The 144,179-nt window shown below is 42.3% G+C and overlaps 1 protein-coding gene across 1 annotated transcript; it reads left to right on the top strand.

The window, feature by feature from the left end:
- The first annotated feature begins 27,329 nt into the window (after positions 1 to 27,329).
- On the top strand, positions 27,330 to 139,624 carry LOC124555123 (aminoacylase-1A-like). Its single transcript, XM_047128928.1, has 8 exons — positions 27,330 to 27,476; positions 48,624 to 48,793; positions 93,180 to 93,351; positions 93,512 to 93,658; positions 97,178 to 97,365; positions 130,192 to 130,421; positions 132,774 to 132,834; positions 138,401 to 139,624. Exons 1-8 carry the CDS (start codon positions 27,386 to 27,388, stop codon positions 138,554 to 138,556), a joined length of 1,215 nt encoding a protein of 404 aa, XP_046984884.1. The 5' UTR covers positions 27,330 to 27,385; the 3' UTR covers positions 138,557 to 139,624.
- Positions 139,625 to 144,179: the final 4,555 nt, after the last annotated feature.

Below are 144,179 nucleotides of genomic sequence, written 5' to 3'. Positions count from 1 at the left end.
GGCAACGTCGGTATGGGGCAGCACCACAGCGGTGGAGAGCCCTCACCGGTGTTTGTTGAAATAAAGACGCATCCAAATTTAGGGTATGCAGTTTGCACCTCTGGGCCAGAACTCCACGCTATTATAAAAATAGCTCAACAGGTCTCAGCAGGATTCTGACAGCAGAGCCAGGGCCAGTATTCCGGCTCTGGAGCAGAATTCCACACTGTTATAAATAAACAGCCCAACAGCTCTGAGCTGGAGTGTGACGTCACAGAAGTGCGCCAGTACGCCTCGGTCGCCATCTTGTATTCCAGATCGAACATCTTGGATTCCGATGTCTTAGTTAGGCAGGTGCTCGTATTACAAAAAATATGTTCAAATGTGTGTGAAATCTTATGGGACTTAACTGTTAAGGTCTTCAGTCCCTAAGCTTACACACTACTTAACCTAAATTATCCTAAGGACAAACACACACACTCATGCCCGAGGGAGGACTCGAACCTCCGCCGGGACCAGCCGTACAGTCCATGACTGCAGTGCTCGTATTACAAGTCTCGGATTTTGAAGCCATAGAGCCACGGCCAGTATTCCAGCATGTCAATGCACCATTTTGAATTTCCCGTCAATTTCTACTTAGGACAACAGCCCTATTCCTGCATGAAACACACTAGTTGAACTGGGCTATTTTTTCTTTTTAATTTCCTACCAGTCTTTTGAATTTCCCGACAAAATTTGAATTTCCTGCCATTTTATACATAGATCGGTTGGCATATGTCAGACTAGGGTTGGTGTGGGGAAGGAGAAATCCCATAAATCATCGATAATGTCATCGGTGACACAAATGGTTCAAATGGCTCTGATCACTATGCGACTTAACTACTGAGGTCAGTTCCAGACTGTAGCGCCTAGAACCGCACGGCCACTCCGGCCGGCCATCGGTGACACAGTTTGGTGACAACTGTCCTTACATACATACCAATGATATTCAACTATGCGATTAGAGAAATAATTTTACTGCAAAAAAAAAATTGAAATTATCGACATCAGTATCTTAAGGGTGGCAATTATTAAAAAATGGCTCTGAGCACTATGCGACTTAACTTCTGAGGTCATCAGTCGCCTAGAACTTAGAACTAATTAAACCTAACTAACCTAAGGACATCACACACATCCATGCCCGAGGCAGGATTCGAACCTGCGACCGTAGCGGTCGCTCAGCTCCAGACTGTAGCGCCTAGAACCGCATGGCCACTCCGGCCGGCCGGCAATTATTAAAACAAAGGCTTTCTTCTCTACGGAAATTTCAATCTCCAGAGTGTGAAAATATTTTGTTGGCGCTCACGTACATAAGGAAAAATGATCGTCTTAATAAAATAAAAGAAGACAGAGCTTGCACGTAAATGTTTAAGTATTCCTCTATCGCACGCTGTTCGGGAGTGTAACGGTAGAGATGTAACTTAAGGGTGGTTCGATGAACCCTCTGCCAGGCACTAAATTGTGAATTGCAGAGTAATCATGTAGATTGCATCGCGACTGGCCCACTAAATCACCTGATCTTAATCTCGCACAAAATCTCTGGACTAGTTTGGAACAGCGTGTATAGTTGTACTGAATATTTTATATCTGAAGAAACTTGAGGACTCGCTGAAGTGAGACGAGTATCAATCCCAGAAGCAGTGTTACACGTTACTTGAGTGATATCTCCTGGTGGCAAAGGCGTCACCACTGGAAGGGGGGGACGTGCCCCCCCCCCCCCCCCCCCCCAATATTATTGGAAAACCAATTCCAATTTTTTAACTCTTAGTTGACAAAAAAATGACACATTTCAACGAATATAGCCAAGGTTTACTAATGACACATACTAAAAGGTGTTGTGCAGTAAAAATTATCTGTTTGTAAGATTTACTAACATGCCAGTGAATCAAATCCGCTTACATTATTCGTTGAAAATACAATACTCCAAATTTTAATTAATTGTGTTGGTAGGACTAGGAGTGATGAAAGAGTAGGTTAGATATGCTCGAATATGCTTGGTTTTGCTGTTAGTTTGTAGGAGGTGTAACCAGGAGACACATCTGACACCTGAACGCCGCGCGAAAATCACCGTTTGGTGTTGGTACAAGAATAAAGTTATAGTCAGTGCATGTGTCAAGGAAAATTGCTATGAAGAGAGCTCAAGGTAATTCATCAATGTCGCCTTTATTTTAATGGAAATAAATGTTGGTAAGTAAATATCTATTATAACTGCTTTGTAAACTGATCGAAATACAGCATACAGCCTATTATGTTCTATACGTATTATTTTTCCTTGATTCTTCCCTACAAAAAGGTTTATAATAAACTAGCAATCTACCCATCGCGATTCACGTGTGTTATTCAGTAAAAGAAAACTACGCATATCGAATTTTTGGAGAGTATTTTTGTAAAGCAATAGTTGTCCAGCGTTCTCCGTGTTTTAAAAGCTTAGGTTTGTACTTTGAACTACGAAATATCTTGTTTTTCTGGCGTATTATTTGCGCTTTCTTAAACTGGTTTTAATGATCAGACTAGTTATAATCAAAGTAATTCAGTGTTTAAAAATGTAGAGGTCTTCGTCTGTTACTTTTAAACTCGATATTCACAAAATACTTATTAATCCAAGCTGAAATTGGCGTGCTTTAAGAGTTTTAAGTGCCTTTGAAATACATGGTATGGGTCAAACAGAATGCTCCAAAAACTGGTTTTGAGTCCTAATTTCTTTTAACTTTTTTCAAGGGGATCTCCCGTTTGACCCCCTTGTAACGTATACCCCACCTACTAAGTCGTCCCCCCAATAAATTAGTACTGGTGACGCCGCGCCTCGAAGTGACTAAACTTTTCGTCCGGTGAGGTTCTGGCTGTTGTTGTTATTGTGGTCTTCAGTCGAGAGACTGGGTTGATGCAGCTCTCTATGCTACTCTACCTTGTGCAAGCCTCTTCATCTCCCAACTACTGCAACTTACATTCTTCTGAATTTGCTTAGCGTATTCATCTCTTGGTCTTCCTGTAAGTTTTTCCCTCCACGCTTCCCTCCAGTACTAAATTAGCGATCCCTTTATGCCTCAGAACGTGTCCTACCAATCGACCCCTTCTTCTTGTCAAGTTGTGCCACATTTCCTCTTCTCCTCATTAGTTATGTGATCTACCCATCTAATCTTCAGCATTTTTCTGTAGCACCACATTTTGAAAGCTTCTATTTTTCCTTGTCTAAATTATTTATCGTCCACGCTTCACTTCCATACATGGCTACACTCCATACAAATGCTTTCAGAAACGACTTCCTGCCACTTAAATCTATACTAGATGTTAACAAAGTTCTCTTCTTCAGAAACGATTTCCTTGCCATTGCCAGTCTACATTTTATATCCTCTCTACTTCGACCATCATCAGTTATTTTGCTCCTCAAATAGCGACACATTTACTACTTTAAGTGTCTCAGTTCCTAATCTAATTTCCGCAGCATCACCTGATTTAATTCGACTACATTCCATTATCCTCGTTTTGCTTTTGTTGATGTTCATCTTATATCCTCCTTTAAAGACACTGTCCATTCCGTTCAGCTGCTCTTCCAGGTCCTTTGCTGTCTCTGACAGAATTACAATGTCATCGGCGAACCTCAAAGTTTTTATTTCTTCTCCATGGATTTTAATTCCTACACCGAATTTTTCTTTTGTTTCCTTTGCTGCTTGCTCAATATACAGATTGAATAACATCGGGGATAGGCTACAACCCTGTCTCACTCCCTTCTCAACCAGTGCTTCCCTTTCATGCCCCTCGACTCTTATGACTGCCATCTGGTTTCTGTACGAACTATAAATAGCTTTTCGCTCACGTATTTTACCCCTGCCACCTTCAGAATTTGAAAGAGAGTATTCCAGTCAACATTGTCAAAAGTTTTCTCTAAGTCTACAAATGCTAGAAATGTAAGTTTGCCTTTCCTTAACCTATCTGCTAAAATAAGTCGTAGGGTCGGTATTGCCTCGCGTGTTCCAACATTTCTATGGAATCCAATGCCTCTTCCACGTTTCTGCTTTCCCTTCCTTGCTTAGGACGGGTTAAGCATCTAAGTTCTTGATATTCATACAGTTGGTTTTCTTATCTGAAAAGGTCTCTTTAATTTTCCTGTAGGCAGTATCTGTCTTACCCCTAGTGATACATGCTTCTATATCCTTATTTTTGTCCTCTAGCCATCCCTGCTTAGCCATTTTGCACTTCCTGTTGCAGCGTCCCTGAATATGGAAGTAAATAGGAATATAAAAGAATGGAGGAAGGTTTATCTGTTTGGCAAGAGTAACAGGAGGCAGATTTCAGACTACCTAACAAATCAAAACGAAAATTTCTGTTCCGACATTGATGATGTTGAGTGTTTATGGAAAAAGTTCACGGCAATCGTAAAATGCGTTTTAGACAGGTACGTGCCGAGTAAAACTGTGGCGGACGGAGATTCACTGCAAATTTAAACGCAGCCAAAACCTCTCAGACAAACCGAAGCTAAACGATGTCAAAGTTAGCGTAAGGAGGGCTATGCGTGAAGCGTTCAGTGAATTCGAAAGTAAAATTCTATGTACCGACTTGACAGAAAATCCTAGGAAGTTCTGGTCTTACGTTAAATCAGTAAGTGGCTCGAAACAGCATATCCAGACACTCCGGGATGATGATGGCATTGAAACAGAGGATGACACGCGTAAAGCTGAAATACTAAACACCTTTTTCCAAAGCGGTTTCACAGAGGAAGACCGCACGGCAGTTCCTTCTCTAAATCCTCGCACAAACGAAAAAATGGCTAACATCGAAATAAGTGTCCAAGGAATAGAAAAGCAACTGGAATCACTCAACAGAGGAAAGTCCACTGGACCTGAGGGGATACCAATTCGATTCTACACAGAGTACGCAAAAGAACTTGCCCCCTTTCTAACAGCCGTGTACCGCAAGTCTCTAGAGGAACGGAAGGTTCCAAATGATTGGAAAAGAGCACAGGTAGTCCCAGTCTTGAAGAAGGGTCGTCGAGCAGATGCGCAAAACTATAGGCCTATATCTCTGACATCGATCTGTTGTAGAATTTTAGAACATGTTTTTTGCTCGCGTATAATGTCATTTCTGTAAGAATCAACATGGATTTCGGAAACAGTGATCGTGTGAGACCCAACTCGCTTTATTTGTTTATGAGACCAAGAAACTATTAGATGCAGGCTCCCAGGTAGATGCCGTTTTCCTTGACTTCCGGAAGACGTTCGATACAGTTCCGCACTGTCGCCTGATAAACAAAGTAAGAGCCTACGGAATATCAGACCAGCTATGTGGCTGTATTGAAGAGTTTTTAGCAAACAGAACACAGCATGTTGTTCTCAATGGAGAGACATCTACATACGTTAAAGTAACCTCTGGTGTGCCACAAGGGAGTGTTGCTTTTCACAATATATATAAATGACCTAGTAGATAGTGTCGGAAGTTCCATGCGGCTTTTCGCGGATGATGCTGTAGTATACAGAGAAGTTGCAGCATTAGAAAACTGCAGCGAAATGCAGGAAGATCTGTAGCGGATAGGTACTTGGTGCAAGGAGTGCCACCTGACCCTTAACATAGACAAATGTAATGTATTGCGAATACATAGAAAGAAGGATCCTTTATTGTATGATTATATTATAGCGGAACAAACACCTGTATCTGTTACTTCTGTAAGATATCTGGGAGTATGCCTACGAAACGATTTGAGGTGGAATGATCATATAAATTAATTGTTGGTAAAGCGGGTGCCAGGTTGAGATTCATTGGGAGAGTCCTTAGAAAATGTAGTCCATCAACAAAGGAGGTCTGTGCGGCTGGTCCCGGCGGAGGTTCGAGTCCTCCCTCGGGCATGGGTGTGTGTGTTTGTCCTTAGGATAATTTAGGTTAAGTAGTGTGTAAGCTTAGGGACTGATGACCTTAGCAGTTAAGTCCCATAAGATTTAACACACATTTGATTTGATTTTTGAACAAAGGAGGTGGCTTACGAAACACTAGTTCGACCTATACTTGAGTATTGCTCATCAGTGTGTGATCCGTACCAGGTCGGGTTAACAGAGGAGATAGAGAAGATCCAAAGAAGAGCGGCGCGTTTCTCATAGGGTTATTTGGTAAGCGTGATAGTGTTACGGAGATGTTTAGTAAACTCATGTGGCAGACTCTGCAAGAGAAGCGCTCTGCATTGCGGTGTAGCTTGCTGTCCAGGTTTGGAGAGGGTGCGTTTCTGGATGAGGTATCGAATATATTGCTTCCCCCTACTTATACCTCCCGAGGAGATCACGTATGTAAAATTAGAGAGATACGAGCGCGCACGGAGGCTTTCCGGCAGTCGTTCTTCCCACGAACCATACGCGACTGGAACAGGAAAGGGCGGTAATGGCAGTGGCACGTAAAGTGCCTTCCTCCACACACCGTTGGTTGGCTAGTGGAGTATAAATGTAGCTGTAGATGTAGATCTCATTTTTGAGACGTTTGTATTCCTTCTCGCCTGCTTCATTTACAGCATTTTTATATTTTCTCCTTTCATCAATTAAATTCAATATCTCTTCTATTACCCAAGGATTTCTACGAGTCTTCTTCGTTTTACCTACTTGAACCTCTGCTATCTTCACTATTTCAACCCTCAAGGCTACCCATTCTTCTTCTACTGCATTTCTTTCCCCTGTTCTTGTCAGTCGTTCCCTAATACTCTCTCTGAAACTCTCTACAACCTCTTGTTCTTTCAGTTTATCGAGGTCCCATCTAGTTAAATTCCTACCTTTTTTCAGGTTTTTCAGTTTCAATCTACAGTTCATAACCAATAAATTGTGATCAAAGTCAACATCTGCCCCTGGAAATGTCTTACAATTTAAAACCTGGCTCCTAAATCTCTGTCTTACCCTTACATAATCTATTTGAAACCTTCCAGTGTCTCCAGGCATCTTCCACATATACAACCTTCTTTCATTATTCTTAAACCAAGTGTTAGCTATGATTAAGTTATGCTCTGTTCAAAATTCTACCTGGCGGCTTCCCCTTTCATTACTTATCACCAGTCCATATTCACGTACTACTTTTCCTTCTCTTCCTTTTCCTACAATCGCATTCCAGTCCCCCATGACTACTAAATTTTCGTCTCCGTTAACTATTTGAATAATTTCTTTTATCCCATCATACATTTCTTCAATCTCTTCATCATCTGCCTAGCAAGTTGGAATATAAACTTGTACTACTGTGGTAGGCGTCGGCTTCGTGTCTATCTTAGCTACAACAATACGTTCACTATGCTGTCGGTAGTAACTTATCCGCATTCCTATTTTTTCATTCATTATTAAACCTACTCCTGCATTACCCCTATTTGATTTTGTATTTATAACCCTGTATTCACCTGACCAAAAGTCTTGTTCCTCCTGCCACCGAACTTCACTAATTCCTTCTATATCTAACTTTAACTTATCCATTTCCCCTTTTAAATTTTCTAATCTACCTGCCCCATTAAGGAAACTGACATTCCACACTCCGATCCGCATAACACCAGTTTTGTTTCTCCCGATGACGATGTCCTCCTGAGTAGTTCCCGCCCGTAGATCCGAATGGGGGACTATTTTACCCAAGAGGATGGCATCAATATTTATCCATACGGTAAAGCTGCATGCCCTCGGGAAAAATTACGGCTGTAGTTTCCCCTTGATTTCAACCGCTCGCAGTACGAGCACAGCAAGGCCGTTTTGGTTGATGTTACAAGGCCAAATCAGCCAATCATTCAGACTGTTGCCCCTGTGACTACCGAAAAGGCTGCTAGACCTCTTCAGAAACCACACGTTTGTCTGGCCTCTCAACCTGGTGAGGTTGCATGCGTGTAATAATGTGAAGATGGCTCAAATGGCTCTGAGCACTATGGGACTTAACATCTGTGGTCATCAGTCCCCTAGAACTTAGAACTACTTAAACCTAACTAACCTAAGAACATCACACACATCCATGCCCGAGGCAGGATTCGAACCTGCGACCGCAGCAGTCGCGTGGTTCCGGACTGCGCGTCTAGAACCGCTAGACCACCGCGGCCGGCAATAATGTGAAGAGAGAAAATGTAGAGTGGCAATTTAAGTTCATCTATAGGTAAAGCATTTGGTGGGCTTAAATGTAATGGTATGATAGTGAGAAAGTACAGTTTCTCTACGAAAGAAATCACTTCCAAAACACGTATAGTGGTATAGCATAATGTGTGGCCTAGTATAATATTAATCAGATATGTGGTTTCCTTATTAGCTCAGACTGTTCTGGATAGCGAAGATAGACAAAACAGAGTGGCAGGAATGATGACAGGCTTGTTCGAATGGCGAAAGGGTAAAACAAATCCAGAATTATCTTAACTGATAAGCAGTAGTATAGTGGCGGGTGTCAGGACACTTTTGAAATGAAATTGACATAAAAATTAATTAAATTGATCAATTAATAACCCCAGCCCCACCCACCCCCGCCCCTGACCAAGCCCATCCTCACCCCCGCCTCCAAATGATGTCACATGTTTCCTCAGCTGCACGTGCGCCCCAGACCTCTCCTCCCCCTCCCCCAACCCTATCCCACCATCCTACCCTATTGGCTGGAATTTCGAATTTTGGCGCGAATTTCGAATTTTGTGGGGAATTTCTTTGTCCCAGGGCTGTACTGACACTCCACCAGTCCCCTCACCCTGGAATTGGCGGGAAATTAAAATTAGAGGTTCCCTTGCCAGAACTCGAACCCTGGTCCTCCTGGGTGGGAAACCTAAGTGCATCCCCCTAACACAAACCCCCAAAGCTACTTGGAGTTGATAGGAAATTAAAAATGGCTGTGCTCTTTCCGGGCTTCGAACTCTGATTCTATTGGTTGGATAGCCCAAGTGCACCTCCTACACATGGAATCTGTCCAGATGCGGGAGAGGTAGATTAGGTTGGTGTACTTTATTTATTTCGGTAGGGAAACTGACGCAAAGATTACATAACTGATCACAAAGATCGGACCTAATTACAAAATTATATGCATAGTGCTACACAAGGATGGCATAAAATCGCAATACAACTTAACAACAGGCGATACCATACAACTGGTGTTATCCTGCTGGGAAAAATTTCGCAATACCACTCGAAACTAGCGACAGACACACTCAAACTCTACCCTACACCTACAAGCTGGCAGGAAAAAGGCTGGAGTGTAAGGTACTATATTTATTCTTTTTGCCAGGAAATACATTCAACTGACGAGATGCTAGTGTTGGACAGAGAGGAGTTTCAAAAGTGCATTACCTGTAAGCATACACTATCTGTCGTTTTTTAACGTCAGAGTTCGCTACAGATGTCTGCTCAAAAACAACCTACAGCCCAGGTAATAAAAACCAATACATGCTACCACAACTGATGGAAAAAAAGTGCCTCACAGTTCTAATTACTCTTCAAAATTGCTGTGAAAAAAACAGCACTCATAATGAACGAGTCATAATGCACCGCATGCATTGGGGAAAATTGTTGTCATGAAAGACTGAAGAGGAGGTGGTAGTTCAACGTGCGTTCTTCTCAATGTGCGTCCACGAACTGCCGAAAATCGAGGCCCCCTTCCTCCCTCCCGCCATCCACCTACGGAGGGGGACATGCTTCTTCATACAGCCAACTGCTCCGCCTCGCGGCGCGGACAGGCCGCTGTCCGCTCTTTGCTGCCACCTGCGGTCACTGGCTGTACTCGGCTTTCCACCATCTGGCCACCATCTTAAGGCGGCGGTCCTAGACAGCACAAAAGGGAAATTAAGTAGGATGCTCCAGATGGTTATTTAAAAAGTCGCGCCCATTGTTGTTTTTCTGACGACCCGCGTAAGTCTGCAGACTCCAACAGGTTCTCGCGATATGTGGCATGCCTTTGATGTGGGGACCCTTAGCACAAAAGGGAAATTTACAGGCATAACCCCACCCATCCGGAGAACGGTCCAGATCAGCACTGTTCTTTCCATCATCTGGCCGCCGCCTTAAGGCGACACTCCTACGAAAACACAGTAGCGTTTATAGTCAACTAAACAATAGGAGATAAAAGGACGGCCGCCTCAAGTGCAACTTGTTCGTCTAAAATATAGCGACAGAGCCTCCACACGCCGGCCCCCGCACAGAGAGCGGCTGTGTCCAGCAACCACCACAGCAGACACGGCACCCGTCCACCTCGCCCTCAGCAGCCCACCGTTCGAGAACAGTTGTATTTGACATCAACGCATGTATAATCAAGCATTTATTTAAAAAAGCACAACACAATTGCGACCATATTAAATTTATTATTTCCACGAAAATAAGTAAAGTCCATTTTCTATTAGTTTTATGAGCAAAATTGGTGTAGTTTTTACGTACAACTGCAGTCGCATCTTATTATTTTGTGACGTCCAGCGAAGCGTACTGCCACCGATCACAAATGATCAGCAGCGACATGCTCACCATGCGTAATATCAGGAAAATAAAAACTTCGACTGTTTTGATACGAGAACTACCGATCACCGCAGATTGTCCTCGTTATTTCGAAACCATTATCAGAGTAAAGAAAAAGCGTGAATTTAAACTCCATAGGAAAAAATCTATATTAAGTAATTTCTTCTAGCATTTTGAACAAATTACACGACCTAAGAGCGTCTCTCGCATTTAGGGTCTGCAAATAAACTCTCATGCACGTGTGTATTACAAACATTTCAGACAATCGTTCACGCCATTGGCACATATGTCGGAAAAAAAACACATTCATTTAACGTTTGACAACAAGAAGCTATAATTCAAGAGAACGTAGCTGTTTTGTAGACTATGACAGGTACCCTTTTACCAATGAGATGCTATATGATACTACCGTTTTCGAAACAAACCGTGAGAGCCTATCTTGCCCTGTGTAGGTGGAAGATTGATTTTCGTTAAAAATATCGCTGCAAAGAAAAAAAAGAATCAATTGTCAAGAATCATTCCGTGGTTCCCTAGCCATCTCTTCCACCCGCCAGACGGCACGTCATTGATATCGATTTCATAAGCTAATTAATTAAATTGATCATGAGAGTCACTTTGTATGGCGAGAATTTTTTTTTATTTCAGCAGTCAGATTACACTCGCGAAGTAGGACAACTTGGAATCCATGGAGGGAACACGATGTTGTTTTCGAGGAACACTGTTGAGAAATGACACCTGAAGCTGACCACAGAGGGATTCTACAGCCCACAAGATACATTTTGCATAAGGAACGCGCTGTTAAAAAAAACACGATCATAATGCCTATGTTACCATCACCCTAGTCCACCCCCGGTAGCTGATTGGTCAGCGCGACGGAATGTCAATTCTAAGGGCCCGGGTTCGATTCTCGGCTGGGTCGGAGATTTTCTCCGCTCAGGCACTGGATGTTGTGTTGTTCTAATCATCATCATTTCATCCCCATCGACGCGCAAGTCGCCGAAGTGGCGTCAAATCGAAAGACTTGCACCCGTCGAACGGTCTAACCGACGGGAGGCCCTACTCGCAAGACATTTATTTACCATTACCCTGCATAAAAAGCGGTATTGAGTCTACAGGTACACACGGTTGCTGATAATACTTTCAGGCAGAAATGCAATCCGCAGTTTGGAATCAAGTCTATCCATTGAACGACACTTTTGCATTGGATCCTGTATGGACATCTTTTACATATTACAGCCACTGGTGAATCATATTGGTGCCACTCTTGTATCTCGAAACGAGTCACCTTTTTTTTCGAACCTATCTGCTAAGAATCCCATACACAAAGAACTCCAGTGCTGTTTTTAGACAGTCCCTCTGCATCTTCTAACTGCTCCTAAGTCACTGCCCCCCCCCCCCCCTCCCTGCAGCTTAGTCCATGTGATCGTCCCCATTTAAGTCTGACCTGTACGGAAGTCAGAGAGCGCTATATCTAAGACCTTCTGCATCCGGTGGGGAAACAGGACGAGCTGAGATAATGCGACAGGAGCACGTTTTGACCACTCGGTGGAAATGGGAACATGGTGTCATAGCTCCGACAACCATGTACAGTGTGTAAGGCCAGCGGCAAACAAAGCTTTCCTCTGCAACACGAGGTAGCAAGAGAGATAGTACGAGCAGTTATGGTGGTGTTTCTTGTTGGGAAAATTAAGAAGAGTACACGTCATACATGGCGTGGAGGAAGGACGAAGATTTTGCGACACACCTCCAAACTACATACAAATAATCTGAAGGAGATTTGTGTCTGTCAGGGCGCATTCATGTCTATCACCCAAACATATGTGGCGATCCTATTAAATATACTGGTACTGGTTCATTGGGGCAGGTGTTTCACGATCGAAGTCGCTTCAACAGACCGATGTAAAGCTTCATTACCTGCACTGTATGATGACCGTATCCAACAGACTATCAATCACACAAGAGGGTTCCTGTATTGCTCCTTCATAAGCAGTTTAATACATTTTTTTCGGTTGTAACACACCCAATTAGTGTACACCGCCACACACATTGTTTTTTTTTTATACCATGACTTAGAGACCTGTGCCAGCTGCTGCTAAACCGACATTAGCACATTTCAATCCTCTGGCTCTCACAGAAAACTGAACATCGCATGGCATAAACTATACAGCTACCACAACACAGGCTGGTAGAAATAAAACACAGACACTATGTTTCTCATTGACAAAAATGTGGAAGACATTGCAACAGATGGAAATTGGAAGAGTTTGCGGTATTGTAGAGCGCTTCCAACAGCTATTCGAAGGTGATTACCTGTACAGTTAATCTCATCTTCCCATCAAAAGGGTAGTGGATGTCTCGGTGCTCCATTTCGAAAAGCATTGTTCCTTCATTTTGCAGTCATGTACATGATTACTGTTCCGGTTACTGTTCCAGTGTTGACCATCGCTGGAAGGTGCTGTTCACAACACTCGTGAGGTAGCACCAATAAAAAGAGGTACTGTTATCTTACTGGTGAAAAAAGCACAAAAATAAAAATCAAAACATATGAAAATAGGACGAGTCTGTAGCAATGATGAACGCTTCCAAACAACTGTATTTCTCAACGGAGTGGTGTCAGTCAATCAATATGCAGTAATCAACAGCATACCCAGTGGACGGTCAGGACTGGAAAGACGCGATAGATATGGAGTGATGTACTGTAATACACACTGCAGTTGATAGCGAGATCAATTTTAGCAATTTTACCCAGAAGTCAGAGAGAGTAATATCCACCATATTCTGCAACCTGTGTAGAAACAGAGTGAGCTGAGTTAATGCTATAGGAGCGTAATTTTACCACTCGGTGGAATGGGAATATAACGTCGTAGCTCCGCCACCCATACACATATATCCGCCACCCATATACATATATCAAATGAAGCCTGCTCCTGAAACACGACGATAGTACGAACAGTTACAGTAGTGTTCCTTGCTGGGAAAATTAGGGAGACTCAACATCGAAGCAGATCCGCGTCCCTCAGGATCCATTCACGTCTATCACCCAAGCATTCTATCATCGTTATTCTGTACCATCCAGCATAGCAAAATTACGAACTATAAAAGCTCTGTTAATTTCATCTGATGGATTTTTACTGCATCACTCTCTTCCGATATATCGAAAACAAATAGCGTCTACATGCTGGCATCGAGCATATGAGGCGATCCTATTAAATATACAAGTACTTATCCATTGGAGCAGGTCGCCAGTGATCGACGTCGCTTGCGTCGACCAGTATAAAGTTTCATCGCCTGTACTGTACGAGAACCTTCTCCCACATGTTATCAGTCGCAGGAGAGGGACCCTGTTTCGTTGTTTGACACAGCGCTTTTTCTGCTGTAACACGCTTTCTACACAGCCATACTTTTTTCACCGCCACGACATCGACGTCTGTGCCAGATTCTAAACTGACATTAACACGTTTGGTCCATTGACTGCCTACAGGAAACTAGACATCACATGCCGTAAATCACATTATGTGGTAATCAACAGCGTACTTGGACTGTTGGGATGGAAAAGACACCGTCGATGTACTTTAATAATAAGCATCATAGTTGATCGTGCGATCAATTTTAGCAATTTTATCGTAATTTCAACACTGACAAATGACACAGCAGCATGCTTACCAATTTCGGTATCATCGCTAAACAGACCCTCCACTACTTTGCGAATACCATCACGAATGTAAGTAAATGACTGTCCAGTATGGGCATTCATTGTTAATTCTCGAACATATACACCAAAGAATACCAGAAAGCGACCTACATACAGGGTGATTCAAAAAGAATACCACAACTTTAGGAATTTAAAACTCTGCAACGACAAAAGGCAGAGCTAAGCACTATCTGTCGGCGAATTAAGGGAGCTATAAAGTTTCATTTAGTTGTACATTTGTTCGCTTGAGGCGCTGTTGACTAGGCGTCAGCGTCAGTTGTTGATGCTAAGATGGCGACCGCTCAACAGAAAGCTTTTTGTGTTATTGAGTACGGCAGAAGTGAATCGACGACAGTTGTTCAGCGTGCATTTCGAACGAAGTATGGTGTTAAACCTCCTGATAGGTGGTGTATTAAACGTCCGTAACTACCTGAACGTCAACTACCCGAGGCGATGGATCGGCCGCCAGGCAGCCCGTGACAGAGCACTTCATCACTGGCCTCCAAGAAGCCCTGATCTTATCCCCTGCGACTTTTTCTTATGGGGATATGTTAAGGATATGGTGTTTCGGCCACCTCTCCCAGCCACCATTGATGATTTGAAACGAGAAATAACAGCAGCTATCCAAACTGTTACGCCTGATATGCTACAGAGAGTGTGGAACGAGTTGGAGTATCGGGTTGACATTGCTCGTGTGTCTGGAGGGGGCCATATTGAACATCTCTGAACTTGTTTTTGAGTGAAAAAAAAACTTTTTAAATACTCTTTGTAATTATGTATAACAGAAGGTTATATTATGTTTCTTTCATTAAATACACATTTTTAAAGTTGTGGTATTCTTTTTGAATCACCCTGTATATCTGGCACATCGGTCATAGTGCATAACTTACGATCTTTCTGAATGTGGATGGGATTCACAGGGCATTCTCGCATTCTTAGGATAAAGTTAGAGACCGAAAGATCTCCTCGCATTGTCTTTGACCAACGCTCCCTGCAGCTGAGCAGAAGTAGACCGCTACATTCCACGTTTCATATAGGCATAGTGTAAACCGAGGTTGTAACTGCTGTCCCGCACCCATCCAAGAGCACAAGAATTCTCCAGATGCGCGAATGTCAAGGAAGTTAGCACCCCTTATCGGTGTACAGTAGATATGAAACTTTTTTGATAATATAACAGACAGTTAAGAACAGGAAACGGGTAGTTTTTATGCATGACGGAGCTCCAGACGGATGGAGTTTGCTGCGTTTTACGTAAATCAACGGCGCTAGCAATTCTAAAGTATTGTTCTAGTGTCTGGGGTCATTACCAAGAAAGTCTTGGTAAGAGAGAATATAAACACATGCACTCCTAAGGCTACAATGTTCTGCACTTAAAACACGCTATAACGTTAGATCGTCGCGGCTTCCGACCTATTAGTCGTTTGGAATGCAACGCTGTTACTATCCCAATGTAAGAAATACCGGGTGATCAAAAAGTCAGTATAAATTTGAAAACTGAATAAATCACGGAATAATGTAGATAGAGAGGTACAAATTGACACACATGCTTGGAATGACAGGGGGTTTTATTAGAACCAAAAAATACAAACGTTCAAAAAATGTCTGACAGAAGGCGCTTTATCTGGTCAGAACAGCAATAATTAGCATAACAAAGTAAGACAAAGCAAAGATGATGTTCTTTACAGGAAATGCTCAATATGTCCACCATCATTCCTCAACAATAGCTGTAGTCGAGGAATAATGCTGTGAACAGCACTGTAAAGCATGTCCGGAGTTATGGTGAGGCATTGGCGTCGGATGTTGTCTTTCAGCATCCCTAGAGATGTCGGTCGATCACGATACACTTGCGACTTCAGGTAACCCCAAAGCCAATAATCGCACGGACTGAGGTCTGGGGACCTGGGAGGCCAAGCATGACGAGAGTGGCGGCTGAGCACACGATCATCACCAAACGACGCACGCAAGAGATCTTTCACGCGTCTAGCAATACTTTTTTTTTTTTTTTTGTTCTAATAAAACCCCATGTCATTCCAAGCAGATATGTCAATTTTTACCTCTCTAGCTACATTATTCCGTGTTTTATTAAGTTTTCAAATTTATTCTGACTTTTTGATTACCCTGTATATTTCCAGTGCATGACATACATTCTCCCTGCAGGTTTCTCTACGATAAACTATGGCGATAAACTGTAAAATGAAAAACTACTTCCTTAAATCATCGATTCCTTGTGATACACGCACAATATAGCTTTCCAGAGGTGTATAGCTCCCACTATTCGCATCCGATGTCAGTTCAGAAATTATACTATGCTCGCATCAGTCCTATATGAAATGAGCGTTAGTAATGGGGAATGCCTCTTACAAAGCAAGGGACAAACGCATAGCGGCAGTGTTTCACATGTTAAATTACACGTCAGGCCACCACTAACTCCGTATACTGGACATCTGTCATGCAGATGTATACGTGGGGATTGTAGCACCTCACAAACACCTGTCGCTAACTTAGAATCACCATAGACTCGATTTTTGCCCAAGATGTGGTAGGGGGGTGGAGTGCCTCGCACAGATCTTCGTTCGTCTAGAGGAATGTGTCGAAACAGGGTGGAAGTTCTCTGATGACCGAGAAGTTTGCTGTTAACGATGGCAAGTAGACAGTGCTGTAAGTCATACACAGGCAATAGAAAATGGACTTTATTTATTTTCGAGAAAAGAGGAAATTGATTATGGTCGCAAATGTGTTTGCTTTTTTAAACAGATGCTTGATTATAGATGCATTGATGTCAAATACAATTGTTCTCCATCGCTGAATGGCTGGCTGGTGTGCGTGAGGGGGAGGGATGGCGTGTCTCCTGTGATGGTCGCCAGACAGCCGCTCTCTGTCCGGGGGCTGGCGTGTTTGGGGCTCTGTTGCTACATTTTAGACAAACAAGTTGCACTTGAGGCGGCCGTCCTTTTATCTCCTATTGTTTAGTTGACTATACACGCTACTGTGTTGGCATAGAAGCGTCGCCTTAAGGTGGCGGCCGCATGGTGGAAAGCCAAGTGCTGATCTTAACTGTCTTCCAGATGTGCGGGGCTATGCCTGTAAATTACTCTTTTGTACTAATGGGCGCCACATCAAAGGCATACCGCATATGGCGAGGACCTGTTGGGGTCTGCAGTCGAACAAGGGTTGCCAGAAAAACAGCAATGGGCACGACTTTTGAAATAGGCATCTGTGTATCACTTGAATTATAGCTTCTTGTTGTAAAATGTTAAATGAATGTGTTTTTTTTTCGACATGTATGCCAATTGCGTGAAAGATTGTCTGAAATGTATGTAATACACACATAGTTGAGAGTTTATTTGCAGACACTGAACATGAGAGACGCTCTCAGATTGTGTAATTTGTTCAACAGGCTGGAAGAATTTGCTAAATACACAATTGTTTACTTTAGAGTTTAAATTCACGCTTTTTCGTTACTCTGATGAAGGTTTCGAAATAAAGAGGACATTCTGCGGTGATCGGTGGTTCTCGCATCAAAATAGTGCAAGTTCTTTTTTTCCTGATTTTATGCAGGGTGAGCATGTCTCTGCTGATCATTTGTGATCGGTGGCGGTAAACTTTGCTGTACATCACAAAATAATGACATGCGACTGCAGTTGAACGTAAAAGGTATAGCGATTTTGCTCATAAAACTAAAATAAAATGGACATTACTTATTTTCGTGGAAAGAGGACATTTATTATGGTCGCAAATGTGTTTTGCTGTTTTTAATAGATGCTTGATTATAGATGCGCTGACATCAAATACAATTGTTCTCTATCGCTGAACGGCGGGCTCCTGCGGGTGAGGGGGACAGGGGGCATGACTCCTGTGGTGGTAGCGGGACACAACCGCTGTCCCGGAGCCGGCGTGTGGGGGCTCTGTCGCTATATTTTAGATGAAGAAGTTGCACTTAAGGTGTACATCTCTTTATCTCCTATTGTTTGGTTGACTATACATGCTACTGTGTTGGCATAGGAGCGTCGCCTTAAGACAGCTGTGTGCTGATCTGGACTATTCTCTTGATGGGCTGGGATATTCTACTTAATTTCCCTTTTGTGTTTTGTAGGACCGCCACCTGGGCCTGATGGTGGAAAGCCGAGTGCCGCCAATGACTGCAGAGGGTGGCAGCAAAGGGCAGGCAGTGGCCAGCCTGCACTGCGCGGCGGTCGGCGGAGCAGTAGGTCGTTTGATGGAGGGGGGAGTTCTGGTGGGAGGGCGGAAGGGGGCTTACACTTTCGACAGTTTGTGGACGCATATCGTGGAGAACGCACATTCAACTACCGCCTCCTCTTCAGTCTTTTAGGACGACGATTTTCCCCAATACATGTGCTGCATTATGACCCGTTCATTATGAGCGCCGGTTTCTTCACAACAATTTTGAAGTGTAATTAGAACTGTGACGCATTTTTTTCCATCAGTTGTGGTAGCATTTATTGGCTTTGATAACCTGGGCTGTAGGTGGTTTTCGAGCAGACATCTGTAGCGAACTCTGACGTCAAACAATGATAGATACTGTATGCTTACAGGTAATGCACTTTTTAAACTCCTCTCTGGCCAACATCAGTCTCTCGTCAGTTGAACTTATTTCCCGCCAATAAGAATAAAGATAGTACCTTACACCCCAACCTTTTTCCCGGCAACTTGTAGGTGTAGAGTAAAGTTTGAGTGTGTCTGTCGCTAGTTTTGAGTGGTATTGCGAAATTTTTCCGAGTAGGATAACGCCAGTTGTATGGTAACGTCAGTTTTTGAGTTGTATTGCGATTTTATGCCATCCTTGTGTAGCACTATGTATATAATTGCGTAATTAGGCCCGATCTTTGTGATCAGTTATGTAATTAGGATAGATCTTTGTGTCAGTTTCCTGACCAAAATAAGTAAAGTTCACTAAGCTAACCTTCCTCTTTCGCATGTGGACAGTTTCCATGTGTTGGGGGTGCACTTGGGCTTTCCATCCAGTAGAATCAAAGTCGAGTCCTGGAAAGGGCACAGCCATTTTTAATTTGCCTTTAATTCCAAGCCCCTTTGGTGCTTTAATTGTGTTAGGGGGACGCACTTTGGCTTTCTGCCCAGGAGGACAAGGGTTCGAGTCGTGGAAAGGAAACCGCCAATTTTAATTTCCCGCCAATTCCCGGGTGCGGGGTGGGGTGGGATGTCAGCACAGCCCTGGGACAAAGAAATTCCCACAAAATTCTAAGTTCCCGCCAAAATTCACAATTCCCGCCAATGGGGTAGGTTGGTGGGATGAAGGCTGGAGATAGGGGGGAGGGGGAGTAGGGGGCTGGGGCACACGTGCAGCTGAGAAAACACATGACATCATGCAGAGGCGGGGGTGAGCGGGGGTGGTCGGGGCCAGGTGCGGGAGTGGGCGTGTTCGGTGACAGGGGTGGGCAGGGACGGGCGGGGCGGGGGTGATTAATTGATCAATTTACTTAATTTGCATATCAATTTGATATAAAAAGTGTCCTGATATACCCACTATACCACTACTATTCTGATATCCATACATTTTATAAACTGAAGTTCAAATGGTTCAAATGGCTCTGAGCACTATGGGACTTAACATCTGAGGTCATCGGCCGCTAGAACTTAGAACTACTTAAACCTAACTAACCTAAGGACATCACACACATCCACGCCCCAGGCAGGATTCGAGCCTGCGACCTTGGCAGTCGCGTGGTTCCGGACTGAAGCGCCTAGAACCGATCGGCCACCGCGGCCGGCGGGCGCTCAATTGCAGTATCATCAGCGCCCGTGGAAAGTCCCAAGTGTTACACAGTCCAATCTATCCACTGTAACGAATGATGATGATGGTGATGAAATGATGAGGACAACACAAATATGCAGTCCCCGGGCAGAGAAAATCCTCAACCCGTCCGGGAATCGAACTCGGGACGCGTTTTTCTGTCTCTATGTGAAGGCTAATCTCAGGAACTACTGTTGGGACTTCGGTACAGTTTTCTCTAATAAATAGTGATCCACGAGGAAGGTTTGTGCACATTATTTGCTATCGCTACGCAAGACAAGTCTTACGGTCGTAGATATACACTGCTACCAGTGCGAAGTTGGAGTGGACCGCTAGTTCTGTATACGAAGTGGTCAGAAACAGTCTGAAGAGCTTGTAGGAGAGTTGCAGGGAAGGTTTTGCTGAGAAATAACTGTTTAGGAAAAAAATTGATACGTTGCACCGTTTCAGTGTTCATTAGCGTTGAAGTTATCCAATCAGGCCGTTGTACGCGCCAATTCAAACGGCCCTCCAGATACAGTTTGTGTTAGTTGTTCTGATAGCGTAGATGGTAACGCACGAGTCTGCTCAGCCTTTGGCTCCGGTGCGATACATTCTACAGCCCTGTGGTCAATTTTTGTATCGCTCTCTTGTTCAGGTATAGGAAACCAAACGAAGAACACGTTTGGCGACACCGTCCCTGGCGGACTGCTTCTATTTACGAGCCCAGCTTTCCGACCGGCTAACTTCAATGTTAGTTAACTCAGAAACGGCGCAACGCATCGAATTCTTTCGTTAACAATTATCTCTCAGCACGACTTACCCTATGACATCCCCTTACAAGCTTTCTAAACTGTTTCTCAACACAACAGCTTTTCAAGTTGAGAACTACGAGTTTGCTTCCTCTTACCACATCTGTTCCGTAGATACCGTGAGTGCAATGTTAAATCGACAGCAGCTCACAGAGAAACGTTCAAATGGCTCTGAGCACTATGGGACCTAACTTCTGAGGTCATCAGTCCCCTAGGACTTAGAACTACTTAAACCTAACTAACCTAAGGACATCACACACATCCATGCCCGAGGCAGGATTCGAACCTGCGACCGTAGCGGTCACGCGGTTCCAAACTGAAGTGCTTAGAACCGCACGGCCACACCGGCCGGCACAGAGAAACGTACAAGCTACAATTTTTCCAGCGCGTCGTCTGTCAGTGACAGGGAAATTACATATCGCAGTATAAAACATACTCTCAGCCACACATATTATAGTGATTCGCAGAGTATAGACGTGGAAATAACAAAGATATGTTAGAGTTTATGGTGTTGTTGACATCGAGATCATTAGAGACTTCAGTTGGAGGACGAAGAGGAGGTAGTCAGTCGCGACCTTTCCCAAAAGAACCACCAAGACGTTCATTTGATCGACTTAGGAAAATCACGTAAAACGTAAACCTAGATGGTCGCACGGAAATATGAACGTCGTTACTGTGGAATCCAAATCGAGAGTTTTCGCTATCGACTGCCTCACTACTCTGTGACGCACAGATTTGTCAACTGCCTCAGTCTAGAGAAATGTAAATCTGTTCATTTCATAAAACATATGTCTTGGCTGTGGATAAAACTATTGTGGTTATATGAAAACGATTATTAACAACGATTCAGTCATGGATTAAACAAGTCACCAGCTGCCCTCCATTGGCAATTTACTGGAATACTATAAATGATCTATCACAAAGCGAAAAAAGTGGTCCAGCTAAAACATTCATATTTCTTTACGTACTACATGAATATGTAATAAAGAATGGGGGTTCTTATTTTTAAAAAAAACTCAGTTGATATCCGTTTGACCTATGGCAGCGCCATCTAGCGGGCCAACCATAGCGCCATCTGGTTTCCCCCTTCAAGCTATACAAGTTGAGTTCTTTGTAGTTTTTTCGTTTGACGCTTATTTCGTGAGATATTTGGCCCAGTCACGATCAATGGACCACCCTGTATAACCGCTCGCTTGATGGAAGATTCGTACCTAAAAGATTGAGAAGTTGCACAGGTCAAACAAATGCCCAAGAAAGAAATTAAGAGTAATCCGCTAAATTACAGACCCATGTCACAAACGTCGGTTTACAGTAGGATTTTGGAACATACTCTATTGTGTTCCAATATTATGAACTTATTTCTTGAGAAACAGGCAGTACAGTTTCAGAAAATATCGTTCTTGTGAAACACAACTAGCTCTTTATTCACACCAACTACTGAGTGCTGTCGATAAGGGATCTGAAACTGATTCCATATCTCGAGATTTCCAGATGGCTTTCGCCACCGTTCCTCACAAGCGACTTCTAACCAGTTCGCGTGCTCACGGAGTCTCGTCTAGTAGTGCGATTGGATTCGTGATTTCTTGTCCGACAGTTCGTAGTCATTGTTCGTAGTAACTAACAGAAAGTCATCGAGTAAAACAGAAGTGACATCTGTCGTTCCCCCAGGAGGAGTTACACGCTTTCGCTGTTCCTAACCTATATAAATGATTTAGGAGACAATCTGAGCAGCCCTCTCAGATTGTTTTAAGATGAGCTGTCATTTATCGTTTCGAAAAGTTATCAGACGAGGAAAACCAATTGCAAAATGATTCACACAAGATGTAAGTATGGTGCAAAAAGTGGGAATTGGTTCTAAATAATCAAAAGTGTGAAGTCATGCACATGTGTACTAAGAGGAATCCGTTAGATTTCGATTAGACGATAAATCACACAAATCTGAAGGATGTGAATTCAATTATATACTTAAGGATTGAAATTACTTAAAGATTACAGTTACGAATAACTTAAACTGGAACGACCACAAAGAATGTTGTGGCGAAAGCTATCCAAAGAATGCGATTTATTGGCAGAACACTTGGAAAATGCAAGAGGTATGCTACAGAGACGGTCTGCACTAAGCTCGTCCGTCCTCTTCTGGAGTATTGCTGAGCGGTGTGGGATCCGCATCAGATGGGACTGACGGAGGACATCGGAAAAGTGCAAAAAATTTCAGCTCGTTTTGTATTACAGCGAAAGAGGGGAGAGAGTGTCACGGATATGACAAGTGAGTTCATGTGACAATCATTAAAGCAAAGGCGTTTTTCGCTGTGGCGAGATCTTTTCACAAAATTATGATCATCAAGTTTTCCTCCAAATGTGAAAGCATAGGGAATTGGATATGTTCTGCTCTCCTTCTCCCCCTTCCCACTCTCTCTCTCTCTCTCTCTCTCTCTCTGTCGAGCTCCTCTTCTCCCCTCTCCCTGCTTATCTTCTCCTTTTCCCACTCTCTCTGTCCATCAGTTCCTCCTCGTACCCCCCCCCCCCCCAGTCTTTCTGTCCATCTCTTCCTTCCCCTCTCTATATCCACCTGCCTTCTCTGTCCATTTCCTCTTCCCCTATCTCGCTGACCTTGAGCCTTGTTTACTGTTATTGCCAACAAAACCTTGATTGCAAGCTGAAGGCGCTTAAAATAAATGAGTATATCGGTTGGGATCATTGGTCTACGGAATATGAGAAATCTCTCCTGCCTGTGAGGTTATAGCATCAGTGACAGTATTTTACAAAGTTTTGGACAATGCAGATTCCGTGATAGTTGTTGTGGTCTTCAGTCCACAGACTGGTTTGATGCAGCTCTATCCTGTGCAAGCTTCTTCATCTTCGAGTAACTAGTGCAACCTACATCCTTCTGAATCCGCTTAGTGTATTCATCCCTTGGTCTCCCTCTACGATTTTTACCCTCCACACTTCCCTCCAGTTATAAATTGGTGATCCTTTGATGTCTCAGAACATGTCCTATCAACTGATCCCTTCTTTTAGTCAGATTGTCCCACAAATTCCTCTTCTCCCCATTTCTATTCAGTTCCTCCTCGTTAGTTACATGGTCTACCCATCTAATCTTCAGCATTCTTCTGAAGCACCACATTTCGAAAGCTTCTACTCTCTTCTTGTCCAAACTATTTATCGTCCATGTTTCACTTCCATACATGGCTACACTCCATACAAATGCTTTCAGAAAAGACTTCCTGGCCCTTAGATCTATACTCGATGTTAACAAATTTCTCTTCTTCAGAAACGCTTTCCGTGCCATAGCCAGTCTACATTTTATATCCTCTTTACTTCGACCATCATCAGTTATTTTGTTCTCAAAATAGCAAAACTCATCTACTACTTTAAGTGTCCCATTTCCTAATGTAATTCTCTCAGCATCACCTGATTTAATTCGACTACATTCATTTATCCTCGTTTTGCTTTTGTTGATGTTCATCTCATATCCTCCTTTCAAGACACTGTCCATTCCATTCAACTGCTCTTCCAGGTCCTTTGCTGTCTCTGACAGAATTACAATGTCAACGGCAAACCTCAAAGTTTTTATTTCTTCTCCGTGGATTTTGACTCCTACTCCAAATTTTTCTTTTGTTTCCTTTACTGCTTCCTCTATATACAGATTGAATAACATTGGGGATAGGCTACAACCCTGCCTCACTCCTTTCTCAACCATTGCTACCCTTTCATGCCCCTCGACTCTTATAACTGTCGTCTGGTTTCTATTCAAATTGTAAATAGCCTTTCTCTTCCTTTATTTTACCCCTGCACCTTCAGAATTTGAAAGAGTATTCTAGTCAACATTGTCAAAAGCTTTCTCTAAGTCTACAAATGCTAGAAACGTAGGTTTGCCTTTCCTTAATCATAAACCGATAAGCCATAAACACAAATTTCCTGTTTTCCTTTAAAATCGACTATGAGAGAAACAACAAATCAGAACATAGCTGTTCATATAATTTTTTGTTTCAAATTATATATATAAGGAAAAAGAATATATACGGGAGAAACAATTTGTCCAGTGGTTTAGATACCCTGCTATCGTACCTAAAACTTGCTGCGAGAAAGAAAACGAAACTACACAGTTTCACAGCACTGCATAACACAGCATTTTGTTTCTCGAAGTCAGTTTTAAGAGAAAACTTGTAGATTGTTGTTTAAAAAAATTGTACCCTACGTCCGTCTGTATCTTTTTTAGAGTATCATATAAACATTTGAAGTAAGTCAGAGAAGAACTTTCCGAGTTTTTTGCTAATAACTCTTCCCATCCGTCCATCTGTTTATTAGAACATCGGGTAAAAATCTGAAGTAAATCGGTCAAGAAATTTTCGAAATTTTTGCTAACATTGTTTCCTCTTTATGTGTTATTATTCACATATTTATATGCCATATATATTAAAAAAATTTTAGCATATGTCTGTTCGAACGTTAATTGGAATATCGTGCAAACATTTGCAGTAAATCGGTCAAGAACTTTTCGACGTTCTTGGTAACAACGTTAAACATCGGATAATGTTAATACAGTAGTATAGCAATAGACAGAAATCAGAGCTCACGAGGAAAGATTTAAGCGTTCGTTTTTCCCACGCGCTGTTCGAGAATGGTACAGTAGGTGGTTCGATGAACCCTCTCCCATGTACTTCATTGTGAACTGTCGAGAAGACATGTAGATATACTGTAGATGCAAATTCGTTTCACTGAGGTTCGAGCGTCACTGCGATGCTAAGAAAACCTGAACTGGCATATGCTTGAAGTGGATGCCAACCATCCCGTGAAAGCCTGTTTACGAAATGTAAAGAAACGGCATAACGTAAAAGACCTCCCCCCCCCCCCCCAGACTAATTGAAACGGAAACGCGTTCACAGGCGAAAAGAAATCAGTTTTTCCGCGCTCCGTTCGCGAATAGAAAGGGAAGAAGCCCTGACAAATGATGCACTGCTAGGTGCAGACGTAGGTTGTTCCAAATGTACGGTATTCATCACTGGTATTAAGACAGTCAAAGACGTACTCCGATCAAACGAATTCGTAATGAATAATAGCTGCGAAGTGCTCTGAGGAATTAAACTGTTTTATATAGTTTTCAATTAACTAACCGCGGATACTTACCGTCTGTCGCGGTAGATGAAAATTCATGTGAGTGGGAAATTTCACATCTGCAGCCTACGAACAGGAATATTGGCTTTTATCCCACTAGCATAAAACTCTGTAAAGAGTTAAAGTATGTCATTGAAAACAGTTGATTTTCTTGCAGTGGTGGCTATGGTAACTATAGCGTTAATAAGTTCCTGATTGTTGTAGTAACCACAGAACTAAGTCTTTTGTAAGTGCTGTGTTACATTTAAATAACAATTAGAAAAATTCTCAGCCGAAAGGCTGACATCGCCCAGCGATGAAATGTTTAGCATCGTCCAGTATTTATCCATCCGACCATTCGATTTCTATCATGATTTTTAACCTATGAGACCATCGTGCCGCGGTAGCGTGCCATGAAAGCCTCAAACCTAGTTGAACAGCAACTGTTGGGGCCGAGGAAAGAATTCAGAGCGTTGCAATCGAGCAGCGTACACCATCTGGCGGCTGCAAGGAAACTAAACGCTCGCAGCTGTCACGAGAGGGCGACCGCTTCTAGATTGACAGCTATGCGCTGTCCGCTGCACCATGTCAGCTGTTCGGTTGAGAATGTTTCTTATCGTCGTTTAAAAGTAACGCAGTACTTACAAAAGACTTTGGTTCTGTGATTGATACAACACTCGGGAGCTCATTAACACTATAGTTACCATAGCCACCACCACAGCAGAATCAACTGTTTTTAACATTTGAATTTTTGTTCTTCTTTTAATGTTATTTTTAGCACCTTGTTTTCAGTAAACCTGTCTGGTTACGAGCAGCTATACTGCAGCTATTGACACTCACGAATCCCCCGCCATCCGGTAATAAAATCAGACCTTATTACGAAATCAGATACGCATTGTCAGTGCTGGCAGCAGGCCTAAGCCCTTTGACTTATAATTGTGCGTCGTCAACCTCTGATGCAGTGTTTTCTTCTCAGTGTAATTTCTAGTTATTTCGTAAATATTCTTACAAACTATTTAATCAAGCGTTTGTATATTGCAACTTCGAGCTCACATTACGAAAGTAAAATACTGGTTATTCACTACGCTTAATTTTCGATTTACATAATGCTCCTTTACACTTCTCACACTATATCGCACCTAGCAGGAAAAATGGAGCAATCAACGCGAATTTGTCGCCAATGTAACTTGAGCGACAGCTGCGCCTTCTTCATATCTTTTTCGATATACTTTGGAAACTTAAATGTTGTTGGTGTTAAGGTATTATATTTAACTTTCATGTTTCTTAATGCAGCGGATAACTTACTTCACATATTATTATCGATATTGCAAAAACCAGAACTAAAGCTAAATCTTGAAATTCTGTAAAATTCGTGTCGTGGTGTATATATAGCTCTTTCCATTACATAACTCCATTTGTACAACTAAACAGGCCACACGTTATCTGTTACTGTGAAATAAATCAAATCTAGTCCTCACTGGCAAAGATTACGACAGTCGGTAAATAATGTTGCGTAAGTCAACTGTTGAGACTCTCTGACAATATCTCTGCTGCAGCAACTGACAGAGCCAGTTACCAACGTGGGGGTCACACAGAGCAGACGTGAAGGGCACAAGTCATGGCGACCTCTGCTAAAGCTGAAGATGAAGCAGTTACTAATTTTAGGACATATTTGAGGATACCATCAGTGCAACCAAATATAAATTACGGTAAGAAAATATATTAGTATCGTGTCGTAAAAATCGATTTCTAATAATGAGAAAGTACGATGATTACGCTAAAGTAATAAATTATTACTAATCTTAATGAAACATAATTGAAGTCCTACAGGTTCTGTTAGAATTCTGGACATTCATTGGATTCTGATATAACATTAGGAGAGTTTTCTGCTTGACGAATGTGCGCAGAGGGTTTAGAGATCTGGACCAGGAGTGCGCCGAGGTTGGCAGCCTTGCAAGTGGGTAAGGGGGAACTTAAAACAGTAAAGGAAGTTGTGATTGTTCTGACCTTCGGGAGTCATACAACCGATAAGTGGCACCGGATCTATTAATTCTCGCCCCTGCTACACCACACGGCTCGTAAAGTCCTTGTTAAGATTTGACGTCCAAGCAAAGTCAACATGGATCATGCAGCGTTTGTGTGTGCTAGTATTGTGCGAAAGGACAGAGGGCCACGGCGCTGTGTGCTGTTATGCATAAAATCTTAATATATCACAGGATTTGTTTCCACACTAGTGGACAAAATTAATTTTTCCTCCAGGTTTCATCGCTGCATTACATGCTCTTGCTACCTACGCTGACTGTGATATCTGTACATGATTATAGCAGTGGTAGCGACTTTGTACCTTCCTCTATTCCCCAACCCTACATTCCCCGAAAACCATCGTGATAAAATCTGATTCACTACACTGGGCATGCAGCACCATGTAAATTCCAATAGTGGTGCAAATATAGATAGTACAGACCTTGACATGACCTATTTAAACTTTGACGAGAAACTTTAATCCGGTACCGGTAATGACAGATATAATGCGATTTTGTCATATGATGACGTGATTGGAGACCGTGGCTGTTATTTGAAGAAAAGTGTTGGTGGTGTTGAGACAGCAACCAGCCACAAATCGTAATGGTTCGAAACCGGTAACGGTACCTATTGAATAAAGGAACTTTAAATAAATTTGTGGCTGGTAGCTGTCTCAACATCATCAAGATATTAATAAGCTTTCCACGACCTACCCTTTAGCAACAAGCCAATAACTAAGTATTAAACACAGAAGAAGTCACAAAGTTTTTAATCCGACCTGTAGTTACTGAAATAGACATGAAATGTTACTCGTCTTTGTGAAAAAATAAGCCGGCCGCTGTGGCCGCGCAGTTCTAGGCGCTTCAGTCTGGAACCGCGCGACCGCTACGGTCACAGGTTCGAATCCTGCCTCGGGTTGGATGTGTGTGATGTTCTTAGGTTAGTTAGGTTTAAGTAGTTCTAAGTTCTAGGGGGTTGATGACCTCAGATGTTATGTCACATAGTGCCCAGAGCCATTTGAACCATTTTTGAGAAAATAAGTGTCCTGTCATGTTCTCAAGCATTCATAAGCCGTTATCCTTAACCGTATAATTTCACAGTAAGACAAATTTCGATTCAACAGTAGTTCTTGAGTCAATGCCGGTAAGTTACTTGACGCGATCGAGGAGTGTAGGACAATCTCCTATACAAGCAAGTACACTTTAGTTCTCACTAATCATGAACGTTGTCGCGGGACATAGGCGGTGAAATTATTGTATTTCTTTGTGGATCTCCTGCTAATGAGACTGTACCAATAAAACTAGCTCGTTTAAAGTATTTCAGCCTATTACCAGGAGAGAAGGCGACGTGATTTTCGGGGAACACTTTTGAGAAAGTATAGGGAACTGTCATTTGAAGCTGACTGCAGAAATATTCTGTTGTCTCCAACCTACATTTCACGTAAGAACCACGAATACAAAGAAATCAGGGCTCGTGCAGAGGCATACAGATAGTAGTTTTTCCCTCACTCTGTGCAACTGAACGGGAAAGGAGAGTACTAGTAATGGTACAACGTACGCTTCGCCAGGCACCGTACGCTGGCTTGCAGAATATGTATGTAGTTATAGATGGTAGTTGTTTTAAATAAATGCTTTGGTTTGTAGTTAAGGTCACATTTTGCTAGAGCAGTATGGAAAGCTCGGTGGTCTCTGAAGTGAATCATGCAGAGTATGTCTCGGTGATGAGTGTGTTTAGTCGCAAAAACCCATAAGTTCCCCGTATGTCACGTAATAAAGAAAAAAAGTTATTGTGAGTTCTGCGGAGGTCAATATGTAATACAGGTACAATATAAAACTATAAAAACTGTTCATTTGGTTATTGTACCGTCTCATTTAATCGTTTTTTACCACACTTCTCCGTGTAGAACCGGAAACGAACAAGGGGACAGCTAAACAGCGACTGCTTTTATAATTGCGTAGGCTTCCGCGGCCAGAGTCAGTCGACCTTAAAGTTTTCTGGGTTTGGTACCAAACCCAGAAAACTTTTATGTCGAGCGACTGCTTTGTTCACTAACCGAAGAGATCGCAGTTGTGCGGTGTATCCCCTAAATAACATTATGCGAAAAGTTGGTGCTACTACTACAACAGCAGTTCCACCTCCCATGGTTTTCCAAATGAGCTGGAGGTCACTGTCTCATAATTATTGACGTTGAACTGTCTCCTATCCTCTGTCACCTCCACCATCTGCACCAGGAGAGATCTGGAAAGTCATCGATTCAAAGTGTGTTCACGTCAGTGCTTTTCTTGACAGGATCCTACTAAGGACAATATATTCTTGCCATTCCTGCCACTTCCAGATCGATGGTACAATTTCGCATTAGGTAAAGTAGAAACCAAAAAGAATTATACGGTATGGATTTAAGTTGAATTAGCTCTTTCAGGCTTAAATTTGGTTCTAGAAAAAAGTTATTAGCTGGCAACAGAAGTGTACAAAGAGGCTCACTTCCAAGTGAAGTTTCTTGATACGACGCCACTCTGACGTGTGTGTCAATGTTACAATAACTGCTTCTTCGCCACGTAGTTATCTCAATCTTCTATAAAGTGAATAATGATATAAAATGTATTTTCATATTAATCTTCGCAATTCGCTTGTTGCCAAGCCTGTTTCTTCCACTACACGCGCTTTGCGTGACGGTAGTCTATGAATCTCTGAGGATGGGTATGTGCAGGTGTATTTCGTCACCATCTCAGACTTTTAATTTTTTTACAACAATAAGCAAACAGAGCTGGGTTCAAACTGAGCAGTATTGAAGGGCACACGAAACACAATATTCCATAAAATTTCACAGGATCTTCATGTACCCAGATCTCATTAAGGCCTTTTTTTCTGAAGCGGGAATTTCTGGGATGCAAAGGAAGCGCAAAGCCCCGACCATTGCTCTACTTATTGCTGACAAGGTTCGGAGACGACACTGGTGTTATAGACGAAAGTAGGGAGGGCTTACTTGAATGAGATAGACCGTAGCACTAGAAGCAGTGGAAAAAAGTATTTAGCATTTTAAGCAACATTAGACTGTTTGACCAAAGTAAGGAAGCTATAAGAAATAGGTTTCCAAAGGAGAAACTAGCTATCCTCAACAAAAGATGCTTAACAGGACAAAACATTGACAAGAATTGAGAAAGAAGTTTGAGTGGATACGTTTTGAGCTCACCATTATATATAAATAAAACATGAACTGTCGGAAAAGTGCAAGTATTTGATATGTGGGGCTATAGTACATTAAAAATTAATCGGGCAGGCAATAGTAAGAAATGAAAAGATCTTAGAAACAAAAAGTGTGGTAAGAAGTCTGTTGCCTCCTTCCAGGCAACAGGTCAGTGAAAAATTTACTTCGGCATTCAGGAACAGTTATAATGACCCTGAAAGGGGCCATAGAGATTAAAGATGGTTAGAGGGGCGGATAAGGATCAGAATGCGCAGAACAGCGTTTCAGAATGTTCTTATACATTAAAAGATTAAAACGAGGTAGGCGGAAAGAAAAGACAGCATCAAACAAGTCAACACCGCAAACTGTCCTGAAAACAAAGCAGTGTTACTAGTGCTCTTTATGCTAATGTCAACAACCTTGAATCGCTCTCAGGTGGCAAAACGACACAGCACGTGGAGTCCACAGACAGTTCTACGTTCAGGTAGTTGGAAAAGTGCACAGTCAAAGTTCAAAACTCAATAAGAGCCATAATTGGTATTGACTTCTGGACTCGCTTTTCGACTGCGTTCTCTTAGCAAACATTAAAATGAGCTGGCTTACAGAAAAATACACGTTATCACAGGTGACATATGTTACCTTCTTAGTGGCTGGCGTTGCTAAAATAATGTTAAAAATCGCACATTTACACAATGGATTCTTAAAATTGTAGCATTAAATCACTATTTGTTTCAGCCACTGAAAATTTGCGTTTGAGATCATAACTACCACACGTTTTCTGCACAGGCATATTGTCTGAAATCAGACTGATGCCAAGATAATTATCTTCTGACGCATAGCCATAATTATACTTCATCAGCATTAGATGTCATTTGGAAAACATACATGAATTGGTTATAGCTATAATATTCCAATAAATACACACATCAAAAAAAGTTTTTCATCACCTCGGTTCCGAGAGCTCCGGAAGCTGTACAGAAAATTGGAATAGAAATCACGATAATCATCATTTCCGCCCTTTTTATTGCCCATGAAAACCACACATTGATTTTGCATGTTGTACCACCATACAGCGAGATCATCAGAGGTGGTGGTCCATATTGCTGTACACACCGGAACCTCTAACACCCAGTAGCACGTCCTCTTGCATTGATGCATTCCGGTTTTCGTCGTGGCATACTATCCACAAGTTCATCAAGGCACTGTTGGTCCAGATTGTCCCACTCCTCAACGGCGATTCGGCGTAGATAGCTCAGAGTGGTTGGTGGGTCACGTCGTTCATAAACAGCCCATTTCAATCTATCCCAGGCATGGTCGATAGGGTTCATGCATGGAGAAAATGCTGGCCACTCTAGTCGAGCGATGTCGTTATCCTGAAGGAAGTCATTCACAAGATGTGCACAATGGGGCGCGAATCGTCGTCCACGAAGACGGACGTCTCTCCAATATGCTGCCGATATGGTAGCACTGTCGGTCGGAGGACGGCATTCACATATCGTACAGCCATTACGACACCTTCCATGACCACCAGTGGCGTACGTAGGCCCCACATAGTGCCACCCCAAAACAGCAGGGAACCTCGACCTTGCTGTACTCGCTGGACAGTGTGTATAAGGCGTTCAGCCTGACCAGGTTGCCTCCAAACACGTCTCCAACGATTGTGACACTCATCGGTGAAGAGAACGTAATGCCAATCCTGAGCGGTCCATTTGGCATGTTGTTGGACCCATCTGTAATGCGCTGCATGGTGTCGTGGTTGCAAAGGTGGACCTCGCCATGGACGTGGGGAGTGAAGTTGCGCATCATGCAGCCTATTGCGCACAATTTGAGTCGTAACAGGACGTCCTGTGGCTGCACGAAAAGCATTATTCAACATGATGGCGTTGCTGTCAGGGTCCCTCCGAGCCATAATCCGTAGGTAACCGTCATCTAATGCAGTAGTAGCCCTTGGGCGGCCTAAGCTGCATGTCATCGACAGTTCCTGTCTTTCTGTATCTCCTCCATGTCCGAAGAACATCGCTTTGATTCACTCAGAGACGCCTGGACTCTTCCCTTGTTGAGAGCCCTTCCTGGCACAAAGTAACAATGCGGACGTGATCGAACCACGGTAATGACCGTCTAGGCATGGTTTAACTACAGACAACACGAGCGGTGTACCTCCTTCCTGGTGGAATGACTAACTGATCGGCTGTCGGACCCCCTCCGTCTAATAGGCGCTGCTCATGCATGGTTGTTTACATCTTTGGGCGGGTTTAGTGACATCTCTGAACAGTCAAAGGGACTGTGTCTGTGATACAATACCCACAGTCAACGTCTATCTTTAGATGTTCTGGGAACTGGGGTGATGCAAAACTTTTTTTTGATGTGTGTAAATATTATAGCAAGTTGTCCCCATTTTCCCAGTCGAAGGGCAAATGATGGTGAGAAAGAATATCATTAAAGCATTTTGGTGCGTAAGATTCTTGGATTTAGCGCAGGATGTTTGCCTAATATCGTTTGTATCACATGCCTTCTCACGGGGTAGTGCTGTTTGTAGCATCACCCACTGCCAGGTGTCCTGCAGAAGGCTCAGAGCATGGAAGTCCAGCTTACCAATGCGTTGGCAAAACTGCTGCTAAAACATAACTTTATTAAAGACGAAGATAAGTATGCGTAGAAACGGCAGAGTGCCGTAAAAAGTCTCGCATATACGATATTCTAACCATGTGGAGGTTACCATGTGAACATCATACGGTACAGTGTGAATCATAGTCGTCTCTTACGCACCGGGTGGAACAGCGTCTTGAATTTGCCTGTATTGCGTACGGTCTGGGCAACCTTTATATCATAGGCACAAAGTTCTTTGGCAACAGTGGCGATAGCATTTTGCCGATTTGCGGAGACGTTACTATTCTTAGACAGCTTAAAGTAAAAACCGTATGTCCAAACTGGCCACTTTCGGGCTTAGACAATGCGTCGCGTTTCTTTCTTACTTATTATGGATAAGATTTAATCTGGCTCTGGTACTATGGAATGCCAAAAATTAAGTGGACAGAGAGAATTACGAAATGAAGTGGTACTATACAATGTTGAGGTGGGAACAGCTCCGTCCGAAACGGCCTCGGAAGGCCCAACGGCACTGACCGACCGCCATGTCATCCTCAGATGATAGTCGTCACGGGATGCGGGTATGGAGGGGCATGTGGTCAGCACATCACTCTCCCAGCCGTTGTCAGTTGTGACTGGAGCCGCTGCTTCTCGTTTAAGTAGCTGGTGAGGAAATAAAGGTAATGGAAAACTATCCAAGGGCGGGTTAGTGCACCATCTGCTTTGGCGTTCAGGAAAAATTAAAAGTTCATTGGGAGTAGTAGCAATACGGGAAATTGGAAAAGCAGAATACACACAATAGTGAAAAGATGATGTAACAGCTAGCAGAAATGAAAAGGGTGAGGAGAAACAACGAAATGGCTATAAAACTGAGGGAAACCTGACGACTTAATAACAAAAAATTTCCTTGTAAGTTAATTAGACACACCGTAGGCCTTTGAAAGTTTGAAGCTTCAGGGACATACAACATTTCTCTCCTCGTGTATCAGAATTTATTACGCAGTGCGGCAGCAAAATCTAGATTTGTTTATTCTATGTTACATAAGAAAGCGCAGGTGAAAAATTATTCTCGAAAACTGATGCCGGACAGAGTTATTGGAAGAAGCCGAAAGAAATGTAGTCCACCAACACAGGAGACAGCTTACAGAACCGTCGTTTGACCAATATTTGAATATTGTTCGTCAGCCTGGGATACATCCAAAATAGGATTAGTAGAGGAAAACAGAGAAGACCCAAAGAAGCATTTTTCGCTACATGTTCATTTAGTAAGTGCAGAAGAGTCATGGGATGCTCAACCAACTCCAGTGGCAAACGCTGCACAAGAGGCTTTCTGCACGATGATATGCTTCACTGCTGAAGTTCAGACGTTTCTAGAAGAGACAACCAATATATTGTTTGCTCCTACTTGCATCGCCGTTGTGGCCGAGCGGTTCTAGGCGCTACAGTCTGGAACCGCGCGACCGCTATGGTCGCAGGTTCGAATCCTGTCTCGGACATGGATGTGTGTGATGTCCTTAGATTAGTTAGGTTTAAGTAGTTCTAAGTTCTAGGGGACTGATGACCTCAGAAGTTAAGTCCCATAGTGCTCAGGGTCATTTGAACCTACGTACATCTCGCGAAAAGAACATAAAGGTAAAATTAGAAAGTCGAGCTGACAAGGAGGCTTACCAACAAACGTTCTTCCCGCGAAGCATTCGCGACTGGAACATGAATGAGGGGAAGTTTTGAAATGAAATCATTCCGCTTTAGGCTGTTAAAACATTTATTACTATTGAAGTTTCAACACGTTGTCAGTGTGCGATGTAGTAACCCACAAAATAATACAAAGCTGTGATATGCTGTGTAAGAGCAGTTGCATATGCGGTGGTGTGAATTTATCTGCAGTTCCATTTACTATAAACATTAGGAAGCTGGTGAAACCGTTTCGTGCAGCAAAGGGTAGTAAATGGATCACAAAAGCGGCAAAGATGAATACTCCATATACCACGCCTGCTACACAAAACTTAAACTTAAGTGATTATACAATTATTTCACCAGCTTTTTAACGTGTATGGTGTATGGAACAGCAGATAAATTCTCACCGCCACATACACAACTGCTCTTACACAGCATGTCAAAGCTTTGTATTAGTGAGTGGGTTAAAACATCCAACAATCTTGAAAATGATCACGTGTCAAATTTGCAATAGCAATAAATAACGTTTTAACAGCCTAAAACGGAATGATTTTTATCTAAAAATTTCACGAATTCTGTCGAGCCAGCCGTGATCAAAAAGGAGGAAATGATAATGGTACACAAAGTACTTTCCGCCACACACTGCAGCGTGCCTTGCGGAGCATAGCTGCTGATGGTACATTTAGTTTCTAAATAGGCGCTACCCATTGCATTTTTTCATACAAATTTCTCGTGATAAGTAGTGTGCACTGATCTTCAGGTATTTCACATATCTTCATTTCAGTTATCTACATGTACGTCTACCTCTACATGAATAATCCGCGCGGTAGTACATAGGGCTTGGCGGATACTAGGAGTACTTTCATTCGTTAGTTGGCACTCTCGCTTCAGTTCCACTCGCACTGATATCTCTTATCTTGTTGTTGCTGTCCTCTCACGAGGTATGTGAAGGGGAACCTTTATACGGTTTTGTGTAGGATAGTGCTGCAGTAAGTTTGCTGAAAAATGTTTCGCGAAATGAACGTAGTTTTTTTTTCCAAATGTACTTTTGTAAGATCCCAGAGCATCACTGTAAGACTGATACTTTCTGAATAGGCTGGTTACAAATTTAGCAACATGCCTCTCTGAATGTTATCCTGCTCTAATGGGGATCCAAACACTCAAGCACTACTAAAGAATACATGGCACTAGAGTAATGTGCTTCTCGACGATGGTGGTGACAAAAATTTGGCGTGGTGCAAGTCTTTCGATTGGACGTCACATCGGCGACTTGGGTGTTCCCAACCTACCTCGGTAATCCTACTAGGAAATGGGACATACAGTTTAACAAGGAATGAGAGCCACGCGTCGTTCCTAGTGAATCGTCACATCACTGGGAAATGAAGTCCACGTTAAAGACAGACTGAAATATTCCGTGATCCGACCGGGATTGGATTCAGCAAACTTCGGTTTCCAGCCGCTTGCTTTACCACCAGAACACCATGTCAGACAGTTCATATTTACTTCCTACTAGCTGCACTAGCATGCATCGCAATGCCACGTAAAGAAGAAAGTAAGTGTTTGGTTTTACAATCTATATATTGAAGTGCTTTTGAATACACAGTATGTTTGGCTTTTTCGTTTGGTGCGTACACAAATAAATCATACGGTTTCCCGACGCCTGAACGAGCCGCATAGTGTCGCACACGTTTGACACAAAATACTACAAATACCAGGTTCGTCTAGACAACGTAAAAATATTTTATCTGTGGTTAACCATTACATGCTACACATGGAAAAAGTATAAAACATCTTTTGTCTGCGCAAAATCAGCGATATTATGACAATAGTACTGTTATAAGTACACTAATGACCATTAAAATTGCTACGCCCGGAAGAAATGCAGATTATAAACGGGTATTCATTGGACAAATATATTATACTAGAACTGGCATGTGATTACATTTTCACGCAATTTGGGTGCATAGATCCTGAGAAATCAGTACCCAGAACAACCACCTCTGGCCGTGATAACGGCCTTGATACGCCTGGGCATTGAGTCAAACAGAGCTTGGATGGCGTGTACAGGTACAGCTGCCCATGCAGCTTCAACGGGATACCACAGTTCATCAAGAGCAGTGACTGGTGTATTGTGACGAGCTAGTTGCTTGGCTACCATTGACCAGACGTTTTCATTTGGTGAGAGATCTGGAGAATGTGCTGGCCAGGGCAGCAGTCGAACATCTTCTGTATCCAGAAAGGCCCGTGCAGGACCTGCAACATGCGGTCGTGCATTATCCTGCTTAAACGTAGGGTTTCGCAGGGATCGAATAAAGGGTAGAACCACGCGTCGTAACACATGTGAAATGTAACGTCCACTGTTCAAAGTGCCGTCAATGCGAACAAGAGGTGACGTGTAACCAATGGCACTCCATACCATCACGCCGGGTGATACGCCAGTATGGCGATGACGAATACACGCTTCCAATGTGCGTTCACCGCGATGTCGCCAAACACGGATGCGACCATCATGATGCTGTAAACAGAACCTGGATTCATCCGAAAAAATGACGTTTTGCCATTCGTGCACCCAGGTTCGTCGTTGAGTACACCATCGCAGGCGCTCCTGTCTGTGATGCAGCGTCAAGGGTAACCGCAGCCATGGCCTCCGAGCTGACAGTCCATGCTGCTGCAAACGTCGAACTGTTCGTGCAGATGGTTGTTGTCTTGCAAGCGTCCCCACCTGTTGACTCAGGGATCGAGACGTGGCTGCTCGATCCGTTACAGCCATGCGGATAAGATGCCCGTCATCTCGACTGCTAGTGATACGAGGCTGTTGGGAACCAGCACGGTGTTCCGTATTACCCTCCTGAACCCACCGATTCCATATTCTGCTAACAGTCATTGGATCTCGACCAACGCGAGCAGCAATGTCTCGATACGATAAACCGCAATCGCGATAGGCTACAATCCGACCTTTATCAAAGTCGGAAACGTGATGGTACGCATTTCTCCACCTTACACGAGGCATCACAACAACATTTCACCAGGCAACGCCGGTCAACTGCTGTTTGTGTATGACAAATCGGTTGGAAACTTTCCTTATGTCAGCACGTTGTAGGTGTCGCCACCGGCGCCAACCTTGTGTGAATGCTCTAAAAGCTAATCATTTGCATATCACAGCATCCTCTTCCTGTCGGCTAAATTTCGCGTCTGTAGCACGTCATCTTCGTGGTGTAGCAATTTTAATGTCCAGTAGTGTATTTCATTGAGGTCCCTTAACGTATGACATGCTTGAATTGAGTACGCGGGTGGACTACTACGATAATAGATTTATGAAAACACGCCCGTATTAGAATCAAACGTTATCAAAATTTCAAATCAGTCGGTCACGAAATTTGAGATTTTCTATTAAGAACAAACGAATAGAAACTGTAAATCTTCCTAACTGCAAATCTCGGAAAGTTCTTGATAGATTGATTTGAAATTTTGACCCAATGTTGCAATGGAATACGACCGTGGTTTTTATATACTTTTTTAATGCGTTTGGGAAATGTGTTGCGAATAGTTTTAGTAGTAAAGCAGTAACAAAACAAAACGTTGTGCATGGCGCGGCAGATTCTCACACATCTCTAAGTTTATGACGCCCCATCTCCTGAACTATTTCTCCTACAGCGATATGCCGGCCTGTGTGGCAGAGCGGTTCTAGGCACTTCAGTCTGGAACCGCGCGACCGCTACGGTCGCAGGTTCGAATCCTGCCTCGGGCATGGATGTGTGTGATGTCCTTAGGTTAGTTAGGTTTAAGTAGTTCTAAGTTCTCGGGGACTGATGACCTCAGATGTTAAGTCCCATAGTGCTCAGAGCCATTTGAACCTACAGCGATATACATATGCCAGCACATTTAGTAATATATGTGGATAATGTACACAAAATATGAAGCGAATGGAGTTAGTAGTAACAAGTAATACATTCAAACGTCACGCCTGATGCGGCAGCTTTAGGGCATGTACAGGAAAATGTGCCGTGCGGGATTAGCCGAGCGGTCTGAGGCGCTGCGGTCATGGACTGTGCGGCTGGTCCCGGCGGAGGTTCGAGTCCTCCCTCGGGCGTGGGTGTTTGTGTTTGTCCTTAGGGTAATTTAGATTAAGTAGTGTGTAAGCTTAGGGACTGATGACCTTAGCAGTTAAGTCCCGTAATATTTCACACACATTTGAACATTTTTGAACTGGAAAATGTAGTAAGAGATAACCTCTTTTCCTTTCATGTGCTCAGAGCCATTTGAACCTACAGCGATATACATATGCCAGCACATTTAGTAATATATGTGGATAATGTACGCAAAATATGAAGCGAATAGAGTTAGTAGTAACAAGTAATACATTCAAACGTCACGCCTGATGTGGCAGCTTTAGGGCATGTACAGGAAAATGTAGTAAGAGATAACCTCTTTTCCTTTCATCATTTTGTGGGGGGTGTCAGCAAGAAAAACTTCCGTAAAGGTTTGAAATTATAAATTATGTAATGTTTATTGCCAGTGGAAAAGTGCTCTCATTCTCAAATAGTCGATGCATAAACCTGGGTATTTTCGCACGGTGGCATCTCATTGTTTGTAATGTAACGTCTCCTGATCTGTGTGTCGTACTTTTTTGGGGGGCTAGAAATCTTCGCGGGTGTACGGAGAACAACGCAGTAAAGTTTCATCGCAATTAGATGTATGGTTTAGAAACGCATAGAGGTCAAATATACAAAGAAACATTCATTTTTATTTGTAGAGACTGAATATTTCCTCGCACTAAGAAGCATTTTCTTACTCTTAGCCACCTTTAAGGGATGCTTCCATTCATTATACTCAGTGGGTAGTCTACTTATGTTGTTATGAATTTCCCTACAATTACGCATGAACATACCTTTCAGCACACATCGAAGTCGTCAATCAGTGTCTTAATGTGTGTTGATCACTCTGTGTGATGAGGTATTTGCTTTGAAAACTTTTCTTTCTGATGAGAATTTTCCAACCAGGACGACTACAAGGTTTTATCACTCAGTAAATAATTTATCCGTAGATTTTCCGCATGGCCATCATTCAACTACAGAGAGTATGTTACTCTAGTATGGTTGGTAATACACATCTGATGCATTCAAAAGCTTAAATTCATGCTGCAGCAGTGTGTTTATATTGTAAATCGAATAAAGGAGGATTAGGGTGTAACGTACCGTCGACGTCGTCGTTAGAGACGGACCACAAGCTCTGATTAATAGGTGTGCTTTTCTTCCCCTTACATAGTTGGAACTGCCGTTGATTGCAGTCTTCATTTATGAACTACACTTGCATTACTATTTTCCATCAACTGAGTTAATCTGATGTACTATTCCTGAATGTGTCTACAAACAATTCCATTCCTACTGAGTAACAAGAGAACACCGCTGTTTCATTTGCGAAGTCTGCAGTTTTACGCAGAGGTCAGTCGTTTACAAAGCTTTACTCCTCATTACTGTAGCAGCTAGGATATATTCATGAAGGGTTTCACTTTATGTAAAAAACTACATAGGCTCTCAATCCTGCCTCGCGTAAGTTTTAAATCACCTAAAAACTTTAGTTCTTCAGCAATCTTAGATTGTTAAATTTAACAAAACTTTATGTAATAAATATTCAACTGTAGCGACACTCGGTCGTAATTTTCATCAAAATATTTTTCTTCGATTGGACAATTAATCGGTAAATAGGGTGTCAAACAAATGATTTTAAAATGTTTAAAGTCAGGCTATCTAAAGAATATGCTAGCGAATTCCTTTTGTGTGCATGCAGTTTATTGTGGCATGCGCTTTATTTTAAGCGTGTTTTGGATTTTCCCACAACATACCTTCATTGCGAATCGTTTTCAGCTTAAAGGACATGATGTGATGTATTTGCCGCAGGTTTGCTTCTGACGGCTGCTTTGCTTCAGTGGAGTTGGGTCACAGTGTTTTGCCCTACGCAGCTGGACGTCGATTTTAATTTATTAAAGTTAACGACTTTTCAATCTAACTGTTGTCCATCACTGCAAAGTGACTTCTGCCCAGCTGAATTCTTCAGAGATATAAGGGGCGATCAAAAAGATTCCGTTTGAGAACGTTGCTGCAGCGAATATGCAACGCAGCGCGACTCCGACGCGGGTATATAAGCACTGACACCTAGGCAAGGGAGAAGTGTGGCATTCGTGTGTTTCCTGCGTGCGTGCAGTAAATGCAGGAACGTGAACTCTGTCAAAGTTACTACCAAATGCCTCCAAAAATACCAACGTGCTGTTATTCTTTTCTTCGCTCCCGAAGGACAAACACGGGTAGAAATCCATCGGAGATTGAAGAATGTGTATGGGGCAGCATGACTGTCGAAAACCACCGTTGTGGAATGGTGCTACTGCTTCACGATAACGCGCGTCGCCATATCGCGAATGTCGTAACGCAGATGTTACGCCGACTCAAGTGGGAGACACTCGAGCACCCGACTTATAGTCCTCATCTCTCCCCAGAAGATTATCACGTCTTCGGTCCCTTAAAATGGCCTTGAAGGGTCGACGATTGCTGTTGGACGAGGGCGTGCGGCAGGCAGTTACGGACTTCTTCACGCAACAGGACACGGCGTTTTACCAAACGGGTATCTTCAGCTTGGTGCGTCGGTGGGATGATTGCCTCAATGCTCACGGCGATTTTGCCTGACTGGCATGCGGATTCTGGACTGTACGGCCTTCGAACAGAAACATTTTGATCGCCGCTTATACACTACTGGCCATTAAAATTGCTGCTTCACCAAGATGACGTGCTACAGACGCGAAATTTAACCGACACGAAGAAGATGCTGTGATATGCAAATGATTGGCTTTTCAGAGCATTCACACAAGGTTGGCGCCGGTGGCGACACCTACAACGTGTTGAAATGAGGAAAGTTTTCAACCGATTTGTCATACACAAACAGCAGTTGACCGGCGTTGCCTGGTGAAACGTTGTTGTGATGCCTCGTGTAAGGAGGAGAAATGTGTACCATCACGTTTCCGACTTTGATAAAGGTCGGATTGTAGCCTATTACGATTGCGGTTTATCGTATCGCGACATTGCTGCTCGCGTTTGTCGAGATACAATGACTGTTATCAGAATATGGAATCGGTGGGTTGAGGAGGGTAATGCGAAACGCCGTGCTGTATCCCAACGGCCTCTTCTCACTAGCACTCGAGATGACAGGCATCTTATCCGCATGGCTGTAACGGATCGTGCAGCCACGTCCCGATCCCTGAGTCAACAGATGGGGACGTTTGCAAGACAACAACCATCTGCAGGAACAGTTCGACGACGTTTGCAGCAGCATGGTCTAGCAGCTCGGAGATCATGGCTGCGATTACCCTTGACGCTGCATTACAGACAGGAGCACCTCCGATGGTGTACTCAACGACGAACCTGGATCCACTAATGGCAAAACGTCATTTTTTCGGATGAATCCAGGTTCTGTTTACAGCATCATGATGGTCGCATCCGTGTTTGGCGACATCGCGGTGAACGCACATTGGAAGCGTGTATTCGTCATCGCCATACTAGCGTATCACCTGGCGTGATGGTATGGGTTGCCATTGGTTACACGTCACCTCTTGTTCGCATTGACGGCACTTTGAACAGTGGACGTTACATTTCAGATGTCTTACGACCCGTGGCTATACCCTTCATTCGATCTTTGCGAAACCCTACATTTTAGCAGGATAATGCACGACCACATGTTGCAGGTCCTGCACGGGCCTTTCTGGATACAGAAAATGTTCGACTGCTGCCCTGGCCAGCACATTCTACAGATCTCTCACCAATTGAAAACGCCTGGTCAATGGTGGCCGAGCAACTGGCTCGTCACAATACACCAGTCACTACTCTTGATGAACTGTGGTATCGCGTTGAAGCTGCATGGGCAGGTGTACCTGTACACGCCATCCAAGCTCTGTTTGACTCAATACCCAGGCATGTCAAGGCCGTTATTACGGCCAGAGGAGGTTGTTCTGGGTACTGATTTCTCGGGATCTATGCACCCAAATTCCGAGAAAATGTAATCACATGTCAGTTCTAGTATAATATATTTGTCCAATGAATACCCGTTTATTATCTGCATTTCTTCTTGGTGTAGCAATTTTAATGTCCAGTAGTGTATATTCTTGTTCTTACGTTCAAAATAAATGTATAACGGTACACGAAAACCAGTTGTGATAACAGCAACACCAAAGAGGACACATGAGATGAAACGAGCTTTATACGGCGGGCTGCCACAGACCCTCTGTGTATGGTGCCATGGAATCAGAGCCTGGATATGTTCCTGGTGGTTATTAGTCCACGCGATTTGCTCGAGATCACTGAGAATTAGAAATGATTGCCGTAGGAGCATGCCGAAAAAGTTGCCGGTCAATCGTATTCCAGATATGTTCGATGTGTGACGTGGCTACTTATCGTGTCCAGCAGTCAGTAAAAAACCTTTCTAGTTTCAGTATAGAGTAACTCATGCGAGAAGGAATTGTGGTGGTTCGTCTTATTTGTCAGGAATAAACATTAATTTCAGTTACATCTTGGAAGCCATTGTCCAGACGTAAAGTGGTTACCTATTACAGCATTCCGACGGACAATTAAGAGAGCCACAGTCCCCTATTCAGATACTCAGACACTAATCATCTTCGGAACTATGTGGAAATTGTGCATCTCTATCGTGGGAAAGGGTCTATAGGAGGTTAATTGCTGTTTCCCTTATCCGACCTTTTACGAAATATCAACTGCGTACCTATATCGTCTAAGCGACTAAGGTGTTTGTTCAGTGTAGTTTCTTTGTCATGGATAAGTATGGAATACAAAGCAGAGATAGAGAGAGAGAGAGAGAGAGAGAGAGAGAGAGAGAGAGAGAGAGAGAGAGAGAAGCCCAGCATCGGCACACACCCTTTTCTTTTCGTGTAGCTTCAAGGTTTCCACCGGGCTAAACATTCCCTTCCAATGGAAGTATGACTATCGCAAATGATGTATAAGCCCCCACTCCATAACGGGCTGCTGAGAGATACGAAATTTAGCCTCAGACAGTCGCGTAAGATGTGGGCAGGAACTTGGCAACATCATCTCTCGTCTCCTCTCGTTGCAACGCCTTCTCGTCCAGTGTAACCATATTAGTGCGTGTTATATACTTTTTTGCGAAAAGAACGTCGTGCAATATGAGTTAGCGTAATAGTCGCATGCTGATCGAAACTAGCAAAACACACATTTAATGATCCCATCAGATTGGTTAGGCTGTCAACATGATAAAATTTACTGAATATCTGACATTGCTAATGTCTCGGAACGCTTTCTTTTTTAGTGCAGTCGATTTACTAAATTCTCGCTGTACATGAAACCTGTGCTACTATGTCACTACTGAAATTATTCGTGGTATTTAGAGAGATGTATAATAAGGAAAAGTAAATTTCGAACGGTTTACTGGTGCGTACGTTCTGTGTGCGTGTTTGCTGGCTGCCATGCGTCTTTGGCAGGTGGCGCACTGGACGCCTAACGAAGCACCGACATCCTTCGATTACAGGTGCAATCAGTGCGTGGACACTCCTCGGCTCCTGAGTGGCCTCTCTATTCTGGACGTTGTGATGGGAGATTCGTGGGCAGGGACATGGTGGGGAAAGGAATTTGACGCTTACCTGTAGCGTGTCGCTACACACAGCTCGGTGATTCCTCACCTTTTATCAGTTTTTTGTAGGACATTTCCGGCAGTTACTGTCAACCAATGTCCATCCGTTGATACTGGTTCTTTCCCAAGGCTAGAGGATTAATTTACCCAAGGAGCGCCATTGTAGAGATGGGCAGTCGTGGCCCAGACAGTGTTCTCAGAGCTGGTTGGAAGCGCACAGCGCCCGAGGCAATGGGCGTTGCAGGCGACGTCGGGGAGGGGGGAATGAGGGTGGAAGGGTGAGGGGGGGGGGGGGGGAGAAACGGGAGCGGAATCTGATTAGGGGTGTAGTGTTCGACTGTTATGTGCCCTCGATCAATTGCCAATGGTTTCCATGGAAGGAGGGAGTATGTGGAGAGGGTGGGTGACCTTGAATTTAAGTAGCACAGTTGATTAATCTGTCACAAAGTCCTTATCTGTGACCTTGAGATAAGATCGTTATTTGGGCCAGAACACCCACTGATAGATATCCTATTACTTATCAGTTACAGCATTATATCACTGGAAGTGTGAGTTGCTTTTCCACCTTGCCCCAGGGCTTCAGTGGGTACAGTTAACCTACTGTCCTCCATTCCAAGAATCTCCAACAATTTCTTAATTTGGGAATATGGCCTGACTAGAACTCTCAAAGTGGTGAAATTAAAGGACTGCCCTTGAGACGTGCAGTTTTGAAAATTATTTTTTAAGTTAATGAGTGATGGGGATTTCGGAAAACTAAAGGAAACACTATAAAGCACGGTGACATTAAATCGATCTAACGTTAGGAGGCGCCTTTAGAGCTGATTAAAATTAACTGCGAGGACCTTTTTTTTAAATAGATGACTTTTTTCTCATAAAACTTGCAGCTGTAGGTTTAGCAAAGGTTAAACTACATTGCATGGAAAAAAAACATTTACTTTGGCATGTACACATTAAACCTTTCTAAATTCTAGATGTAAAAGAGCCATAGATGGGTTATGAGAGCACATTTTTTAGTAGGAAAGTTCATTTATATAGCTTGATCTTCTAGGTGAAAAATTGGGATCCATAAGAAGTAAAAGGCTGCTATTCCAATGCATTTGACACATGGAAGAGCTCTCTATATTCATTCTTGCATGACTGCCACTAACAACATTACCGGGAACTGATAAACGAGGCAAATGGTAGAAGTTAGTGGAATTGATGGAGCTAAGATGTAACATGTGCACTGCCGGGAAACAGGCAGAACCGTTCTGACATGACAACTGAATACCTTCCAGCTTCTAAAGCAGAATGTGGTAGGCAGCCTTCCAGCTTGCCTTGCCACGAGCTACTGTTTCGTGTTCGAAATGTGGCATGACATTTCTTCCCTCTTTAGATGATGTGGTCCACCGGATCGAGGACCGGTATTGCTTCTGCAAATCACTTAACATTATATTTTACATTTTTTACATTTATGGTCATTTATCGTTCCAACTGCTTTGTACTAATCCACTCCCCTTTACAAAGTTCGATGACTGGTGTACGTAACGACTATTTATTTACTAATGGTGAGTCACTTGGTTGGTATATGGCGTACAGGGAGTTCAGGAGGGTGGGCGGCTTTTCGCCGATAGACGCAAATGTAAGGTGGTACTCGAGGTTGACGCCCATCTGTATAATTTATGGTGGTAATTACTGCGATATTGTTGCACATGCCTGAAGCATCTGCTCTGTGCTCATTTAGACACTTAAGTAGGATGTGATGTGTGGTTCTGTTCATAAATCTCAGATTTTGGGCGGGTAATATACCCAAGGGTTTGCCAGGCAGGTAGGGTAACGGGTATGATATGTTCAGAACCGTAGCCCTTTCATGGATGCTGGATGCTGGCCCTGAAATGTCACACGCCGTCAGTGGCGTAGGTTAGCGACACGCAAGTCACCGATGTTACGTCAAAGTTATAAATATTCCCACCATTCTGCAACCTTAGGTCGCCCATGCTCGTAACAATTCACGGTAACCACCACTGGATCGTATATATATTATACCCAGTGTGGATCGGCTTTCTGGAAATAGGATTGCGGTGTTAGGATGTCCTGTGGGCATCCTTTTGCCCATGTTTCTCCTAGGAATAATTCTACTTCGCAAGCCTCTGTGGTTGTCTGGATTACTTCGGACAGGCATTACACAACCATTCAACTATAAGTCTCTAAAATACTGCAAATATTACGATATGCCCTTCCTAAGACTATGGACAATTGTTTAAAACAAACGTCATCTCAGCTATACTGCGAAACAAAACAGATCCCTGGCTCACTGCACTAGCACACAAATAGATGATATTTCAATCAGAAAAAATACAACTGTTCCTAAATACTGACTAAATCATCTGTCAGTCAGCAGTGACTCCCATTTATGCTACCAAAATGTTAACTTACAACAGTAGTTCATTACCTCTGTGAAAATTACACTTCCACGCAGGTGCAACAATCCACTATTTCTACCACTTCTTGCTATAATTCACTTTCTCCGCCTGAGCGGACGCTCATGGTAAGCACCCTTTACATCTAAAAACAAACTACAGGTGAAATACTAACTGGGCACAAACCAGTATATGTTCTTTTATAAATTCACTGTAAACACGCTCAAATCATCGCCTGAGTCTGTCATAAACTGCATTCGAAAACCATAATTGGAAATATGGTTGGAAACAAATTGACTCACTCTTGTACAATATTTAAAGGTAGGAAGGTCAGAGACGGTCTACCACAAGGGCGGTGTAGCGCCAAGCCCAGACATGATGTACTTCAGGTCATGACTGCGGCGGTCCATGCCTTGTTGCATGTTGCACCGACAAAGTTCCAGCTCTAGTAGCAGGCTGCAGGGTTTGGTGTGGTAACACAGTTCGTTCCCTTGCCGGAACGGAGGTTCAGACATGGCAACTCGACACTTTCCAGCTCCTGCAGTGGAACGTGGTAGCCAGCCTTCCGGCTTGCCAGGACGCAAGTTACAGATGCTGATTTGGAAAGGCAGTGGCGTACAACTGGCGGAAAGCTAAACATTTGCTTAATACAGCACTTAGTCATATTTCTCAAAATAAAAGTTACTGTGTTGTATATTGGCTCTGAGCACAATGGGACTTAACTTCTGAGGTCATCAGTCCCCTAGAACTTAGAACTACTTAAACGTAACTAACCTAAGGACATCACACACACACACCCATGCCCGCGGCAGGATTCGAACCTGCGACCGTAGCGGTCGCGCGGTTCCAGACTGTAGCGCCTAGAACAGCTCGGCCACCCCGGCCGGCTATGTTGTACATTCTTCCCTTAATCGTCATCGAAGTGCAAAAGTTGAGCTTCACTAGAGTGATCAAAACACAGCGAAATGGAACAACTCATCGCAAACATCTGGACAGCGTTATCACTGTGGCTTTTGATATTGGACTACTACAATATGGGTACGCCTAAAATGATTCGAGATGTCCACATGTTGTCTTTATCAAGGGAATGTACTGTTCCATTCCGCTGTCCAGCTAAAAGAAGTATTGTTCTCATCTAAGTTTAAGCATATTCTTTGCAGTATTGTCGGAAATTTTCGAAATACTTGGAGAACAAATATAAGGTAACAAGACTATCGTAATAATGAGACACACTGAAAGCGTTTTGGCACTAAATAATATATACACACTCACAGAAGTAGAGAAAGTTAACCTTATCGCCGTCGACAGTCAATATATTGCGTCTAATTTTCTTCATCTTTTCGTTTTAGATGAATGTGTCAACTTTCTTAAGCAACAAGCTGAGAGCATTGGTTTGGATTTCAAAGTGTATTCAGTGACTGCGGGCAAACCGATCGTCGTGCTAACATGGGAAGGAAAAAAACCATCAGCATCTTCTATCCTCCTGAATTCTCATATGGATGTAGTTCCGGTGTTTCCGGTAAGTTTTCTGCCTTCTCAAATAATACAAATCTTTTGTTTTGATTTTCTTATAATTGTGGTTTAGGTTAGTTTGTTGTTCGAAAAGTTGTTATATAAGCGTGAAAAAAGTTCAGAAAATGTATTGACCTCCCATCTATAGTACAAATTAAATGAAATTTTTGTTTCTGCCGCGAGGTTCGTTGTTCCACATCATTCTTCGTTTTGTAATCGGTGTAATTTCTATAATTTCTTCTTTTATAACTTGTCTTCCAATATTTCCAGGCCAGAAATGTAAATCATACCACCTGTGAGATTGTCCGACACAAAGAATTAGTATATGAAGTTTTCATGTAAATTAGCCGTATCGAACAGATGTGAAATAAGGAGGCCTGACCCTACACCAAGACCATGGGAACGACACCCTAGCTGCCTAGCAAGTCTTCATTTGAAGGTGGTGTCACCACTTAAGGCATGTGCTGTATGTGGCGTTTGTATAAACCCTTTCCCAGATAAGTGGAATGACCTTACAAACACTCCTCTGCGGCATGCCTGTAGCGCATTTGAGAGAGCCGCCACAGTTTGCTCATCATTCTGTCTCCAGTTTTTTCCGCGGAGGGTTGTTGCATGGGTAGCGAGTGGCAAGCTATGTACTTGCCGAAACATCCTGGCAGATTAAAATTGTGTGTCGAACTGAGACTCGAATTCGGGACTGTTGCCTTTCGTGGGCAAGTGCTCTACCAACTGAGCTACCCAAGCACGACTCACGACTCGTCCTCACAGGTTTACTTCCGCCAGTACCTCGTCTCCTACCTCCTACGTATCTACATGCCATTATGACCATTTTTGTTGCACTACTGGTACGAACGTCCTGATACTGGAGTCTCTAAAATGTTTCCCGTTAATGCTGATACGGTTAAAAACCACAATGAGTTCCTTCAAAACAATGAATACTGTGCGCGGATACCGAATTAATTATGAAATTACACTACTCGAGACATTCAGGACGTCATGTAGGCGCCTATTACCGTTGAGAACTTCGCTTGATTAGTTTAATATTTCCTTCAACAAGTTCTCGTTTTTTTACCTCAAAAGACTGGTATTATATAATCACTATTCTCGGACTGATTTAGAACATCTGATTCACTTATCAATTTATATAGCCGAAAAGTTAACAATGTTTTCTATAGCTTCTCGTAATGCAGTATTTATTCTGACACCCTCATATGTGATATATATGATTGTCTTGAATCGCTGTAGGAACACAGCGTGGGAGAGTCATGTTCGCGGCCAACATGCATGGATGTTACGAGGCTTTTATCGACTGTGTGCATTTTATCAACTAGATTTTTAACAAAATGTGTATACGTGGGGAATGCGTTTTATACTTTGACTTCATGTAATTTAACATGACAATTTTGTAACAAGTTCATAAGGTACTTGAAATTTTGTACATTTTATACACACATCAAAAATTGTTCTGCATCACCCCGGTTCCCAGAACTCTGGAAGATAGACGTTGACTGTGGATATTGTATCACAGACACAGTCCCTTTGGCGGTTCAGAGATGTCAGTAAACTCGCCCGAAGATGTAAACAACCATGCATGAGCAGCGCCTATTAGTTCCAGTCGTTCCACCAGGAAGGAGGTACACGGCTCGTGTTGTCTGTAGTTAATCCATGCCTAGACGGTCATTACCGTGGTTCGATCACGTCCGCATTGTTACTTTGTGCCAGGAAGGGCTCTCAACAAGGGAAGAGTCCAGGCGTCTCGGAGTGAATCAAAGCGATGTTCTTCGGACATGGAGGAGATACAGAAAGACAGGAACTGTCGATGACATGCAGCTTAGGCCGCCCAAGGGCTACTACTGCATTAGATGACGGTTACCTACGGATTATGGCTCGGAGGGACCCTGACAGCAACGCCATCATGTTGAATAATGCTTTTCGTGCAGCCACAGGACGTCCTGTTACGACTCAAATTGTGCGCAATAGGCTGCATGATGCGCAACTTCACTCCCCACGTCCATGGCGAGGTCCATCTTTGCAACCACGACACCATGCAGCGCGGTACAGATGAGCCCAACAACATGACGAATGGACCGCTCAGGATTGGCATCACGTTCTCTTCACCAATGAGTGTCGCATATGCCTTCAACCAGACAATCGTCGGAGGCGTGTTTGGAGGCAGCCCGTGCATGCTGAACTCCTTAGATACACTGTCCACAAAGTGCAGCAAGGTGGAGGTTCCCTGCTGTTTTGGGGTGGCATTATGTGCGGCCGACGTACGCCGCTGGTGGTCATGGAAGGCGCCGTAACGGCTGTACGATACGTGAATGCCATCCTCCGACCGATAGTGCAACCATATCGGCAGCATATTGGACAGGCATCATTTGCCCAGCATGTTCTCCAGACATGAACCCTATCGACAATGCCTAGGATAGATTGAAAAGGGCTGTTTAAGGACGACGTGAGCCACCAACCACTCTGAGGGATCTACGCCGAGTTGCCGTTGAGGGGTGGGACAATCTGGACAACAGTACCTTGATGAACTTGTGGATAGTATGGTGGTAAAACATGTAATGTGTGGTTTTCATGAGCAATAAAAAGGGCGGAAATGATGTTTATGTTGATCTCTCTTCCAATTTTCTGTACAGCTTCCGGAACTCTCGGAACCGAGGTGATGCAAAACTTTTTTTGATGTATGTATAATCCGTGAAATTAATTGTAGTCTACCTCCATCCCCCCCCCCCCAACCAGTTATCTTTGTTTTCCCCTAATATCGGATGATGTCAGCATAAGACTCATGAAATAGGTCATCTTGAAACAGTAAAAGTGTCTACACTGCGATCATGGAATGCGAAGTTGCGCAGTGTGTTAATTACGAATCATACCGATCGCTGCAGAGCACAAAAAAAAGTGGCTCTGAGCACTATGGGACTCAACTTCTGAGGTCATCAGTCCCCTAGAACTTAGAACTACTTAAACCTAACTAACCTAAGGACATCACACACATCCATGCCCGAGGCAGGATTCGAACCTGCGACCGTAGCGGTCTCGCAGTTCGACTGTAGCGTCTAGAACCGCACGGCCACTCCGGCCGGCTGCAGAGCACAGCTATGTAACGAACCCACTATATAGTTTAGACTGCTCGTTAGTGTGACAAGGAGGACGTCAGACCTTTTAACCACGGATTTTGACGAGTCTTCGGCAAGTTGGAGAGGAACCTGTCCTGAGTACCTGCCTAGCGGCTTTCCATGCGACGGCCCCAAGTTTTGGGGAAAGTCAGTGCTGAAGTTTCATGTAAACCTTTATGCATAGCATTACTCATGTTTCTATCACGGAGTTCAGTGCAGCGGCTAAGAACGACGGCTGCCATGTTGGCGGTACGGGATTAAGTCCTGCCTGCGTACTTTTTAAATTCTATCGTACGCAGCGTCATTGAATTGTACATCATGCAAAATTAGTAAAACAGTCATTTCCGCCTTAGTAATTCCATTAATAAATCAGTCGTTATAGCACACCTTCTTGAAACGTTTTTCGTTAGTGGTTCGCAGTTACAATTCCAGGATGGTTTGCCATGAAGGGCAACAGAGCGGGGCGTAGATCATCGTCGATGTACCTCTGTGCTATAATGGTGCCGCGGATGACAATGACATTGCACCGCAGACCTTCGCTCCTGGTTGCCGTGCCGTAATCAGGTTGGTCTCCCACCGCTATCCGGAGCATCTCCAGATGCGTCTTCGCTGCTCATCGGGGCTCAGTTCGAAGCGGGACTCATACCTGAAGACAACTGTACCCCCGTCAATGAGAATCCAGGCCGACTGTGTGCGACGCCACTGCAAACGGGTGTTGGTGTACTGAGATTAATGGTAGTCGACGCAAGGGCCGCCGTGAGCTCAGCCCCTTCCCCGTGAGACGTCTATTAATTGTCCTTGTGATCTCCGAAGCATCAGTTGCACGTCGTATCGTTGATAATGATGAATCTGAGGCTCTGAGCGCCACTCTGACGATTTTTCGATTCTTACGTTCTGTTGTCTCTCTAGGTCGGCCGATTCCTTCTTGACGCTGTGTTCAGTCGTGGTTCACCCATTCCTGCCAACATCGTCGAACAGTGGCATCGTTTCTATTCAAATGTCGAGCGATTCGCCAATTATTCCAACTGGCTTCTTCGAGAGCAACTACACACCCTCTCCCAAATGCTGACTCCTGTGTATATTGTTCACACGCCTGTCTGCGAGGCATAGTTGTTGTTCAACTGAAGACATGGAATGAAAATCGAAAAGACTTTGTCGTGGTATCGATATGTCCCCTCTTTACTATCCTTGTCAGCTGCGAAGTTTACAGTTTTGCACTTTCTTTCGGTACCTGTATGAATATCTATTTGTGACCAATTTGTACAACTCCTTCGCGGTTCGTCGTTTTTCTTTCTTAGTGTATATTACATTGCAGAAATGAGTTTTTAGCCGGTTCTTTCTCATAGTGTAAACCAAGGCATGTACAGTGCTGGAATAATCTGTGCAGTTTTGCATATGGAAGATTTTGTTCGAATTGGTGTCAAATTGTTACGCTATATTAATTTCATAACAGAGTGGTAGTAAACCATTTTCCAAGTCCCTTTTTTTCACATGGTGTTGGTGTGTTATTTCTTACCACTGGTAGAGACATTGCCAAGTAATTCGTAAAGTAGTAACAAACGTTTTGGTTTGACAAATTCGGGCTTTTCCCTACCACTCATCAATCATCGGTGCCCGGACTGCCTTTGAAGGAGGCAATGTATGTATGAGGCCTGAATCCTGTAGAAGTAGAAAAAGAAGCTGGCAGAAACTGTTACCGGTCGCGGTCCTCCTTGCCGCGTTGAGCGTGCCTTTACAAGGAGGACAGTATCTTGCCGGCCGTTGTGACCGAGAGTTCTAGGCACTTCAGTCTGGAACCGCGTGACCATTACGGTCGCAGGTTCGAATCCTGCCTCGGCAATGGATGTGTGTGATGTCCTTAGGTTAGTTAGGTTTAACTAGTTCTAAGTTGTAGGGGACTGATGACCTCAGATGTTAAGTCCCATAGTGCTAGGAGCCATTTGACAGTGTCTTCCTATGGAGTAGTTGACAGCAACACATATCGCTGCACTCTCTGTATTGTTGCCTGGAGTAATTACAATCCAGACTGGGGTTGCTTGTGCTGAATCAAACTCATCCATTTTTTACATTTAAAGCATCTACACTCCTGGAAATTGAAATAAGAACACCGTGAATTCATTGTCCCAGGAAGGGGAAACTTTATTGACACATTCCTGGGGTCAGATACATCACATGATCACACTGACAGAACCACAGGCACATAGACACAGGCAACAGAGCATGCACAATGTCGGCACTAGTACAGTGTATATCCACCTTTCGCGGCAATGCAGGCTGCTATTCTCCCATGGAGACGATCGTAGAGATGCTGGATGTAGTCCTGTGGAACGGCTTGCCATGCCATTTCCACCTGGCGCCTCAGTTGGACCAGCGTTCGTGCTGGACGTGCAGACCGCGTGAGACGACGCTTCATCCAGTCCCAAACATGCTCAATGGGGGACAGATCCGGAGATCTTGCTGGCCAGGGTAGTTGACTTACACCTTCTAGAGCACGTTGGGTGGCACGGGATACATGCGGACGTGCATTGTCCTGTTGGAACAGCAAGTTCCCTTGCCGGTCTAGGAATGGTAGAACGATGGGTTCGATGACGGTTTGGGTGTACCGTGCACTATTCAGTGTCCCCTCGACGATCACCAGTGGTGTACGGCCAGTGTAGGAGATCGCTCCCCACACCATGATGCCAGGTATTGGCCTTGTGTGCCTCGGTCGTATGCAGTCCTGATTGTGGCGCTCACCTGCACGGCGCCAAACACGCATACGACTATCATTGGCACCAAGGCAGAAGCGACTCTCATCGCTGAAGACGACACGTCTCCATTCGTCCCTCCATTCACGCCTGTCGCGACACCACTGGAGGCGGGCTGCACGATGTTGGGGCGTGAGCGGAAGACGGCCTAACGGTGTGCGGGACCGTAGCCCAGCTTCATGGAGATGGTTGCGAATGGTCCTCGCCGATACCCCAGGAGCAACAGTGTCCCTAATTTGCTGGGAAGTGGCGGTGCGGTCCCCTACGGCACTGCGTAGGATCCTACGGTCTTGGCGTGCATCCGTGCGTCGCTGCGGTCCGGTCCCAGGTCGACGGGCACGTGCACCTTCCGCCGACCACTGGCGACAACATCGATGTACTGTGGAGACCTCACGCCCCACGTGTTGAGCAATTCGGCGGTACGTCCACCCGGCCTCCCGCATGCCCACTATACGCCCTCGCTCAAAGTCCGTCAACTGCACATACGGTTCACGTCCACGCTGTCGCGGCATGCTACCAGTGTTAAAGACTGCGATGGAGCTCGGTATGCCACGGCAAACTGGCTGACACTGACGGCGGCGGTGCACAAATGCTGCGCAGCTAGCGCCATTCGACGGCCAACACCGCGGTTCCTGGTGTGTCCGCTGTGCCGTGCGTGTGATCATTGCTTGTACAGCCCTCTCGCAGTGTCCGGAGCAAGTATGGTGGGTCTGACACACCGGTGTCAATGTGTTCTTTTTTCCATTTCCAGGAGTGTAATTTGCAGGCTACTTTTGTACTTCATTTTCTTTATGTTTGCCGTGTCATATATGCTCTATGCGTTGGCTAAGTTTAATCATCTTTGATAAATGCCATCTAGTTAACTGCGGTATTGGTAGGACACAACTCCTATTCGGAAGGGCGGTTGTTCAAATCCCGTCCTGCGATCCAGATGTAGGTTTTTCGCGATTTTCGTAAATTGCTTAAAATGAATACCGATATCGTTTGTTGCAAAGGTGAGGCCGAATTCCTTCGCCAGTCTTTGCCGATTCGAGCCTGTGCTCAATCTTCCTGCCTACGATAAACGTCTTTCTGAATATCTTCATTTTTCCCCCTAACTTTTGCAGAACCCATACAGCACTATTTAGGAAATAAGTGTGATTCACACCCCCACAATCCTTACTGTACCAGTGAAATTGTTAGACTCCTGAGCCACAAGCAAACGAATACAAAGATTTTTAGTTTCTGTCTTCGTTCAGAGTTATTTTCTTTGTCACTCAGAAATAACCAGTCTCCTACAGTGCATAAATGGTAAAGTAGTAAGTAGCAAAAAGTACTTACATTAGTCGATAAGCTGCTAATGTCTAAAGGGGCGTTGTTCACTATAGTAGTATCCCCGATGATTACGTTAAGTAAATCCAGAAGATTATTATACAATTATCATGTTATTCCTAAACATCTATCCTCCTCAGAGGTAGTTAAATGCATTACAATGAGGAATAAAAATGTCATATACATTAAATGTCTATGATTAATATTACGAAGCTGTGTAAAGTGGAGTGAACAGCAAATATTTTCACTTGGATTGGCACCACAACCGCATCATATTAATGAAATATTGTCACTGTACGTCTGTTTACGGTATGATATTCAATTTATTCCATTATCTATTTCAGATTGCAGTGGAATGCATTCAATTCCTTAGCACCTCAGTCACCTGCAGAAAATGTCATTTCATATGAACAGCAAATAAGTCGCAAGGAAGTAGAATAAATCATTTCCGTGCGTTTGAACAATTCTGCGAGTTCTTTCATCTGTAATTGAGAACACATACCAAGGCATCGGTGGCATTTTAGTACACCTTGAATACATCAGGTCACATCGTAGGTGGAGTGGCGGAGGCCATCGAAATGTGTAGCTGCAGGAGCACGACCTATTCTGTCAGGTCGTACGATGAAGTGCTACGGTGTTGCTGAAGCGAAATATGCAACAAACGTGGTATATTTCGAGAGGGGATGTGTGATAAATGATGTTTAATATCAGAGTCTGAGTCAACCGTTTCTTCTGGCTCCGCCACGGAAAAATGCTCCTATCGGAGCACAAAAAAGGCCAATATGCACGTGACACGGTAATAAGAGTATGTAAACGGAACATAAAAGGACGGGGGATCACCCCAGGGAAGATAGGGGCTGCGAAGGGGGAAATCCACTGAGCTAAGCAACTTTGTCAATGGGCATATCATTATTACGCAAAGCTTGTTAACTAGTATCTCGAAAACGGCGTAGCTGGTCGAATGTTATCGTGCTACTGTAGTGGGCTTCTACGGAAAGGAGTAGGACAGTGAAACTACCACTACGCGCTAATTGGTTCACAGAACAGGGGGTTCAGAAGCTTCCCTGTTCTTTAAAGTAGGATAGACAGTGATCTGTGGTATCTCTGCCGAAAGAGCACAATGCTGGTGCACGCACAAGTGTTTCGGAGCACACTGTTATTACGTGTTCACATGTTGACCCAGTGACATCGTCAGTTACGGTTGCATTGGACACGGGACCATTGGGATTCGGCCGTCGATCAATGGAAACGTGTCGGCTCTTCGGGTGAATCACATTTTTGCTACACTACGTCGCTGGTGGTCTCCACAAACACTGTCATATAGGCGAACAGCGGCTCGAAACGTGCAGCGCACCACGGACGCAGGATGGTGGGAGCAGCATTGTACTATGGGAGACATTCTACTGCTCTTGCATGGGACCTGTGGTAGTAATCGAAGACACGCTGACATCTGTGAACCATCTGCATCTCTTTATGCTGGATGTCTTCCCCGACAGCTATGTCATCTTTTAGCAGTATAATTGTCCGACTCTCTGAGCCAGAACCGTGCTACAGTGATTTGAGGAGCATTATAGTGAACTCAAGTCGATGATTCGGTGGCCAAATTTTCCTGTTGTAAATCCTATGGAACACATCTGGGTCACTATCGGGTGCTATCATGGCGTACGCAAATCAGCGGCCCGTTATTTATGCGAATACATGGCCTGTGCGTGGACATCAAATGCCACATACCTCCACAAACCTACCAACAAACTGTCAGATCCCTGATGTACAGAATCGGTGATGTATTTCGTTGCAAAGAGGGACAAAAAGCTATTAAGCAGGGGTCACACTGTTGTGGCTCATCAGTGTATAATGCAAAAGGTACCAACAGATTTGCTCCATTAGCCTAAGCTGGGGGAAGTGTGTAATGTTCAAACTTCCACACCACTGTTGGATAGGTACAGTAAGAAGATCCTTCTGTTGGGTATACGATTAGTCCCTATACGGCAAGTCGGAAAAGAGAGAGTGAGGGAAACAGAGGGAGATATATACGTGCGTATCATACACCCTCCCTCTCGAAAAATATCTCTCTCCTTCATACCACATCTGTGTTACCACAGATGACGTGTCACTGATCTCGTTTGTACTAAGATTGTAGTACACGCGAGGCGCCAATTTGCTTCCACCGCTCTGAGTGGAATGCATAAGTTCTAATAAATGTTCACCAACCTGCATTCTTCTACAGTTGTCGTCCCCTGCGCAGAAAACAGCACGTTATCTTGAAGCTGTAAGAAACTGTTAGCAAGGAACCGTTATTTTGGAAATAATTAAATTTCCAATGTGTTTGTTTATACGGGGTGCCACTCGCTTTTTACCGTCAGAACACGACAAACTGCACAATTATATTCCACTTTAGAGTCACAAATAATTTCTGTTCTTCAACAAACTGATGAACTGCGTATTTCCGTAATTACAGCTGTCAAATTTACAAACTACACATAGCAAATTAAGTCTCAACAGCAGACGACATGTCTGTTCTCAAACACTGCGGAACAAGTTCTGTTTCTACCTACCGTGGAGTACTAACGAAATCTTAGCTGACACTGGCGCGGCAGACATGTCTGTCTCCGAACTGCCGAACCGGCTATCATCTTACAGCCCATCCACTTCGACCGCGCCGGCCGGAGTGGCCGAGCGGTTCTAGGCGCTACAGTCCGGAACCGCGACCGCTACGGTCGCAGGTTCGAATCCTGCCTCGGGCATGGATGTGTGTGATGTCCTTAGGTTAGTTACGTTTAAGTAGTTCTAAGTTCTAGGGGACTGATGACCTCAGAAGTTAAGTCCCATAGTGCTCAGAGCCATTTGAACCATTTCAACTTCGACCGCCATCAAGTTAGGCGCGATCCGAAGATCACCGAAGTGCTTCGTCTGTCTTTTCGTTTAGCAGTTTTATATTGTTCTGGTGGTTATTAATACTTGTAAAATAATGGAATGATAGCACTCTATAGAGAGATACCTTAATTTGAAATCATAGTAAATACGCTGCTTAGTTTGTCTAGTATTAACAATAGAAGATTATCATTTTTGCGCGCAACATCCGAATACAGCAACCAATCACGGAGAAGGTCCACAATATAGGCGGTCTTTCTCACGATACCCGTAGCGAACAAACCATCTGTCATCGGTATCTCACACCACAGTACGTAATCTTGCCACAGCTGCCTTCTCAACTGCTCTAAGAAGAGCTTCTTGTACCTTCTTGTACAGCTGTAAGGCCAGAAATACTGCACATCCCCCTCCTGAGATTTTCAAACATTGGGATGTTCTCACAGACAACAATCAAGTTTGGAAATAAACAAATTTTTACTCAAATTTTATGCATATTTTAATTACATCTCAAGAGCCATACAATTACACTATACTTGTAATTTGTTATTGTTTTTCAGAATGAGAACGTTTTTTTTTCATTCTCAGATTATAAATCAACTTATATAATCATAAAAAGCACTCCGTCTTCAGGCCACGAGTGGCCTACCGGGACCATCCGACCGCCGTGTCATCCTCGGAAGAGGATGCGGATAAGAGGGACGTGGGGTCAGCACACCGCTCTCCCGGTCGTTACGACGGTATTCTTGACCGAAGCCGCTACTATTCGGTCGAGTAGCTACTCAGTTGGCATCACGAGGCTGAGTGCACCCCGAAAAATGGCAACAGCGCACGGCGGCCTGGATGGTCACCCATACAAGTGCCGACCACGTCCGACAGCGCTTAACTTCGGTGATCTCACGGGAACCTGTGTATCCACTGCGGCAAGGCCGTTGCATATAATCATAGACTTAACTATTTTGATAGAAAAAGTAATTGTTACCATCAATAATCATTAATCTTTAGTAACATTTTCTATACTATTTACATTATCTTTTTAACAGTAAAGGCCTCTAAAGTAGTTTTATTCTGCACCTTTATGTTGTTAATAGTAGTCTCTTCCTTTTTTAACTTAGTCTACCGTTTCTGCTAGAATACTGTATACACTACAGGCCATTAAAATTACTACACCAAGAAGAAATGCAGATGATAAAGGGGTATTCATTGGACAAGTATATTATACTAGAACTGACATGTGGTTACAGTTTCGCAATTTGGCTGCATAGATCCTGAGAAATTAGTACCCAGAACAACCACCTCTGGCCGTAATAACGGCCTTGATACGCCTGTGCATTGAGTCAAACAGAGCTTGGATGGCGTGTACAGGTACAGCTGCCCATGCAGCTTCAACACGATACCCTAGTTCATCAAGAGTAGTGACTGGCGTATTGTGACGAGCCAGTTGCTCGGCCACCATTGACCAGACGTCTTCAATTGGTGAGAGATCTGGAGAATGTTTTGGCCAGGGCAGCAGTCGAACATTTTCTGTATCCAGAAAGGTCCATACAGGACCTGGAACACGCGGTCGTGCATTATCCTGCTGAAATGTAGGGTTTCAAATGGCTCTGAGCACTATGGGACTTAACAGTTGTGGTCATCAGTCCCCTAGAACTTAGAACTACTTAAACCTAACTAACCTAAGGACATCACACACATCCATACCCGAGGCAGGAGTCGAACCTGCGACCGTAGCAGTCGCGCGGTTCCGGACTGCGCGCCTAGAACCGCGAGACCACCGCGGCCAGCCGAAATGTAGGGTTTCGCAGGAATCGAATGAAGGGTAGAGCCACGGGTCGTAACACATCTGAAATGTAACGTCCACTGTTCAAAGTGCCGTCAATGCGAACAAGAGGTGACCGAGACGAGTAACCTACAGCACCCCATACCATCAGGCCGGGTGATACGCCATTATGGCGATGACGAATACACGCTTCCAATGTGCGTTCACCGCGATGTCGCCAAACACGGATGCGACCATCATGATGCTGTAAACAGAACCTGGGTTCATCCGAAAAAATGACTTTTTGCCATTCGTGCACCCAGGTTCGTCGTTGAGTACACCATCGCAGGCGCTCCTGTCTGTGATGCAGCGTCAACGGGAACAGCAGCCATGGTCTCAGAGCTGATAGTCCATGCTGCTGCAAACGTCGTCGAACTGTTCGTGCAGATGGTTGTTGTCTTGCAAACTTCCCCATCTGTTGACTCAGGAATCGAGACGTAGCTGCACGATCCGTTACAGCCATGCGGATAAGATACCTGTCGTCTCGACTGCTAGTGATACGAGGCCGTTGGGATCCAGCACGGCGTTCGGTATTACCCTCCTGAACCCACTGATTCCATATTCTGCTAACAGTTATTGGATATCGACAAACGCGAGCAGCAATGTCGCGATATGATAAACCGCAATCGCGATAGGCTACAATCCGACCTTTATCAAAGTCGGAAACGTGATGGTACACATTTCTCCTCCTTACACGAGGCATCACAACAACGTTTCACCAGGCAACGCCGGTCAACTGCTGTTTGTGTATGAGAAATCGGTTGGAAACTTTCCTCATGTCAGCACGTTGTAGGTGTCGCCACCGGCACCAACCTTGTGTGAATGCTCTCAAAAGCTAGTCATGTGCATATCACAGCATCTTCTTCCTGTCGGTTAAATTTCGTGTCTGTAGCTCGTCATCTTCATGGTGTAACAAATTTAGTGGCCAGTAGTGTAGAAATCCACTGTCTCCTGGCCAATTTTCAATGAATCAGAAATTTTATATTGCTGTTAAGCTACTATCGGCGCATTTCCGTCTATTGAATTCAACAAAATATTTCTCGTCAAGAATTTACATTGTTATTCACTTCTAGCACATTGCCATTCTTTAAAGTGAGCAACTGTAAGTTATACTGCTCAATGGCTCTGAGCACTATGGGACTTAACTTCTGTGGTCATCAGTCCCCTAGAACTTAGAACTACTTAAACCTAACTAACCTAAGGACATCACACACATCCATGCTCGAGGCAGGATTTGAACCTGCGACCGTAGCAGTCCCGCGGTTCCGGACTGCGCGCCTAGAACCACTAGACCACCGCGGCCGGCGTAAGTTATACTGCCACACGGTTTCTGTCGGCGTATTGCCGTCCTTTCAATTCGATGAAACATTCTTTACACTTCTTCTCTATTACGTCGGCACCATGCCATTCTGCGCTTATTTATATGAATGTGTCTCGAAGGCGTCCACTTCACAGGGTTATAATTAAAATAAACACAACACCTATACATTTCACAAATACATGGAGACGGAAGAATTTTAGACTCACACCTTTTATCAGAACATACGCAAGCAGCCCACAACAGCAACCCATTTTGATGTATCTGTTGTCCGTGGTGGGGTCTTCCGTTCTGAAACTCCAGACTTTCGAAAGTGGTATTAAATTCAACAACTGTCAGTCTATTCTTCCATCTCCATTCCCGGCATAGATCTCCAGTACAATTCCATGAAACAATAAAAATGGCTTAAATTAGCTTCCTAATAATTTTAAACAAATTCTAAATAAACTTGTTTCCATGCACTATTATAATATAAATACATAATGTTTTGTTTAGGTTTAGTGTGTTTATAAAAAACTAATGTTTACGGCGTATTACGACAGTGATTGATCAATGTATTTGTTTTGGTCAAAGCTGTAGCTACATACAACTGGGGCATTGTCCTTCGCTTTCTTTGAGCTCTGTGCTCGCTCACACCATCTGTTACTTCAGTAATAACTCTGTTCCCTAATGAGTCACGCCGTTAACCGGAGTCACCTGCTATGATCTTTGCTCTTCAGATCTTATCTACGGAGGATCACAATTGCGATTCATCGACACATAGAGAGAACATTTCAGGATCTTGCTTCAAACATAATGCACAAACACTTGTTTACCAAATCGTTGCTTCATTCCGCAGAATTGAAGTATCATTCCTTTAACATCTGTGTGTCATGGTTGCTACAAAAAGTACTAGTGGAACTCTATTCAGGTAATGGCAATGTATTTTCTACTGACTTTCACATACGAACATTGTGTGACTTTGTAATAGTAGGGGCTAAATATCTTATTCTTAGCTTAACCTTTACTCCACATTCTTGTCAAATTTAAAACCAGTGTGCGTTTTTACACTGTGTACTTCATATTCCGTGGCCTTTTGTTTAAACCTTATTCTCTACGTCCGTATCTTATGAGATTTCCATGTCAGTGTTGTACAATTTCGACATTATCCCTACTCCCTTGTACTTCATAAAATAGTTGGCAGGAACCACTTCGCCTATAAATACTACTTAACGGCCGACCTAAACGTCGCCTTTTGCCTTTCCTCCCTCAATCTACATCAATCACTGGCCGACTTTCATGTCACCTAATAACCATACTTCGCCTTTCTCTCACTATGTAAATAATCGGCCGATTTTTCTATAGCCAAAAAACAGTACTTCTCCTTTCTCTCTCTACGTGATTAATTGGCTGACTTTTGTCGTCTAATAACCATAACTCTCCATATGCCACATACCTCTTTGGCAGGACTATTCCTCGCCTATCAGTGGATCATAATTCACTGCAGCGGAAACCACTTCGCCGTTTCAATTCATACTAAAGAGTAACGATATGTCTATTTTAACACATTCTGAACATCATCTCAAGAGAACGTTTAGTTATTTCCATTATTTTTGCCACTAGAGTTTTTGCTATTGTACAGTGTCATATTCACTTACCTGGTTTAGCGTCATCCTCTTCTACTGCAGCCTTCAGCTATTTTTATGCTTTATTTCATCTGTGTTATATATAATAGCCTCGTCTTGGCTCTATATTCTTCAAGTATTTTCAAACATAAAGTTTTCTTTATCGTTGTTGTAAATATTAAAAAATTGTTCCACTACTTAATTTACACTACGTTTTTGTTATCTGCATTAATATGGTACTAGTGTCGTGTTGTAACTATATACTGTGTTCTCTTGTTGGTGTATCTGTAATCCTATACTTCCGATTTGTGGCCTGTTCACATATGTGCCATTGAGTCTGTTTTTTCACCCGTGCTATACAGATATTTATTCTGCTGGGTTATTTTTTTTTTTGTCATAAGTTGTTTCTTTGTTGTCGCATAGCCGCGCGGGATTAGCCGAGCGGTCTCAGGCGCTGCAGTCATGGACTGTGCGGCTGGTCCCGGCGGAGATTCGAGTCCTCCCTCGGGCATGAGTGTGTGTGTTTGTCCTTAGGATAATTTAGGTTGAGTAGTGTGTAAGTTCAAATGGTTCAAATGGCTCTGAGCACATGAACGGAAAAGAGGTTATCTCTTACTACATTTTCCAGTTCAAAAATGTTCAAATGTGTGTGAAATATTACGGGACTTAACTGCTAAGGTCATCAGTCCCTAAGCTTACACACTAATTAATCTAAATTACCCTAAGGACAAACACAAACACCCACGCCCGAGGGAGGACTCGAACCTCCGCCGGGACCAGCCGCACAGTCCATGACCGCAGCGCCTCAGACCGCTCGGCTAATCCCGCACGGCACATTTTCCTGTACATGCCCTAAAGCTGCCGCATCAGGCGTGACGTTTGAATGTATTACTTGTTACTACTAACTCCATTCGCTTCATATTTTGTGTACATTATCCACATATATTACTAAATGTGCTGGCATATGTATATCGCTGTAGGTTCAAATGGCTCTGAGCACTATGGGACTTAACATCTGAGGTCATCAGTCCCCGAGAACTTAGAACTACTTAAACCTAACAAACCTAAGGACATCACACACACCCATGCCCGAGGCAGGATTCGAACCTGCGACCGTAGCAGCCTCGCGGTTCCGGACTGCAGCGCCAGAACCGCACGGCCTAGTGTGTAGGCTTAGGGACTGTTGACCTTAAGCAGTTAAATCCCATAAGATTTCACACACATTTGAACATTTTTTGTTGTCGCATTCAGTACAAGGAAATTTGTTCATGTTAACCTTGAAAGTGAAGAACGTTGAAGAAAACAATAGTAGTTCTGAATGAAAGAAGGGGAAGAACTAACAGCAGAAAAATAAAATGAAGCACGCCGTCAGTTAACTAGGGCACCTGGTACTCGTCAGTTACCTAGCAATTCAAAGAACGTTATTGCCCCCTGAGGTTAGTATTCATAATATTTTTTTTCAGTTCGATGCCTGAGATTTCATCTCAGGATTGTTGTGGTGGTATTTCCGTGGTGAGGCACTTCATTCACAACTTTCTCAAATTCAACCACGTAATCTATCCCCACATGATGCTTTGTAGAACCAAACTGATAGCTTTATCTCCCATAGACGAATGCAGTATAGACTTGACCATTTTTTGTAGTGCCCTCTGACAGAAGCTGGATGTCAAGTCTGTGTTTATTGATATCTTGACGCCATTGAACTTCGATACGGGACCTTCTAGTACCTTAATCCTATCCATTTGTGGTATAATGGCTTTTTCACCATCAAACCTTCTGTACACAAATACTTCACCTCTCGCTGTGTTTTGTGTGCTAAAAGACCAGTCTTGATGAAGAATGCTTGAACAAATTCTTTATATGTCTTACTTGTCTTACTGATCCTTGTTCCCCATGATTTTGCTTCTCCTTATAATCTACTGGACACGAAACTGATTTTTTGTTGTTCAGTCATGTTTTCAGGAATGATGCCCTCAAACTGTCTAATGAAGGCTACTTACTAGTGAAATGATGGTTTATATATATTAGCGTAATTTGCTACATCCATAGCATCAACCAGACATTCCTTTCTTTCTTGTTAATAACAAGTTTTTGCTTTTTGTTTAACTTAATTTTCTATTTTGTCTTGTAGCTCAGGAAGTACTTTGTGCTCTACTTCTCTGTTTACTCTGAATCGCACGTGTTGCCTTTACAAAACAAAAAAACAAAACAAAAAGGTTCAAATGGCTCTGAGCACTATGGGACTTAACATCTGAGGTCATCAGCCCCCTAGAACTTAGAACTACTTAAACCTAACTAACCTAAGGACAGCACACACATCCATGCTCGAGGCAGGATTCGAACCTGCGACCGTAGCGGTCGCGCGATTCCAGACTGTAGCGCCTAGAACCGCTCGGCCACTCTGGCCGGCTGCCTTTACAAGAGGATTCTACATGTGAAATGTTACAACTAAGTATTTCCTGGTCATATTTCATATTCCGCAAATTACTCGTGATACCTTTGCTTCGCTCTGGTCTTACATTACTAATGTCATTAACTGTTGCTTGTGTTACCCCATTTGGAATCTGCAAATCCTCATTTAGCTTTTCGACTTCATGGTTAATCTTTTGATGTATTATTAACTTAGACTTCTTCTTTGCCCCATTCTTTTGTTTCACTGTCTATATTCTTGCTACATCTCTGTTTTAGCTCCAAGATTTGTATCATTTTGTTCGAAAGCATCAAACTTTGCGATAATCTGAGCTATTCCTACCTTAGGTTCTTGAAACCCCTTACCTATTTTCTCTAGTGTTTTTCTTAATTCGCCTTTACTTCGTTTGTGCTTTACTTAATTCTTTCTCTATTTTATTTTATGTTTTTCTTGCTTCATCTTTTAGTTGTTGTAAAATTAATTTTAGTATAGACATATCCTGATCACCATTCTGAGTTGGTAACGTGTCAGCTGATGCTGTACCATGACTTAATGTAAATAACTCACTGATTGGTTCATTAGGTATGTCAACGTCAGTCATTTTCTCTGGCATTGTCATTCCAATGAATCATTTCGTTTTGACTGGGTACTAGAAATCCTGGGTTTACATTATCATTGTTTGCCACTAAATCAACATTTCCAGTGCCCTCATTAATAGTTAACTCTACATTTTCAGTGACATCATTCATGGGTACTTTAAAATTCTCAATGTGATTATTGGTTATTGAATCTGCTGTTTCGGATTCATCACCAAAGTTTGAATTTACATTTTCACTTTGGTTATTTGTGACTACATTCGACATATCACTAAACCATATCTGACTTCACTACCGTTTATGTGTATCTGTCCTTCAGCTCGTCACTACTACTGCGAGACTGAACTACTTCCCTACTTCTCAGAGCGTATCTTATTTCCCTTTCCCCAGACACCCCAATAATAATGGCTCAAATGGCTCTGAGCACTATGGGACTTAACATCTGAGGTCATCAGTCCCCTAGAACAGGGCTTAACAACTGGCCGGTTTTGAGCGCGAGTACTCGCGTCTGCTCAGGCACGTGCTCGCGAGCAGGTGCAAGGTAGCGGAGTAGGGAGGGAGGGGAAATCCGCGCGCACGTTTGAATGTGATCTCGCGTTCTTAGCAGATTTAACTAGCCATCTGAATGCTTTGAACATTTTACTACAAGGTAAAGATCTGCTAATTACTCATTTCATAGATCGAATACGAGCTTTTAAAATGAAATTGACACTTTGGGTGAGTCAGCTGGAAACAGGAAACCTAGCTCATTTTCCTAAATTATCATTCATGCAAGATGTTCACAAAGACTGTGAACGTTATTCACATAGTTTAGTTGATCAGCGCTTTCAAGATCTGACAGCACTAGACAGTGATTTTGATCTGTTCTCTCCATATTAAGGGAATATTTAGGAGATTCGTCCTGAGCTGCAGCAAGAAATTATTGACCTGCAGTGTGACAGAGAATACAGAGATAAATTTCAGAACAAGGAAAACATTTTGGAATTCTACAGACACTTCCCTCAGGATAGATTTCCTCGTTTGCACAAACTGGCGGCTACAATAATATCAATGTTCGGTTCAACGTATGTTTGTGAACAACTGTTCTCTGCAATGAAATGTAACAAGACGCGCCGCCGGCCGGAGTGGCCGTGCGGTTATAGGCGCTACAGTCTGGAACCGCGAGACCGCTACGGTCGCAGGTTCGAATCCTGCCTCGGGCATGGATGTGTGTGATGTCCTTAGGTTAGTTAGGTTTAAGTAGTTCTAAGTTCTAGGGGACTGATGACCTCAGAAGTTGAGTCCCATACTGCTCAGAGCCATTTGCCAAGACGCGCCTGAGAAACGCATTGTCTGATCGAAATTTAAACTGCACGCTGCGCCTAAAATGCACAAGAAAAATTACTCCGAACATAGACGCAATTGTAAAGGGCAAAAAGTACAAGATAACCGAGAATCCCACACTTCAGTGACACCTTTTATTATGTAACAGTTCACAAATTAATGCGAATGTAGAAGCATACACTAAGCTAATAAAACTATGTGGCATGTGTACATTCTCCTTTATTTGTTTCATTTGTCGCAGTAATAATTCGTGAGTGATATCCCTGCAGGTGGCCGCGGAATTACATTGACTGGCGGCAGCTGTTGTATGCCCCACGTGACTTTCCTCACTCTCCGCTCTGGTGCGGTAGTGGGGGTAGCGTGCTCGCGCTGCTCCGTGCTCGCGCCTTGCTGCTCACAGCTTGCTCCGCGAGTATGTTGTGAAGCCCTGCCCTCGAACTTAGAACCACTTAAACCTAGCTAACCTAAGGACGACACACACATCCACGCCCGAGGCAGGATTCGAACCTGCGGCCGGAGCCTTAGCGCGGTCCCAGACTGAAGCGCCTAGAACCGCTCGGCCACTTCGGCCGGCCACCCCAATAGTAATGTTCAATTACAAATCTTAGAATGCTATATGCAAGCGCAGCACTTAAGGCTAGTTTACACGACGACATTGGGTTGCGCCACTCGTTGGGTGGGATGAGTTGCACGCAAATGATTTCATGTTTGAGTGTTGAGACAGCGCCACCAGTATACACTTCAGTTTCGTCATTTTGACGGTCTTTGAACGTTGTCTGAAATGAAAGTTTTGGCAACTGCACGTCACACGAGCTGTGGTGGAGTTAAATCTAGTTGAGTGGAATCTCTGCATAAAGAAAAAAATAAGAAGTGTTTCGATTCGTGATTGGATGAAGAACAGACGTCATCTCGGTTGCTCAGCATCCTTGCTGAAATAATTTATCGTGGAAGACCCAAGAAGTTCTTTCAGTTATCTTCGAATGTCACCAGAACTGTTCACGTTTCTTCTAAGCAGAGTTAATTATGCAATAAGGAGTAAAGATAATGTAATGCGCTGAAATTACGTATCATATTGCGTGCACTACAATCGAGAACACTCTGCGTGTTATAAGATGCGTTTTAGTTGGTGATCATGCTTTTTCATTAATACCAATAATTATTACCATTAACAGTAATCATTATTAACATTAACAGAAATAACTATTCGAAGGAGGGCGCATTAAGAAGTGGTTTGCAAACTACTCTCTTGAAGATAGATCTGTACAGTGGCAATATTTCAAAATTCTAACATATGTGAATGGGGATCACTGCTGCGACGTTATAAATAGATGAATACTGAATAAAGAATGCAGCTTCTTGATTTGTGTAGCCTCCCCTCCTGTCAACAATATTCCTTAACAAAGAGTCGGCCAACTCGAACGATGGGATTTTAGTCTAGTAGACGAGAGCATTGTGACATATAGAACTACTCGCTGGAATTTTTCCTAATTCAGTTGTATATGTGCTCCTAACCAAGTAAATTTTTCCCTACAGCTCAGACACTGTCAAACCACCTATGTTCTGATCGCACATGAAGGTCTCAGGCCGGGCGGGATTAGCCGAGCAGTCTAGGACGTTGCAGTCGTGGACTGTGCGGCTGGTCCCGGCGGAGGTTCGAGTCCTCCCTCGGGCATGGGTGTGTGTTCGTCCTTAGGATAATTTAGGTTACGTAGTGTGTAAGCTTAGGGACCGATGACCTTAGCAGTTAAGTCCCATAGGATTTCACACACATTTGAACATTTTTTAAGGTCTCAGGAGTAGCAATATGTTGCTTATTTTTATAATCCGCATCACTGAAATCCCACAAACACCTATGTAAAGCATAGATATCCAAAAAGGGAACATTATTCTCTGTTCCCCACTTCATATTACAGTTTGTTTACACTCTACGAACACACATAACCTCAAAACTCATGCAACTAGTGTCGCCAAAGTTGGAACACGCCGAAAGTGTTTAGTTTCACCAACGAGTTGCGCAAACGCGCTGCGCGCATGCGCAGTGGCCGGTAGCATAGTTACCTGCAACATAGTGTCGTCGAGTAAACTATGCTTTACACTATTTTTCTTCCTCGACGTACTGCCACTGATTCTCGTAGCTGTGGGCTGCACCGCTGGTTGCAACTCCGCTGGTGTGGTATGCGGAAGCTGACACCAAACGTGCCCTGTAACTGTGCAGGCCGCTGCTTGCATCTGTAGTCTGTGGCTGCCTGACGCTGCTCTGCACGTTGCACCGTCTCGTAGCATGAAGAATCGTGAAGTGATGGTTAATAACGCAATCTCATGGACCGCGCACACAACGTTAACTTTCATTCTCATTCCACTTTCGAACTTCCCATTCCTGCTTTATACCGATACTACAATCACGGTAGCAAAAGATTTGATTTTCCAGCATCAGATATTATAGTGGAACTAAAGCTCAAAACCAGTTCAAAAATAGTCCAAAGCCTACTCATCACGGTTCTCACGAAGTTCACTGGACCTTCACAGTTCACACTTATCACAGTCCTTACACAGTTCCTTGTTCAATTACAGTTCTCAGTTCTCGCTAGTAGCCGGCCGGTGTGGCCGTGCGGTTCTAGGCGCGTCAGTCTGGAACCGCGTGACCGCTACGGTCGCAGGTTCGAATCCTGCCTCGGGCATGGATGTGTGTGATGTCCTTGGTTAGTTAGGTTTAAGTATTTCTAAGTTCTAGGTGACTGATGACCTCAGATGTTAAGTCCCATAGTGCTCAGAGCCATTTCTCGCTAGTAAAATGTAGCCTCATAATTCCAAAGCAATTAGACGTCAACGATTATCCCCGCAAGGGATGCCATGTATGGCAAGTCGAAAAAGAGAGAGAGAGTGAGGGAGAGAGACAGAGAAAAAAGGGATACATATACGTGCGTGTCACAAACCCTTCCACTCGAAAAATATCTCTCCTTCGTACCTCCTCTGTGTCACCACAGTTGGCGTGTCACTGGTATCGTTTGTACTAAGATTTTAGCACACGCGAGTTGCCTATTTGCTTCCACCGCTCTGAGTGGAATGCTTAAGTTCTACTAAATGTTCACTAATCTGCAATCTTCTACAGTTGATGTCCCCTGCACAGAAAACAGCGCGTAGCTCGTTAATCCGTTATCTTGAAGTTGTAACACTCTTAGCGAGGAACTATTATTTTAGAAATAATTAAATTTCCAATCAGTTTTTTATACGGGATGCACTAGCTTTTTATTGGCAGAACACTAAATTCCATTCCACTTTAGAGTCACAAATAATTTCTGTTCTGTAATTACAGCTACCACATTTCCAAACTAGACATTGCAAATTAAGTTTTAACTGATATCGCAGCAAACGACATGTCTGTCCTCCGACACTGCCTAAGCAGCTCTCATCTTACAGCCGAACCACTTCGCCCGCCATCCAAGTCAGGCGCGATCCGAAGATCACCGAAGTGCTTCGTCTGCCTTTTCGTTTAGTGGTTGTTTATTATTCTGATGGTTAATAATACCTGTAAAATAATAGAATGATATTACATTATTGATAGATGCTTTAATGTGAAATGTAAGGAAATACGCTATTTAGTTTGTCTAATATTAATAACAGAAGTTTATCATTTTGGCGCGCAACGTCCGAATGCGGCAACCAATCGCGGAGAAGGACCACAATTTAGGCGGTCTTTCTTACGATACCCGTGCCGAACAAACCATCTGTCATCGGTACCTCACACCACATTACGTCATCATGCCACAACTGCCTTCTCAACTGCTCTAAGAAGAGCTTCTTATAGCTGAATATGACGGCTGTAAAGCCAGCAATATTACACCTAGCCCAAGGGCCATCTAAACACTTGAGCCTACCATTCTATCTCCAGTAGAACCCGAGGTATGAGCACCGGAAAAATCCCGTTTTTATGCTCAATGTTTTGGAACATATTAGGCAGCGTATGCTGTCGCATGCGAACCGATGTTGTGGTCTTCAGTCCTGAGACTGGTTTGATGCAGCTCTCCATGCTACTCTATCCCGTGCAAGTTTCTTCATCTCCCTCTACCTACTGCAACCTACATCCTTCTGAATCTGCTTAGTGTAATCATCTCTTGGTCTCCCTCTACGGTTTTTACCCTCCATGCTGCCCTCCAATACTAAATTGGTGATCCTTTGATGCCTCAGAACATTTCCTACCAACCGATCCCTTCTCTAGTCAAGTTGTGCCACAAACTCCTCTTCTTCAAAAATGTTCAAATGTGTGTGAAATCTTATGGGACTTAACTGCTAAGGTCATCAGTCCCTAAGCTTACACACTACTTAACCTAAATTATCCTAAGGACAAACACACACACCCATGCCCGAAGGAGGACTCACACCTCCGCCGGGACCAGCCGCACAGTCCATGACTGCAGCGCCCTAGACCGCTCGGCTAAACCCGCGCGGCAACTCCTCCCCAATCCTATTCAATACCTCCTCATTAGTTATGTGATCTACCCATCTAATCTTCAGCATTCTTCTGTAGCACCACATTTCGAAAGCTTCTATTCTCTTCTTGTCCCAACTATTTATCGTCCGTGTTTCACTTCCATACATGGCTACACTCCATACAATTACTTTCAGAAACGACTTCCTGACGCTTAAATCTATACTCGATGTTAACAAATTTCTCTACTTCAGAAACGCTTTCCTTGCCAATGCCAGTCTACATTTTATATCCTCTCTACTTCGACCATCATCAGTTATTTTGCTCCCCAAATAGCAAACCTCCTTTGCTACTTTAAGTGCCTCATTTCCTAATCTAATTCCCTCAGCATCACCCGACTTAATTCGATTACGATCCATTATCGTAGTTTTGCTTCTGTTGATGTTCATCTTATATCCTCCTTTCAAGACATTGTCCATTCTGTTCAACTGCTCTTCCAAGTCTTTTGCTGTCTCTCACATAATTACAATGTCATCGGCGAACCTCGAAGTTTTTATTTATTCTCCATGGATTTTAGTACCTACTCCGAATTTATCTTTTGTTTCCTTTACTGCTTGCTCAATATACAGATTGAATAACATCGGGGAGAGGCTACAACCCTGTCTCACTCCCTCCCCAACCACTGCTTCCCTTTCATGTCCCTGGACTCTTATAACTGCCATCTGGTTTCTGTACAAATTGTAAATAGCCTTTTGCTCCCTGTATTTTACCCCTGCCACCTTTAGAATTTGAAAGAGAGTATTCCAGTCAACAGTGTCAAAAGCTTTCTCTAAGTCTACAAATGCTAGGATCGTATATTTGCCTTTCCTTAGTCTATTTTCTAAGATAAGTCATAGGGGCAGTATTGCCTCACGTGTTCCAACATTTCTACGGAATCCAAACTGATCTTCCCCGAGGTCGGCTTCTACCAGTTTCTCCATTCGTCTGTAAAGAATTCGCGTTAGTGTTTTGCAGCTGTGACTTATTAAACTGATAGTTCGGTAATTTTCACATCTGTCTACACCTGCTTTCTTTGGGATTGGAATTATTATATTCTTCTTGAAGTCTGAGGGTATTTCGCCTGTCTCATACATCTTGCTCACCAGATGGTAGTTTTGTCAGGACTGGCTCTCCCAAGGCTGTCAGTAGTTCTAATGGAATGTTGTCTACTCCCGGGGCCTTGTTTCGACCCAGGTCTTTCAGTGCTACGTCAAACTCTTCACGCAGTATCATACCTCCCATTTCATCTTCATCTCTATCCTCTTCCATTTCCATAATATTGTCCTCAAGAACACCGTCCTTGTATAGACCCTCTATGTACTCCTTCCACCTTTCTGCTTTCCCTTCTTTGCTTAGAACTGGGTTTCCATCTGAGCTCTTGATATTCATAGAAGTGGTTCTCTTTTCTCCAAAGGTCTCTTTAATTTTCATGTAGGCTGTATCTATCTTACCCCTAGTGAGATAAGCCTCTACATCCTTACATTTGTCCTCTAGCCATCCCTGCTTAGCCATTTTGCACTTCCTGTCGATCTCATTTTTGAGACGTTTGCATTCCTTTTTGCCTGCTTCATTTACTGCATTTTTATATTTTCTGCTTTCATCAATTAAATTCAATATTTCTTCTGTTACCGAAGGATTTCTACTAGCCGTCGTCTTTTTACCTACTTGATCCTCTGCTGCCGATATAGGGCCCATAAGATCAGTGCATGAAATATTTAAGTAGTAAGGCCTTGTCACACAGACTGGTACAGCTCCACTCACAAATAAACTAGGAAAGAGCGTGAGAAATAACAAGGTGTATTCTCATCATGGCTCGCACAATATACACTGATGGAAAAAATCGCAGCACCAAGAAGGAGTTGTGCGACATAAACGAAAGTTGTTAGGAGTGTTTCTAGATCTGAAAGATGATCTCTCTTCAGATTTCGCACAAGAGTGGCGCTAGTAGCGCCACTGTGAGGATTCAAATCGTGGTTGCTTTAAATAAACGCTGTAACGGTCGTGAGCGTTAGTTACCTTAGAGATTTGACGAGGTGGGTTGATGTTAGTCCGGAATGCCGAAAAGGCGACAAAGACGCCATTATCAACACATCGAGTTTGAACGATGTCCTGTAATAGGGCTACGAGATGCTGGATATTCCTTCTGGATACTGCTGAAGGACGTGGCAGGAATGTAGCCACTGTACATGACTGGTGGCAGCGGTGGTCACGAGAATGTACGGTGGCAATAAGACCAGGCTCCACGGCCATTTGGCACTGCCGAGAGAGAAGATTATCGTGTTCGGCGTATGGCTCTGGCGCATCTTACTGTAGCTGCAGCAGCAGCCTGAACAGCAGTTGGCACCACAGTGACACAGCGAACTGTCACAAACCGGTTACTAGGAGGACAGCTTCGAGCCAGACGCCTTGTAGCGTGCGCTCTACTCACCACAAACCTTCGCCATTTCTGACTTCAATGGTGTCAAGCAAGAGCTCACTGGAGGGCATGTCGGAGGTCTGTTGTGTTTTCAGATGAAATCTGGTTCTGCCTCGGTGCCAGTTAAGGCCGTGTGTTGGTTAGGACAAGGACAGTTGAGGGCCTGCAACCTATCTGCCTGCGCACTAGACACAATGGACTTTCATCTCGAATTATGGTCGGTGGTGCGATTTCATATGACACTCTCGTGGTTATCCCACTCACTCTGACTGCAAAATTTTATGTCAATCTGGTGATTCGACCTGTTGTGCTGCTATTCTTGAACAGCATTCCAGGAGGTGTTTGTCTAACACAATAACGCTAGCCGAAACACAGCTGCTGTAACCCAAGATGCTCTACAGAGTGTCGTCATGTTGCCTTGACGTACTCAATCAGCAGACCTGTCTCCAGTCGAGCATATGTGGGACATCATCGGACGATAGCTCCAGCGTCATCCACAACCAGCATTAATCTTCCCTGTGTTGAAGGACCAAGTGCAACAGGCATGGAACTCCATCCCACAAACTGACATCAGACACCAGTAAAAAACAATGCATGCATGTTTGCATACTTGCGTTTAACATTCTGGCGGTTACAGCGGTTATTAATGTACCAGCATTTCACATTTGCAATGGCATATCTAACGCTTACTTTAACCTGTGATCTTGCAATGTTATTCACTAAAATTGTTACCTAGACAAATGTACTCCCGGAATTTAAAAATTTTTTTGGTGTTGAAATATTTATTTTGTCAGTGTACATAGGCTCTGTGTAAATGGCATGCTTTAGTAACCTTGATCTGTTGCCTTGTGCCGTGTTCTTCGTTTTATTTGCATACAGAAATTTCCTGGCTCACCTAATCTACACGTTGGGTTCGATGAGTACCCACTGCCTAGCAGTTACCGGAGACTGCAGACTACACTGAGAGAAAATCGCGTGTCGTACCGACAGCAGATGCAGATTTGCAATAAGCAGAAACGAAATTCGCATATAAATTAAAGGCTTTTTAGTGAGCAATCTGGTGATGCATATCACTGGACTCAAATTGGAGAGGAATAGAGCTCAAGTCGTCATCTGACCATGTATATTTAGGTCTTCTCTAGATTCCATAAATTGATTAACGCCAATACAAAGATCGTATCAGAGCTAATGCTCCATCTGTTATTGCTTAGTCATCTATGTATTAAGCTCTAAACTTTCCATTTTTGAAGCTTCCTTTAAAGAACGCTTGAATTAGACATTTCATGCTCCTGGGAAGCGGCTTCCTGAAGACAGGAAGAGGTAGGTAGCGAATTTGAGGAGAGCACGTAAGTACACTACTGGCCATTAAAATTGCTACACCAAGAAGAAATGCAGATGATTAACGGATATTCATTGGACAAATATCTTCGTGCTGTAGCCATTTTAATGGCTAGTAGTGTAGCAATATAGATAGCTCAGTGTCTACGCGTGCCACTTGCTTCATGGTATATCATCTCACGCCATCACCCTCGTACACACTACGATAATGTACCACAAAACAATTCAACGAAATATACTAACTGTTTCTTCCCCACAGTAACTTGGATTCGCATCAGATTGTTAAAAGACGTTAGAGGATCAGTACATGTCGGGCCAATAATATTTATTGTGTTTTCTTTGTAATGTACAACGGTAGTTAAATTCAGTGTCGAAATTAGAACTCGTTGAGACAGCCATTATGAAGAACATATCTTGAGGAAAATAGGACGGCACTGCGCTTTTGCAGAAATCAGCACGCCGCTTCGGAGCTACTGTCGTGGCCGTTGCCAGGAGGACGTTACTTTCAACATTTCGGCTGCGTCTGCTAAAGACTAGCTTCCAAATAAGTCTACATTGATACCTCGCTGTATATCTTCAGTTTCGTAGATCACGTATCTTTTTCTCATGGAGGAGTCCACCAGTAGCGCTGGTACTCATCAAGCTAATGACATGATACTCTAAAACTGTTCTACAAACTACTTACTAACATAGGTACTGCTTCACAGTTCTAAGATCCGACAGTTGGTCCCGTTGTTTCTAAAGTTAACTGTCCTCAGCGTTCTGAGAAAAATGGTGTGCCAAATGCAGGTACTAATTTTTCCTCTAAAAAGGTAGCACTTGCTTAACGCTGGAAGCGTTTCTAAACAGGTTCTCAGGGGATTCGGTAAGATGAATGGTAGTAGCCAAAGGTCGGCCGTCACTAGTGGTCGAATCTATAATTTGGTCTATACTTCCTGTTGAAAAAAAATTGTGGATGCTTATTTTGTTTCTTTAATTGATACAGAAATTATCAGGGCGAAGAAATAGATTATAAACGAAACAATATGTAGTAATAAGGATAGCAGTGGAAATTGCCGCAAGTTATAAACTTGGCAGAGCACAATCTTCAGCAATAATCACGAGTGTTAAGTTAGATTTAGACATGAATTTTTCCTACCTGAACTTGCTCAGTGCAATTACCAGGGTGGGATGTGAATAAAAGTTAGTGTGGGGAACCAATTGTTCTTGCCGAGTGGTGTCGCAAATTTCGTGGAACACAGATATAGCGCAGACTACAAAGTTTGAAGTCTCTAACGACTTATTTCAGCTTTCTGTGGAAGCGCTGCCTTGTTTTGACTGCAAAAAGTCCCCGCTTGTGATAGAAACGTCTCCTGTGAGACTGACTGAGGTACTGCAGCATTTGAGACACTGCACCCATGTTCGGCAGGTGCGTTCCCAATTTAGTTGTTCCGGGCTTTTCATTAACCACATTACGATGATGCTGGGACTGTTTATTCGTAAAAGTCACCAGAGATTTCTTGTAGCAGTCTTCAATTAGACCTCGTCGTTTGCCGGATGGTTCCTTTGAAAGGGCGCCACCGACTTCCTTCCACATCCTTCCCTAAGTCCGATGGGACAGATGACCTCACTGTTTGGTCCCCTTACCCAAATCAATCACTCAACCATCAAACCAACCTAATCGTTAATAGGGACTATGGGACAATTAACTATTTCCTTCCAATTTTTTCTGCGAAAGACTACTGTCAGTAATCTAATTAATCGTTTTCCGTACATATTCCGCACCAATGCAGAAGACAGAGCAGTGACGTCGGTTGCAGTTTGAGACACGTGTCCAAATAATGTGTGCAATCAGCAGACGAGGAACTAATGAGTTCCCTGGGCCCTGCAGGAAAAGGAAAGCAAACGATAAGTTAGGGAACTTCAGTCACATGATTGCCACAACGTTATTCCAGTACAGGCAACGCCGTTCTCCAGCAATATGGAATTCGTGTTCCACAGATTATCATCCGACTGGCAATGTAAGGTATTCACTCAGTTTGATCAGAACGTTTCCAGGTTCAGCCTCAGCCACGAGAACAAAATCTGTAGTTCTTACGTGGGCGAATCCAGGAATATTTACGGAATGAATTTTATGAAACTATTCAGATCTTTTTTCAAACTGTACAGATAATTATTTTATGCTTGAACTAGACATTCCTTATGTTTCGATTTAGCATCAATTGTAGCGCTCGTGCTTCGTAAAGTTCTGAGGTACAGTAAGAGGACTGAATAGTTTTCATTTCAAGCGATATGTGTACACTAGATTTTGTGATTCAGGTAAAGCATTCATATTATGAGCATTGGAAAATATCCACGTACAGTCGCTTGCAGAATACGCGTCATCTGAGTCCAGTGACGCGATACGATGCACGTACCTTATTGTAGATAGATTGTGCAGCAAGAAGAAGATTCCAGACGCAGCGCTGGACATGCTCTGTGTGATATCAGGCTGTGTATTCGATGGTATAAACTGCTGGCATAAGATATCAATACTATAGAAAGAATTTAGGGTAGTTCGAATTCGGTAAGATTCTAGGAGCCCATAAGTTAATGTTCCGTCAGAAGTTTCACAGAAGCTATATTGTGCCAGAGTAAATTTTCAGCTTTGTTATTGAGAAGTGGACTCGTCAGGGATACACTAAATCTATTCATCACTGTGGCAGGTCTAACAAGGTAAGTAATCGTGACCAATGAACTCGATACTAGCTGCACAAACGGTAAAACATCCTAGCTAAATATTTCGGAGTTCAGCTAGTAAAAGACCCATGTATCTGTTTAAGCAGCACTGGAATAATAATTAAAGAATGTCACCCTACACTATGTGATCAAAAGTATCCGGACCCCCCCCCCCCCCAAAAAACATGCGCTTTTCTTATTAGTTGCATTGTGCTGCCACCTACAGCCAGGTACTCCATATCAGCGACTTCAGTAGTCATTAGACATCGTCAGAGACCAGAACGGGGCTCTTCGTGGTACTCACGGACTTCGAGCGTGGTCAGGTGAATGGGGTGTCACTTGTCATACGTCTGCACGCGAGATTTCCACACTCCGAAACATCCCGAGGTCCACTATTCCCGATGTGATAGTAAAGTGGAAACGTCAAGGGACACGTACAGCACAAAAGCGTACAGGCCGACCTCGTCTGTTGACATATAGAGACCGCCGACAGTTGAAGAGGGTCGTAATATGTAATAGGCAGACGTCTATCCAGACCATCACACAGGAATTCCAAACTGCAAGTGCTATGACAGCAGTTAGGCGTGAGGTGAGAAATCTTGGATTTCACGGTCGAGGGCCTGCTCATAAGCCACAAATCACGCCGGTAAATGCCAAACGACGCCTCGCTTGATGTAAGGAGCGTAAACATTGGACGATTGAACAGTAGAAAAAAGTTGTGTAGAGTGACGAATTACAGTACAAAATGTGGCAATCCGATGGCAGGATGTAGGTATGGTAATTGCCTAGTAAACTTCATCTGCCAGCGTGTGTACTGGAAACAGTAAAATTCGGAGGCGGTAGTGTTATGGTGAGGTCCTGTTTTTCATGGAGGGGGCTTGCACCCCTTGTTGTTTTGTGTGGCTCTATCACAGCACAGGCCTACATTGACAATTTAGCACCTTCTTGCTTCCCACTGTTGGAGAGCAGTTCCGGGACGATGATTCGATCTTTCAACACGATCGAGCACCTGTTCATAATGCACGGCCTGTGGCGGAGTCGTTATACGACAATAACATCCTTGTAATGGACTGGCCTGCACATAGTCCTGAGCTGAATCCCATAGAACAACTTTAGGATGTTTTGGAATGCCGACTCTATGCCAGGTCTCACCGACCGACATCGATACCTCTCCTCAGTGCAGCACTCCGTGAAAAATGGGCTGCCATTCCCCAAGAAACCTTCCAGCACCTGATTGAACGTATGCCTGCGAGAGTGGAAGCTGTCATCAAGGCTAAGGATGGGCCAACACCATACTGAATTCCAGCATTACCGATGGAGTGCGCTACGAACTTGCAAGTCATTTTCAGCCAGGTGTCCGGATACTTTCGATCACATAGTGTATATATGTGCCTGCACTCAGACATGTGGACAGCTGGTGGATGCTTGCAGAATGGTATTTAGCTGAGTAAGTAAGTTGTGGTGGCATAAAGTTACATCAGGAATTCGGAACGGTTTCTTCAGAATAGATTCGTACAGTTTTGATCGATGGCAAACTGAAGGCAAGTAGTCAAGAAAACATTTGACACAATAACATACTAGTATGTAACATCACCTTGAAAACGAACCTTTTGCGTATCAGCATGATACTCCCGCTCTACACATTAAGTTAGGACAAAAGGTGCCATCAAGTGGATTTTCTGTACAAAGCCCTAACCTGAAAGACGCTGGACGTCTTGAAGATATCGTCCAATCAGTACACTGGTTTCGCGCCAAATACATTCGCTCAGTAGCCCGACTAGAACGAGTCACTACGTCTCTTGACGAGAGGAAACTAATTACTTCTCAGTATATCGTAAATTAGTGGAAAATTACATTAATAATAGCGAAAGAAGATCATTGACATTGTCACATTGAAAGGTCTTTGTTGGATTCCTTTCATGTTAATTTCTTAAATCTGTTGTCATTTACGGCATAAATTCCGCTTCTAAATTTACTGTGGTGTTTCTGACTCTGTCTGGGAGGACACTGAGCAGTGGAACTTGTTACTTTTACGCATAATCAAGAACGATCTGTCACACTACTACACTTTAAAACACTGTTTATAGTCACACAGTCTCATACGGAACCTACATCTGCTTTCTTTTATATTCTGTATGTGATAAGATAGTGTCGTCCCCCTTCCCTTCTGTGTGAAAGAATGAATGAGCAAATGTACACTCCTGGAAATGGAAAAAAGAACACATTGACACCGGTGTGTCAGACCCACCATACTTGCTCCGGACACTGCGAGAGGGCTGTACAAGCAATGATCACACGCACGGCACAGCGGACACACCAGGAACCGCGGTGTTGGCCGTCGAATGGTGCTAGCTGCGCAGCATTTGTGCACCGCCGCCGTCAGTGTCAGCCAGTTTGCCGTGGCATACGGAGCTCCATCGCAGTCTTTAACACTGGTAGCATGCCGCGACAGCGTGGACGTGAACCGTATGTGCAGTTGACGGACTTTGAGCGAGGGCGTATAGTGGGCATGCGGGAGGCCGGGTGGACGTACCGCCGAATTGCTCAACACGTGGGGCGTGAGGTCTCTACAGTACATCGATGTTGTCGCCAGTGGTCGGCGGAAGGTGCACGTGCCCGTCGACCTGGGAGCGGACCGCAGCGGCGCACGGATGCACGCCAAGACCGTAGGATCCTACGCAGTGCCGTAGGGGACCGCACCGCCACTTCCCAGCAAATTAGGGACACTGTTGCTCCTGGGGTATCGGCGAGGACCATTCGCAACCGTCTCCATGAAGCTGGGCTACGGTCCCGCACACCGTTAGGCCGTCTTCCGCTCACGCCCCAACATCGTGCAGCCCGCCTCCAGTGGTGTCGCGACAGGCGTGAATAGAGGGACAAATGGTGACGTGTCGTCTTCAGCGATGAGAGTCGCTTCTGCCTTGGCGCCAATGATGGTCGTATGCGTGTTTGGCGCCGTGCAGGTGAGCGCCACAATCAGGACTGCATACGACCGAGGCACACAGGGCCAACACCCGGCATCATGGTGTGGGGAGCGATCTCCTACACTGGCCGTACACCACTGGTGATCGTCGAGGGGACACTGAATAGTGCACGGTACATCCAAACAGTCATCGAACCCATCGTTCTACCATTCCTAGACCGGCAAGGGAACTTGCTGTTCCAACAGGACAATGCACGTCCGCATGTATCCCGTGCCACCCAACGTGCTCTAGAAGGTGTAAGTCAACTACCCTGGCCAGCAAGATCTCCGGATCTGTCCCCCATTGAGCATGTTTGGGACTGGGTGAAGCGTCGTCTCACACGGTCTGCACGTCCAGCACGAACGCTGGTCCAACTGAGGCGCCAGGTGGAAATGGCATGGCAAGCCGTTCCACAGGACTACATCCAGCATCTCTACGATCGTCTCCATGGGAGAATAGCAGCCTGCATTGCTGCGAAAGGTGGATATACACTGTACTAGTGCCGACATTGTGCATGCTCTGTTGCCTGTGTCTATGTGCCTGTGGTTCTGTCAGTGTGATCATGTGATGTATCTGACCCCAGGAATGTGTCAATAAAGTTTCCCCTTCCTGGGACAATGAATTCACGGTGTTCTTATTTCAATTTCCAGGAGTGTATTTCTAGTTGCTTGCTTGATTGTAGCAGACAAGCCTGTCTGCTAGAGAACAGTAGGACCAACGTCGGAACAGGTAGCTACGGTTTCTAAAAGCAAAGAGGTTTCTATTCTGGGTATGGTCCTGTCCGTCCCTTGTCGTGTTGGTATAGGAAGCTGCCTTTCTGGTCACTTCCGTTTTGTATCTGTGAAGCACCCTCTGCTAAGTCTGTAGGACATTTCATAAGTTCAGCCTAACTGAAAATTTAATCACCTTTATTTCAGGTTTAGATCTAAAATATCTTAAATTGCAATGCAGTGTAATTCGAGTGTGAAGTTCAGAATATCTTCCAGTAGTTGCTTTGTCACTACTTTGTGAGTAAAGAGGAACCACGTGTTGATGATCCGTAACTCTAACTAAGATCATCAATCTTAAATGCGAATATGTGTGAGATTATAACGTCTCGTCTTGACAATATTTTTCAATATAGCAACTTCTCTTTATGTTCAACCCACGTGGGGTGTACTTTGTGAGACCAGTGAGACAAGTGCTTATAACATTGTTTGACCCATCAGGTTAATAGTAAGACGATAGTAACCAGTTCAAGGTTTTTCTTTTGTCAATTGCGTTTCGATGTAATTTATTTTAATTATCAAAATTATTGTGGAGTTACACTCTTTGTGTAAGCCAAGTTGACCACGTGAAGCATGTGGTGTAATCATCAAAGTAGCCCTCAGCTATTCTTTTCGGGAAGATTTCACAGAGAGTTAGTATGAATTTAGTATACCAGTGTGTGGTAACTTCATGACGGACAGGATTGCGCTACGAATGTAACTTCTTTGGGTGAAAATTGAATCAGTTGGTTGTGGTTAATTTCCTCTTGCATATGTTTCAACGTTCTTCGTGTGTTATTTTATGAATGCGGTGTTGTATGCAGTCTCCCAATCTTGGCTCCATATTTGATGTGTTCTGTAAGATTACAAACTCACATTTTCACAATCCTAAATAAGGCACCAGTTTAGTTACGAAACAAGTTTAATATGTTGAAATTTTAACGGAACAATGATCGATGTTGAAATAAATGTCCAAATATAAACTGATTTACTTCTTTTTATTTAAATTCTCTTTATATGTAATCACCGGTTGTCGTAAGATGACTATTAAAAGATTATAATTAATGTTAATCTGGTTGGGAATTTGGTAAGCTAGACTGGATACCTGGTGAAACAGTTGCTCAGTAATGCAAGGTTAACTTCCCCAGATAGCTCACAGCTTTTAACCCGCTTTTATTGTCTTGAATATCAGCACCGCTTTCAGAACAACTTAATGCATCAACATTATAACATGACTGATGACCTTGGAACGAACAGTTACGGGCATGCGAAAACTTCTTGAGACAGTGTATTTGGAAGACTCTCTCAGTCTAACACAAATTTGCAACTAGGTGAATCTCACAGGCTCCATAGACTCAATAATGAAATAGAGATCATTAAGCAGCTCACTTCAGTTGAAATCCTATTCAGTAGAGACTCAAAGTGAAGTTACTGATGTTCTAACCACAGTGGCTAGCTGTCTGACATATTGCACTGCCTTGCCGGAAGATTCCACGCTCATAAAAGTGGTAAGCGTCGAGGGGCTGATGATAAAATCAGTAGTGTGAACCTTCCACGTGGATGAAAAGTGCCAGAGCACATCACAGGAATATTAGACATTGCTTACACAGGGCGTGGACAAAGTATGGAATCATCACAAGTACAAATTACCATGCCTAGAAGTATCCGCCGCCTGTCCCTGCCCCCGCCTCCCCTGTGAGACGGCCAGTGGGGGTAGACGCCGCCACCCAGACGTCCACCTCCTCGCCCCCTGCAGCAATGCAGGCGGCGTCGCGCACGGATATCGACGTCGGGACGCCTGCGCTGCCTCCTCCTGTGAAGACAGACGCGGACGAAACATCTGGGGACGAGATGCCGACTGCTTCTTCCCAAGGTGAGGAAGTGGCAACCGACGAAGAGCTGCCCCTTCCGCTCCCAGATGAGCGGAGTGTGCAGCCCTTCCCGAAGAAGATCGTGGCGTCGTTAAGGGACGGGACGCACCCTCAAGGGGGCCACCCGTACCCCTTCACGCCGCCGCATGCCAAGCCTCCCCTCCCTCATCAAGCCGGCCGGTGTGGCCGTGCGGTTGTAGGCGCTTCAGTCTGGAACCGTGCGATCGCTACGGTCGCAGGTTCGAATACTGCCTCGGGCATGGATGTGTGTGATGTCCTTAGATTAGTTAGGTGTAAGTAGTTCTAAGTTCTGGGGGACTGATGACCACAGATGTTAAGTCCCATAGTGCTCAGAGCCATTTGAACCATCCCTCATCAACCGTTCGACCTGCGCCACACGCGTGGCATGTTGCGCGAGGCAGTGACGGGGAAAGAGCTGCGATTGCTGAATAGCCGCCCCATCTTCACCCCCTCTGACTGGGAACATATTTACCAGGCCAGAGAGAAGTGGGTGAATGAGGTTCAAGAAATGGTTCAAATGGCTCTGAGCACTATGGGACTTAACATCTATGGTCATCAGTCCCCTAGAACTTAGAACTACTTAAACCTAACTAACCTAAGGACAGCACACAACACCCAGCCATCACGAGGCAGAGAAAATCCCTGACCCCGCCGGGAATCGAACCCGGGAACCCGGGCGTGGGAAGCGAGAACGCTACCGCACGACCACGAGATGCGGGCGGTGAATGAGGAGTGGCGCTTCAGCAGGCGTCAGCCTGCCCCAGAAGACCTTCCTGCAATCAACTACTTCCCTAATTTAAACAAAGCAAGTAGCCCGAAGCCAATTCCATCGAGAGGCCACACACACCAACAGCGTAGATCAAGGAGGAACAGCAGCGACGCTGCTTAAACTCCTGCATCTCCGGACTTAGGCAGTCCGTGACCTAGCGAGACAAGACGTGTCAGAAAACCGTCGGCATCCATAACAGCTTCCAATCGTCTTGTAATAGATAAACACAGGTCCTGTATGGTTGTCAAGAAAATCTGATACCATTCTTCTTGCAGAATAGTGGCAAGTTCAGGTAACAATGATGGAGATGTATAGCGATCACACACCCTCTAGGAAGTAGATCAAAAACCTCTTTAATATTGAGATCTGGTGACTGACGGCCAAGGGAAATGCGACAATTCATCCTCGTACTCACAAAACCAGTCCTGGACGATGTGATGTGTGTGAACAGGAGCCCTGTCGCCTTGGAATGGAGCATCACCACTGGGAACAACCATTGTTCCATGGGATGGACCTGATCAGCCAAATCGTTGCATAATCCTTGGCAGTAATGCGACCTTACAGAGCAACCATGGGGCCCATGAAACACCACGATTGGCAGTCCAAATCATCACCGAAACCCGGCCATGTTTCTTAGTACATAAACCCTGCCAAAAGTTGGAAAAAGTGTGAAACAAGACTTACTCGACCAAATGACTTTCTTCCATTGCTTCATAGTCCAGGTTTTCCTATTACGAGCACTTGCATCACTGATGAGTAATTTTGGGATTTCAGCTCGCCCTGCGTTTCCAGCTTTTGGAACTCCCTTAGCATTACTTTTATGCTGACAATGTTGGTGAGTGCGACATTCAATTCTGCAGTGACTTTTGCATCTGTCGTTTTTATTTTTCGTCACCATCTTCTTCATTGACTGTCCGTCACGATCATTCAACACACCCATTCGTCCACGTTGTGACTTAGCGGATGATGTATTTAACTTCTCCCTGTATGCGATATAAATCTTAGATATAATGCCTCATGAAACACCAAACCCTTCAGCTACCTTGGTTACGGGGGCATCCCATACGAGCACCAACGATTTGCATCACTTAGTCCGACATAATACACAGACAGTTACACAGAACACTGTTCTTACTGCGACTGTCACTTTAGACGTATTGGAGACATTGCACAGGTACTGTTCATGGTCAAATAAAACAGTGCAACTTATAAGATTGTCTAGCATCTGCATTTGTGTTCAAGCATAAATTTCTCGCAGTGTTTCCCTATATTTGTTCAGTCCCTGTACAATATGAACATCGTAATGTTACTCAACTGCGTAAAGCCGGTTTACATCTTCTTCATCGTTCTGTTCATGCATATGAAAGAAATTTCCTTCAATTCTGGCTGATTGTATTTCAGTGCACAACGCGTGGTGCATAATGTGCAGCAAATCTGACTGCTTCCTAGGCATAGTGTTATTTGGTTACTTCTTCTGAAGAATTAAGTATACTGCACTCCCCCTTGGAGTGACATAAAATCACTAGAGATTATCTCTTGCTTGTAGATTCACCCAGCCTGGGTCTGAAATAGGGAAGGCCCTTTGTGGCGTTTCATGTGAAACCAAATGTTTTACTCCCAACGTCTGTCAACAAAAATCAAGGGTGCATTTATGTTGTTCTGTCCAAACACTTGCACGGGGGATAATTTGAATGCAGTCTAGCTTTTTAATGGGGAACCAGAGGTTGCTTACAAACAAAACGAGATGACACTATTTTTTTCCATCAGAATTTGGCGCTGTGTGTGTTTGTATTACCGGATTGTGATAGAAGTGCGGACACTAAACGTGGCAGTCGGCAGCGAGCGTAAACAGACAGGAAGTTGCTTCCCCCGAGGGGTGTGGAGCGATGCGGGGGAACCAGCCCCACTTCCCAGGGGGCCAGCGTCCTTGTTCTCTGCTCCCACGAAAGTAGAACTGACGAGTTACAGGAGCCGCCAATACCTACTGATGTTAAGTTCGTACTCGAATGTCATGGCATAGAATTGGCCTCTTATTATTTCAGAATAAAAAGACAACGAGCTACGTACAACACAAAGCGTAAGCGGTGCTATCAAAGCATTTGGTAACAGCTAAGGGCAATTACTTGCTGAAGTTGGCAGCGCCGTAAATATTGTAGTTCCAAGGAGGCTAAAATATTAGAACCTCCTTGGTTAGTTTAGTCCCGACCTCCACTGGTATCTTTAGGAACCATGTTCCCAAGCACCCGCACCTAAAAGTGCCACGTTAGTGTCCGCATTAGTACAGATGGCGGGATTGTTACTCATGTTGTTGTTGTTGTTGTTGTTGTTTTTAATAGTAACTAATGTGGTGAGGAATGATACGAAAGACCTAAAACATCGGGGTTCCAAATTTACGAAAACCAGACTACCACAGCACCACTTAATTGTGGATGCTGAACGACCGGATAGGCGACGTGATGTTGACACGCTCTGTTTCCTTTATAGGCTTCTTAGACACTGGTGTCCTAAACATCGATCCCCATATACCAAATACCTAAGATCATTCCATAACTGAAATACTAGATCGGTTACGCACAGAATCTTGGCTGTAACTATGCACAACACCAAATCTTTGCCTTCATTACAGCCTTACGCAAAACAACTCTGCATTCAAGAAGAGATTAAAGCTTTATCTCATATCGGCGTAGCTTCCCTTCCGGTGACAGGGGAGCAAAGGTCATTATTTTGTCAGGGATGGCGGGAGGGAAAGCGACACTTCGTGGGCGATGGAATGGGTTCTTACTTGGCTCAGTGGGTGAGGTGTGAGAGGAACGTTGGTGCTTCCTCTAACAGTCGTTTATGGAGACACAAGACACTTTAAACAAAGTAATACAATGTGTTTTAACTCGCTCAATTCCTCGCGGCTGCAGAGCGGCGGAGTCATAGCGTACAGATTCTAGTGACGGCTCGTGTTGCAACGGCGCGGCGGCGGTGGCGGCGTAGTCTTCCATTGAGTGCAGTGCCCGTCACACTGCGGCGGCGGCGCGATCTTCTCCTTGTGAATTCGCTGCCGACTGTTGTGGCCGAGCGGTTCTAGGCGCTTCAGTCCAGAACTGCGCTACTACTACGGTCCCAGGTTCGAATCCTGCCTCGGGCATGGATGTTTGTGATGTCCTTAGGTTAGTTAGGTTTAAGTAGTTCTAAGTTATAGGGGACTGATGACCTCAGCTGTTACATCCCACAGTGCTCAGAGCCATTTTTGTGAATTCGCCCGTTGCGTCATTAACAAGCGGCCACGGCGTGGCGCAGAGTACTCCGTCCCGGTATCGAACCAGCGACCCTCAAGTTCGGCGTCTTCTGGGGGAATTCATCAACCTTTAGGTTCCCCGGTGACTCATTTGGTGAGGCCGTAGTCCCTTCGTCCTCACCAACCACCTGGGTAAGTACCACACGAACTTCTTTCTGGTAACATCTGGAATGGCATCTTCTGCGTTGCCCTATTGTCGCGACATCATCTGTCGAGCAGCGTAGCGGCTAAGTTGTTGGAGCGAAGTATGACATCTGCTGAGTGACCGTTGGTCCGTCCGTGCAAGCGACATTCCTTCGTGTCTTCTTTCTCCCGTCGAAGGACCTCCTCACAGGACCGCCTCACGCCACGTTGTTGGAGGCATTTATTCAGTGTTTTTGCCAATGTCGCGAAGTTTCTAGGGCGGCGACTGACTCTTCGGTCGTTGATCTATGCTTCTCACATTGGGCGGGAACGTGACCAATGGCGACACATGTGCAGGCTTTCCTTGTTAGACTGCAGCCGCTTCCGAATATTGTGGCTGAACGTGTCAGTCTTTACGATGTTCACTTAACCTATAATTAGTCTTTACGTATTTTCCTGATTTGAACATCCGTAAATAACACAAGTATTATACACCCTACACATCCCAGAGGTTTTACTTCCATCGAACAGTGAACCAGTATCTCTTTCATTGTCAACACTATCCATGTTTTTCTCATGTCTATCAGTTAACTTCTTTCTATCACATCTGGTAGCCTTACAATATTAATTTTCGCTCTTCTTTTGAGAAATTAAGCTTTCCACATTTGATTCCTTCAGTACTCCTACCATATATTTGTTCATGTCATTACCCAAACGCGACATTCAATTTGCTTAGCACAAAAAAAAAAATGGCTCTGAGCACTATGGGACTTAGCATCTGAGGTCATCAGTCCCCTAGAACTTAGAACTACTTAGACCTAACTAACCTAAGGACATCACACACATCCATGCCCGAGGCAGGATTCGAACCTGCGACCGTAGCAGTCTCGCGGTTCCGGACTGAAGCGCCTAGAACGGCACGGCCACCGCGGCCGGCTGCTTAGCACAGTCTTACCAAGAATTACATTTAAATTCAATATATTCATAACTATATAAATAATAATAATAATAATAATAATAATAATAATAATAATAATACCCACACAAAATCACACATTTGCTATACATGGATGATCTAAAACTACTGGCAGCAACAAATCAACAACTCAACCAATTACTAAAGATAACAGAAGGATTCAGCAATGATATAAGTATGGCTTTTGGAACAGACAAATGTAAGAAAAATAGCATAGTCAAGGGAAAACACACTAAACAAGATTATTACATATTGGATAACCACAGCGACTGCATAGAAGCGATGGAAAAACGGATGCCTATAAATATCTAGGATACAGACAAAAAATAGGAATAGATAATACAAATATTAAAGAAGAACTAAAAGAAAAATATAGACAAAGACTAACAAAAATACTGAAAACAGAATTGACAGCAAGAAACAAGACAAAAGCTATAAATACTTATGCCATACCAATATTGACCTACTCATTTGGAGTAGTGAAATGGAGTAACACAGACCTAGAAGCACTCAATACACTTACACGATCACAATGCCACAAATATAGAATACATCACATACATTCAGCAACAGAAAGATTCACATTGAGCAGAAAGGAAGGAGGAAGGGGATTTATCGACATAAAAAACCTACATTATGGACAGGTAGACAATTTAAGAAAATTCTTTCTAGAACGAGCAGAAACAAGCAAAATACACAAGGCAATCACTCATATAAATACATCGGCTACACCACTGCAATTTCATAACCACTTCTACAACCCTTTAGATCACATAACATCAACAGATACGAAGAAAGTAAATTGGAAAAAGAAAACACTTCATGGCAAGCACCCGTATCATCTAACACAGCCACACATCGATCAAGACGCATCCAACACATGGCTAAGAAAAGGCAATATATACAGTGAGACAGAAGGATTCATGATTGCAATACAGGATCAAACAATAAACACCAGGTATTACAGCAAGCATATTATTAAAGATCCCAATACCACAACGGATAAATGCAGACTTTGTAAACAACAAATAGAAACAGTAGATCACATCACAAGCGGATGTACAATATTAGCAAATACAGAATACCCCAGAAGACATGACAATGTCGCAAAAATAATACATCAACAGCTTGCCTTACAACATAAACTTTTAAAACAACACGTTCCTACATACAAGTATACACCACAAAATATACTGGAGAATGATGAATACAAATTATACTGGAACAGAACCATTATAACAGATAAAACAACGCCACATAACAAACCTGACATCATACTCACCAATAAAAAGAAGAAATTAACACAACTAATCGAAATATCCATACCCAATACAACAAATATACAAAATAAAACAGGAGAAAAAATTGAAAAATACATCCAACTGGCTGAGGAAGTCAAAGACATGTGGCATCAGGATAAAGTTGACATCATACCAATTATACTATCAACTACAGGAGTCATACCACACAATATCCACCAGTACATCAATGCAATACAGCTACATCCAAACATATATATACAACTACAGAAATCCGTAATTATTGATACATGTTCAATTACCCGAAAGTTCCTAAATGCAATATAACACATACCGTACAGTTAAAAGGAAGTGACGCTTGATCAAGGTCCGCGTCACTTCCTTTTAACCGGACTTAACGTCTGAGAAAGTGAAGATAATAATAATAATAATAAACCCCGTGGAGTCCCGGGAAAAGAATAGGCCTCCGGTATGTTCTGCCAGTCGTAAAAGGCGACGAAAAGAACAAACCACTAATAGGGCTAACCCCCCTTTTAGTGTGATTAGTTGGTTCAGGACAACTAATGAAGCCTCGGACAAGCGCTGTCATGGTCGGGGACGACGCTTGAACCCTATGCCCGTCCACAATGGTAACGACACTGCTAGCCACACGGAAAATAATTTAAATCCAAATAGAGGTGTTTTGCAGGATATGCTTCCTGCAACCACTCTAGAAGGAAAACAGACAGAGGATGAGATAGTCAGATGAAGTTAACCGACGCCTCATGTTCTGTTATTACCAAGCAACAAACTTAGGAACCAACACAACTGGATACAGATCACAAGTATACACAACATTTATTACCAGATACCCAGAATTAAAATTTTTAACAGAACAACGACTAGCCGATCAGATCCGTGTAATAATAAAAAATAACAGGATACCCCAGTCAGAATTAGAAAACATCAAACAAGTACAACAAATACTGGAACAAAATAATGTGCAATCAGAAGAAGAAGAATATACAGTAATGGACTCAAACATCCCAGAGCAAACAAACAAAGGACAACACGCATCAATTAAACAATCAGAGGAAAACGACATCTTAAGACAGCCACCAGAACAAGCACAAATAGAACACGAAGTGATACGCATGTTAGATATAGAAGAAAAATTTCAGCTGACATATATAGAATACAAAGACACAAATACAAACATTAGACCATTCTTGCATAGACCACCAAATAAACCACAAGTCGAAACAATAATAACAACAATAACAACTATCAACACAATCATACACAACAACATAAATGAAAATACAACTATGGAAGAGTTACAGCTACTGGTTTATATAGGAGCACTCAATACACTAAATATACACACTAAGCAGAGATCAAAACAAACCAACACACAGAAGAAACCCACAAAACCAGCATGGCAACACAGGCTACAGATCAGAATAGAAAAATTGAGAAAAGACATCGGACAGCTAACGCAATTTATAAGAAATGAAATATCAGACAAAAAACGAAAAAGGTTAGGTAACATCTCACAACAAGAAGCGATAGAGCAATTAGATGAAAAGAAGCAGAAATTACAAGCATTGGCCAAACGACTTAGAAGATACAAAAAAGTGAAAATAGAAGGAAACAAAACCAAACATTCAACACAAACCAAAAGAAATTTTACTAGGCAATAGATAACACACACATTAAAATAGACAATCCACCAAACATAACAGACATGGAACACTTCTGGAGCAACATATGGTCAAACCCGGTACAACATAACAGGCATGCACGGTGGATACAAGCAGAAACAGACACATAAAAGATGATACCACAAATGCCTGAAGTGATAATTTTGCAACATGAAGTCACTCGAGCAATTAATTCTACGCACAATTGGAAAGCCCCGGAAAAGATAAAATAGCAAATTTCTGGCTAAAGAAGTTCACCTCAACACATTCACATCTAACTAAATTATTTAACAGTTACATTGCAGACCCATACACATTCCCTGATACACTTACACATGGAATAACTTATCTGAAACCTAAAGATCTAGCAGACACAGCAAACCCAGCTAAATATCGCCCCATAACATACCTACATGATTCAGTTGGTTGTACTGCTACAAAAATCACGCAACTAATACCCAAACGAAATTTTACTCAAATATATAAATTATTTGCCTACCTACGGGTGATGTCGGATAGCGTTCGTGAACAATTTTGAACTTGAAAAGAGAAGAGACGAATCTATTCCAAGAAATGCCTATTTGTTGTGGTTGCCTTTGTTTAAATATTTGAAATACTGTCAAGACACAGTAGATGTTTAATTTTACAATTTTCCTTCTACAGGATAAATGGAAACATGATCCCTTTGGGGCAGAAAAGGATAAGGATGGAAACATATATGCTCGAGGCTCACAAGATATGAAGTGTGTGGGAATACAGTACCTGGAAGCAATTCGCAGACTGAAGAAAAAAAATGTCAGACTTCTGAGAACTATACACGTGTCATTTGTTCCAGGTAAGGTAATAGTGCTCTCTCTCTCTCTCTCTCTCTCTCTCTCTCTCTCTGTTTGAAGAAGAAATCAATAAAACAAATATTTGTCAATGCCGCACATTTTCAGACTAGAGACTTGACCGTGTATCTGTTGATTTCTTTCTAACGATAAGTTGTTTTCCAGATGAAGAAATAGGAGGCATCGAAGGCATGAAGAAATTTGTAACTACTCTAGATTTTCTCTCACTCAATGTTGGGTTTGCTATGGATGAGGGCATGGCAAGCCCAAATGAGGAATACGTTTTGTTTTACGGAGAGAGAAGCATATGGCGTAAGTAAGGCTTTTTAATGTCAGCGTAAAATAATCTTCGAAATAATTCATAGAAAAACCACATATTAATTTACTTTGATGCTTAATGGTATAAGAGCAACTCTGTTGCTTAATTTAAACGTTATGTTGTACTTGTGATTTGAAATACGTTAAATTTCTTACGAATTGTAAGAGAGAAAAATAAAACGTCTAAAACCAGTTAAGTCCAGAGACAGGCGTTACGGAGAAAAATAATTTACCATGTAGTAAAGTGTCCCTCATGCTCACTGTAATATGACCTTACCTGTATTTCACCGTCATCCCTCTGCTTCTTCGTCCGCTGACCACTTTATATCTCTACTTCTTCATCCTATTTCAGTGATAAAATATTAGCTCTTTTCTATAGGAATCAGAACATAGAGGACAATTTTTGCACCAGTTTAATGGCTCATACAGGCAGAACAACCATAACATGGTGGTTGTAGTTAAACTTTCCCTAATTGAGTCAGTGTAGGTGGAAAACTACACTAAGGTGACAAAGGTCATGGGATACCTCTTAACATCGTGTCGGACCTCCTTTTTTTCCCCGGCTTAGTGCAGCAAAAAATGTTCAGATGTGTGTGAATTCCTAAAGGACCAAACTGCTTAGGTCATCGGTCCCTAGACTTACATACTACTTAAACTAACTTATGCTAAGAACAAAACATACACACACACCTGCCCGAGGGAGGACTCGAACTTCCGGCGGAAGGGGCCGCGCAGTCCGTCACATGACGCCTCAAACCGCGCGGCCACTCCTCGCGGCGTAGTGCAGCAACTCGACGTGTAATGGACTCAACAAGTTGTTGGAAGTCCCTGCAGAAATGTTGAGCCATGCTGTCTATGTAGCCGTCTATAACTGCGAAAGAGTTGGCGGTGGATTTATGTCCCATAAATGTTCGATGGTATTCTTGTCGGGCGATCTGGGTGACCTTTCGCTCGCATTGTCCAGACTGTTCTTCAAACCAATTACGAGCAATTGTGGCCGGTGAGATGACACATTGTCATCCATAAATGTGTCATCGTTTTTTGGGGAAGATGAAGTCCATTAATGGCTGCAAATGATCTCCAAGTAGCCGAACATAGCCATTTCCAGTCAATTATCAGTTCAGTTTGATCAGAAGACCCAGTGCTTTCACGTAACCACGCCCACAGCCCATGCAGAGCGAGAAACCCTACCTATGTGTATCCCAATGAGCACTAATTTCCCGAGCGGTTCTAGGCACTACAGTCTGGAACCGCGCGATCGCTACGGTCGCAGGTTCGAATCCTGCATCGGGCATGGATGTGTGTGATGTCGTTAGGTTAGTTAGGTTTTTGTAGTTCTAAGTTCTAGGGGACTGATGACGTCAGAAGTAAAGTCCCATAGTGCTCAGAGCCATTTGAAGCTAATTCCCCGTATCTTATCTTCGTCGTCCTTATGCGAAATGTACGTTGGTGGCAACAGAATCCTTCTGTGGTAGCCTCAAATGCCAATTCTCATTAGTGTTCCTCGAAAAGAACATAGTCTTCCTCCTCATCCACCCACTAATTTGGCGGGAGGCAAAAGGAGCGCCTCTACAGGACTGTATTTTGTGGGAAACCTAGGTCTGCAGAGTCGTACAAGTTTGGAATGTGGTGGTCAGTATGCTGGTATTCTGTTATTGCTAACTATGTCAGCCTTTCCAGGATATTACGAAAACACATCTCAGAACGTTTCGGTTCGCAGGAGGGATGAGAGGAAACATATTGTCCAACACCTTGGTATATACCCCAACTACATTTAAGATCAGAAGACCCAGTGCATTTCATGTAACCACAGCCCACAGCATTAGGGAGCCACCATCAGCTTGCACAGTGCTTCAAATGGATCTAAGCACTATGGGACTTAACATCTGAGATCATCAGTCCCCTAGACTTAGAACTACTTAAACCTAACTAACCTAAGGACATCACACACATCCATGGCCGAGGCAGGACTCTAACCTGCGACCGTAGCAGCAGCGCGGTTCCGGACTGAAGCGCCTAGAACCGCTCGGCCACTATGGCCGGCTGCACAGTGATTGTTGACAACTTGCGGCCACGGCTTCGTGGGATCTGCGCCACAATCGAGCCCCTCCACCAACTCTTACCAACTGAAATTGGGACTCACTTCACCAGGCCACGGTTTTTCAGTAGTTTAGAGTCAAACCGAGAGAGGGTCACGAGCCAAGGAGAGGCACTTCAGGCTATGTCGTGCTACTGGCAAAGGCACTCGCGTCGGCCGTCTGTTGCCATTGCTCATCAACGCCAGATTTCGCCGCACTGTCCTAACGGATACGTTCGTTATACGTCCCACATTGATTTCTGCGGTTTTCACGCAACTCTGTCGTTAAGTGAAGGCCGACCGTCACCGCGTTGCCTGTGGTTCAAATGGTTCAAATGGCTCTGAGCACTATGGGACTCAACTGCTGAGGTCATTAGTCCCCTAGAACTTAGAACTAGTTAAACCTAACTAACCTAAGGACATCACAAACATCCATGCCCGAGGCAGGATTCGAACCTGCGACCGTAGCGGTCTTGCGGTTCCAGACTGCAGCGCCTTTAACCGCACGGCCACTTCGGCCGGCTTGCCTGTGGTGAGAGGACATATCTGAAATTTGGTATCCTCGGCACACTCTTAATATTGTGGATCACGGGATACTGAATTCCTTAAAGATTTCCGAAATGGAATGTTCCATGCGTCTACCTCCAGCTACCGCTCCGTTTCAGCGTCTGTTAATTCCCGATGTGCGGTCTTAATCACTTCGGAAACCTTTCCAGATGAATCACCCGAGTACAAATGATAGCTCCGCCAATGCACTGCCCTTTTATACTTTGTGTAAGCGATATTACCGCCTTATGCATATGTGCCTGTCGCTATCCCATGACTTGTCACTTTAGGGTAGACACGTACTGCCATCAGTCCGTTATTCTCATTGCTCGCAGCGTCGCCTGACTCTTGCAAGAACAGACACCACACATACAAATTATGCGCCTTGACGGCAAATAATACCTTCAGTGATGATGCACTCTTCTTTCGACCTCTTGCGGTAATCAGGTGAGGCTACGAGCAATGAGAATAATGGACAGGAGACACTAAGTATATAGTTTACGACAAATGGGAATTTGTGTTGGACGGGAAGCGTCCTTGGATAGCCAGTGTTGTAAAGGCAACTGCTCGAGATAGGTGGGGAAATCCGGGTTCGAGTCTCTAGACAGTAAAAATTTTAACCTGTCGCCACTGGATTTCTTTCAACGCCCGAAAGCAGCTTATGTTGGAATTTATCTTTCGTCAACAGATTTTAAAATGAGATGTGATTAAAAAGCGTAAAGAATTAACAGGAGTTTAATTTTCATATTTTCTGAACGAGTCGATGGTTACGAAATCCTTAAATACTGTGGAGCAGAAATATATTTATTGCAGTTTGATTCATGATAACAAAAGTAAATGTTGTGTTAACAGAAAATAATATATAAAGTATTAATTAAAGTATTTTTCAGATCTGCATATACATTGCCCTGGTTCCCCTGGACACGGTTCCCTTATACTACCTGACACTGCAGGAGAGAAAGTCAGGTACATTATAGATAAATTTATGGATCTAAGACAGAAGGAAAAGGAAAAGTTGCAGAAAAACCCACAGCTCAAGTTAGGGGATGTTACCACAATAAATCTTACACAGCTTCAGGTATGACGCTCCACGATAATGTATAACATAGTTTTTGAAATAGTCTCCGTTAAATTAATGATAAATTATAAGCAGCATCATCGTGATAGTTCTAAGAAGTTGAGCGCATGTTATAAGATACTCGCCTAACGATAAAGTGTTTGTGGAATCGAACAGAAATATTGGGTCTAGCAAGCTTGAATATGAACCCGACTGTGAACTTACCGGAAGGAGAAAGCGTAACTCGTGTAAGGTTGTTAAAATGAAGTCTGATGTTTCAACTTGCCGCTAGATCTTGGCACAGCGCTCAATCTACATCTACATCTATACTCTGCAAATCACATTTAAGAGCCTGGCAGAGGATTCATCGAACCATCGAACAATTCTCTCTTGTTCCAATCTTGTGTACCGCGCGGAAAGAGTGAACACCTATATCTTTCCGTACGAGCTCAGATTTCTCTTATTTTATCATGGTGACTGTTTCTCCCTATATCGGCGTCAACAAAATATTTTCGCATTCGGAGGAGAAAGTTGATAATTGGAAATTCGTGAAAAGATTCCTCCGCAACGATAAACGCCTTCGTTTTAATGATGTCCACCCCAAATCCTATATCATTTCAGTGACACACTCTCCCTTATTTCGCGATAATACAAAGCGTGCTGCCCTTCTTTGAACTTTTTCGATGTACGCCGTCAACCCTGTCTGGTGAGGATCCCACATCGCGCAGCAGTACAATATTCGATGACGGACAAGCGTGGTGTAGGCAGTCTCCTTAGTAGTCTTAGTTAGTCTTACAAAATACGGTGCTGGTGAGAAGATTCGACCACATCAAGAGTGCCATTAGCGAAGATAGAACAACCATTATGCTATTGCTGGAAAGTTTGTCACCAACGGGAAAGTCTGTCAAGAAAGCTAGGCGAGCATTATTGTTTGGTAGAATTAAAATGTAACTGATAAGGGAAAATGTAAAAACATAGTTCAAATCTGATAAACATAGAAAAGTTATCAGAGCTCGCAGAGATCATGAATTGTGGACAGGATAAATGCATGCCAACTAAGGTAATAAAAAACGGCGAAGACCCACCTTCGTTTAGTGGTGTCACTCGCAGAGTGTTGCGAGAACAAAGATTGCTGGTATCTTGTTACAAAAGAAAATTAAGTGAAATTGATGAAAAAACTTAAGAGCAACTCGCACGCCTCAAACGGGGCTATGCTTAAAGCCTGCAATAAGGAAGGAAGGGAGGAAGTAAGTTCAGGGTTTAACGTCCTGTCGATATCGATGTCATCAGAGACGGAACACATGCTCGGAATGTTTCAAGGATGGAGAAGGAAATTAGCCGTGTCGTTTCAAAGGAACCATCCTGGCGTTTGTCTGGAGCGATTTAGGGAAATCAGGGAAAGCTGATACATGGATGGCCGGGCATTGATTTCAGTCGTCGCCCTCCCGAATGAATCAGGTGTGCTAACCACAGCGCCACCACGCTCGTTGTACTCAAGTAGGAGGACACTATGTGGAGCTCCTAAGCATTAAAATCACTATCTTAACGTCTCTCTCTCTCTATTTCTTTAATTAATAAAGCCAGGGTAGGCAGTCAGTCAGTCATTTGTCACTAAATCGATATGCGATGATCTTATCGAACAAGTTCCATGTGATGTCACTATCTAGCGCCTTGACTAGATTTGGAAAGAAACTTTATGGCCATATTATGAAAAAGGTGGATGCAGGAAAGATTTTTTGTGGTTGAGGGGAGTTGCAATATTGCATGAATAATTTGACAAACCACTTAGAACGACGTCGAAACAAGACACATTGAGTATACGATACTACATAAGAATCATTAACATTCTTGGGAGAAGCAATTATTCAACACTTCCACCTCCCATGAGAGATACGAGCCAGGCGAAGTATCCTCCGACGTTAAGAAGAATGTAAGGATTCCAGTACCGAAGAAGACACCTGCTGATGGATGTATGGCATCATCATTAGTTTGATAGATCAAAGTTGTAAAATGCCAATGCAGATTGGCTGGGATAATTGGTAGAAACCAACTTGGGAGATCAGTTTGGATCCTGAAGAAATGTAGAAACACGAGATGAAATATTTACCTTGCTCTATTGAAGAACGAAAAATGCCCACGTTTGATGTATTTGTACATTTACACCATGTGATCAAAAGTATCCGGACACTTGGCTGAAAAAGACTTAAAAGTTCGTGGCGCCCTCCATCGCTAATGCTGGAATCCAATATGGTGTTGGCCCACCCTTAGCTTTGATGACATCTTCCACATTTGGAGGCATACTTCAATCAGGTGCTGGAAGGTTTCTTGGGGAATTACAGCCCATTCTTCACGGAGTGCTGCGCTGAAGAGCGGTATCGATGTCGGTCGGTGAGGCCTGGCACGAAGTCGGCGTTCCAAAACATCCCAAAGGTGTTCTGTAGGATTCAGATCAGGACTCTGTGCAGGCCAGTCCATTACAGAGATGTTACTGTCGTGTAACAACTCCGCTACAGGTCGTGAATTATGAGCAGGTGCTCGATCGTGTTGAAAGATGCAATCGTCATCCTGGAAAAGATAGCCACTCAGACTGGCAACAAGAATGTGCATTTCGTGGAACTGTTTCAGCGTCACGATCGGCCTCATTTTAATACAGCCGTCAGGCGTAACAACATGAGACTTGGGGGTGCGCTGATGACAGAAAGCATTGGTCACATTTCAGTGGTGTCGGTGGAGTCTATCAGCAGGACGGGTTTCACTAGACATGGCCTGCACCTCAACAGGTATGGGAAGGGGAGACTGGCAAAGCTTATAGGTGACAGCATAGGTGGGGTTGGTGGGATCACTCGTGGGAAAATTCCTGCAGTAGTGGGTGTTAGAGCTGCAACGTTTTTCGATTGAAGTCAGCTGATAGGTATTCCTGCTTAAGGGAAGTCTCTCTAACAAAGGAACCACTTCTGACAAAGCTTAGGTATCCGAGTAATGAGGGAATTAGTATATTTCATCAAAATATACAAGGTATTAGAGATAAAGTTAGTGAACTGCTTATAGATGTTGACTCTGAAATTGTTGGTATATCTGAACACTTCTTAAATAAGGAGATAATTCAGAGGCTTCCTTTACCAGGATACAGGTTGGCTGGCAGCTTTTCGAGGAGCTCTTTGCGATGTGGGGGAGTAGCCATGTATGTGAAAAACAGCATCCCATTTGAGTCAATCGATGTTTCAAAGTACTGCACTGAAAAGGTGTTTGAATGTTGTACAGGTGTGGTTAAATTTAACGGAGCTAAACTTCGAACTGTTGTTATTTATAGATCCCGAGACTCCGATTTCACAACATTTTTGCTAAAGCTAGAGGAGGTTCTTGGCTCACTTTATAGGAAATACAAAAAGTTAGTTATATGTGGTGACTTCAATATTAATTGTATAAATGATTGTGCAAGGAAGAGGATGCTGGTAGACCTCCTTAATTCATATAATCTTATGCAAACCGTATTCTTTCCAACGAGAGTGCAAGGGAACAGTAGAACAACCATAGACAACATTTTTGTTCATTCCACATTACTAGAAGGGCATTCTGTTAGCAAAAGGGTGAATGGCCTTTCAGATCATGATGCACAAATTTTAACTCTAAAAGATTTTTGTGCTGCATCACGTGTTAAATATAGTCATCAGCTGTTTAGGAAAGCTGGTCCAGTTGCTGTAGAGACCTTTGTAAACCTCATCAAGGAACAAGAGTGGCAAGATGTTTATAGCGCTGATACAGTAGACGATAAATATAATGCTTTTCTCAAGACTTTTCTCAAGCTCTTTGAAAGTTGCTTTCTGTTAGAACGTTCAAAACAGGGTACTAGCACAAACAGGCAGCGTGGGTGGCTGACTAGAGGGATAAGAATATCTTGTAGAACAAAGTGGCAATTATATCAAAACGTTAGAAACAGTCAAAATCTAAATGCAGCAGCCCATTACGAACAGTATTTTAAGGTGCTTAAAAATGTTATTAGGAAGGCAAAAAGTATGTGGTATACAGATAGAATATCTAAGTCTCAGGATAAAATTAAAACCATATGGTCAGTCGTAAAGGAAGTGGCTGGTCTGCAGAGACAGGTCGAGGGTATAGAATCAGTGCGTAGTGGGAATGTCCGTGTTACTGATAAGTCGCATATATGTACAGTATTTAATAATCACTTTCTGAATACAGCAGGTAAACTGAATAGAAACCTAGTCCCAACAGGAAATCATATAGCGCTCTTAGAAAAAAGTGTTCCGAGACTGTTACCTGAAATGCTCCTCCATGTTACTGACAAGAGGGAGATTGAGTTAATAATTAAATCACTAAAGACCAAGAACTCTCATGGATATGACGGGGTATCTAGCAGAATACTGAAGTATTGTTCTATGTATGTTAGCCCAGTACTTAGCCATATCTGTAACTTTTCCTTTAGGAGTGGTCGGTTTCCTGACCGATTAAAGTACTCGGTAGTGAAGCCACTTTATAGAAAGGGAGACATTGATAATGTTGACAATTTTAGACCTATTTCTATGCCATCGGTGTTTGCTAAAGTTATCGAGAAGGTTGTATATACAAGGTTACTGGAGCATTTAAATTCACATAATTTGCTGTCAAATGTTCAGTTTGGTTTTAGAAATGGTTTAACAACTGAAAATGCTATATTATCTTTTCTCTGTGAGGTTTTGGACGGATTAAATAAAAGGTTGCGAACGCTAGGTGTTTTCTTTGATTTAACGAAGGCTTTGGACTGTGTTGACCACAAAATATTACTGCAGAAGTTGGGCCTTTATGGAGTAAGGGGAGTAGCTTACAATTGGTTCGCCTCTTACTTTAAGAACAGAAAGCAGAAGGTAATTCTCCGCAATATTGAGAGTGGTAGTGATGTTCAGTCCCAATGGGGCACTGTTGAGTGGGGCATTCCCTAAGGGTCGGTGCTGGGGCCACTGCTGTTTCTTATTTATATAAATGATATGCCTTCTAGTATTACAGGTGATTCAAAAATATTTCTGTTTGCTGATGACACCAGCTTGATAGTGAAGGATCTTGTGTGTAATATTGAAACAGTATCAAATAATGTAGTTCATGAAATAAGTTCGTGGCTTGTGGAAAATAATTTGATGCTAAATCACAGTAAGACTCAGTTTTTACAGTTTCTAACTCACAATTCAACAAGAACCGATATTTTGATCAGACAGAATGGGCATATTATAAGCGAGACGGAACAGTTCAAGTTCCTAGGCGTTCGGATAGACAGTAAGCTGTTGTGGAAATCCCATGTCCAGGATCTTGTTCAGAAACTAAATGCTGCTTTATTTACCATTAGAACAGTATCTGAAATAAGTGACACTTGAACACGAAAGGTAGTCTACTTCGCATATTTTCATACGCTTATGTCGTATGGTATTATTTTTTGGGGTAATTCTTCTGATTCAAAAAGGGTATTTTTGGCTCAAAAACGGGCTGTTCGAGCTATATGTGGTGTAAGTTCGAGAACCTCTTGTCGACCCCTATTCAATAGTCTGTGAATTCTGACATTGCCCTCACAGTATATATTTTCTTTAATATCGTTTGTTGTTAGCAATATTAGCCTATTCCCAAGAGTTAGCAGCTTTCACTCAATTAATACTAGGCAGAAATCCAATCTGCATGTGGAATGCACTTCCTTGACTCTTGTGCAGAAAGGAGTGCAGTATTCCGCTGCATCCATTTTCAATAAGCTACCACAAGAACTCAAAAATCTTAGCAGTAGTCCAAACTCTTTTAAGTCTAAACTGAAGAGTTTCCTCATGGCTCACTCCTTCTATTCTGTCGAGGAGCTCCTGGAAGAGCTAAAAAATTAAGCAAATTCCAGTGTTACATTGTTGATTTTCTTTATTTAAACTTACGACTTGTCACCTGAATATGTTTTTTTATGTTTCATTTTATCTGTTTCTAATATCGTGTTATAACTTCATGTATTGACTCGTTCCATGAACATGGAGACTTCTCCTTAATTTGGTCCCACGGAACAATAAATAAATAAAAAAATTAAAAAAAATCCCCAAGTTGCTCTTCAATGTAGGGAAGCAAGAAGGGGCTTAAAACATCATTGTAGGCCTGTGCTCTGTAGTGCCACCCAAAACAAGGGGTGCAATCCCCCGCCATGAGAAACACGACCACACCATAACACCACCGCCTCCGAATTTTACTGTTGGCACTACACACGCTGGCAGAAGACGTTCACCGGGCATTCGTCATATCCATACCCTGCCATTGGATCGCCACATTTTGTACCGCAATTCCTCACTCCACGCAACGGTTTTCCACTGTTCAACCGTCCAATGTTTCCGCTCCTGACACCAAGCGAGGAGACGTTTGGCATTTACCGGCGTGATGTGTGGCTTATGAACAGCCGCTCGACCATGAAATCCAAGTTTTCTCACCTCATAGTACTTGCAGTGGATCCTGATGCAGTTTGGAATTCCTGTGTGATGGTCTGGATAGATGTCTGCCTATTACACATTACGACCCTCTTCAATTGTCGGCAATCTCTGTCTGTCAACAGACGAGGTCGGCCTGTACGCTTTTGTGCTGCACGTGTCCCTTGACGTTTCCACTTTACTATCACATCAGAAACAGTGGACCTAGGGATGTTTGAGTGTGGAAATCTCGCGTACGGACGTAAGACACAAATGACACCCAATCACCTGACCACGTTGGAAGTCCGTGAATTCCGCGGAGCGCCCCATTCTGCTCTCACGATGTATAATGACTACTGAGGTCGCTGATATGGAGTACCCGGCAGTAGATGGCAGTACATTGCACCTAATAAGAAAAACGTATGTTTTTGGGGGTGTCCAGATACTTTTGATCACACAGTGTATAACAGGTGTTTGACACACTCTTTGAAATTATGAATTTGTTGTTGTTGTGGTCTTCAGTCCTGAGACTGGTTTGATGCAGCCCTCCATGCTACTCTGTCCTGTGCAAGCTACTTCATCTCCCAGTGTATGAATTTATTAGGGATAAAATACGAGGTGCGAAATGATATCTAAGACGTACACAGAAGCGTGACAGCGACCATAACAGCCGAAGGACATGAAAGGCAAGCAGTAGTCGAGGAGGTACGGAGACAAGTTGTTGCCTGTTCTCGATGTTGTTTAATGTTTGCAATGTGGAAGCACTAAAGAGAAGCAAGGAAACGTTTGGAAAAAGGATTAAAGTTCAGAGAGGAGACTTACTTTAAGAATTACTGATGGCATAATTCTGTCACTGACGGCAAATACTGGAAAGATTATAAGACGAACATCAACAAAGTAAAACGTGGGTAGTGAAATGTAGTCCAAAGAATTAAAGTGATCCTGGAGGGAAATAGATTAAGAAACGAAACTAAAAGTAGAACACGAGTTATTCTGTTTGGACATCAAATTATCTGACGATGGCTGAAGTATGGAAGTGAAACACGGAAAAAAGCTGTACGGACAAGAAGATAATAGAAACTTTTGAAATGTCGTGATTCAGAGGATGTTGAAGTCTGAGTAGATAAAGTACGAATGAAGAGATACTGTATCGAAATGGGAAGAAGAGTTTTATGCCACACCTCGATGAAAAGAATGGATAGCATGATAGAACTCATTCTGAGGCATCAAAGAATAGTTAATTTGGTAATGAAGAAAGTGTGTGTGTTTGTGGGGGATGAAGCAGGTAAAAATTGTACGAGAAGATAGACGACAGTCAGGAGGTGCAAGTGGTTGTGGGATGCAGTAGTTATGCAACGATAAAGACTGCTGCAGAAAAGACTAGGGTGAAGAGCGTTCATCAAATCAGTTTTCTGACTGAAGATCACAACAAAGAAGTTGCAGAATGTGCTCTAAAATAAATCAGGGTAGTTGAATAATGAGGTTCAGAAAACGATATGCTTGAATTGATAGTTTCTTACATGATCCCTCAGCATGTGTAGTTAGTTCTTCTGAAAAGAGCTTTGAAGATAATCGCTGATAGTATAACGAGTTATAAAAATTTTCTAGATTCTACATCCACGCAAAGTGGTTAAATTTCCTCTAGGTATCGTCAGAGTACTCTTCGGCCATAGCAAACTGGCTACTACCGTATGGCTGATCTTGTTATACTGCCGCTCTATGTTGCACAGTAGATAGCCATATATGGCCGTTTTGATATTGGAATGGAGTGATACCTATTTGCACTGTGCTGCAAGCCATTGTCTTTTCAAAAGGTGTTTGGCAATATTCTGATGTTAACTCGCATATTTTATTACACTTTCAGAGAACAGGCTCTTCCGTGTTATGATAGAAATGTCAAATAAAATGTTAACATTCATAACATGTTTCCCCAAGGCTGGTTTCTCAACATTGCGTAGTCATCGTGTTCTATCTGGCGTTGCTCTAGCGCGTAGTGTCTGTTCGACTTACAAATACCAAGCGTTCACAGGTCCCATGAGTTGCCGCCTTTCTGTGAAGGCCCTGAAGACTGGTTCAATGCACGAACTGCGACTGTGGTGGAGTGCGAAGGTGTTATTCTGCTATCGCAAACGCGTCGCGGAGCTTTCCTGTTGATGCTTAACGGTGATCTAGCACCAAACGGTCATTTGATGTAGGTTCACAAGCTGTGCCCATATATGTTGTTTCGCGGAGAACTCTGAGTAAGAGATGGCCGAAAGACAAGCACCATGCGTATGCCTGAGGCATTGCCATCCGCTGATAATGAGACGGAGCTAGCGGGTGTTGCCCTTCTTGTTCTAGCACCGTCTCTCCTTTGTCGAGGTCTGGACGATCACCGAGGGAAAATAGGGGCTGTTAGTTGCTACTTTCCTAAGCGGGGTCATCATGCGTCACCGGAAGGGAACTAATGAAATGTGCACTAGCTTTGTATCCCTCTGGAGGGGATTTACCCTTGATGGGGAGGAGACGACATGCTGGGACTACTGAGAAATCGGGGTGCAGGCAGCTGCAGGTCGTCACGCAGGTATACACAAAGGACGTCTCACTTGAGATCTGAAACTATTCTCCGTTCTCTCTGTAGACTCAAAGTGGGTTCTCAGCGCAGCTGCCGATTTGCAGCATCGTTCTGAGGACGTCTAAACCAGAGACTTTGTCGGTTTTGTGACGATCTGTGTTGTGGATTCCTCGACCTACGGAAAACAATGTAGAACTGCGGGCACTTTGGATATGTCACTAGGGTCATAAAGTACGTGATAAACGCGTATTTGGGTTTCTTTGGTTAGGCGAAATTGATTTCCCTGATGACAACCTGCCGTAACATAAACTTATTATTGAAACTGAGCGGAAACCAAATGTGGAGAAGGGGAATCTTGGAACATGAGCAGTTTACTATCGAAGAGTTCACAGCGAAATCGAAGAGCAGGAGAGCCAAGTGTTGAAATTTTCGTCAACACTTGAAACATAGCCGGCCGGTGTGGCCGAGCGGTTCTAGGCGCTTCAGTCTGGATCCGCGCGACCGCTACGGTCGCAGGTTCGAATCCTGCCTCGGGCATGGATGTGTGTGATGTCCTTAGGTTAGTTAGGTTTAAGTAGTTCTAAGTTCTAGGGGACTGATGACCTCAGATGTTAAGTCCCATAGTGCTCAGAGCCATTTGAACCATTTGAACTTGGAACATACAGCCTATCGGAAGGAAAAAGTACTCACCAGAAAGTGTAAGTTTTTTTTAATTTCATTATTATTTACTTATCCGGCTCTTGTCGTCCAGATTGTGCGGGATTTCGGCAAGCTGACTTACTGAAATCCCCAAACGATCTTGATGGGTCATCAGGTTGTAGGTGATGACTTTAACTTGCCCAGAACCGAATGGGAAAACTACATTTTCGGATAACTGTTTCAATAATGTTTAGTCTGTTTCCTGGTTCTTTGATAATGAACAAAATCGAATTTTGTCATTGACTCTCTCTTCATAGTTTTGGAGGGATTGTTTTAGTTTTGATCATGCAATATCTTGGTGTTATCTAAAGAGCAGCAGCTCAACACCTATGCACTCAACATCAAGTAAGGCTGTCACTATGGAAATGTTTTCTTGCTACCCTTATAGTTGTTCTGATTTGGCAACATCATGGGAATGTTAAGCAACTCTGACGTCCACTCATTTCAGTGTGTGGCACCAAATTCACTTAATAATCTCTTATGGCTGTCAAACACTGTGAATAAATTGCACTTAAGATGTGATATTGAGAAAGTAAATTTGATGGTTTTTATTCAGAAATGTCGTTCTACACCTCATACGTTTCCCAGGCACCAGTGTTTGTTGGCTTAGTGATACCACTCTCGTTACTTCATTCGAAGGCTGCACTATATCTCTGTTTAAAACTCGCCGGAGGATTACTATACTTTGTTTTTCCCTTGTTGTCTTACTGCAGCTGCAAATGCCCTGTATTAAAGTCAGTAATAAAATCAGCTTTTGATTACCTTCAATTTTCTACTGGATTGTGGATTACTTAAGTTATTGTTGATGTTCTGCAGCTACAGCCATTCTATATAGCAGAGCGAACAACGAAAGCTGCCGACATATTTCACACCTACCGCTGGAAGTGATCCTCTTAGATTTATAACCAATAACATAGTTGCATTCACTGTGTGAAATTTCCACACATCACAGTAAAGGACGAACATGTTTCATGCAGTGTAGCAGAATGCATCATAGACACCCAGTATCTGGATTGGATTGTTTGGGGGAGGAGACCAGACAGCGAGGTCATCGGTCTCATCGGATTAGGGAAGGACGGGGAAGGAAGTCGGCCGTGCCCTTTCAGAGGAACCATCCCGGCATTTGCCTGGAGCGATTTAGGGAAATCACGGAAAACCTAAATCAGGATGGTCGGACGCGGGACACCCAGTGTTGTTGAGGTAGAAAAACGCGGATGTACGGCAAAAAGTGGCACCAAACATGTTCAATCTGGCAATCTCTCCGTATAATAGGACTATCGACCATTCAGATATAAAAACTACTGACGGTACGTTTTTAGTTTTTGTGTACTATAAATATGGATAATAAGTGTTTTCCATTTGCAGAAAAGTATGGAATACGTCTAGAATAGGGACTGTACCAGTTTCACACAGTTTTTGAAGTGATACTTCGTCTTCCGCTTATTCCTAGTGTAAATGGAAGAACTTACTTGTCATATTTGCACATGATTTTTACCTATGAATGCGACTGCCGATTTTTGATGAGTTTGTCGCCTATGTAGAATAAGAAGAAATACGGAATGAACTGTTCGTGACTTTAGCATTTTGATGGCTACAATTATATCCAGGGGCGTAACTAGGCCGTGAAAATTGGGCAGTACTGCATATTGATGACATGAGATTAGTGAAAGTAGAAAAAAATCTGGAAACACTGGAGCGAAGTGCTTTTATGTCGACAAATAACTCAGTACAGCGGCTTATACAGAATGGTTAAATTATAAATAAAAAAGACAATGTTTATGATGGTCACGAACAGAGAAAAGGAAGATCACATAGATTATTCGTAGATGAAACAAGATTGGAAGAAGTTACCTCTATAAAATTTTCGGAAATTGTAGTTGACAATAAGCTCCAATGGAGGCAACATACAGATTATAGGCAACGTCTGTCGCAAATTAAGCACCGTAATATTTTTATAAAACATCTGGCACATTATGCTAATAAACTCCTGTGTACATTACACCTTACTCTTTCAACCATACTTATTGTATGAAATTACTGTTTGGAGAACTCCAAGAGCAATAACACAAATAATTTTTATATTGCAAAAAAGTGCTATTAGGACAATTGTGAATAAAAACCACTAATGCAGTACTGCTCTCCGTAATTTAAAAATATTTTTCCATCCATTTAGTTACACAAACCAATTTCATGAAGCCAAAGACACTAACTGCTAGAAGTAGATGCAAATGTTCATTCACATGACACAAGAAACAAAAGCCACTGAGAAGTATACGCCAGCTGATGAAAAAGGTCCTCAAAGCATCTTCCCAGGAGTCTACAGAACAGTGTGAGTGAAAGTCCATTCAAAAAACTTCCAGAGGATTACTTAATGGAAAAATAATTTTATAGTGTAGAGGAGTATGCAGTAGATTCTCCATAGCTAGAGCTGAACGGGACCAGGACCATCTCGAACTACTGAAAACTCGGAATATCGAAATTTACGTGAGGATGTTTAAAAGAATAAACCACATGAACGCCTCACTTGTTTTTTCAAACTCCGGCTTCCTTATAGTTTTTCATTTAAGAAATACTTCAGATCGTTTCTTTGTAGAAAACTATTCCAATTTAAGTCGGCTTCTTCGACTGTCACCAACAGTAACTTTGCCGACATCGTGTACGAGCCCAAGTTTATTTTTATTGCTTCTCTCTTGTCAAGTCGTTTCAATGCTTCTTAGCATAACATTCAGAGCACAGATATTCTTTCCTTTGTTAAAGCAGTCATTCTTAGAAGGTGTAACAAAAAAAAAGGCCAAGAAAGGAAACCAAACACAACACTGTACTGCACCGACAATGACGAACCGAAAGAACAACTTTCAGCAAAAAGAGTTTACTTTTGTAAGCAATTAAAAACCGCGAGAAGCAACACACAGACAGGGGAGAAGTAACACACAGATAGGGGTTGTGAGTTGTTCGACATGTGAAAGCTACGAGCAGTGGGGGAAACGAGGTTAGATACGTCGCTGTACAGGAGGATTTCTCTTTTTACGAGGCTCGGATTTATGGGTAGCTCGTAGTTGCGAGACTCGAAATACCGAGATGCCACTGTACTCGTATATGTAAAAAATTGGGAATGCTGTCGTTACTTGTATGTATTGTAATCAACTGAAAATATTGTAGTATGATGTACGTAAATAACTCATTGTACGTCGTTTTATATTGTAAAATGTAGGCTAAATATTATAAAATATAATGTTAAGTTGACCTGTCCTATATTACGAATACACACTCTGTACATAATGTCATCAAATGGAACTAAATAAAAAGCAATCAGTGCTCCACGATAAAAAAAATGGTTCAAATGGCTCTGAGCACTATGGGACTCAACTTCTGAGGTCATCAGTCCCCTAGAACTTAGAACTAGTTAAACCTAACTAACCTAAGGACATCACAAACATCCATGCCTGAGGCAGGATTCGAACCAGCGACCGTAGCGGTCTTGCGGTTCCAGACTGCAGCGCCTTTAACCGCACGGCCACGTCGGCCGGCGCTCCACGATCCCCTCGGTGAAGGAAACCCTGGCATCCCCCAAAAAAGTTAATAAAATGGTAAAATAGGAAATAGGACGAGTATCAATGTATGATTACAAAAACCATGTCGGTGGTAAACTGTCGTTGATTCCCTGATAAATCCTCAGGATATTCCAATGTTAGATCGGTGCGGTGCATCCTATAGTTCGATCTCCTCCTTGCTGCGACTCTTCCGGTGGAAACTCGACTCTGTGATCTCTAGATATTTTGACTTACTGTTCCTCTTATGCATTCCAAAGTCTAAGCCCAATGGTCAAAGTAATCCGAATTTTGAAAATAAAGAAGCATGCCCGACTTAATAGCGAAATATTTGGTTAAATTCAATTCCATAATAAAATAAACATAAATTTCAAAATACTAATTACAACTCTACTGAGCTAAATGTGTGATATTAAAAATAATCTTGTCGGATACCTTCAGTGAACTGTAACCGTCAAATTTCCTATGACAAAACGTTCTAAACAGTTCCAGAATGACCAACAGCAGACCAAAAATAAATAAGCTAACACAGCATAGACACCACAGTCACAGACACTGCCTTGGGTCATGCTATAACAATGAATAATTTCGCAAAGACGTTAGTATATTTACAGGCAACTGATTTTTCATGTTTGTTTTTAAAGTAACCACTGAGGTCAAAGTACCCCCTTCGTAAGTAACAAATATGAACATTTTTATCAAATTAGGCTCTAATGTATTATAGTTTCGTTTATAAATAACATGTACACTATTTTTGAGACTTTTTACAACAATAGAATCTACATGAAAAGAATAACAGCAAAAAACCACTAACTGTAAAAAAAAACTGGTTCCAAAATGTAAATTTTCATGGCTGAAACAGCTAATTCTCCATGTTTATATGTGGATTCCGTGAATTTTCTTGACAAACTCTTTTTTTCATTTCCACATGTGCGAAACTTTAAACTAAATGTTTGATCTTTCATTTACGATATGATCTATGCACTCCGTTTTTTTATGTTCTTAAGGCTAACAAACAGTTCTTATGAGTAAGTACAATAAGTTAAGTGTAGCAATAGATGATGAATAGAATCCTACAGCTTTTTTACTTTTTCGTAAACGGCAAACGGTGAATCTTTCTGTTTTGAATATGAGGAAACAAACTAAACACAGGTGACAAGGACTTGTATGCAAATTTTAAGGATAATTACAGATAGATGATCATTCTTTCTGGAAGTGAATTTATCTCCTGAAGTGATACCATTCGTTAATAATCCTGTGAGTACTTGTGAATAACTGAACTCCGTTACTTAATTTCCAAACTGATAATGCCTCTAAGGCAGTTTTGGAGCAGTAGACCTATCATGACGGTAGATATAAAATATGGTGGTACCCAGTAGCGTCGAGGCTGGTGTCATGAGTGCTCCGGCAAGATTTTAATTTTGTTCCCCTTAGGCTTAAGACTTATTTTCTTGAAAGAGAAACCATACAATAACTTTGAAAGTGTAATTTAAGTTACGTACGTATTTAAGGAAAAAAATTAGTTCTTACTTACTAATGTGTAGGAAGGGAAACAATAAGAATTCATTCATTTAGGCAGTGTAGCTTAAGTTACCTTTTCTGACTTTTTCTGAGGCCAGTTTATCAGTAATACGATGTGCATTAGTACGTTTTGCAATGTCATACTCAATAGTGTCGCGAAATTACTCAAATGTTGCTGACCAGTCTGCGAGCGAAATAAAGTTTTATTAATGTTAATATGCTGAATCTTCTTTTGGCAGAAGCATCAGGTAACGTCAGTGCTAGGCGAAGTGCAATCTCTGTATTGAGATAAACTGGTCACTGTGCCACATTCTTCATGGAATTTAATAACTGCAATGTAACGTATATTTTTTTTAATCCGACAATAATGAGTTTATTTAGTGTTTTTAGCTATCAATCTATAAACACAACCCGTTGGCATAAACTATGTATTTTAATGCGAGACCAGCTGCGGATTTCTTTAGGTCTTAAGTTGAGGTTTTGTTTAATGAAAGTCCCTACCTACACAGTAGTAAGTAAGAACTAAAAACACAAGCTACGGCAGCTGCACTTGAAGTCTCTATACCATTTACTAAATAAGTGTGTGTGAAGCACAGTGAAGCTGAATTTTAAAATTTCAGGTGCAGTCATTATGGCCGCATCATCCTTGGCCTTTTCGTCGAACATTGTTGGAACCTTTCGGTGGCGCTTTACGGAAAATTCTGGTTCTATCGATACTAGTTTCCTAGTTTTTTTTTGCTCCAAGTAAATCACGCTTTTCTTTAATTTTTTGTGAAACCATTCTAGAAACCAAGCAAACGGTTTTTTCCTATAAAATGCAATTAAAGTTGTCAGTACTTTAAGATGATGATTCCATACAACCAATAAAGAAATAAATTCGACGTTAATCGTTTTTAAAATGACTGTAGCTGAAGATACAAAATCAGCTGCGTATATGCTCCGTTCATCTGTTCCTTCTGCTATGTAATGTATTCAGTGTTTGCATTAGTTCAATATGTAATGCGTGAATTGAAATATATTTTGATGACCATCTTGTATCAGAATGCCCCTCAAAGTCAATTTTAAATTTGGTAAAATTTGCCAACGTTCAGTCGATCTGGGAAAAAGAAATATTTTGCAGTGTGCTGGAAAAACTTATTGCCGGTGTTTCACAAGATGCATAAACTCCAACTAAAATTAGTGAGCGAGCACTACACGGTAAAAATCTGGCAGTTTATTCAGTTACAGGGCCAGTTCGAAAATTTTTTCCACAGAAGCTATTTCAGGACTTGTAGAGGGGAGTGATAAGAGGACCGTACGAACTTACCCTCACTGATTTGATTCGTATTGACAGGGTGTGTAGAGCAGGACTAGAACTTGAATATGTGTAAACAGGTAAATGCAACTCTCAGCCGTTTTCGTGAAAATCGTGTTTCAATATTTCATGAATGCTTGTATACTTTGTACAGTATGATCGTTGGCATTCAAAGAGTCCTCAGTCAAGCGAGTAAGCGCTTGGTTTCATAGCAGCGAGGTCTCTGGATCGAAAGTCGCTGCCGGTGCTTCATTTCTTTCGTTCCCACGTAATTTCCAGTAACAAATTTTTTTCATAATCTTTATCCTGAAAAATGAGGAAAAATTTTTGGTAAGTAGTTTGGAAATAAGACGATTCACAAGAACTTTGTCAAATCAGTACAGTAATTTTATTTATATTATTGATGCTACATTTGTGACAACTATAATGTGTAGACTATGGAGCACTGCACGAATCAGGATGATACCGACCGTAGAAATATGGAAAATAAGAGTACATGTAATGAACGCCGAATTTTTGCAAGTTCGTGGTTCTTTCACTGTGTCTATTGCGAAACAACTCATTTACATTCATAAACGGTTCTCGGTCATCTTAAATGTCACAGACATCTGTTGTTAGAATTACGTGGAAATGAAAAAAAAGGGGTACTGGCAGTGAGAATCGATTCAGAGATCACGCGCTCAAGTTGTTATGCGGTTACTCTCTGCTTTCTTTTTTTCTTTTTTTTTTTTCTTTTTTTTTTTTTTTTTTTAATGTCGTTTTGTTCGTTTTTCGTTCGTTGCATCTGCTCGGGGCGGATGTCGTAAGACACCCGTTTAAGCAAGTCGTTGATTGGTTAACTCAGTTTTTTTATTACAGAGGGCAGCTAACCCTGTGACCGAACACGCTGAGCTACCATGGCGGCTCGGCTGTGGACTCCTTGAACAGTAGCGACCATACAAAGCACTCACGCACGCCTACAATTTTCAGACTCAATTTTCTCGAAGACGGTTGTAAATTACGTCTCCCTGTTCATTTGCTGAAGTTCTAGTCGTGCTCTAAACACCGTTTCAATATCCGTCAAATAGGTGAGAACAGCCCCCTTGCGAGCCTTCGCGGCCCCTTGTACCTGCACCATCGCTGATCGGCCCGCTGCTTGCTACGGCCTACGCCAGGCACTGATATCAAGCTGGTTTGTGTTTCATGCTGTGACCATCGCTGCATGTACTGACACTACAGCTGTGATTGGCTACCTCAAAGTCATTCTAGCAATGACTATCTCTCGACATAGTTTATATCTATCCTCAAGAGGCTGCCAGTTCAGTTCTTTTAGCAACTCCGTGACACTCTCCCACTGGTCAAACAAATCTCTGACCATTTGTGCTGCCCTTCTCTGTATACATTCAATGTCTCCTGTTAGTCGTGTTTGGAACGGACCCCATGCACCTGAGCAATATTCTACGATGGACTACGCAATATTTGTAAGCAGTCTCCTTTGAGTCCATTTCCCTAGTTTCTACCAAAAAACTGAAGTCTGCCCCCTGCTTACCCACAACTTGAGCCTATGTGATCGTTCCATTTTATATCCCTTCAACGTGTTAAACCCAGGTATTTGTGTGACTTGACCAATTCGAGCTGTGACTCATTGATACTATAGTCACAGGATACTACGTTTGTTCGTTTTCTGAACTGCACGATTTTACATTTCTTAACATTTAAAGCAAGCGACCAATCTTTGCACCACTTTGAAATATTATCAAGATATGACTGAATATTTGTACAGCTTCTTTCAGACAGTACTTCATTGTAGATGATTGCATCATATGCGAAAAGTCTGAGTTTACTATTAAGTTTGTCCGCAAGTTCATTAATATACAACATGAACAGCAAAGGTCCCAACACCCTTCTCTGCGGCACTCATGAAGTTACTTCTACATCTATCGATGACCCTCCATGTGAGATAACATGATGTGCCCTCTCCACGGAAATCCTCAAGCTCCTGCTTTTGATAATACGCGTAAATGTGGCACTGAGTCAAATGCTTTTCGGAAATCGAGAAATACGGCATCCACCTGACTTCCTTGATCCATGGCTTTCAGTAAGTAATGTGAGAAAAGTGCGAGTAGGCTGTCACATGATCGATGTTTTCGGAATCCATGCTGGTTGAGACGGAAGAGGTTATTTTTTCAAGGTACAGCGTTACGTTTGAACTCAGAATATTGTCGCAGTAGAAACTCAGTAGCCCAGTCTCCATAGTGTAGTGGTTATGAGAATAGACTGTTGTATGCAGGGTTGTGAGTTCAAAACTCAAATGACCTGAAAGTTTTTAATGTCTATATTCGGTTCGAGTATATTCTAGAAGTATCCACAAATGGCAAAATTCATTGTACTGGAATGTTCTGTAGCTGTATATACAGGGTGTAAACTGAGTAAGGCGCCAAAATTATACGGATGGTACATCTCGGTGCGCTTGACAAAAAAAGTCTAATGACATTTTCTTGTATCATGTACTTTATTTTTGTATTATTAAAACCTAATGTTGGTAGGATAGATAGTATACGCATTTCTGTTTACGTAGTCAACCGACAGTACACGGCGTACCGAGCTTATTGCCTACAATGACGGGGCGGCCAGAGAAAGGCAACGAGCCGACCAGAGGATTGAAATCATTAGACGTGTACAACGACGTGGTGTGATAATCAGGTGGTACCGAAAAAAGGAATGTAATCGGTTTTTGGGTTGTTAAGAATGTGTAATTCGCTTTACGTGAATTGAATACAACCAGCCTGTTTCTCAACAAGTCGATAACGAAGGTCGTAGTAGTAATGACAAGCTAATATCAAACACAATGTATTTACATTAGTACAAATTCAATCAATCACCAAGTAGATAGTTGTGCATTAATTACAATCAACTGTTTCACCTTTTTACGGCAATGCCATAACGAATACTAAATTCACATTATTTTCCTTCTGTACAACAACATCGTAACGAAATGAAAACCCATTACTTCGTTTCCTCTTACACCAATACTACAATAAATGTTCGAAATGACCACCATTCGCTTCTACACATGCTTCATTACGGCGAACCCAGTTTCGTCGCACTCGTTCACACACATGCACATTGGCCTTTATGGTATTGGCAGCATCTAAAATCTTCTGCGTCAATTCGTCCACATTATTTACTGGCTCAGTATAAACAAGTTCCTTCATATGGCCCCAAAAGTAAAAATCCAGTAGATTTAAATCAGGGCTGCGTGCTGGCCATCGGCGTGGACCGGAACGCCCGATCCATCGTCCTGGAAATCGACTATCCAAAAACCTGCGTACTCTGTGACCAATGTGGGGTGCAGCTCCATCGTGGAGGAGCCACATGTTACGACGTATGCCTAACGGAATGTCTTCTAACAACGTTGGTAACAATGTTTCCTCTAGAAACGTTCGGTAATAGTTACCAGCCAAACGTGCAGGTAAAACATAGGGCCCAATAATGTAATTATCGATCGGTAATAGTTACCAGTCAAATGTGCAGGTAAAACATAGGGCCCAATAATGTAATTATCGAGCATACCCATCCACACATTTACGGAAAATCGTCGCTGAAAATGTGTTGCCACTACGTGGCGAGGATTGTGTACACTCCACGTGTGCATGTTATGGAAATTAGTTATTCCGTCGCGAGTGAAACACGCTTCATCTGTGACGAGTATTTTGTTGACAAAATCATGCTGCGCACTGTGTAACAAAAACCACTCTGAGAATTCACGTCGTGGAGGGAAATCTTGTTCTTCCAATGCTTGTACGCGTTGAATGTGGTAAGGCCGCAGACGCTCCTATTGCAAAGTGCGAAGAACGACAGTGTGCGATATACCCACGTGGCTGGCGATGCTTCTAGTACTCTGAGAAGGATCCTCCTGGATGCGGTCCAGAATTCTTTTCTCAGCTTCCAATGTACGATCGGCGCGTTGTGGGCCTCTGCCTTCTGTGCGGGACAGTAAAGAGCCAGTATCTCTCAATCTAAGGAAATTAAATACGTGCTCGTCAGTTGTATTCTGTCATGATGCAACAAAAACGGAAAGCATATCAGAACAGAATATACGTTTCGCATACGGACGAAAATTTACAAAGGTGCAGATAACTACTGCACTTCATTAAGATGTAAATGCATACTAATCGCATACAAGTAGAGAATTACAATGACACAAACCTTTGGTGCACAGCAGCAAATGTCTTCAGTGCAGGAAGTCGTCGTGGGAAGCGTTCTCGATAAATTCGTACAGCTGCCCTCGCAACACCTTTTGCCTCGCCATAAATTAAAAGCATATCACATAGTTCAGCTATAGTAAATCTCGTTTCCATCCTAACAGTTAACAGAGTTGCAATAACCTCTGCACAGGTTACTCGCCTACTGTCGTCGCTCGGTGTATTACAATGACGCAGCCACTCAGGCCGCAGTTGCCTATGTGTTTACGATTTATGCTCGCGATGTCAATACGCGCAGCGGGCAATAACAGGAACCGATTGCTTACGTACGTGCACGGCCAAGCATCTACTTTACCAAAAACATTATCCTGAGACGAACTGTTTTTTTCTGGGACAACCGTAGGAAATACGCAAACATGTTACTAGACTTTTTTGTCAAGCATTACGAGATGTGCCATCTGTATAATTTTGGCGCCTTATACCGTTTACACCCTGTATACTGTATGTGTTCTGGACAGAGGCAGTTCGCTCCGCGCTCTTGTATGTGCAAGTGCTGAATAAACCTTCGTTAAGTGAATTTAGTATTCCTCATTCATCTACTTACACCTTCTTCTACGTGACATTATCCAGGTGGAGACGCTGGGTATTGGAACTTCTGACACCGCAGATTATCGACAACTCAGTGGCTCCCATCAGGCCACAACAGAGCCGCCGTGTACGTGGCGAGAAACCCGAGTTTAAGCCATATTCAACAGATCGCAATCTATTGAAGAAGAGGACGTTACGATGACAGCAACTGTGTGCCATCACATGAGACATCCTTCCGGGTTCTCTGGCGACGATGGCCAAGATCCAAACAAGTGGCTGAAGATATATGAGCGTATAGCCAAATTTAACAAATGGGATGACACCGTGTCTTTGGCTAACGTATTTTTCTATTTGGAAGGCACTGCAAAGCAATGGTATGAGAGCAATGAGGAGAGAAGTTCACAAGCTGGGATATATTCCAGGTGGAACTGCGCAAGTATTTCGGCGACACACGACGACAAAAGTGCAAGGCTGAAGATAAAGTGCAGGGCACAGCGTCCAGGAGAAACGACAGCGTCGTACATTCAAAACGTCTTGGAGCTGTGTGAAATACCGGACCCTAGAATGGAGGAGGAAGATAAGGTTGCACATCTCATGAAGGGTGTTGCTGAGGACATGTATCAAGCCCTACTCCTGAAGGAGATTTCGACAGCAGACGACTTCATAAAATGGTGCCAGTATATCGAGACAATACATCAAAAAAGAATTACACGCAAGAAGCTTGAACGGCTTCCAAACGTCGTATCGATGTCTGTAATGGAGGAAGAAATTGATTTCACAAGTGTTCTTCGTCAGATTGTGAGAGAGGAAGTTCAGAAAAAATGGTTCAAATGGCTCTGAGCACTATGGGACTTAACTGCTGAGGTCATCAGTCCCCCAGAACTTAGGTTTAAGTAGTTCTAACTAACCTAAGGACATCACACACATCCATGCCCGAGGCAGGATTCGAACCTGCGACGGTAGCGGTCACGTGGTTCAAGACTGTAGCGCCTAGAACCGCTCGGCCACCCCGGCCGGCTGAAGTTCAGAAGGCACTTGGATCGCAGGGCGAGCAAAAATCCGAGACGCTTCGAGAGCTCATGGTGGGAGGAAGTGGAACAGACATTGAACCCAAACTCTTGTCCTTCATTTCCCTTTAAAATGATGGAAAAGTCAAGACCCAGGCGAAGTTACGTTTCTAGAATGCCACATGAGGAACCTGTTGCGGCAACAAGGAAAACTGACGTCTGGAGGACCCAGGATAACCAACCAGTATGTTTCCACTGCGGATGACCGGGACATGTGGTGCGCTATTGTCGAGAAAGGCGGCGGATATTTGATGATGCCCACGCCAGAAGACAGAAGACCGATCTTAGCAGACTACGAAGATGAACAAGAAGATGTGGGTGCAGGACGACGCAGGTCACCATCGCCGCAAGTTAGCCGCTGGAGAGGACGCTCCCAAACACTTCAATCTAGGTCTCCATCGCCGTTTAGAACCTCCAGCCTATCACCTAGCCGCCGCAACCTGGAAAACTAAAAGGTGTGACCTTCCTTGGAGGTGAGGCCACCGAAGAGAAAAATCCTCCGCCGTCGATCGCTACAAAAATGGTAGGAAACAACGTCGATGTCCTCATGGATGGCCGACCAGTCCAAGCTCTTGTGGACTCTGGAGCATCATATTCAGTCATTTAGGAGAAGTACCATCGCCAGTTGCAGAAAACCGTATTCCTCGACAGCAAAACATCTCTGGTGAAGGGGGCTAATGGGAAATATGTAAAACCTACAGGATGATGTATCACTCATGTGGGTATAAGTGGCCATACACAGCCCTTAGAATTCATCGTCTTACAAGAGTGTAGTCATGAGTCATTCTCGGATGGGACTTTTTGAAAGCTTCTCAGGCAATTACAGATTGTGGTCGCTCGAAGATTATGCTAAACGAGGTGAGATCCTGTGGACAGGAAGATGCGCATCCGAGTGTGTGGAGACTGTGTGCTGGATGAAGTGATCATTCCTGTAGTCAGCGCTAGAAAGGAAACTGTCGTGTGTCATGCCATGCATCAACCCATGGATTTTGTAGTGGAATGTAAGAGAAGCACACCACTGAAGAATAACTTGGTCATCCCAGCCTCTGTCGTCTCGTTTAAGAACGGATTCGGTGAGTTGTGGATAGTTATCTGTCGCCGAGAACCCCATATCATTCCAAGATGCATGTGCATATCAAACGCTAAGCCGTTAATTGAAGAACAGCTGAGCGTCATAGAAACCTTCCATGTCGAATCTGTGGGCGAAATTAGCGCTACCTCTACGAGACAAGATCTTCTAGCTCGGCTATCACCAGATCTCACTAACGAACAACAGAAGAAGCTACTTGCCGTTCTTCAAGAGTTGCTGAATGCTTCAAATTAGACAAATCGACGGTGAAGCACCGGATTAACACTGGTGACCATCAACCAATAAGCCAGAGAGCATACCATGTGTCAGCAACGGAACGTCGAATAATTCGGGACGAGATTGAGAAAATGATGAAGAATGACATAATTCAGCCTTCGCAGAGCCCTTGGTCGTCACCAGTGGTCCTCGTCAGGAAGGAGGATGGCAGTTGGCGCTTTTGTGTTGATTAAGGAAGCTTAATAAGATAACTAAAAAGGATGTTTACCTTCTTCCACGAATTGACGCTACAGTAGATTGTCTGTAGGGGGCTAAGTTTTTCTTAACCATGGACATGTACTCGGGATACTGGCAAATCGAAGTAGATGAGGCCGATCCTGAGAAAACTGCATTCATCACCCCTGAGGGTCTGTGTGAGTTTAAGGTAATGCCGTTTGGTTTGTGTAATGCACCAGCAACTTTTGAACGTATGATGGATAATCTTCTAAGGCAGTTGAAGTGGATGATGTGTCTTTGTTATTTAGATGACATTATTGTGTTCTCAGAGACATTTGATGAACACATAAAAAGATTAGTCTCCAAGAAGGCGGACTGAAACTTAATCCAACAAAGTTTCTCTTTGGAGCAAAAGAAATCAAAATACTTGGGCACCTTGTGTCAAACGAAAGTGTGAGACCAGACCCAGAAAAGGTGAGATCTATAACGGAATTTCCTATTCCTAAAAGTATTAGAGATGTGAGAAGCTTCCTCGGATTATGTTCTAATTACCGTCTTTTTATCAAAGACTTTTGTATCAAAGCCAGGCCACTCCAAGAGTTGTTAAAAACCCATGCTAAATTTATCTGGGGTGGTGCTCAACAAGATTCTTTCGATGTGCTGTGAAAACTCTGACGACTGACCCTGTAATTGGTCTGTATGATGAGAGAGCACCTACAGAACTACACACAGATGGCAGCGGGTATGGGATCGGTGCTCTTCTGGTGCAAATTTAGGATGGAAAAGAGAAGGTTATAGCCTATGCTTATAGGACGCTTACAAAAGCCGAGAAAAACTACTCAGCTACAGAAAGAGAATGTCTTGCTGTGATCTGGGCCATGTGCAAATTTCGACAGTATCTCTATGGAAGGCCATTCACAGTTGTTACAGACCATCATTCACTTTGTTGGTTGACAGGTCTTAAGGATCGAAAAGACGACTCGCCAGGTGGGCACTACGTCTTCAAGAGTATGACATTACAATAGTGTACAAAAGTGGAAGAAAACACTAAGATGCCGACTGTTTCTCAAGAAACCGTGTACAAGACCATCAAGACTTTGATGAAGATAGTGACTGTCTCGTTGCACTGCAGGATCTCTCTGCTGAGCAGGAGGAGGACGCCAAGATATCTCAAATTATGCTTTCCTTAAATCGGTCAGAGGATGTGAAAGGACAATTTAAGGTAGTTAATGGATTACTTTGCAAGAAAACTTTTGATCCGTTTGGAAAGAGGTGGCTACCAGTGGTTCCCAAACACATGCACTTAGATGTTCTACAGAAATTCCATGAAACACCTGAGGCCGGACATTTAGGATTTATTAAGACATACGATAGAATCCGCAAGAGGTATTTCTGGCCAGGTTTATTTAGGAGTGTCCGTCACTGTGTCCCACTTTAGAGACTGGCAGAGGAGAAAGGCAGTTCCTCAGAAACCACCTGGCCGACTCATACCAATTCCACTAGCCGAAACGCCTTTCCAGCGTCTTGGGAGTGACCTCCTCGTGCGATTTCAAACGTCTGCTAGTGGCAATAGATGGATTATTGTTTCCACTGATTATCTGACACGCTATACCATTACAAAAGCCGTGGAAACAGCCGAAGCATCCAAGGTAGCCAAATTCATCGTAGAAGACATTTTATTAATACACGGTGGCCCAAGGTCGTTAATTACGGGTCGAAGGAAAGTTTTTCAATCGAATCTTGTGACAGATAAACTGTCGGTGAAACATTACTCATCACATGACGACTGCCTACCATCCGCAAACTAAATGGCTTACTGAACGCCTTAATAAGACTTTGACCGACATTCTGTCAATATTCGTCAGTGTTGAGCAGAGCAACTGGGATAAGGTGCTACCTTTCGTGACGTCTGCCAACAACACCGCCAAACAAGACATCACAGGATTTACGCCATTTTTCCTGGTGCATGGGCGTGAGGCGACGACGACGATGGACACTGTGTTTCCGTTACATCCAGATGACGTGGACGACGACTACATCGGCCAAGTGTTAACCAGAGCTGAGGAAGCTTGGCAATCAGCTCGACTCCGCACACTGCAGGCTCAAGAAAACGATCGCCAAAGGTTTGACCCGAGCCACCGCCCTGTTTTCTACCAGCCTGGTGACGTCGTCTGGATCTTCGAAAGGTCGGTCTCTCTGAGAAGCTCCTCGGGCGCTACTTTGGATCTTATAAGGTTGTAAGACAGTTGTTTTTGATGTTACTTATGAAGTTGAAGATTTCGACCCCGACACAAGATGACGAAAGATCAGAGATACGGTCCACGCCCTTCGAATGAAGGATCCAGCAACCCAGGGTAAATTCGAAGCTCCAGCGACAGGCAACAAGCGGGAAGGTGACGAAGAACGTAGCGGCAAGGGAAGTTCTAAGAAGATCACCGCCAGGGTGAGCATTAGTCATCGGGAGTCAGAATATGCAGGACCGATGGCTCGTGCCCGGACTAAGAGGACACAACACCGAGACGCTGGTCTCTTCAGGAGGGAGCAATGTCGCAGAAATAGCTGAGTAGCACCATGGTGGTTATGATACTAAACTTTTGCACGGAGTGTCGTGCGTTCAAAACTCAACTGAACTGAAAAATTTTAATTTCTATATTCGGTTTGAGGACATTCTAGAAGTATCCACAAATGTCAAGACTCGTTGTACTGGAATGTTTTGTAGCTGTATATATACCGTATGTGTTCTGGCCGGAGGCAGTTCGCGCCGCGCTCTTGTATGTGCAAGTGCTCAATAAACCTTCGTTAAGTGAAGTTAGTGTTCGTCATTGATCTAATTACACCTTCTTCTACGTGACAATATTAATATCTTATATTTTGGGGAAAACATGGCAGACAGTTCAGCTCAGGTTGTGGCATTCTTAGGTCAAAGCGGACGACACAGATCTATGCTTAATGCTGCCATCATCACTAAAGAGGTGACTAAATGCCATCTGTGTTGGAACGACGCTTGATTCCGAACAATATAAAGTGAAATATGTAAGTATGAAACATGGTCACATGTCAACTGTGACACTTACTTTTCAGAACACGTGAGGAAATTCATGTGAATGCAGCACATCTGTAAATAAACATGTCAGTAAAACAGACAAATAATGTTCTTAAGAGGATGGCCCTGTTGATTTAGTATTATATTTACTTAAAATGTGTAGTAAGAATTATTTGTGTTTAGTCCGGACCGGAAGCGTTGCCTTTCTTATGTGTTTTAAGTAGCTTCACTACACCGAGGATATCTTCTAAGTTACTCATGTTGGCAGATGTTCTTGATTCGAATTCTGGATTATTTACCTCATCTTCTTTTGTGAAGGAATTTCGGAAAACAGTGTAACTCTGCTATGACAATGGTGACGTTATTGATGACAGTGTCACTAAAGCAAAGTGAAAGTATGGATTGCGTCTTGCCGCTAGTCTACATACGACCAGAATCTCTTTGGGTTTTCTGACAGATTTCGAGACAGTTTGGTTGTGGAAACTATTAAAAGCATCTCGCATTGAGTTTGCGCTAAATTTCGAGCTTCTGTAAAACTTCGTCAGTGTTAGGATTTTACATTCTTTTAAACTTTTTTCGTTGCTTCTGCAATAATGTTATGGCCTGTTTACCATCTCTTATTTCCATCTCTTATTTTGGGATAATATTACCATCTCTTATTTTGGAATACCTCTCAGTTGCCGTTGATACAGTTTCTTTGAATTTAAACACCATCTAGTCGACGCTTACATAATCGGATTGGAAGGACTGGAGACTGTCTAGTAGGAAACGTTAAGCGAATTTTTATCTGCTTTTTAAAAAAAATGTATTTACGTTTATTTTTGCGGGGTTTGGCTGTTACAGTATTCAGTCTAGCTACAACTACCTTGTGGTCACTAATCTCTGTATCTGTCATGATGCTCCCTATTTGGTCAGGATTATTTGTTGCTAAGAGATCAGATATGTTTTCGCAACTATTTACACTTCGATGTGGCTCCTGAACTAGTTGTTCAAATAAATTTTCTGTGAAGGCATTCAGTAAGATTTCGAACGACGATTTATGCCTACCACCGACTTTATACATGTATTCTCTCCAACATATTGAGGATAGATTGAAATCACCATCAGCTATAATGGTATGAGTTATGTACCTATTTGAAATGACACTTAAATTTGCTTTGAGCTGTTCAGCAAGTGTATCATCCAATACGGGTCGAGGAGGAGGAGGAGGGGGGGAGGGTCGGCAAAAGAAACCAATTATTCATTTGTTCTGGTTGTAAAGTATAAGCTCTGCCCAAGATAAATCACAGGAACTGTCTGCTTAAGTTTCACTACCAGATAAACTACTTCTGACAGCAATAAACACTCTATCACCGACGGTATTTAATCTGTCATTTCTGAGATGTGTTGTTACATCCTTTGTAAAAATTTGTATTGAACTATTTGCGACTTCAACCAGCTTTGCGTGGCTATAACAATTTGAGATTCAGTGCTCTCTATAAGCACTTGGAGCTCTGGTTCTTTTCCAACACAGCTACGACAGTTTACGACTGCAATACTGATTGTGTACCGTCTTTCTGTGTTCGTCCTGCACTGTTCGAAATTAAAGTCCTTCCTGCACTTCCCTGAGACTCTCTAACCTAAAAAGCCGCTCAGTCCCCTCCACCTAGACCCCACTTCCCGTGCAGCCGCTTCCTGCATATAGTGGACTTCTGTCCTGTTTAGTGGAACCCAGAAACCGCCCATCCTGTGGCACAAGTCAAGGAATCTGCAACCTACACGGTCACTGAACCGCCCGAGCCTCTGATTCAGACCCTGCACTCGGCTCTGTTCCAAAGGACCACAAGACTTTACTTCTTCAGCTTGCCACCAGAAACCAGAGAGGATCTCTTCCAATCCAAAGCGACACACATCGTTAGTGCTAACATTAGCTACCATCTGCAGTTGGCTGCACTCTGTGCTCTTTATGGCATCTGGAAGCAATCATTCCACATCTGTAATTGCTCCTTTCAGTATGTGCACAGAGTGCCCATTGGATTCCTTCCCCTCCTTTGTAGCCATATCCCAAAGAGGCCCCATTATGTGTCTAACATTGGAGCTCCTAACTGCCATTAATCTCATTCCCCATCAGTGGTAAGACCTTACAGGCCGAGAGGATTCCTCTGGAACAGGGCGAGCAACTTCATCTGGCTCACGGATTCTGTCAGCCACAGACAGCGCCCAAAACCAGTTCGTCAGACGAACCAGGAAGGCCCTCCGATTGGCCCCTCGGAAAATCTTTCTCTGCCGGCCACAAATTGGAATGACCTACCACTCGACCATGGATAAGGGATCAACATCAAAGCCTGAGGCGGCCACTCTAGTCTTTTGGATTGCCCATCTGGCCCCCCACCATCAAGCCCATTGGCAGCAGCCTCAAGCTGTGTGACAAAAGCCAACATTGCCTGGAGTTGTGAGCAAAGGGTGACTAACTCAGTTCGCATCTGATCACAGCAATCACAGTTCCTATCCATACTAAAGATGGCCTGATAAAGACACACAGACACACACAGAGAGAGAGAGAGAGAGAGAGAGAGAGAGAGAGACACACAGACACAGAGAGAGAGAGAGAGAGAGAGAGAGAGAGAGAGAGAGAGAGAGAGAGAGAGAGAGAGAGAGAGAGAGACGTAAAGTAAGTTGCTTTTTATGAGAGTTTGTGTCAAGTCACAGTACATCTATATCTACATCTACATAGATACTCCGCAAGCCACCATAAAGGGCGTGGTGGATGGTACCCTGCATCACTACTTGTCATTTCCTCTCCTGTTCCACTTGCAGTCAAGGCGAAGGAAAAACAACTGTCTGTATGCCTCTGTATGAGCCCTAATTTCTTGTAACTTATCTTTGTAGTCCTTACGCTCGATGTAAGTCGGCAGCAGTAGACTCATTTGGCAGTCAGCTTCAAATGCCAGTTCTCTAAATTCCTTTAATAGTGTTTCCTGAAAAGAACACCGCCTTTCCTCCAGGAATTCCTATTTGAATTCTCAAAGCGTTTCTATATTACTTAAGTTTGATTTGAAAACCTGATGAGCTGCTACTACTATCAGAGTTATCACTCGACTGGTGGAGCTAACTACCACAAGTGGATCTTGAAACACAAATCACAGGCGTGATGCAAACAGCAGTTCTATGAACTATACAGCTAAGGAAGTGTGGAACTGTGTCTGATAAATACACAAACATGTATGAAATATAGGGACTGATGCTAAATAACACTAACAAAATTTAAAATAAACCACTTGTTACGAGAAACTGTGTCAACTCGCACTGCTCTGATTAGCGGCTGCTGCTGCTGCCGCTGCTGTTATGAAAGTTATTGCTCAACTAGGGGCTGTAACCACTACACGTGACTCCTGAAACACAAAACAAAAGTCTGGTGAAATGCAAACAGTGGTTCTGTGCACACTAATGTGTGTATGTTGCTAATAATATCAAATAATGTGCGCAGAACTACAATCTGACTTCTGTACAAATTCAGTACAGTAATGCGATCATTGTAAATAAGCGTTCTAAAATGATTTTTCTGTTTTTTGATGTATGGCTACAATAACATAACAATCATCATATGCACCTGAGTGTATTGAACATTTACATGTGTTATGACAAGAAGTTTATTACATTTTAAATGAAAATTGTTAAATTTTTTTACTTGTTCCACATCCATTATGACCATTTCACATAGTATAAGTGGAAGGTGCACAGCATATTTGTTTTTTTTGTAAATATTTATTGTGTATTCTTGTTTTTGTGATGCAATCTGGATCCTGGAAAATCTTATTATGGATCTGTTGGAATGAGAAGTACATCTAATCTAATCAAAGTGATGTTGAAAAGGAACTCTTTACTAATTAGAGGAAAACTGCTTTAGAATATACTCTTACTTCTCCTTTCAAGCTCAACTTTTATACGTATATATGTTGATATACTATCTTAAAAAGTGTGTGTTCTTCCTCTTTCACCATTTATGAACACTGTGAGCATCTGTACCGTTGTCATTTGACAATTTAGAGTTTCTCTGAACAATTATCTCCAAACCAATTTCATTTATAACATTAAATAATTTATCACCTATGCCTATTAGCTTTTCCACTTGATCAACATTATCACACTCATAAATAAACAGGGAAATTTTAAAAAAATCCCAGTTTAAACAAGGCTCCATCATCTAAACTACACAATGTATCAAAATGGAAATTTATTTTGCTTGAAATGAGTTTTTGGGATTTTATCTCTTACCTTTATCTTAAGCCTCTTAACAGTTTGAAGGCTTGAGTTAATGTTTTCCAGATCCAGTTTTATACTGTCACCTGTGGGAATTAATGTTAATTAGTTCTATAACAGTTGTTTTTGTCTTGTTTTTTAAAACATTCCTCACTTTTATCATTGTAAACAATGCTCTAGTATGCATTCTACATTTCTTTTGCTTGGAATCATTTAGCCCAATGGGTCAGTCATCTGAAACGTCTGAAGTGGACCTTATGGGACATAGAACAGGTAGCTGAAATACATAAAAGCATTGATGTAAATTTTTTGGACGTTTATATTGATGATTAAGCAGTATTATGACTGGGCAGTCACAAGGAACTACATTAAACAAATAATCAGCACTCTGCAGAAAAGCATATCAGTAACCTACACTTGGAGTGTTAACTAATTTTGTGAAGTATCACACTGGTCTTTATAGCAAAAGTAAGATACAGCAGTTAATGTCTGCATGAGGATAGTGCATTGTTTTTGACATAGTTTGACTTTATCCTGCTGTTTGTTACAAACTAAAGTGATTTGTGATCTGTTTCATGCTTTATCTGATAGTACCTATAGGTAAGCACATCACATAAAATATCTGGCATTTCCTTTATTCTTGTGTATATATATTTTAATGCATAAGCATTCAATTCACTATGTTAAACATATCAGAGGATGTGGTTCTTAACAAATACTAAATTTCCACAACATTTATTCAGAGTAATATATTGCTCATGTAATTCGTAATTTATACATAATAACAGTGTAATGAATAATATAAAACTACAATAATGTTTGTGAAAAATTATATCTCCAGTAAAAGGATCGGTTAAACATTGTCACATTCAATTAAAGCTGACTTTAATATCTATGTGGGATAGTGTGCTTCTACATGGTTAATATCCAAGTTCAAAATGTAGCATTAGTGGTTACTGGAGGATAATGATGGACTAGTTACCAAATAGACAAATCCATACACATTAAATGGGAGATATGTCAGGGAAGTAAGCAAGCCACAGAAGCAGTGGTACTTATCACTCTTGAAAGAAAGCCTGCTTATTGCTTGCCAGATTTTCATGTGCATTATTGTGCTAGCTGGATCACAATCAGGACATTTAGTGAAATTTCAGAATTTTCTTTACAATTGGTCGTATCAGAGTGTACAGCAATTAAAGTTTTGTACAGTTCACATACATGAACACAAGGTCTTTCCAGTTATGAAAAAGTTTTTATAATGATTGATTTATGACTCCTTCAGTTGAGCAGGAGTAATTACATTTTAGTCAAATTTTTAGCACTGTCCTATTAATATAACTGTTCTGAATGAATTGTGTGTGACAGTTTGTTGAAAATTATTATGTTTGAAAATTTGTAACTACTACAATACATATAATCTCATTTCTGTGTGCAACTTTGAGATGCAGTTCTATAGGAGCAGTAGATCCAAGCCTTGTAGCTCATGTTTGCAGTTTGGATCTGGTGATTTGATACCAGGAACTTGGTAGTTGGAAGACATTAGGGGGAAATGGCAGGGAGTGATTAGTTTCTGGCTGTCAGTGGGCTAGTGGCTTTAGTAGAGTAAAACATTGGAGAGACTACCAGTATAGATTGTGAGAAATTTGGTACAAGAGCAAATATGTTTACCACAAATACATTGGTTGCAAAAAAAGGTATGTGTTTTTGGCAGTCAGACTGAATCAACCCATTCAAAGGAAATGTCACAGTCTGAAATGTGTCACCCACATATATTCATGATAAATGTATCTAAAAAGGTTACTGTGGTGTGAAATGCAGATCAAACACTATGATAAAATTGAGGTTTTGAATAGTTTTGTAGAAGCTGCAGAAACTTTTTATTTGGTGCAATAAAAGTTCACATTCAGATTTAATGGGTGCAATAAACAAATGGTGACACAGAATTTATGTAACACTGTAAAAACCTGTAAATCTGAAGAGTTTAAGTCTGTAAGAAGTATATTTGGTCTAGTTTAAATTTAAGTGATTACAGCAAATGGAAAAGGTGCTAAATAGATGATTGTGATAAAATGAATGTACAGAATATTAAAGAATACATTCTTAAGATATTGTTATGCACCAAGTTTCTTGTAACACTTGTTATGGTGTATCCCATTTTTACCTAATGTGTTTGTGTGACAGGGAGGAGTTCAGTCAAATGTTGTCCCACCTGAGTTGACAGTAGTGTTTGATGTAAGATTGGCTCTTGATGTTGCACATACAGAGTTTGAAGAAATGGTTAACAAGTGGTGTAGAGAGGCAGGAGAAGGAATATATGTGGAGTATGAACAAAAATGTCCACTAGTTGATGCAACAAAACTGGACAATACAAATCCATGGTGGTTGGCATTCAAAGCTGAATGTGACAAAATGTGAGTATGTGACATGATAATAAGTCAGTATCAATTTTATTAACAAAATGTTCTAGAGAAAATGTTTGAGAAACACATTCATAATATTTGAAAATTATAGAAGAGTTCTTATTTTATTAACAAGCAACATCTGCATATTAAAAACTCAAAACTGAAGTTCTCCATTTATTGCATGTACATTTACTTATTAATCTGGAAATTCAACATGGAATTATTATTGATATCAAGTGCATTTATTTTTGTAGTATTGCAAAGAGACTGTAATATGCAAATCTAGAATAAATTTTTGAAAAAGAAAAAAAAATACCTGTACTTAGATATCACAAACGAGTTTTTGATTATATTTCACTTGCGTATAGATAATATGAAACAGTTCTCATAGGTAAAAGTGTAACTTTGAATTTAGAAAGGAGCAGCACATGTATTGATTTCTTTATCTAGCCATAGATTACTTCACTTTTTTTTTTTAATTTATGTGTATGATCTACGTATCATACATCTAAAACTTGGTTAGTCTTGGAAAGGGGTATGTTTGGAAAACTAAGAGTTCCTGCATTAGGGACTGCCCAGTATTGCCACCCTTCTGCTGCCATAAACCCTGGGAATATTTGGGCGACCACCTGTTGGTCATGATGGTGGAATGTTTTATGCCACAAAAGTATGCTTCACCCTAGGGCTAATTATCTGGATTGTGAGGATAATGTAAATTTCTGTAACAAAACCTAAGTTAAAGGTGAGGTGTGCTCTGACGAGGATGGGGGTTTTGTATGGAGGGGGGGGGGGGGGGGGGCTGTTTAGAAAAATCAGTCATTGTTGGGTAACTTCTGGGGTTGGCCCTGTTTGATGCACATCAGTTTCATTAGGCTTAGATATGCATAGCTATGTATAAATTCAGTGTCTTCATTAATTTGCTGTGAATATCAAATACAAAAACAATACCAGCAGTTCAGATTGTATTTTGGACTGTAACAGAGCCTAAAAATTCAGAAGTAATGTTTAAAACTAATTATGTTGTTGTGCTATGCTGATGAGGAGATTGGAATCTGAGAAGTTTAATTAGTAGTAAGTAACCTAGTCAGGATCAGATATAAAGATGTAATAAAAGCTCCAATATAAATGTCAGGCAGATATCTGGAGACAGCAGCAAGCAAATGCATTTTTAGTAGACAAATTGATATTGTCATATGACGACAGAACAAGTGTTATAAACAGTTGCACCACCCACACAAAATACAGAAGAAATTTAAGCACTCTTGAATCAGACTTTTAAAGAGAATACTATCAATATAAAACAGAACCTCTATAACAGAAATCATTCTACAGTTATCAGATTTACCGGCAGTAACAAAGATAAGAGTGACATGAATACTGCAACATAAGGATATTTTATACAATGTAGCATAGTGAATGGTAAGTATGCACAGTATTGTTAGAATGCTGATAGATAATATATTTACTGTAAAAGTAGTGTAGTTGACTTACTAGTGCTGTAATTTTGGTAAATGAAGCAAAAATTACTTTTAGTAGGTATTTGTAACAGTTCTTTGGAGTCTTAAAAGAAACAGATTAAAGTACTTCCTACTAAAATTTTCTGAATGATGTCATACATACCATGATAACAGCCAACAATATCAAAGACTTTGGCTGATATTATTATAGTAGGAAAGTTTTTTTTTTTTTTTTTTTTTTTTTTTTTTTTTTTTGGTGAGTGGTCTTTATTCCCAAAATATTTACACTCTACCACAACTTTCCTACTATAGCAATAACAGCTCAAATTTTTGGAATTGTTAACTATAAAATTTTAGCAAAGGAGCTAGGATTGTAGGAAACAGCAAAGAAAAGGTTCTAATAAATCTGAAATTAAAAAGGACACAGAAAACAAAAACCTCAAATAAGAAATACCATGAAAAATCACTTTTATCAAATCCAAAATGCAGTAAAATGTGTGTTCCTCAGTGTGTTGTTATGACCAGTGTTGTTGTTTGTGAAAATCAGTGATTTTTCAGAAAACATTAAAAGAAAAATATTTCTTTGCTGGTGATATTAACATTTCACTCACATTTAGATGATGTGAATGCATGTTGGTTTGAAAAAATATTTCATGAATTTGTGTATAAAATTGTAAGCTCCATTGTTTCGTGTACATTTGGATTTCAAAATATTTCTTTTTTTTTCTCTGTATTAAGGGATCTACTTGAATTTACCCTTGTGATTGTCATCCTTATGATCAATCTGGCATCAAAGTACTGATATTTAGAGTTAAATAAACATTACCATTAAATTTAGTTGAGTGCTGTTTAGTTCTTGTCTTTAGCATAATTTGCATTTACTGTGTGGTTCTATTTATTTCAGGAACCTCAAATTGGTGCCACAAATATTTCCTGCAGCCACAGACAGCCGATATATTAGAGGGGTAAATAAGTAAAATTCTGTTATGCATTGACTGCTTATTATGCAGGATAACATTTCCATTAATCAGATATATTCTTAAACAGAATGTTACCAAATACTTCACAAGTACTCAAGTGTACTCTATTAATGAGAGTGTTTTGTTTTGCTGGGTTGATAATTTGTATATAGTGGTAAGCAAAGACAGTCACCATTCTGCTGAAGGCTCTCAAAAATTAAGTTTCTGGAAGGAGAGGATGTTTAGAATCATGTCTAACCAAAGTTAGTGCAAGAAATGATGCCCAACAGTAATCTGAAAGTTCACAAAGCTACAAGAATTTGACTTGACAAGAATTATCTATTTTTTCAGTCTGTTTTCAGTTATTGTTCCTAACTATACCTGTCTGGAAGAGAAACTTGCATATACCTTTACAGGCAATACACCATTTACTGTTCCAGCTGCTCATGTTTTATTAGTTGAACATACTTGTAGGTAACAGAACGTACACTCTAAATCTACAGTGGTGTTTCGTGCCACTGTAAGAGTTCAAATCACAAGACTCTGAATTAAACATATTATATTTTTTAAAGCAAAACAGAACAATCAAAGATGTACCAGTTAAAATCAGTTTAATACTGGTAGTGACCACAGACTGGTGAAAGTGAAACTAGACTAACATCCAACAAGAAAGAAGGAAACTAATATCAGTGAAAATAAGAAATTATAAGCATGGTTAATTTAAGTGAAAAAGGAAGATAATTCCAAAACTCTCTTCAGATGAGATTCAAACAGTCGGCATAAGAAAAACTAGTTGAAACGATAATGAAAACAACAAGAGGAATAGAGGGACCAATGAAATTTACTAAGCTACCAGGGAAGTTTATAGCTAGGACAAGATGTGAAAGTTTAAATAAGTGTTGGCATGACAGAATACTCAGAACTGTGTAAGTGTACAAAGAAGAAAATAAAAACAGCTATAAAAAGATAAAACAAATATGCCATAAAATTAGCACTAGAGAACAAAAGGGGGTGGAAAAAAGTTAAAGCTTTTGACTGGTAAAAAAAGAATAGAAATTATCACTGATAAAGGGTGCATAACTGATCAGGAATAATCCTTCTACACAAAAAGCAAGTATTCATGATTTCAAGAATTACCAGCCCATCATTCCACTTGACTGAGTGAGGAGGTGCAGTAGTTATCACACTGGACTTGCATTCGGGAGGATGGCAGGTAAATCCACCTCCAGCCATCCAGATTTATATTTATGTGACTTTCCTAAATTGCTCTGTGCAAACACTGGAATGACTCCTTCAAAATGGCAGGGCGAATTGCCTTCCTCATCCTTAACATAAGTCAGAACCTGTGCTCCACCTCTAATGACCTCATTGTTGATGGCACATTAAACCCTAGTTTTCCTTTCTTCCTTCCATAAGTTTACTCCCTTTTATCTACAAAGTTTTGACTAAAGTCTTGATAAATTGCATCAATGCTATTGTGGAAATATACAAACTGTAGAACAAGTTGGATGCCACACTGAGTATAACAATTGATTATATACTGATTTGATTGCTCACATTCAGTTGGCCCCTCTACGAACAGTGGAAGTCGACTGACTTTGTGCTGCTCCAGAATGTGTACAATCACTGCCAACATTTGCTACGTACCAGTATTGTGCGCCGTAACATGGAGCAATTGTGAATATACTGTTGATTTGGGGTGCTGTTGCACATAGTGATTTTTAATATTATTTACAAAAATGAGTGAAGAGGCTGTACCTGCTCCAGCTAGTGACACACTATTAACTTTCATGTCACTTCTGCAATGCATTAACCTGTTACACATTCATTCCTTTTATAGGCTGTAAGCTGGGTGCTCTGGGAGAAGGTGGCAGGGTTTGTTTTAGCAGCCAATGTTATGAGGCGATCCCAGTCTTCTGCTCCCAGCATCCTCAGGGCCCAAGTAAAAGTGTGCGATCACCCTGCATGAGGTAGTTAGTTGAACCAATGAATATGAAATATCATTATGCATAGCCTTTATAGACGTTGAAAAGGTTTTTGGTTCTGTCAGCCACACTGCAATTATGCATGCTCTGGCTGAACAGAATGTAGATATGAAGTACACAAACATTGTATGTAACATCCATGATATCATTTGAAGAGGAGTAAAGCAGAGTGATCCTATATCCCCAAAACTATATATAGCTGCCCTTGAGAAAGCTATGACACAAAGTTTTTGGAAAGAAAGGGGAATGAAAATGAATGGGAAAAGATTCACTGATTTTAGATTTGCAGACGATACAGTAGTCCTAGCTAACGATACAATGAAACTGCAATTGTCTATAAAGGATTTATCAGATAGTTGTGAAAAAGAAGGCCTTAAGATAAATCTGTCTAAATCAAATACTATGCACAACAAGTGGGTAACTACAATACAAATAATAACAAACCAGAACTATTTAAAAAAAGGTTAATTAATGTTTATCTGAACAGTTAATTGATGGCCAAGAAGAGATGTAAGAAACACAATTGTTTCCATATGTAATATGCAATTTAAAAAAAGGTGGGTTTTGAACAGTGTGTTCTTCCAATAATAACATAGAGCTATGAAATTGGAATTTAAATGAGTTTTTGAAAAGTGAACTATGAGCAGATGAGGGAGCTAGGGAAAGGAAATTCCTAGATCTCACTAACAAGATTTGGAAAAGAAATGAAGACATAAGATCAATAACAGGAGTTCTCACAACTATATGATAAATCTGTTATAGAGGAGTGTAGTTGTCTTGTGATGCTGGCTAGGACTACTGTATCATCCACTAATCCAGTGACTTTTTTCCCCATATATTGTAATTCTTTTGACTTTTCAAATAACTTTGGTCATAGCTTTCTCAAGGATAGCTAGGACAGCTATAGTTTTGGTGTTGCAAGATCACCCTGCTTTACCGCTCTTTGAATTAGTAATTCACTTTTGTATTTTTCTATGCAGATAAAAGCCACTGAGGTATCATATATGCAGAAAGTGTAAAGGCTCTAAAATGGAAAAGGAAATGGACAGGACATATCACACGAAGAAATGATGGAAGATGGGCAAAAGCAGAACTAGAGTGGAGCCCCAGAGAAAGAAAAAGATCACAAGGCAGGCCACCTGACCATTGGAATGACAAACTGAAGAAAGTCACAGTGGACACACAGTGGACAGTAGGAGAAAGAGGCTTGGAAACAGCAAAAAAAAAAAAAAAAAAAAATAAAAAAAAATGCTGAAGTACCTGAACAATAAATAAATAGCTTCAGTTTTATCACTGCCTGTAGTGTGTCCAGAGATTATGATTCTGTATGAGACTGTTTAAAATATCCAGATAAAACCATTTAAATCTGGAATGTTGGTACATTATGTAAAGATAAATAATATCTCATGCAAATGTGTAGAAAGACGTAAATAAGAAGAAATTATTTTATAATTTTGCAAGCAATGTTACTGAAGATTTTGTTTATCTTGATCCATTTTGCTTCAATAATCTTAACATTTTGAAAGTCAGAAAAATGTTTGTCTAAAATTCTTTAGTGCAAACTTGTCTTTCCAAACTCCACTACCTGAAGACCATATAATTGAAGGAAGTCATGGTTCCTCTGTTAGTAATGAAGTTGACTGTAGAAGACAACAAATCATCAGTTGTTGTATTATGGGTTGTACTTACCTTTATTTACATGGATGTTATGAAAAGTCATGTTGTTCCACTGCTTTCAAAGATATGGTTTGGTTTTCTTCAAGGCACCGAAAAATGTCTGTTGTCACAGTATTGTCATGACAGTAGTAGTCATTCTACTAGACAAATTAAAACAGCAGCTCATTATACATTCAGTTGGTGCATTCAGTGCAATTTTGCAAACTATTGCTGTCCTTCCTTTATTTGAAAGTGAGAAGCTGCCCTGTTGGTAAATAAACATGTTGCTTGTGCAAAGTATGCTCTAGTTTCTGTGAAAAATTGCAATTCACTGCCATTAAAATGAACTTCTTCCTTTGCATTTGAAACAATGAGAAAAAAAACACCAGCAGAAACATTCATGTACCAGTAACAGAATATATATCATCTGCATATGTTCTTCAATCGAAGGTTTCCCATTTGGAAAAAGTCATCTAAGGCTGCTAGTGTGTAAAATGTCTTGTGAACTTAGAAGACAGATGAGACTGGCACCTTTTATTTTTCACATGCCAGTCTTTGTTTTTTTATCTTGAGTGGTAGTTTGTTTTACCATGTAATCATGTTTTGAATATTTGCTCACATTTCTGTTTCATGCTTAATTTGTAAATTACTGACAATGACAACTCACTCTTGAGAGAGCACTCTCATATGTATGTAACACCAAATATTACAGAACACCTGTCTATTAAATTAATAAGAGAAGCTGTTATAACGTCAAGTTTAACACATATATTTCAGAATGACACAACACATGTAAGTCACAGAGTAAGTTGACAAGAAAGACGTGTGTACACGTTAGCATTCGAATGAGCACTGTGTCCCAGTCTAGCGGCCGCTGCTCGGCTGGCCGCTTAGGTGGCGCAGCTGCTGCATGGCTGGCAGACAGCGCCGCACGTAGAGGACGCGCGTAATTGCATGGCGGCGCTTTGAATGATCGGCGAGTCACAACAGAAGCTCCAGAATCTTTCAGACATTTAACATGAATAGTAAAACATTTTGCAGTTGGCAGAATGCAAACTTTGACTTATAGTTTCGTATCCCCAAGTCTGCAGTAACTACACCATAATGATGATATTGTAATTCTGACTTTCTTGTGTGTCACAGATCACCTGAAAGCTTTAAACACTGATAAGTCATTACCTTATAGTTAATTGTGATAAACTGTACTCGTACGAATTACTTTTTGGGAAATCCTAAATGTACTGATGTTTTCAAACATCATTTATTCATAGGATGTAAGTTGTAATATAAAACATGCCAAACACAGGAATCACAAAAGCCAATATGGTTTCTCCCAGGTTCTTCACCCAAAGTATATTTTTGAAAGAAGCGGAGCCAGTGCCTCTCATAACATACCTGTAAATAAAGGCACAATTGGGTTTTATGTTCTGATTGTCATCGATGTCTCAGCAACTGCAGAGCCAATTTCTTCTTGATTATTCTTGTTCATACAATACATGGTGGGGATCACTTCTGTAAGAGTAGCGCTATAGAATTTCATTCTAGTCCTACAGAAAGTGGTGGATTAGTTCTTTTCATTGGCCACAATAAATGGTCAGATCACAGTAAATCTATTGAGAAGTTAGAGGTCCTGTATAAGAACTGGTCATTGAATGTATACAAACTTCTTTCCATAAATGAAACCTGGAATGTGCCACCTGATGTAACTCGAGTGACTGCTTCACATGAATTCCAAAATAAGCTGCCGGTTGATCAGTCAATTACTAGTCAGTTAAACTGAGAGAAATCATTTGCCTGTGTTGCTGTTATTTATGAGAGAATTTTCTATTTGTACTTCTGATATTAATCATATTTGATAAATGTAAAACTGAAAGTGGGCTATGATTATTACTTATCTTAATAACCACATTGATTTTAATGTAACTTTTCAGATTGGCTTACCAGCTTTGGGATTTTCTCCAATGAATCATACACCAGTACTTCTGCATGATCATGATGAATACCTCAATGAGAGCATTTTCCTGAAAGGTATTGAGATATATGAGAACATAATACCTGCTCTGGCAAATCTGTCAGATCCTCAGTAATGTATTTATGTAACTTACTGGGATATTTAAAAAGATATTTACACCAATGATTTCACTAAAACAAAGTATTAATATGTGAAAACTGATATATATCTCCTCCTCTATGCTGTTAAGTAATCATGTAGTCAAGATTTAATATTATTTACTGAGGTGATTTTTAAAGCAAGGTTTCAATTGAGAATTAATAAATATAAACAATTTGTGTGAGGGAGAGTAGTATCAGTTTCTGATGAGAAAATTCATACTTGTCTTTTTAAAATGAAAATAAACGTTGTTACTGATTGTTATCTGTTAAATTGTTCCCTCTTCAATGTGTCAACATTTCTAAAATGTAATCATTGTGAGGTCTGTCTTGGTATCATAATTCCCAAACAATTGTGACTTCATGGACATGAAATTTTTGTTTTGCTTCATCCTTAAAAACAAATGACCTTCTTGTTTCCTCATTGCATTAATACTGGTCTTAAAGACACAGTGGGATACACAAAATAGTTAACTACTTAAGTTATAGGATAGGATTTGTCTTGATCGAAATAAGTGTATACACACATTTTAGTTGTGTAAACTGTCTAAAGAGCAACTTCTTTCACATGCATCATTAGGCCATTTTAAGAATAAAATTGCTTCCACGTGGTCACAAAACAGAAACAGCTAAAAGTTAAGCAGCTACTTCTAATGTTTGGCATTCTGCATGCACAAAGTACGTGACAATGATATTGTAACTGTAATCAAGTTACTTTCAAGAAAGAAAATATGACTTTCTCAATGTGTGCAATTTGTGAAAGCAATAGTTTGCTTAAATAGTAGGCTTAACAATATTGTTGCATGGTAGAAGATAAACATGATTGTTTTTAGATATTTTTATTTTACTTTTGTATTTTAACCTCGTATACTGAAACCTATGTAGAGTGTTGTCTGTTAAAACACAGAGTGGTTGTTCTAATTAAAAATGTAACAATAACCAGTAATTATATTTGTACAAAATTTCAAATTAAGTATGTATAAGAATTATCCACAATGTACTTGCATGAAAATGATATCGTAAATAAACTGATACATATCTTGTTACATAAGAAACTTATTATGCAGCACAACGTGGTGGTTTAAAAACAGAAACACGAGAGGGGGACAAATATTATGACATTAAGAATATCCTTGAAATTATTTCACTCACTAAACCTATTTCTTAAGTATGTCAGAATGTTACAGTAGGTCAAAGATGAAAAAAAAAATTGGTGCAGATTAAATTGAAATGAAGAGTATTAATGAATGTAGTGCACAGGTTCACAAGTGACATAGCTTTCTGTATTGAGAATCAGTAAACAATTGAGTAGTCTCTTTTCTTCATTATTCCAGAGCATGTAAAGTAAGGGACAAATCTTTTCTAGTGATGGAAGCTCAGCCAGAAGGGATTGTGGTGCTGTTACAAAAATGCAAGAACCCATAAAATTCATGATTTTTGCCATCTTTGGCTATATAAGCTGTTTGCTCATGACCATCACTGCAGGAACAGTACTACTAGTGTCAAAATGTGGAAAGTCACACTTACACAATTTCAATACATATTACTATCCACAAACACAGGACATAAACCTGTCAAAAGCACTAAAGGTGAAAAATCTGTATTGACAGGGTAAAGATTAGGATAGTGGTGGGGTCCTTGTATCATGAGTGTTCACAGCAGATGAAATAGTTTAATACAGCTAGACTCATCTCTGACATTCTAACATCAACAATAAAAAATGTCCGCCATCAGATTTAATTAAGTAGGGAGAAAAGTATAGTTTCATTGAATCATTGTAACAGTCACACTAGGGAGAGAGGGGATACTGATTGACCATGGGAAGAAGTTTAAAAGAGTGCATATAGATAACAAATTTTGTTCTTTCATAACATTCCTAAAAAACTACGAATCCAGTTTTCCTTTTACAACAGGTTAGAGACAATGAGTGGAAACCAAGAGAGGGAGTAACATGTGGGATCACTGCATCTACTGCCAAGGTAAGAGCACATTACATACTGTGGGGAACTACCTAGAATCAAAACTTAAAGGAGCACTACAAGCAAAACTAGTACTCTGCACTGTCATCATAATTCTTGGAATTAAATTGAATGAATCTTCCAAACTATGACAGAAGCTGCAGACAAAATAAATGACCTATTGAAAGGAGCTACATGGAAATTAAAAGTATTATGTGCTCCACCAGCAGGCATCAGTTTTAACTACCCCTTAACTCTTAATGAGACCACAAAAATAATTCACTGAAATGGAGGAACTCCTCTGGTCTTGGTGGTATTTCAGCAGAAGTAATGAAATCAAATCTTATGCTGATTTCATAGTGCAATGGGCAAAGAGTTAATATTTGTTTACTGAAAAAATGAAATATGCAGTAGCAATACCCAATTATAATTGAAGATAAGTAATAGATACTACATTATAGATCAGTCTCTCATATTCAGATGGTCTGAAAAAAAAATGTTTGAAAAGGTAGCATAGAACAAGTTTGGTGGTAAAATGCTATGAGGAAGTTCTCTATAAAGGGTTCTCAACAGAGGAAGCAATATATGATCTCGCAAACTCGGTTCTGATAGAACTAAACAAGAAAGAGTTTTTAGAGGAAACTATGGCCTTGAAGGTATCCCCATTGTATGGATGAAGCCAACAACAGAAACAAAGGGTCACTGTAAAAAGTAGTACTACAGGAATAAAGCCAAGTCCAGAGAGGGAATCAATATATATTGTCCCACAAGTTGTGGTCCTAAACTCACTCCTGCTCTTGAACAACATAAATGATTTGTCAAAGACATGGGGTGAATCTTCAAAGACTGTGATGTTTACTGATGATAGAAGTGTGCTGAAAGAGGTGCCACACAAGTCCGTATGAGGCTTAGTTAGGGGTATAGAATAGACTTAGAACTGGGCTACAGCAAGTAGAGATCAATAGGTACACACTAACTGAAACAGTTTGTGATATTCCTAGGTATCCAAATGTATAACACACTGATATGACAAGATCATGTTGATGAGTTCTGCCTGATTTGCACTTGGAAATCTCTCTCACTGTGTTAACATCGAGACAGCATTAGTAGCGTACTTTGCATACTTTGATATGCCTCTGGTACATCAGTCCAGCGAATGTGAAAGCCCACCAGAACGCATGGACCTCAATATCAGCTGCTAGATTGTACTACTATAATGTGCAAGGGCTGCAGTCTCTGGGGCAGAGCTGGCCGTGGAGACACACAAGTGTGTCATGCGGCAAATCAGTACCCTTTAAATCCATCAGCGCAGCTGCTCAGTCAGTCTGTGGTGCTTTCACTGCGTTATTGTGTTGATCTCACTACAAATCATTGTTTTGATTGTGGATTGGCCACATCTTGGGCATTTCAATCTTGATTTGCTCACTGTACTTATTATTCCACTGTGCCAAATCTGTTCTGTCTTTCTCTTGTTGTTGGCCACCTGTTTATTCTCTGACGCCTTGCTGTTGATAATCTTGGACAGTTTTCGCGATTCTGGACTTACGCCTGACCTTGTTTGATTCGTTACAAATGGCGATGAGGTAAAAAGTTAGCAACTACCCATGGATGCAAAACTCGTAAAACAGCAGCGGTTGCAGCACCAGTTTGAGCAACACTGCAGCAAACTAACTTGCTCTGTCAGGATATTCAGCTTTTGTCAGATCGCCTACAGATTCAGGGCTCTCATTCCATGGAGGCTGTGGTCACTTCCCAGGCAGAGTTTTGCCCATCCTTGCTTCCGCCATTTAATGACACCAGCGGGGATTGGGCCAAGTATTTGCAACTGCTGAAATAGCACTTTGTCACTTTTCATCTTTTGTATGATGCTCTCCAACATTCACTCTTTCTTGGGCTTCCCCAAGAAAGGAAGTTGGCTCCACACTCAAATCCTGTCACACTCATGTTCAAAGAAATGTATTCATAGCTGTCCAATTATTATTTTTACAATTATATGTGGTCTTATCATGCCTTGATTTCCATCAATACAACAAGTAACCTGGTCGCTCGTACCACTTGTGAGTGATGGATATGCATGGATTGAGTTGAGTTGCGATTTCACTTGTACGAAACCAGCTTCCATAACTTCATATGGTGATTCCTTGATCATAGACACAGTGGTCCAATTGGCTCCAGATCCGGTATCACACTCTGCAGACCTCAAACTAGACGGCCCTTCCTTGGACGCTTGCCCTTGGGTTATCTTCCCATCCACAGCCTTCCAGAGACTCTTGGAACAGTTAACCATGTCCATCCTTGTTTATACTAACTTAATGACTTGGCACAAGCACTACACTACAGGACCACCTGGACAACTTTTTTACCTGTGGTCTTGTTGCAATTGATACCACCAGAGGTGGCACCTGGTGATAGCTGGTAATACATCACAAGAATTCTGCTGATGCTGACAGTGGTCACACATGTCAACACTGCAGTCAGTGATGCATGTCCGCTAGGTCCAGCCTCCTCCACTGCTGACAAGAGCAACCTCTGCAGACTGGGTAAAGGACAGCTCTGTGGCTGTTGAATTCAGTTTGTCATGAGCTGGGCATCTGAGTGCGCTGCATCTTACCTCGTGACTATGTGCTTTTTTGTTGATGAAATTTTGCTGTGAACCATGGACTCTGATTTTGGATTGTACATCAGGATTGACGCAAGTTACGTAAAGGTAGATTTACTGACTATTGGTAGAATTTAATTATTTGCCCCTGGCCAAAAACTCTGACAGTGACTGTTTACTGCTCCACTACATTTGGCCACCTATCTACCTTTGTTGATATCCCATGAAGGGATACCACAGTACCCCTTTTGCCATGTTGCATGATGCAGGGCTCAAGTGACACACAATTGCCAGGTTTTTTTTTTCAGGACCAAGTGGGATACCTCAGCCACTTGCACAACAAAGAAGGGATCCAGCCCACTGACTAAAACTTTTAAAATGATGACAGTACCAAGCAACCAATTGTATACATCGAAGACAGTAAGACACTCTCAAAAGAACTCCTAACAAATCGAAGAAGAAGCTTTGGTAATCATCTATGCCATTAATAAGTTCCCCATTTATCTGTATTGAACCAAGTTTACTCTCATTAGAGATCAAAAACCACTGGTAGCATTCTTTGGACCCCACTCTCTACTTCTGGAGTGATTTGCGCAACAGCTGTGATGCTGAACTCGTTTCCTTATGATGATATCATTAAATTCAAGCCCATGGCACTACGCACAAATGTGGATGGTCTCTCTTGTTTCCCCTTGGGGCCCAAACTGCCATTTGACCAATAGGAAATGTCATGTTTCCACGATGAAGTGGGGCGACAGAACATCTTGGATGGGTTTCCCATTACAGCTACTCAAATCACTGCAGACATGTGCTGTGAGCCTGTCTTAGAGCACGTCCTGCACTATGTGCTCCAAGGGTAGCTTATGTATTTTTCGAAATCTACCGATCCAGAGCTCCGGGCCTGGGTTCACCTCACCCACCGTTTATCGGTCATCTCTGATGTTCTGCTGCTTAACGCAGAGATGGATACTCATTGTTTTGTCATCATGACTACATTGGAGAAAGGTGACCTACAGGTTGATGTGGTATGTGAACCACGTGCCG

This window comes from Schistocerca americana, chromosome X (genome assembly GCF_021461395.2).
Source record: "Schistocerca americana isolate TAMUIC-IGC-003095 chromosome X, iqSchAmer2.1, whole genome shotgun sequence".
Lineage (NCBI taxonomy): Eukaryota > Metazoa > Arthropoda > Insecta > Orthoptera > Acrididae > Schistocerca > Schistocerca americana.
The sequence above is the reverse complement of the archived record's forward strand: the minus strand, read 5'-3'. Positions and strand labels throughout refer to the sequence as shown.

Bases quoted from the DNA above. Each gene is read 5' to 3' on its own strand.
- LOC124555123 (XM_047128928.1), top strand. From the start codon at position 27,386: ATGGCGACCTCTGCTAAAGCTGAAGATGAAGCAGTTACTAATTTTAGG. The intron at 27,477-48,623 runs GTAAGAAAATAT...TTTTCGTTTTAG, and splicing joins GCAACCAAATATAAATTACG to ATGAATGTGTCAACTTTCTT. The intron at 130,422-132,773 runs GTGAGTATGTGA...TATTTATTTCAG, and splicing joins AAAGCTGAATGTGACAAAAT to GAACCTCAAATTGGTGCCAC.